This window comes from Tenrec ecaudatus, chromosome 8, assembly GCF_050624435.1.
Source record: "Tenrec ecaudatus isolate mTenEca1 chromosome 8, mTenEca1.hap1, whole genome shotgun sequence".
Lineage (NCBI taxonomy): Eukaryota > Metazoa > Chordata > Mammalia > Afrosoricida > Tenrecidae > Tenrec > Tenrec ecaudatus.
The window spans coordinates 97199094-97342676 of NC_134537.1; the positions used below are offsets into that span (position 1 = coordinate 97199094).

The following is a 143583-nucleotide window of genomic DNA, read 5'->3' on the forward strand; positions in this document are numbered from 1 at the left end:
TTCTCATCCGCAAAGCCCCTTCCCGGGTGCCCTCAAATCGCCTGTGACTTGGTGTGGGGGCCCTGGTGTGTCATCTTTGAGCTGTGCTCCACGGGGTTTTCAGTAGCCGAGCTTTTGGAAGTGGAACACCAGGTCTTTCTTCCAAGGCACTCCTGGGTTAGCAGCCGACTCCCATCTGTAAACATGGGAAAATGTTTCCCTTTTGCAGGTTTGCTATAAGAAGGAGAGGGACGATGTGGGTGGGTCTCCAGGACCCCTTCGCCTGGTCTGCAGTCACAGTGCAGGATGCAGCCCTCCCCCAGGTTTCAGGGGGTGAGTGTCTTAGCTCTGGAACCAGACTCTGCAGGTCTAAATGTCAGTTCCTCCGCTGATGAGGGGGTGTCGCCTTCAAAAAGTGATGTTTGAGGCACAGGGTCCTTATCAGTAGGGATAGTCGCAGGCTGTACATCATGGAGGTGTTTTGAGGATTAACTCAGAGATTTCAGGCACTTGACGGAGTTGGCATGGTGCCCAGGGTAGAGATGACTAAAGAGGATGGACATTTGAGGGCGGGGGAGGGGGGATGGAGGTGGGAGAACAACAGGATTTTCTGGAAGGTGTCTCCTCCTTCTCACAGGTCGAGTTTTCCAAAATCAATGCTCAGCTTCTGCTCTCCGCAAGAGCTTTGATGGTGCGCGCGCCCCAGGACGTTGCTCAGAGAGTTGTAACTTTTCCGGCTCCTCCTTAGCTCCAAGCGCCATGTCCCGGGGTTGTGGCTCCCCAGTGTTCATCTCTGGAGTCACAGCCACCACCCGCAGCCTGAGGGCCTTCTTTCTCACGAATCCTCGAGGAGAAATCTCCAGGAGTAATTGCTAGGCCCCCAGGGGTGTGCAGCGAGGGGTAAGGAACCGAAACTGGCGCGTGTGCACACAGCGTGTCCAGTCGATTGGACTCGCGGGGACCCAGTGCTGCCAGGGCGGGACTGCTCCCCACACGGTGTCAGCAGTTCCCGTTTCAGAGGTAGATCACCAGGCCGGTGTTCTAAGGCTCCTCAGAGAGGACTCACACTGCCATCCTTGTTTGTTTGTTTGTTTGCGCCCCCACCACCCTCAGCCTCCGTTCCAGAGAAGGCGCGCGACGCTTTCCTGTACGTTATCTGCAGCGATCCTCGCAGCAACCTGCTGAGAGTGTGTGATCGCCATTCCCACTTTACAGCGGTTGAACCCAAGTCGGAGAAAAGCGGTGCGGCGCCTGCCAAGTGGGGCTGCAAGTAAGTGCTGGGGAAGAGGCTTGAGCAACCACCCCCTGGGCTTCAGGTTTTGAGAAGCTTGCTTTGGCAGCCACCCAATGGCAGGTGGGGAGGCTCTCATAGGACCCTGTCCTCCTGTTTCTCAACCACCAGGAAGAGGCTCATAACGACCATAGAGGACAGAGGGCTGCCCCGGTGGCTTTCTGAGGAGAGGAGTAGAAAGTCTCCTCTTTTTTCCCCAGAGCCGCTGCTGGAGTGTTAACCTCGAGGCTAGCCGCCCCGTGGACCTGGTGGCAGTGTTGTTGCTGCTGTTGTTGTTGTTAGGTGCCAGTGAGCTGGCTCCCACCCAGAGCTACTTCATGCACAACAGACGGAAACACTGCGCACTGCTGCCCCATCATCACTGTCGCCCCTACAAAGCGTGGCCCATGGCTGCGGCCCCGGGTCAGTCCATCTCCTTGCTGCCCCTCTACTTTACCGAACACGATGTCCTTCTCCAGGGACTGGTCTCTCCCGACAACATGTCCAAAGTGTGTAAGATGAAGTCTCGCCATCCTTGCCTCTAAGGAGCTTTCTGGCAGTAATTCTTCCAAGACAGATCTGTCTGTCCTTTTTGCACGGCAGTGGTTGATTTTATTTTATTTGAGTTTGAAGAAGAGGATAGAAAGCAACAGAAAATGTTGATGACCTAGAACACATTGGTGTGGGCTTTTGTGGGCACAGGCAAACAACCTGACTTGCAAACTAACCTGGGCAGGTAGATGCCCGTGTTTGCTGATCTGGGGTGGAGTTACCAGCTCTCTCTGTTAAAATTGCCACTGGAACTTCCATGTACTAAAATACCCCCTTCCTGTTTGCTCTTCGACTGTTCTTGACCATCTTTCTTTTTTTTAAAAATCATCTTATTGGGGCTCATACAACTCTTATCACAATCCATACATACATCAATTGTGTAAAGCATCCTTATACATTAATTGCCCTCATCATTCTCAAAATTCACCTTCCACTTGGGTATCTGGAATCAGCTCATTTTCCTTTTTCCCCTCCCCCTCCCTTCCCACTCCCCCTCCCTCATGAACCCTTAATTATTTGTAAATTATTATTTTATCTTATCTTACACTGCTCGGCGTCTCCCTTCACCCACTTTCCTGTTGCCCATCCCCCAGAGAGGAGGCTATATGTAGATCCCCGAGATCGGTTCCCTCTTTCTACACCCCCTTCCATCCCGGTATCGCGACTCTCACCGTTGGTCCTGAGGGGTTCATCTGCCCTAGATTCCCTGTGTTTTCAGATCCCAAATGTACTGCTGTGCATCCTCCGGTCTAACCAGGTTTGCAAGGTAGAATTGGGATCATGATAGTTGGGGGCAGGAAGTGTTTAAGAATGAGAGGAAGGTTGTGAGTTTCATTATTGCTACACTGAACCCTGAGTGACTCATCTCCTCCCCACTACCCCTCTGCAAGGGATGTCCAGTTGTCTACAAATGGGCATTGGGTCCCCATCACGTGCTCCCCTCATTCACGATGATATGATTTCCACCCCCCCCGCCTTTGTTGCTTGAAACCTGGTCCCCTTGGCCCTTCATGATCACACATGTTGGTGTGCTGCTTCCATGTGGGCTTTGTTGCTTCTGGGCTAGATGGCCACTTGTTGACCTTCAAGCCTTTAAGTCCACAGAGGCTATATCTCTCAATAGCCAGGCACCATCAGCCTTTTTCACCACACTTACTTATGCACCCATTCATCTTCAGTGTTTATGTGGGGAAGGTATTCACACAATGATGGTTTTAGTTCTTTGGTGTCTGCTACTTGATCCCTTCAACATCTCGTGTCACTTAGGCTTGTGTGCTTCTTCTCTGTGGGCTTTGTTGTTTCCGAGCTACATGGCCGCTTGTTTGCCTTCCAGCTGTTAAGACCTCAGACGCTGTATCTTTTTGATAGCCGGGCACCATTAGCTTTCTTCACCACATTTGCTTATACACACGTCTGTCTTCAGTGATCATGTTGGGAAGGTGGGTATCATGGAATGACCGTTTAGCTGGGCAAGGTGCTATTGTATTGAGGGAGTGTGCATGAGGAGGCCCAATGTCCACCTGCTATCCTACTACTGAACCTATAAATATATGCACATAGGTCTATTTCCTCCATAATCATGAATATATTTACATATGTACATGTCTGTATTTAGGCTTCTATGTATGCCCTTTGCCTCCTACTCCTTTCCTCAATTTCCTTACGCTTTCCTCCTGTCCCACTACCATGTTCGGCCTTCATTCTGGTTTCAGTAATTCCTCTCAGTTACCTTGCCCTTGGTCACTTCCTACCAGTCCTCCCATTCCCTCCCTCCACTTTGACCATGTTTCTAATGTTGGTTTGTTTTCTTGAATGATGGGTTTAAAAAAAAATTCCAGAGAGGGTACTGAGGTCTAGGGTTAAAAAAAAAATCACAGGGAAAAAAAAGAGACTTCTTGAAATGAGGGTTACAGTGAGTGGAGTTCGGGTTAACCGAAGCTTCATTGTTGAATGTGGCTTTTCTTGTTGCTTGGCCTTGGCTTGAGGCTGAGGCTTTTGTGTATCTGTGCGGCATGGAGAATTTGTCACTGCCAGGGACTCCAGTGACTTAGTGGCTGAGGGGATTGTGTGCGTGTCCAGCTGTGTGTGGTCACAGTTAGCTTCTGGGGTGTCAGAGCTGCAGGATAAAAGGAGCCCAGCAGGTTAGTCTGTCCTTGGCTGGCTTCCTGTGAGGGCAGTGGCCCTTGAAGAAGAGGATTTCACGGAGCAGGGCCACCCTGGCTCGGCCTTTGCATATTTCCCCCCAATGAGCCAGTGTGACAAATGTTGCTGAAGGGAGGTCTGCGGAGGGAGGAGGAGCGGGAGGGAATCATTCAAAAATGGGTCTGCACTTTCCCTGGCTCATCTTTAGGGGGCCAGGCTTCTGGTTGCTTCCTGAGAACCCAGGGATGGGCCTTTTGTTGTTGTTCGCTCTCTTCCTCATTCCTACGGTCTGTCTTTTGCTTCCTCCCTCCCTCCTTCCAGTCATTCACCCATCCAACCATCTATGGCGTTGTGAAAAGGTGGTGGGAGAAACATACAAGAATAGGTCCAAACCCTTTGAGAACCTCTGATCTAGGAGAGATCACACACGCGCGCGCGCGCGCGCACACACACACACACACACACACACACACAGAGGGTAGTAAAACAGCAAGGCCGCACACCAGTTGTCATCAAGTTGACTCATGGTGACCCTTGTGTGTGTGAGGAGATCTGTGGTTCTCAGTGGCCTTGATAACCCAGGCTTTCTTCTGAAGTGCTCCTGGGTACACTCCAATGGCGCCCCCATCTTCTCCCCCCCCCCCTCTCTAACTTTCTTTTTGTTTTTAAATTAATTCTTTTATTTGGAGGGCTCTTAGACATCTTATAACAATCCATCATTCAATTGCATTAAGCACACTTGTACATATGTTACCATCATCATTTTCCAATCATTGTCTTTCTACTTGAGCCCTTGGTATCAGCTCCTCTTTTTCCCTCTCTCCCCCACCCTCCCACACTCAAGAATCCTTGATCAATTATGTATTATTGTTGTTATTTTGCATGTTGCACCGTCTTTTGTCTCCCTTCACCCACATTTCTGTTATTCGTCCCTGGGAGTAGTGGCAGAGGGGGGTGGGGTCAGGTGGATTGGTCTATATCTAATCCTGTGATCAGTTTCCCCTTTCTTCCCCTCCTCTTAGGGTATCACTACTCCCACTACTGTTCCTGAGGGGTTTATATGTCCTGGATTCCATGGGTCGAGAGCTCTTATTTGTAACAATGTGCGTACTTCTGTCTAGCTGGATTTGTAAGGTAGAACTGGGTCATGACAGTGGGTGGATAGGGGGAGATAGGAAGCACTCAGGAACTAGACAAATGTGTGTTTCATCAGTGCTATATCTAGTTGAATCGCCCCTTCCTTGTGACCCTTCTGCGTGCGATGTCCAATTGTCTACAGCTGGGCTTTGGGTCTCCACTCCAACTCCTTGTTTGCATGGATATAATTGTTTATTTGGATCTTTTGATACCTGGTCCCATCAACACCTCATGATCACACAGGCTGGTGTGCTTCCATGTGGTCTTTGTTACTTTCCTGCTAGATGGCTGATTGTTTAACTTCAAGCCTTTAAGACCCCAGACACTATGTCTTTTGATAGCCAGGCACCATCAGCTTTCTTCACCACATTTGCTTATGCACCCCTTTGTCTTCAGCGATCGATTATGTCAGGAAGGTGAATATCAAAGAGTAACAGTCCTCCTTTCTGATAGTGGATGGGCATGCAAATCATTTATTTATACCACCCAGGGACCCCACAGGATGGCGTGGCAAAGTACAAATTATCTTCAACATTTGGAGAAGGCACCTTGCCAATGTAGCCAAGAAAGACTTCATGGAAATAAAGGGGCCACTGAGTTGAACTGGCAGGGACAGGTGGGAGATTTCCAGTGAGGGAGGTGGCAAGATTAGCACCTCAAGAGACAGAAACAGCAAGGATAAAGGCTGGAAGTGGGAAGGCTTTGTTCTGGGAAAGGCTAGGGCTTGGGGTTGGCCGTGGAGTAGGAGTGAGTGGGAGGGAAGCTGGAGGGATAGGCTGGAGCCAGATTGCTGAGGGCTATAAAGTTAGGATTTATGCAGCAGATAGTCAGGGCCCTCTCAAGGCTTCTAGATCGTTGTGTGTGGCATACTCAGGGCTGAGCTTTGGGAAGACGGAGCTAGAAGAAGCCCTTGGTGTCGCGAGGGAAACTTCCTTCTCTCTCTCTCTCTCTCTCCTTCAACTTCTGACTGTGATTTGGGTGAAGGTGTACAGGGCAAATCATCAGCTTCCTTCCCATTCATTTACTTCGCTTTGTTCATTGCGTCCTTCTCAGCGGCCCACTGCTCATCCCACCCCCTCTCTGGCTCCCCATCTTCCCTCTTGCTTCTCGCCCAACCCTCTTTTCGCTGTTAGTTTCATTTTTCTTATTGGTACAAAATGGGCTGCATCCACATCATGAGGTGACCGGAGAAAAATTTTGTCTGGAAAGGCTTAAGTACTGAAAAAAATCATAATGAATTACGAAATAATATATGGGGTAAAAATCATGCTTAAGCCCTAATATGCTCATGTGAGAAGCATAAAATAGCAATTCTAAGTGGTCAGAAACTATGATTTAGTGAGCAGTGTTTTTTAAACTTTTTTTAAAAATTGGGAATTAGGCAATGGTTGTTTTTTTCCCTTAAGTTTTATTTATTTAATTTTTAACAGATCTTATTAGGTTTTCTTTTAAAATCATTTTATTAGAGGCTCATGCAACTCTTATCACAATCCATACATACATCAATTGTGTAAAGCACATTTGTACATTCATTGTCCTCATCATTCTTAAAACATTTGCTCTCCACTTAATCAAGTCCTGGAATCAAGTCCTCATCTTTTCCCCTCCCTCCCTGCTTCCCCCTCCCTTATGAACCCTTGATAATTTATAAATTATTATTTTGTCATATTTTGCCCTGCCTGACATCTTCCTTCACCCACTTCTCTGTTGTCCACCCCCACAGGGAGGAGGTTACATGTAGATCCTTGTAATCAGTTCCCCCTTTCCAACCCACCCTCCCTCTAACCTCCTAGTATCGCCACTCACACCACTGGTCTTGAAGGGATTATCTGCCCTGGATTCCCTGTGTTTCCAGTTCCTATCTGTACCAGTGTACATCCTCTGGTCTAGCCAGACTTGCAAGGTAGAATTGGGATCATGATAGGGGGGTGGAGGGAGCATTTAGGAATTAGAGGAACATTGTATTTTTCATCATTGCTACATCACACCCTGACTGGTCATCTCCTCCCTGAGACCCTTCTGTAAGCGGGTGTCCAGTGGCCGACAAATGGGCTTTGGGTCTCCATTCCACAGTCCCCCCCCTCATTCACTATGGTGAGATTGTTTTGTTCTGATGATGTCTGATACCTGATCCCTCTGACACCTCGTGATCGCACTGGCTGGTGTGCTTCTTCCATGTGGGCTTTGTTGCTTCTGAGCTAGATGGCCGCTTGTTTACCTTCAAGCCTTTAAGACCTCAGACGCTATATCTTTTGATAGCTGGGTACCACCAGCTTTCTTCGCCACATTTGCTTATGCACCCATTTGTCTTCAGCGGTCATATCATGGAGGTGAGCACACAATGATATGATTATTTTGTTCCTTGGTGGTTTAAAAAGAAGATCATCAGTTTTACTTTCAACAATTCATATAACCCACCCATTGCAATCCCCTCAAAGTACCATTACCATCCCACTTCTTTCCTGGGTTTCCTGTTTCCATCCTTCCTTCTTTCCTGACCTTTGGGACTGGGTACATGCTGCCCTTTTGATCTTATATGGTTGGGTATTCTAACCCAGAAGTGACTTGAAGGGTGACAAAGTACCATAGTCTCGGGGGTTCTGTCGATCTCTATCTGACAATAAGCCTGGCCTGGGTTTCCCCCACATTTCCCCTGGAGAGATTCTGTCTAGCTGCTTTCAGATGTCCTATGTGTGAATCCATGATTCACTCCTTGTTCCTGAGAAGCTGGAATCTCCATTGGTCAGGCTAGGTCAGCCAGCCAGCCAATGTCCTTCCTGTTGGCACCCCCAATTTCTGTCTAAGATTACATGGCACTCTTGGCTGTAACACCCAGTGGCTCACCCTGGAAGGTGAGAGTCTAGGACATTGGACATAGACCCTGGCATTGTGGAAACACCACAGGCCGGGTGACTTGGTGATGGGTAGTCCTTATGGGGGAAAAAAAAAAACAAAAACATAGGCCAGGAGAGATTTCCAAAGCCTCCAGGAAGCAGTTTGAGGCCATTAAACTTTGTCAGTGACACAGAGAGCCAGCCATTTGGTCACAACTGTCCTTTTGAACTGAAGGTGAGATCGCTTCTTCTGGTACCTTCACCAACTTTGAGAAGTATTTTTTTCCACAATAATTATTCTCCACCCCAATGTCTGAAGTAGCCATCAATAAACATGCATTTGGGGTAAGGATGAGTAGACTCCAGCAGCTAAGTGCAGTATCGGGGAGACAGCTAACGCAGCCACAGTAAGGGGTGCTGAGTATCAGTGGGGGGTCCCCTGCATGAGCAAATCCTGATGCTGCCAGAGTTTGAGAGATCAGCCCCCAGAACGGAGTGGATAGGGATCATTGTAAACACACACCTAGTGTGGATCTGCTTTACGTAAGATTTGAGCTGAGGTTGGGGCTGAGGCGCTGACGATGTATACAGCTCTGTCACCAGACAGGAGATGCACAAGGGTTCTCTGTGCCAGCACAAAGGAACACTCACCCCTAAGGTTTTGCAGGGGATGCCTCTTGCTTGAGAGATACTGCTAAGCTTTGAAATGTATGATCTTATTTAAGTACTTAGTACAACTAGCCGGTGTTTTCAGTCTCCTCGTATGCGTGTGGAAGTTTGGACATTGACTACGGAAGGCCGCAGAAGAGGGGATATCTTTGAACTGCGGTGTGGAGAAGCACATTGAAATGACCTTGGGCTGCCCAAAGGACACACCAGTCTGCCGTGGTAGAAGCACGGCGTGAATGCTCCTTGGAGGCAAAGGTGGCGAGACTTGGTCCCATGTATTTTGGACATGTTGTCAGGAAACACCAGTCTCTGTAAAAGGACACAGCATAGTTCGGAGCATCAGCAAAGAACAGGATGGTCCTAGGCAAGAAGTACTGACCCAGTGGCTGCAACCGACGAACAGCTGTGCGGTGGTGCGGGACCAGTAGTGTTTCATCCGGGGCTCACAGGGTGTTATGAGTCAGAACCAACCTGAGGCCACCTAACAACAACAGCAATACCCGGAGGCCCTGGGCAGGGAGCACCTCAGCTACTAACTGAAAGGGAGCTATTTCCCCCCAAGGAGCCGCTGATAACCCTGTGGGGCAGATGGAGTGTCATTATGAATCAAAATCAACTCAACAGAGACTGGTTGTAGGAAAGCCGCTATGAGGGACAATCTCAGAAACACATGCGTTGATGAAATGAAGAGGGGCTGGGGGCTGGGTCAGAGTTGGTGGGGGGCAGCTTCCACATGGTGACTCTGGAGCTATGAGGGAAAAACCATTGTGGCAGCCGTGAGATGGACAGGAAAAAGCCCATCAGACTCTGAGGCTGGAGCGCATGGCAGAGGGAACTAGGTTCCACTCGGCGTAGGAAAGCCGGTCTTCTTCCCTTGAGTATCTCTCTTCCTGGCAGCTTGGGGAGACTCGCAGCAAGTGCATGGCCCATCTGCTGCTTGTGTGGCCCCCTTCTTTCCTCATCAGGAAATTCAAGACCAACAGCACCAACAAAGGCCAACAGTGGAGGTCTGCTCAATTTGCAGGCCAATGCAATCGGATAGAGAGATGAATCTTCCAGACCCGAATAGATATGGACTAGTAGCCATTTCTCCTGGACAGGCCCTCTCCCAGATGGAACCTGTCACTTCCCGATATCCTGGAGGATCAACCCAAAGCCTTCACTTGGGAGCTATGATAAAGTTTTGATGCAGCTCCAAAGCTGAGTAGAATGTGCGCGCATGTGTGTGTGTGTGTGTGTGTGTGTGTGTGTGTGTGTGTGAGAGAGAGAGAGAGAGAGAAAGAGAGAGAGAGGAGAAGAAGAGAGAGTGTTTGTCCGCTCTCATGAGCTCCATGAAGCTCTCCCACACCCATGGAAACATGGACAGCTTTCCATGGAAGGTCAGTGACAGCCCAGCCTCCCATTCACAGGTTGGAGAAAGGGCATTAATCTTCTTGACACGACAGTGTGGGGGGAGGGAGGTTGGGAGCCGGGATCTTCAGATGGAGCATTCCTGTGAGCAGAGAGTGAGCGAGCCTGGTCTCCACTGGCTGCCTGAATAAGCTGTATGTTCTGAAGCTCAGCCATACAAAGTCGGGGGTGGGGTGGGGCTTAAAGAAAATCAAGAAGCATTATAAAAAGCCAAGACCTTCTCTACCCTTTTTTCTCATTCCTTTTTTTGGGGGGGCAGGGGCACAGGGGTGGAGGACTCCGTATCCAGGGAAAAACCGAGAAGTCTTTCTGAGCGTGGACACGGGTGTTCTCCGCCAGAGCATTTGGGGCAGCGCATGCTGCGGTGGGAGGCCAGGCCTGGTGAAGTCTCAACTTGTGAGCGGAATGCAATTTCTCCATCCAAAGGCTTTTGGAAACCTCTGGCTACCGGGCTGACTTCTTACAAAGTTCTGCTTTACCTGGATAACCCTCCCTCGGTGTTTCTGTCTGTGGCCACAGGGTGGGACTGACCCCGAAGGGCCATGGTGTCGAGGCCAGGCTCAGGGGGGTCCTTCCGTAGAGAAGCATTCCTTGACTCCACAGGCACCCCAGATTAGGGTCAGTTCTGGAAAAAGGAAGCAGGTTTGGGGGGCGAGGAGAGGTGCAGGCATTAAAGCAGCAAGATACGTGGGGAAGCATGGCCCAGGACCAAGAGACGGCTGGCATATCTGCCACACGGCCGGCCTGACTCCCTTGCTGCCTGGAGAACATGCTCTTTTTGCTTGGTGCCCTAGCTCCCGAGGTCCTGCCTGCCTGCAACCCAGCCACCTCTTCTTTGGCTCTCCCTGAACTTCCTCCTTCTCCCCCAAACCTCCAGCCAAGCCCAGCTAAGGGTTAGTGCCTGCTTGCACACCACGCTGTGCCTGCTGTCTCCCTCATTGTCGCAGGAATCGTGGTACCAGCCCCCACAGCCACTCGGGTCTCAAGCACCCCTATCCTGTGCCCTCAGATAGCATCCTCCTGGTCAAGTGCTGTCATAGTAAGTTGTGCTTTCTGAGGACATCTTGCTGCCTGGTCCCACTAGAAAGTAAACCCCACGAGTAAAGGCAACTTGCCTACTTTATTCTACGGTTGCCCCAGTGCCTAGAGCAGTGCTTGGCACAAGGTTAAAAAATACAACAAACACACAAACAATTGCCATTGAATTGATTCTGACTCCTGGCGACCCCATGTGGGTGTCAAGGTCGAGCTGTGCTGCACAGGGTTTTCAGTGGCAGATGGTGTAGAAGGGGTTATCCGGCCCTGCTGCTTGGAACACCTCCCAAACTCAACCTCACTGCCATCCGGCGGATTCAGACTCCCCGGGCTCTCCAGGATGGAGTAGAACTGTCCTTATGGTTTTTGAAGCTGTAAGTCTTTACAGGAATAGAAGCCCCACCTTTCTCCCTCCTAGTGGCTGGTGGTTTCAAACTGCTGACCTTAGGCTAGCAGCCCAATTCGTAGCCAGGCCTCTTTCGCAATCCTCTGGGGCAGCCTCAAATTCCCAGCCTTCCAGAGAGCGTATGTATGTGTTGAATGAACTGAGGAATGAAGGAATCCTTTCCAAGCCCAACATGAGGACCCATCCGCGTAGGTAATGCGTTGTTTACATAGTCCACAGAGAAAAGCTGGAGAGCCTCCAGGGAGGGACAGGGCTGGAAAAGGCCACCGGTGGGTTCAGGACCAGGATCTAGGCTTCTTGCCTCTGACCCCTGACTTACATTGTTTTTCTTGTGGCTGGACTGGGGGTGGGGTCGGGATGGGGGGTGGGGGGCCCTCCCTGCTGTGATTCTGGAGCCCTGGAGGTGAGAGTGTTTGGAAGCTTCCACTCCTGGCACCTGACATTCTGGTTTGGCGAGTGGGCCTGTCGGCAGCCAGCGCCCTGAGCACCGAGAAGGTGCTCTGGTTTCCCTGAGGGATTGGGAGGCTCGCCACGGAGCCACTGGAGCAGGGCATCGTTAGTGAGAAGAGGAAAGGGGAACAAAGAGGAACCTTCCCAATTATTAACAAGGCAGCAGCCCCATCCATCTTAATGAGACAGGAGGAAAAAACCCAGCAGCCATGACACAATAGGGCACAATAGGGACCTTGCTTGCTGGTTTTTTTTTTTTTTAAGGGGAGAAAGAAAGAGAAACAGACAGAAAAGGAAAAAGCTGTGCTGATTAGAAAGTAGTTCTCAAAGGCCCACCTCTGTCCCTCCTCATATAAAGGTGTCACCTGCTTTGCAGCCTGCAGCAGTTTGCAGAATGCAGAGCCCCCCCCCCCCCCCAGCGGTCCTCTCTAGGGCCCGGAGGTGGGAAAGGGCTACTTTCCTGGCAAGGTGGAGGTGGGGGTAGCAGTGGGGGTGGGGGTGGGGCAGCTTCCATCTATCTCTATAAGAGCCTATGCTCTCTGGGGGCAGGGTGGCCCAGTGTGAATATGAACAGCTCTGGCCTAGGACCAAAGACCTGCCACATTTCAATGGGTGCTCAGAATGATTCATTAACCTTCTGAATTGACAGCTGCCCCCTCCCCGCTCCACCCTCCCTCCCCCACCCACTGTCTCCCCTATGGATAACAGGTTACAGCAAAGATTTTCTGAGCTGTAACTTTGGTTTTTTTCTATTTGTTAGCTGTGTGGCTTGGGGCAAATTGCTTACTGTCTCATCTTTGGTTATTTTGGGGACAAACTTACCTCTTAGCCCACTGAGAAGACCATCTGTGGATTGTGTGTGTGTGTGTGTGTGCATAATCATGTCCTCGTGTAGCTATTACAAAATACCACCAAAAGGCAGCTTTAAAGAACAGAAATTCCTCATCTCACAGTCCTGAAGGTGGGGAGGCTACACCCAGGGTCTCAGCAGAGACCAGCTCTCTCTGCCCATCCAAGGGAAGAGCCTTTCTTCTTTCGACCAGCTTCTGGGTCTCATGGTGTGGTCTTTAGACGCACCTTCATGTAGCAGTGCCTCCTCCGTGGACTTGTATCCATGTCTATTCTCCCTTTTTATAAAATGCTCCCCCACCCCACACACACTCCTGTATGACTTGTTGAGTGGCTAGCCACCAGGCCAGTGGTACAAACTCACCGCGGGAGAAAAAGGAGGCTGTCTGCCCCTGTCAGGATCGGTGGCTATCCGTCTGAATCCGTGTGATGGTAGTGAGGTTGGGCTTTCATTCCTGCTTAGCTTCATTAATTAACTTATCACTTTGCCAGAGAACCTATTTTCAAACACAATCACATTCATTGATGAGGACTTCAACTTATCTTCTGTGAGGGACGTCATTCAACCCATCATAACTATTGCTTCCTGAAAAACCCAAACCCAGTGCTATTGGACTGATTCCAACTCATTGCTAAGTAACCTGTAGCACAGAGAAGCTCCATTAGGTTTCCCAGATGAAAAATCTTGACGGAAGCCTACTGGTCCCTCTTTCTCCCACGAAGTGGCTGGTGACTTTGAACTACCAATCTTATGGTTCACAGTCCAGTACTTAGAGCACCATGCCACCAGGGCTCCTAGCCCAAGGTCTAAAACTATGTATAAAGTGCCTGACAACAAGTCACCGATCAGCAAGCCTGAATTGAATCAGAATCTGAATCTGGCTTCAGATGGGGCCCAGTGAATGAACGCTTCTCCAGGAGGCTGGGAGGATCCTAAGCGTGGAGCTGTCTTGGGTTTGAGTTTCCAGGACTCATTCTGGGGTCCAGCACACCAGCAGCCGACTGAATGACTTAAAGGCTACGACTGTGATAGCTTTATCAAGATCCGACACCGACTAAGCGTTGTCTACTCCCTGAAAGGTGGAGAATTTTCCTTCCGTCAGGAGGGTGTCTTGCCAAGCCTGGAGGCCTTGCCAGCCCCCGTCAGTTCTGGCATTTTGCCCTTCCCATGGTCAGTGGTCTCCCCAACTGCAAGTCCAGCTGTGAGCACGCGCCATTGCCAGTCTGCTGCTGGGTGAGGAGAGGCAGATGCGAAGCTCCCTATGGGTCCAATCAGGAGCCTGGGAGGTGGGCTGCACAGAGGTGGAATTGCAGACCCGATGCACACAGGCACTCCTCAAAGAAGGAAAGCAGCACGTTTTGGGGCATCTGCTCTGCTCAGGTGGAGGGTTCTTGGTAACGGTGCTAGTGGGCATGTCGAAAATCTGTTGGCGTGAGCAGACAGTGGAGGGAGGGAAGAGGAGCTGTCGCTGAGATTACTGCTGAGTCAGCCCCGACTCAGGGCGACCCCATGTGTCACCCCGGGGTAGAACGGCTCCACAGACTGGACTTAGCTGTGATCCTTAAGGAAATAAGTTGTCAGTATTTTCTTGTGGGGAGCTGCTGGGTGTGTTCAAACTGCCAAGGTCTTGGCTAGCAGCCGATTGCAAGCTACACCCTCAGCCAGGCCTCCTTGTGTCAGGCCCTCCCTACCCTGCAGCCTGAGGAAGGGGAAGAAAAGTTTGTGCAGAGGACCAGGCTCGGGTGTCCCAGGACCATCCTCCCAGAGATGCTGGGCTGGGCTGCAGCAAGCAAGGAGCCCTTTTCTGAAAGGTGTGTGGCGCTTCTGCCAGGTCCTTGCAATGCTTCAACAGTCTTGTGGTCAGGCCACCCATCCAGACACATGCTCTGATGAGCAGCCCCCCGTTCTCTGCCTCCCATATTGGTGTGTTTAGCCTGTCCCCTCGATCTCTGCTGCAGACACAGGTGCTCTCACACTCTGGGAGCTTTTCACCATCCCCCCTGTCTTGGGACAGAGTCCAGTCCAAACGGGAAAGGTGTGTTCTGTGTGGCAAGTTATTACAGGATGAATTCCTGCAGCCGGAAAGCGCATCTGCCAAGAGCTCTCCTGCTATGACAGGTATATGACCTTCCAAGTCTCCCTGTTTGGCGGGGCTGCCTCACAAGGTGGGTTCCCTCGGGGGGCACCTGTTCTAGTCAGAGTGTGGCCTGCAGGGAGCAGGGACTGAAGCAACCCCCAGTCCTGTGCCTGCCCACAGCCGGCTGGGCAACTTTGAGCAGGTGGTTCAGCGTTTCTGCAGCTGTCATGCGTGTTCGTCTTCTAGTCCCAGAGCCCTGGGCTTCTGCATTGGGCTGCTCTACCACCAGCCACTGCACCCGAGAAGGAGCAGGCTTCCTGCTCCCATAGAGACACAGTCTCAGAAAGCTGCAGGGCCACACTACTCTGCCCTACGGGGCTATTTTTGAGTCAGAAGTGACTCGATGGCCCAGAGTATGGGTTGTCCCACAGCTATGACTCAGAATTGGCTCCCTGGGAGTGACGTGTCCTTTCCTTCTTTCATCTATCTTTTGGGGTTTAGTCCCAGAGTTAGGGGAAGTCACTCAGAATCTCTTCTCTTAGGGGGATGCATGGTTCAAGGAGGCACCCCCATACCCCCACCCCAACCTAGGCTGGTGATGCGCAGGAAGGTGGGCAGAGGCTCAAGCGAATTGCCTTGAGGTAGTGGGCGGTATGGGAGGAGTGAGGGAGCGTGGGCGTGAGAGGGCACACATCAGGTACGAAGCCTTACGCATAGTAGGAGCGCATTAAAAGTGCTCACACAAGCACCATGCCCTGGACAATCGGGGCGAGTCTCCAGCCAATGAGAGCCTCGCTCGCTGCTCCCCTGCCCACCATGTCTTTTGCAATAACTACCTGATTTTTCAAGTGATGTAGGGTTTAAACCAAACCAAACCAAACCCCTATGCAGTTGATTCTGGTATCAGAGTCTCCCACTGCCCTTTCTGCCCCAGAGAACAAGACGTAGGCTGTGTACTATTTTCCGCCTTCTTTTCATTAAAATCGATATTTGAACTTTTGTTTCAAATATTAAAAGCAAGATCTGGCCATGGTAGGAACAGAGAAAAACCAAAAAGATGATGCTTTAAACTGCCCGCAGTCTCGCTAGCCAGAAATAAGGTAGCAGCATCTCAGTATCCAGATTTCCAGGGTATTTTTCTAAAGCGGTTACCCCTTCCTTCTCTTCTTTCTCCTTCCTCTGCTCTCTTTCCCTGTTCTTCCTTCCTCCCCCGCCCCCACAACATGAGAGTCAGACTGTCTATGTCTTCACCCTGTATGCTTGGTCTGACATTCACCTCCGCAGTCATTCATTCAGCTAGTGTTTATCTGCAGAGCCCTTGCCGGTGCCGGGCCCTGTTTGCCGGGGCTACGGCGATGAATCAGAGTGATAAAATGTCCTGTCTTCATCCGAAGTACACAGTCCAGTCGGAGGAGGCGTACAATGGAGCAGACGAACAAGACCTGGGATGTGGTGGAAGATCGGCTTAACCGTACAGGAAAATGAGTCCGGCGGGGGGTCTGGGGAGGGTGGGAGTCATCTCCAATAGGAAAGACCTCGCGGTGGGACTGTGTGAGTCCGGCCTGGCAGGGCACGAGTCTCTCTTCAGATGCTTTATTTCAAGAACAGATCTTTGGGGCTTGGAATCACTCTTCCAAATTCACAGCAACCACAAATGTAGACAAAACCCATCTATCAGTAATAGCAAAAATGCAATAGCCAAGAGGAAAAAAAATCATAGAAAAGCACTGCAAGCTTCTGACAGGGGCCCGGGTTTTCTGCAAGCTTCTGACGGGGTACCAGGTTGACTGCAAGCTTCTGACGGGGTCCCGGGTTGACTGCAAGCTTCTGACGGGGTCCCGGGTTTTCTGCTCAGGGTGACCCGGATATGTCCACAGCAGTGAAGAGAATGGTGCTCGGGGAATGAAACTCACTGGGGGTCACCTTGCGGACGCCCTGCGCCTCACAGCTCCCTCTCATCTCCCTCTGTGGACATCTGCGTCACCCAAATGCAATGTAAAAATCACAATCGGGAAAGCTCTACTTTGGGTGTTCAGTTAGTTTAATTTGACCTTGGCCAAAGGCCACAACGATCACGAAAATTTGCACGGGGAGGCTTGTCCGCGTTTCCCATGCAGCAGGGGGTGTCGGGAGGGAGTGGGTTGAGGGGTAAAACTAAGGGGGCATGGGCAGTCTTCCTTTCTCCAGCAAAGTTCAAAGTTGGAAAGAGCCTAGAGCCTCCCTAAAGCCCCTGTGTGGTGGAAACGGCTCACAGGCTTGGCTGCTGGCCGAAAGGCTGGAGTCTGCTTCTTCTCAGAGGCACCTTGGAAGAAAGATCTGGCCATTCACTTCTGAAACACCAAAAACAAAACCAAGAAGAGGAAGAACAGACATCCAGCAACTGAAAACCCTATGAGCACAGTTCACTGCTCCCACCGAGTCGCCAGGAGTCAGAATCTGGCACCTCAAGGGCACCTTGGTTCCTCTTGAAGGAGCCAATCTAGTCGAAGTCCCTCAGGTGACACAGGTGTGAGGCTCAGAGGTAAAGAGATTGTGAAGTGCCCCTGTGCCACCTCAGCCTGGCACAGCTGGGCTCTGAGCCCAGCGCTCCTGCTGTGACCTGACCCACGGGTGCCCCCACCAGCGCACAAACAGAACCCATGGCCATCTAGTCCGTTCTGACTCAGAGAGTTCCTGCAGGGCTGAGGAGGACTGCGGGTGCTACCAAGACGGTCACTCATTTCAGGAGCAGAAGCGCGGTGGCTGGGGTTTTGAATGGCTGACCTTGATAGCCCGATGCGCTACCCACTACAGTATCCCGCCTCTGTTCTTTCCGGCAGCCAGGTTGGCTTATTGGAAATAAAACTTCAAGTCATAAAGACGGCTCTTGCCTCACACTCTGGTCCCAGGTAAGGAGAAAGCAAACAACATGTTGTGCGGTGGCGTGGTCGATTCTGACTCACAGAGACCTTCTTGAACCGAGGAGAATTGTCCCACAGTATTTCCCAGGCTGTCAACTCCTGATAGAAGCCGACCGGCCACATCCTTCCCCTGCTGAAGAGCAGGTGGACCCAAGTAACTGAGTATGTTCAGCCCCTCTCCTTCACCCTCAAATTGACAACTAAACCTTTTCTGCCCACTTCCGGCAGAGTGGTGTCTTCACCTCGCTCAGAACTGGAGTGCTTGGGAGAAGAGCCGCCTAGGGATGGGCTGGGGTGGGGGCTGGTGGTGGTTGGAGCAGCCTCCAGGCTCACCCCTGGGCACTGGAAGGCTTTGAGCACAGCCCTGGGGCCCCAGGACAGAGCCTGCTTGGTGCTGGTGCCCCAGAGGCCATTAGCCAACCTTTCTGAAGTCCTGAATATGGACTTTGTCTGGCAAGTTCTACTCAGTTCCCAATGGAGGAAAGCCAGTCATTTGGCAAAAATCAGCTCAGTTGCCACCATTGTTCTTAAAGAGGCAGAGCTGAATGGGCTGTGGGGACTAATGTATTCTATTATGTCCCCAGGCTGGCCTCTGAGTGTTGGGGGAGAGGGATGCATTCCTCAGACCCTCCCTCCCTGAGCCAGCACACTCGGCTCTTCAGCGGGCAAGCCCCAGGTCCCACCTAAGAGGTGCACAGCCCACTGGCATGCTGCCACCTCACCTCACCTCACCTGGCTGGATGCGCCCCTGAAAATCACCTGGAGTGGGTTGACAGGCTGTTCCAGGACTGGGCACGGAGCATCGGGAAGTGGGGATGGGTCTGGGAGCAGCAGCGGCCAGGCCCTGTTGCATCCGATGCTTTGCCCGGGCACATCTCCCCTTAATTGCTCCAGAGGCCTTGGCTCTGCAGGCCACATTCATCAAACACACCACGTGTGCCTCGGCCCCTTTCTGCTCGGCAGCCCACTCCCCATCAGGAACATTCCTACTCCGGAGGACAAGGTGGGGTCATGGGGTGTGTTTTGTGCAGCCTGCACATCTCTTGTTCCAGGGTCAGTTATGCACAAACCAAGAGAAATATGATGTGTGAAAGATAAGGGAGAGAAGGGCTTGGAGACCCTGAGCCTGAACCCACACATTTATCATGCAAGCTCTTTAAAGTGCCAAGCAGGGCTCGCCTGGAGTCTCAGGTCACTACCTATGGTTCCTGTGTGTTGCAAAGTTTGGCCTCCCTCCTGGACCTCCCTTCCCCTTAGCGAGGAGGCTGGAGTGTGACTTTGCTGGCTCCCAGGGCTGCCTGAGCTCATTCCTCATGCCTCTCCTTTTTTGGTCATTAGCATTGGTTGGCTCCATTCTTCCTGCCTTGCCCTGTGTGCTCCCTGCCACCTTTAGTCTGCTTCACATGTGCTTGCTTTTATTGACAACAAGTCTCTAACTTTTAAGGAGCCCCGCCTGTGGCACCATGGGCTGAACCCTGGGCTGCTAACCCTTCCTACCCACCAGCGGTCCTGCAAGAGAGAGATGAGCCAGTCGGCTTCCTCGTCAAGATGGAGTCTTTATGATGAACGCTCTGTGGGGGAGTTCTCAGCCCTCCAAGGAAGCAGGAATCGACTCGGTGGCAGTGTGTTTTGCGTGTTTACTCTCTGGGAGAAGCATCAGCCTATCAGCCTAGGACCGCTTGGCTCAGGCTGAGAGCTGTTCCGTCAGCTGACTGTGGGGACGGCAAGGACTGGGCAGTATTTTGGTTCATGGTTTGTGGGGTGACCCAGAGGCAGGGCCACCTTGACATCAGCCAATGATGCTGCTGTATGCCACCAACCCTGTGCAGGGTCACGTGGGAAGAGGAGGACGGGTCGGATGGATGAGGATTCTTGCCTCTAAGAAACTAGAGGCAGGGAGGGCAGGAAAGACACACGTGGAAATATACCTGAGAGGGCCTGGTATACAGAGCGCAGGATGCAGGCCAGAGGGGCCAGGGAGAGCCTGCAACCCAGGAGGAGTCAATCAGGGCATTTTGTTTCAACTGAGAGAGGCCGTTATTGAGAGTGGGCGATACTGCCCCCTTGGAGCGATGTAGAGGGCTGATAAAGCAGATGCCTACACTTCGTCCTGGATTTGGAGCTATGACACAAACGCTTTTGGTTGCCAGAGGGCCGGGGTGCTGAGCCATTTTTTTTTTTAAACGGAGCCTGTAGGCCAAATAAGTTTGGGACCTATGTTTTAGAGCAGTGGTTCTCAACCTGTGGGCTGCCACTCCTTTGGGGGTTGAATGACCCTTTCACAGGGGTTTCCCAATTCATAACAGTAGCAAAATGACAGTGATGAAGTAGCCACGAAAATAATTTTATGGTTGGGGGGGGTCACCACCACATGAGGAACTGTATTAAAGGGTCACAGCATTAGGAAGGTCGAGAACCACTGTGATTAAACAACACACAACCTGGGAACATGTCCCCCAAACAGCCTGCTGGGAGCTCCCACTACAGCTGCGGCAGCTTGTGGGAGGGAAGTGGATTGGCAGGCCTTTCTTCCTCGTCTGTCTCAGTCTGAAGGCTCAGCCGTTTAGCGCCATAGCTGCTCATGAGTTAGCCTGAGTATCACACAGGAACGGTGAGAATATGTCACTACCCAGCTCATGCTGCCCCTGGGCACACAGTAAATGGTCAATAGAAGCTTGCACATTATTGGCTCGTAGGATCCGAGACTTAGAATAGAGCCCTGGTGGTGTAGTGGTTTTCTGAGGCCCATTTTTTCACGGGAGTCCAAAGCATCATCATTCTCCCATGGAACAGTGGTGGCTTCAAATTGCTGACCTTGCGGTTGTCTGCCCAGTGCTTAGCCCAATCAACCAGAGGGCAGTGAGGGCTAAGAGCAAGCGGACAGGAGCTCTGTTGTTGAAGTGGATGACAAGTTGGGGTGCAAACGACAAGGTCAGCAATTGGAGTCGATTAGGGAGAAAGACGAAGCCCTCTGCTCCAGTCACGATGGTCAGTCTGGGAAACCCACAGGGGCAGTTTTCCTCCATCCTAGTGGGTCGCTGTGAGTTGGAATTTCCTGACTGGCCAAGAGTGAGGGAGTGAGACTAAGGGGAACACAACTCAGAGAGTGCTGGCCTGGAGCACAGGTTATGTGAGTTAGAGAAAAGAGCAGGTGGGATTAAAATGCCAACTGCAATCCCTGTCTGCAGCGAGGAGGCAATTTCCTTGGAAGCTCGGGAAGCCAGAAGGCTGGGCATTGGGGTAGGTTCAGCTGCATCCAGGGCGACGTCGAACGTTTCACCCTCCCGGAAGGATATTTTATTCCTCCGTCAGGTGCCGATGACAATGGCAATGGGCGACAACCCAGGTGACGGCGGAAAGGGTTATGTGGCAGTTTAGGAAGCAGCCGCTTATGTATTTATGGATCGAAATGGCTGGAAACCCCTTTACACCCGAGGAGCTAATGCAGAACTTGGAAAGCACTTCCAGGGTGAGTGGCTCTTCTTGGGAAGCTGTTATTTATGGAGCTTTAGACTGCACATTAAGCAATTTGGTGGTCTAGACTACAGTCAAAAATAAAGAAAGAACAAAAGGGTTTGATGGACAAATTGTGCTCTTCGGGGGGTTGGGGGGGGCTGGGGAGGGATGGCTTTCTAGCTCGTGCTAGGAGCGTTTGATAAAAGGCACTGTTTATATAGTGGCAGATATTACACATGATAAAGTGTGAAGCTGCTGGAAGATGACGGAAGCCTCGAGATATACAACTGTTGGTGTTACCGTGAGTGGGAAGAGGCTCCTGGCTGTCTCAGCCAGCCTCGGAGGGGCCAAGGGGCACTAGCTCTTTGCTGCTGACCCTGCTGCCTGCGTCCCACCTGCTTCCTTAAGAAAACTTAGTTGTCTGTCCGGCTTCTCTGAGAACCTGATGTCACTTTGCAGTGACTGTCCTTGTGCCGTGTGCTTGGGCTGTGACTCAGTGTCCTCTGAGGAAAAGTGGAATGGAACTAAAGAGAGGAGGTGTGGGGCCCAAAGCAGTCGCATCTAGAAAGAAGTTATTTTACAGTTGTAAGAGCCATGGTGGCATAGTGGTTATGCATTTGGGCTGTGAGCCACAAGAGCCGCAGTTCAAGGCCGTTCCATGGGAGAGAGATGGGGCTTTCTACTCCCTTTAAGAGTTATGATCCCGGAAATCCACAGGCGTAGTTCTACCTTGTCTAATCGGGTTGGAACCGATGGCAGTGAGTTTGGATTTTTGGCAAAGGGTGTAGACAGGAGAAAGACAGACACACTGCCAGGCATGTAGAAGAATCCCTTAGAACGATGCTTCTGTGTCTTTGGTGTGCAGAGGACTCAGCTGGGGATCTTGATAAAGATAAAAATTCAGATCCAGTCGGCCCAGGGTGGGGCCTGAGATTCTTCATTTCCAGCAAGTCCTCTGGGAGATGGAGATGTTTTTGGTCTTGAGGGTCACATGGGAAAGGGCCCAGGAGGGAGTCAGGACTAGAACTCTCCACTTTGGGCTTTCCCATTTGCTGTGAGAGTTTCTAATCCACACATGTCCATCTCCTAGGCTTGCTTGCAGCTGCAAGGAAACCCCCCCCCCCCAACCAAACTCAGTGCCATGGAATCAATGCTGACTCATAGCACCCTTCTGCCCCCCATGGGTTTCTGAGACTGTAGCTGTTTACGGGAGCAGAAAGCCCAGTCTTTCTCCCTCTGAGCTTCTGGTGGTTTTGAACGGCCGGCCATGTACCCATGCCAAGGGAAAGGCTGTGATAACTTTGGGCTGAAACGAGAGGGAGCAAGGGGCTGTAGGTGTGGTCAAACAAGACGCCCTGTGGGAGGAGGGTGAGGGCTGACCTGTGATTCCACAGGACCCAGGCTGTTCCCATCTTTCTCCTCGGGCTGTGGCCTCATGGTGACGGGAGGAGGCTACTCCTTGCAAGAGTCTTAGATGTCCTCTACTGACGTCTGGCAGACACCTGATGTTCCATCCTCCCTTTCTCTATGCCAACCCCCCACTCAACTCACTGACCACCAGTTGATTCTGACTCATAGTGACCCTACAGGTAGAACTGCCCCCTTTGGGGTTCCAAGATGGTAACTCTTGACAAGAGTAGAAAACCTTATTTTTCTCTCTCAGAGTGGCTGCTGGTTTTGAACTGCTGACTTTCCAGTTACCAATCCAACATGTAACCACTACGCCACCAGGGCTTCATGCCAACCCTCACTCCCACCCCCATATGACATTTCAGGGCCTTGCTCAGATCTGTAGACCTCTCTCTTCACTTTTCTTTCCTGGTTTCGCTCCAGGGACTGGCACCGCCAGAGGCAGCAGGCCTCTCAGAAAACCCGCAGGATCTGCAATCCCCAATGCCTGGGTTTCTGACTTGACACCGTCTTCTACCAGAGCACTTTGGTGGCCGGTGAAGGCTCTGCTTCAAGCCTCAGTATCTTCCTCTGAAAACTGGGAATCCTGAACTGCTCTGTTTTTGAGTGAGGCCCAAGTGGGGCAAGGTGTGCAGGCTGCTAACTGGAAACGATCACCCTCAAGGCAGTGCAGAAGAGAGGAAGTTAAGCTCTTGGCTGCTCACCAAAAGGTTAGCTAGTTGAGCCCTCAGTTCTACAGCAGTGAGACCTGGTGGCCTTCACTCATAAAGGTGACTCAACAACTCACGCCACCGATGCACAGCGACTCTATGGGACAGCGTAGAACTGTCCCCCTGTGAGTTCCGGAGACTGTTAATAGTTCCCGGGAGTAGAAAGCCCTAACTTTCTGCCAAGGAACTACTGGTGGTTTCAAACTGCTGACCTTATGAATTCCAGCCTAGTTCACAACCAGTTGAAAACCCTATGGGGCAGTTCTACTCTGTCCCACGGGGTGGATGCTCCTTGGAATTGACTTGACACCATCCAACAATAACAACTGCCTTGTCCTGTATGAGTCAGTCAGGATGCCTAGTGGGGGCTGAGTTGTTTTAGGCGGAAGGAGAATGGTGGGGATGGAGCCAGGAGGGTGAGCTGAAGGGTGAGGTCACAGACCTGCCGGGGAGGAAGAAGGAGTGTGATGGAGGCTCCTCCCCGCGCCTCTCCTAGCACTTCATTTATATCCGAGGTGTTCTGGACTCAACTCCTGGAGCAAAGCCTTGGAGCCGTCTGGTGCGCCTGCCACAAAGGGTTAGGTAAATACTCTCACAGCTCCTTGGGGGCTGTGTCCTGTGATGGTCCCTGCCCCTCCCCACCGAGCTCAGCAGATTTCTGGGCCTCCAGTCACCTGAGCACGTGCCACTTCACTTTCACTTCCTTGGGATTACCAGGCAAAGGGTCCTTTCTCCTGCCTTGGGCTGCGGGGGCAGGGCCTGGGGCCTTGGGGCTGGGCCTGGGCACCTGGTGTCTTCCTGCAGAGCCTCCGTCTAGCCTCTCTGGCCCCTCCAGTCCAGGGGATGCCAAAGACTGCTAGAAAAACCCTGGCCTTCTAGGCATCCGACCAAAATCCAAACCAGTTGTCCTCGACTCCTTTCTGGATCATGGCGACCACCCCCTGTGTGTCAGGATAGACCTGGGCCTCACTGGGCTCTCAGGGGTTGATTTCTGCATGGAGATCACCAGGTCTTTCTTCTGAGGTGCTGCTGGGGAAACCTTCTGATTAGCAGCCATGTGTAGTCAACTGCTTGCAACACCCTGCTAGGCACTCTGTCTCGCTCATTGTTATCGAGTCGATGTCAGCTTAAGCCAGCCACCCCAGGGCACAGGCTGGAAGGGCCCCTGTGTGTCTCCGAGACTGTGACTCTTCCTGGGAGTAGAGGGCCTTGGCTCCCTCCCACGGAGCAGCTGACCTTGTGGACTGCAGCCAAACACAGAACCACGCGGTCACCGGGGATCCATGCTTCTAGGCACTAGCTCCAGTTTTGTTTTACTATTATTTTAAAATTTAGTATGAATTGGGACTTAATACATATATCATATCATTCCATATTTCAGTCACATCGGGCAGAATTGTACAGTTGCTACCACAGTCAGTTTTCAAACATTCTTCTTCTTCCTGGACTCCTTTTACGGATCCCCAATTCTGGGTTTCATACACCAAATCACAGGAAAACATAAAACACAGCTTCAAGAGGGTGACCTCCAATGACATCACACCTGAGATACACCCTAATATGAACAAACCCAAACCAAAACAAATACAGAAATACAGAGCATGTTCCAAACCAAATCAGGTCTAGCCTGCATTAGAGCGGGGATCAAGCGACACGGTTTTTAACTGTTCAAGTCAGAATTATGCCTTTGATTTTCTATACACATCTCTCCAATGCTCTCTGTTTAGTAACTTTATTATTTTTAACACCGGCCTGTATCTGAGGCACAGTGTCTAAGGAGGACTTATAAGAAGATCTGCTCTCTTCCCAGAAGTGGCCACGACACTCACCAGCCCTCCCCCACTTCTGTCTTCTACTGAGTCCAGAGTGCTGGAATCTGGGGAGAAAGAAGTGAGTTAGATATAGCCTCTCCTCTAAAAGGAGAGAGGCAAAATACAAGTGACCTTGACTCTGTCTACAGTCTGGATAGGGGGCGCGATGACATGTTCCTTGTAGAATTCAGACCTAGAATAGCTGTTCCTTTCTTGAAGACAAAGAGTGCAAGGTGAGCTATTCATATGTACTTATTGCCTTGGTTCCCAGGAAGTTCACTGCAAATGAATATTCTTTCAGCCAGGGCTCTTCACGCACCTAACTCCTTCGACTATGTATTTAGGCATTGATTGGAGCTGGGCTTATGGAGAACTCCGAGTCTGGCACTGTATTAAATTCTGGGGATGCAGGGATAGGTAATAAGCCAATAGACTAGCGGCTCTCAACCTGTGGGTCGTGACCCCTTTGGGGGTGTTCACCCGATTCATAACAGTAGCAAAATTATAGTGATGAAGTAGCAACGAAAATAATGTTATGGTTGGGGGACTGTATGAGGAACTGTATGAAAGGGCTGAGGCATTAGGAAGGTCGAGAACCACTGCATGGTTTACTGTCCTGTGAACGATGGAAAAGTAATAACACTGGGACACAAGTGCTGTTATGTGGTGCGTGCAAGGAGCTCTAAGCAAAGGCATGAGCAGCCCAGGACTGTACTGAGAGGCCACAGGGTGGGCTGAGAGGGGTCAGACAAGGCTGCAGGGCAGAGAAGATGAGAGAATGTGGGCAGATAGGGTGGTGATACAATGCAGGCTGCTCAGGGAAATTTGAATTTCAGATAAAATAATACCGCCCTGACAAATAATTTCTAGTAGAAGTATGTGCCATGCAGCTTTGAGAACATATTTATACTAACACTAAAACAAAAGAAAACAATCAAATAAAAAAACTATGGTTTGCTAACATTCATATTTAACTGCGTGTCCTGGGTTTTTATCTGGTAATCTGGGAGGCCATGCGTAGGCATTTTCCAGGTGTGCAAAATATGGCTGAGGGTATGACAGAAAATTGCATGTGCAAAAGATGAGAAATAGGAAGCGGTCGACTTGGGCTGAGTGCAAGTATTTCTGGGAGGCTGGAGACTGGGCCAGGAGAGGGAGAGGTGGGTAGGGAGGGGCAGGGAGGAGAGGCTTTTAAGGACAAGATCTTAATGTCCTTCTGAAGAGTCCTGGCTTTTTCCTGTAAGTAATCAAAAATGAGAGAGCTTTAGTCTGAGAAATAGCAAATGGAGGGGAGAGGGAGGAAGTTTTTTTATAAGTCTTGTTAAAAATACGCATTTTAAGTGTTGGTTCCCCTGGGTCCTTTCTGAAAGCCGCTGGCAAGTACTGCTGTTAGGAGTGGAGACTCACAACCATCCAACGAATGGGAGACGGAAACCCCTGCACCACTCACCGTTGCTCATGTGGGAGTCCATTGCTGCTTCCACTGTCAACCCATCTCGTCGAAGGCCTTCTTTCTGTTTTGCTGCTCCTTTCCTTTACCAAGCACCATGCTCTTCTCTGGGGACTGGTCTCTCCTGACAATGTGTCCAATGGACTTGAAATGCAGTCCCCCATCCTTGCCTCTAAGGAGCATTCTGGCTGTACTTTTGGCAAGACAGATCTGTTTGTACTTTTGGCAGTCCGTGGTATTTTCCAATAGTTTACACTAGCTCCATAATTCAAATGCACCGACTTTTCTTTGGTCTTCCTTATTCAAAGTCCGCCTTCCTTTCGCATGCACATGAGGCAATTAAAAATATGACTCGGGGCAGGTGCGCCACACTCCTCTGGCTCTTTGACGAGCTAAAGACGTCTTGTAAGGCAGGTTTACCTAAGGCAACTTGTCTTTTGATCTCGACTCCTGCACTCTGGATCCACGCAAGATGAATCCTTGACCACTTCAATCTTTCCCCCTTATGTCATGATGGAACCTTTGGTCTTTTTAACTCTAAGTCATAATCACACTGCAGGCTGTATTCCTTGATCTTCATCAGCAAGTGCCTCAAGTCCTCCTCACTTTCAGCAAGCGAGTTTGTGTCGTTTGCATGTTGCAGGTTAATAAGCCTTCTTCCAATCAGGAAGTCAAATTCTTCTTCATAAAACCCAGTGTCTATGAATAATTCTGGTAGAAGCACAGAAGCCCACAAGCACACCTTTCCCTATTCTAAACCATGCGGTACCCCCTGTTCTGGTCACACAAATGCCCCTAGGGCAGTGGTTCTCCACCTTCCTCAGGCCGCGACCCTTTCATACAGTTCCTCATGCTGTGGTGACCCCAACCATAACATTATTTTCGTTGCTACTTTATAACTGTAATTTTGCTACTGTTATGAATCGTAATATAAATATGATATGCAGGATGTATTTTCATTGTTACAAATAGAAACAAAAACAATATGTAACTATGTATTGTGAAATACTTATTTCTAATTACAAATAAATGAAACTTTGTCTTGAAACATGGTGTAGCATGGGTAACAGTCTTCACGTCAGGTACTCATATGTGGGCATATCTGCATTTGGGTGGACCCGCCTGGAGATGGACAGAGGAGCCGTGTCTCGGTTCCTAAGACTATTGGAAATACGTGTTTTCCGATGGTCTTAGGCGACCCCTGTGAAAAGGTCGTTCGACCCCCCAAAGGGGTCACCACCCACAGGTGCAGTATCGCTGCTCTAGATCTATGCATGGGTTCCTCAAGAGCACAATGAAGTGTTTTGGAATTCCCATTCTTCTCAGGGCCAGTTGTAGTTTATGAACCGCGCAACTGATTGCCTTTGCATAATCAACAAAACACAAACAAACATCTTTCTCCTGTCCTGTGCTTCTAACCATGATCCATCTGACATCAGTAATGCTATCCCTTGTTTCATGTCCCCTTCGAAATCCCGAGTGAACCTCTGGACGCTCTCTGTCAATGTACTGCTGCGAGCTCTGCTGGAGAGCGTCACCAGGATCTTACTTGCATGTGATGGTATCAGTGATTGCATCCAATCATTTAAGCATCTGTTGGGTCCTCTTTCTTTGGAATGGGTACAAATGTGGATCTCTTCCAGTCACTTGGCCAACTAGTTGTCTCTAAATTTCCTGGCATAGCCAAGCGAGTGCTTCCAGTGCTTCATTGATGTTGAAACCCTTCACTGGACAGTCCATCGGTTCCTGGAGCCTTTGGTTAATGCTTTCAGCGAAGCACGGACTTCTCAGTACCATTGAGTCTTACTCATATGCTACCTCTCGAAATGATTCTTTTGCATAGACAGTCTACAATTCATAGACTATAAAGAAAACAGTGTCTGCATAAATGATTAAAAAGTGTCCAAGACAGTTTGGGACAAAAGTCTCCTTCGGAGACTGCACAGGCCGGCGTGTCCAGGTGGGTCCTCTCCAGAGCTGGGTGGATTATTGTGGACACTAAGGCTAGAGGGGTCCGGAGGGCGAAACCAGTCTGCTTTCAGGAAGAGGAGTGGAGCGTTGTAGAAACTGATGGGGTTGGGACCTCTGGACAGCAGATGGGGACAGTTCTTCAGAGTCAGGGGGATTCTGAACCACGAAAAGCAACACCAGGGGTGGGTGGATTATTTGCACTTCAACAGAGGATAAGGAGGAGCCTTAGTGATGTTGTGCATGCAATACCACCTTATACGTTCAGAGTTTACTTAAAGCTTGATTACGTACTTCACACCTTACTCCTCATTCTAGGTCATGCAGAGAGGTGGATATCACCTTTCAGATCACCTTTCAGATCACCAGGACTTTCTTCCGAGGGTCCTCTGAGTAGGTTTGAACTTCTAACCCTGTGGTTAGTAGGTGAGTGCCTAACCATTTATGGCATGCAGGACCTCCCACAGTATGCTAGCTACTGAGAATGGACATCCTGTATTTTGTGATCTAGCTGGCAGGCTTTAAAAGCTCCACTCTAAGGCTAGAAACCCTGAAGGTCAGAGAGTATTTCCCGTAAGTCACTCAGCCTCTGAGAAGCAGGACCGAGACTCTACTGGCCGTTTGCTGACTCTGGGTTAGAACCCTTTCTCCACATTTCACCAGAGCCCACCCCATCCAGCGCAGACAGGGGTCCTCTCTTGCCCTTCCCTGGCTGATGATAGTAAGGATCCGGAGCATTTCTTTGCAAAGGGCCCTAACAATTCTTGACAACAAGAAAATCACAACAGAGTAGGGACCACAGGCTAGGAATGCTCCACCGACCCCCACCCCACCCCTGGTTCCCTAGGTGAGGGCAGGGGTGGGCTCCGTGTGTGGGAAGAGGCCACCAGGTAGGCAGGCACCTGGGAGGCCTCTCAGTGACTATCTGCTTGGCCTGACAGTCAGCTTCGGGCAATGGAGAGACTGAAGAATGCTGGTGTAATGAAGCAACAGGGAATGCACTTCCAATGTTCATGTATGGGCATCTGGCAGTGTGGGAAAACCTGGACTCGTCTGAAGCGAGAAGCCCAAGTCTAACCTTGTACTTAGACCTTGTGCATTTAAACCACTCAAGAAGGAGAGAGATGTGTCTCTGGCCGACAGCTTTCCTACTCAGAAGTCCTGGTTTCTGGGGTTTCTAACATGTCAGTATCATGGCTAAAGAACACTGATCTAGAACTTTCTCTCTAGTGTGTGCGCCTGCACACACACACACACACACACACAATGTACCCCAAATTCAAACCAAATCCACCACCCTGGAGTTGATTCCAGCTCATAGCAACCCTATTGGCCAGAACAGGATTTCCCTTGAGTTTCTGAGATTTTAAATCTCTCTAGGAGCAGAGGCCTTTCCCCCAGGAAGGACTGGTGCCTTCAAACCACTGACTGGTTAGCAGTTCAGTACATAACCTGTGATGCCACCAGGGCTCCTCCACGCTAGACTTAGAAGTACACAATCCTGACAATGTGAGTAAAGGACACACCCACACTGTCTGCAACTGAAATCTGAAGGTTTCAGGCTGGTTTGCCCGTTCCTGCGAGAGGCAGGGGCTTGTCCTGCGCTAAGATCCCAGGTGTGAGCTAAATTCTTCTGGTGGAATCTGGGATTCAGCCGAGCAGCAGCCTCTGGAGAGACAGGGTGGCAGAGTCCTTTCCTTTCCGTCTGGACCTTGAGAAGATCCAGTAAAGTCCTGGGATTAGGATTCTGGAGTCTTAGGGACCCGGACATCCCCTCTCAGTTTTTGAGTCAATAGTGACCCTGCCATGGCCCAGGGGCCTCTCTCAAAAACAGTAGGACCACCTGGGGGTGGGCTGGGGGAATTGGAGTGGTCTGTGTCAATGAGACAAAACCGGGTATCAGCTGAAACCCTCCCCCCACCCCCCATGGACAGACTTGTGAGTGTGAGAGGCTAGTCCACCGGGGCTGGTGGAGGTGCTGAGGCTCTGGTGGTTTCCAGAAGTTTAACCAAGTCCTCCCACCATTTGGGGAAACTGTACAAACATGAGTGAGGGGCCAGTCCAGCCTGGACTCAGAGGTGAAAAGATGTTATCAGTGCGTGAGTAAACACGCACATTTGGCTTGGGAGTGCGGGCCTGGCCTTAAGCGAGAAAAGGGCCCCCTAGGAGCAAGCGAGCAGGGCAGCATTTTTCTCTAAATGCCCCTTGAATTGAGACACAGTTGCTGGGTCTCCTGTGGTCTATTCTCTGTGAGGAATGTCTTCCCCAGCTTCTCCGACTGAGCATTACCAATTGCTCCAGGATTAACCCTTTGCTAGCCGGAGTTTTACCCGAAGACACTCTATGGCTTCCTCCCCATTCCACCCCCTCTCGGTTTGGGACACCTTCCAGAGACCCAGCCAGGGCTAAAAAGCCCATGCCGTGCACACGCCTCCTGTGTGCGCAGCGAAACCAGTCTCCCTACAGGCGGGATGACTTTAAGAAAATAGCCTCGCTTCTTTACAAACTGGCGTCGTTTTACTTGGAACCTGTCCATCAAGAAATCAGGTCTGCAGAGTCCAATGCAAGCTTCCCCGGAACTTTGCAAACAGGCCGGCCCGGCAAGGCAGAGCCTCCTAGGGTGTCTGCCAGGAGCGCCCAGCTCGCTGGTCCGTTTGCCACATGGGCTGGAACAACACAACACAGCTCAGAGATGGCGTTTTTCAGCATCCCGGGCCTCCCTCCGCCCACTGCGGAACTCCAGCAATGTGGCCACCCTGCACATTGCCCTCCGCGCCTGCTGCCTCTGGGATGGTGTCATGGTCACACTCCCAGCCTCTCTGGAGCTTGACCCTCTCTCTCGCTCTCTGGCGAGAAATGTTTGAAACACACAAAGAATTTTCAGAATTCCCGCGGTGTAGGGTGGAAGGGCAGCCTCTCCTCCCGGGGTGGGGTGGGGTGGTGTAAGAGGGATAGCCAAAGCTAGGTCTCTGCTAATTTCTCCCTCTTGGCTTAATGGGGACCCTCGGTTTGGGGCTGAGCTTCCCGGACCTGGTCTGAATGCAGCATGTGTGCTCCAGTGATGGACTTGATATTTACACAAGCCACGCTGATAAGTGCACATGTGTTTTTAATATTTGGGCTTTCCACACCACAAACATGTCAATGTGTATATGCGTGCACACACAGTCGGGCTGGGACTTTGAATAATGAGGTGGAGTTTTATTTATTTATTTGAACCGCTCTCTCCCAGCTGACACCTTTGTGAGCAATATTTCCGGCCACACTGAGCAAGGTTCATCCGGTGGGCCGCCTTCCGGTTGTCCCACCTGGAAAGGTGCATGCTTCCAAAAGAGCCAACCCTTCCCCCCCCCCCGCCCCCCCGCAATCTCTCCTTTCTTCTGCGAGGCTTGGAGGCCAGTAGCAGGCCTGGCTGGTGATTGAAAAGCAGATCTCCCTCGCGCCAGCTTCCTGGAGTGCCCGTGCTCAGGAACCCGCCTATCTTTGTACCGCAGCCACAGAGGTGAGCTGCGCGTCGCTGGGCGGCTGCTGCCGCTGCAAATTTAGGAGGGAAAAGTGTTAAGGGAAAAAAAAAGGTCTTAATTATCTTGTGGTTTTGCAAGTGCTGCTAATAAGGTTCTTTGCTTTTCTGCAAGCTGACTCAAGTTAAGTACAGCGTTAAACATCTTTTTTTACCTACTCCTCACTCTGACCACCCCTCCTTTCCCCCCTTCCTTTCGTTTCTCTCTCCCTCCCTTCTTTTTTTCTTGTTCTTTTTGGTTTTGTTCTAAAGGGGTGTTGACCGGTGTTTAGTTCTAGTAGACGGAACCCTCTCGCCAGTGAAGCGATTGGCTAATTGAGCCGGTGACTGACTGGTAAATGAGTGCGGCCCGCAGCAGCCGGGAGCTGATTGGCTGCGCGGGGAGACTCCGAGGGCTTCGCTACGGGAGCACGGGGCACTCGCGTCCTGCAGCTTCAGGAGTAGGTGCTGCGCGCCGCCACCCGCCCGCCGCGCACCGGGAGCGGGGACGCGACTCAGCCCGCGCGCCGCGCGCCGCTGCCCTGCTCTGCCCGTGCCCGCGCCAGCTCCCGCGGCAGGCCCGGGTCTGCGACCGGCGTGCGGCCGCCCAGCCCGGCGGGGTGGGGGATCGGCGCCTTTTGTCCCTGGAGATTCCTAGAAGGAGCCCCAGAAGTTTGTGGCGGGACGCTCGCGCGGACGCAGCCCCGACGTCGCTGGTGCGAGTGCGCCGGGCCAGCATGGGCAGCGGGCGCGGCGTGGGGGGCCGCCGCTGGGCCGCCTCGGGCGTGCTGTTGGCGTTGGCCGCCGGCCTCCTGGCCGCAGGCTCGGCCAGCGAGTACGACTACGTGAGCTTCCAGTCGGACATCGGCTCGTACCAGAGCGGCCGCTTCTACACCAAGCCGCCGCAGTGCGTGGACATCCCGGTGGACCTGCGCCTGTGCCACAACGTGGGCTACAAGAAGATGGTGCTGCCCAACCTGCTGGAGCACGAGACCATGGCCGAGGTGAAGCAGCAGGCCAGCAGCTGGGTGCCCCTGCTCAACAAGAACTGCCACATGGGCACCCAGGTCTTCCTCTGCTCGCTCTTCGCGCCCGTCTGCCTCGACCGGCCCATCTACCCGTGCCGCTGGCTCTGCGAGGCCGTGCGCGACTCGTGCGAGCCGGTCATGCAGTTCTTCGGCTTCTACTGGCCCGAGATGCTCAAGTGTGACAAGTTCCCCGAAGGGGACGTGTGCATCGCCATGACCCCGCCCAATGCCACCGAAGCCTCCAAGCCTCAAGGTAAGGCTGCCCCCCACCCGCGAACCCCGGGACCCACCAGTGCCTGGGGTGGGGGTGGGGGTGCAGAGACGGCTGCGGGACGGCACTGTCCCGCCACCGCGGAGTCCCGAGGTGCTACCGGAGCTTGCTCGCCAGCTGTGCAGATGCTATTTAAAAGCTTCTCGTCCGGCCGAGGTGTCACTGACCGCCTGTCGGGACCCAGGTGCACCGGTGGGGCTGGCCCTTCCGAGCTCGGCCGCCGACTCGTCTCTGGGATCTAGTCTCCCTCATTCCAGGTCTGAAACAAAGCCTGGCTCCTAAAGCGAGAGGAGGAGAGCTCGCCTTTCCTGCAGGCGGAGGCCCCTGCGAAGTTCCCAGCGCTGGCGAGGAGTTGTCCCGGTGGGAACGAAGTCAAAACCCAACGCTGGGCACGGCGTTATTCTCGTGGATGCGATAGGGCTTTTTATTTTTAAACTCTTTCTCTTAGCTAGCCATCCAGCGGCGTAGCCCCAGGACTTGGCGATAAAGAAGTTTAGACACCCGCACGGATTTGGGGTTCTCCACCCCTTTCAGGCTCCTACTTTGGCACCCCTGGAGGGTTGGAAGATGGAAAGCCTCCCTCCCTGGGGCGTACCCCCTGCTACCCTCATTTACACAAAATCCTCAGGGAATTAGAAAGATTAAAAAAAAAGTAATTAGCTCATGCTCTTTCCCCCGCCCCCCCTCCCGCTCTTGGCGAGTGGGGAAGAGTCTGAAAACCCCGGACTTCTCCTACCAGTACCCCCCTCCTCAGGTGATCCCCTGCGCCTTCCCCAGCCCCTCTTCCCAGTTAGCGGGCAGCGGGCAGAAATAAAATCCCGGAGAGGCAAACTCTCAACCCCGCGACCTGACCTTCGCAGGAATGAATCCCACCCGCAGTTCCTCCAAAGCCAGTTTAGACTCGAGATGGCAACGCTGGGATGGGAGCGCCACAAGGTCCAGGTGCTGTTAGCACGGAGCACCACGATGGCCCGGGGCTTTTTTTGGAGAGAGAGAGAGAGAGAGAGAGGCATCGGCAGGGTGTGTGTGTGTAAAGGATTGCTTCTTTGCTTAGCAACTCCTCCCCAAGTGTTCATGGACTTTAACTTTTCTGTTGTTGATGCCCAAAGCAGAAATACCCTCTACGGGGCTATACAGCCACCTGGCTCCCGGAGAGTAGAGACAGGTGTGGGAAGGTGGGCACCGTGGATTTTGAATGCTTTTGCTTATTCTGGGGTGGGAAGAGATGGGTCCGAAGTACCCGCATTGGTTGGCATGTGCCTCCTCCCACCGTAGTGGGGAGGCCACAATTTGCGCATAGTGGCAGGGTTTGGGCATCTCTGCTGGCTACATCCCGGTCTTTGCAGAGGGTTAATCTCCTTCCTGGAAATCCAGCCTTTGGAGAGCAAGAGAACAAACAAAGCACGTTGTGTTCCGTGTGTGTGTGGAACCGTCCCGTCCCCTGCAGTCCACAGGATTTTCCTTCTCCCGTTCCTTGAGCACCTGGGAGGATTAGTGGGGCCCCAGAGGCTGTGCCTTGGGCTGTACTCAAGTACCCCCCACCCCCCTACACCACACACACACACACACACACACACACACTCCATTACTTTTTACATTCAATAGTCTAACAATTTCAGATAAGATGGCTGGAAGTCCAAGTGGGAAATTGGGGAACTCAATGAGGCATCTACTTTTGAGACAACCCAACTCCCTCAAATGCTGGGGTAAAATGAGGGGGGGTAGGGTGTATCATTGATGTTTTCTCTGCCTTTTGTCTCTTAGCTGCTGGTCAGCTGGCCTCCCAGCTCACCAGTAGCCTGCATCTGGACCTTGGCACTAGCCTTCTCTCCGGGTCCCTTCCCCTCAGAGGGACCTGGGGTGTCAGGCCTCCCAAGAGCAGCTGCTGAACAGAGCGCAGCTGTGAGACAGACAAGAGTGGGACTTGGGGCCTGGTTCTCTTCTCAGTCTTTTTGGGTGGAGATGTTGTCGCTGAAAGGGAAGGTGTATGTTTCTTCCTGTGTCTGCAGGACCTTGTTGTGAGGGTCTCCACATGGACTTTCTTGGTGCCTCTGATGATGGTGTGTGCGTGTGTGTGTGTGTGTGTGTGTTTGTTTGTAGGAATAGGTTAAGACAAAACAAACTCTTGGGTCTCAACAGGAGGTAAACCTGCTGGAAAAACAACTGGGTGCTCTGGATATGCACTGCTCTTTAACATTTCAAACTGAGTTGTCGGTCACTCTGTGTCTCCACACTTTTGTCCGTTGGTTTCTGCTCACATATATGGGCACGCATCGTTCTGATAGCCGGGCCAGGCCTCTGTGGCCAAGCATTGTTTAAGGCCCACCTGATAGTGATGGATGAACCACCAGATAGTGTCTTCTCCCCAAAGGCATCAACTCTGCAAGACAGAGATGTTCTTTTGTAGGCTGTTGCTTCCCATCCCCTCAGGGTTTCCTGATCGAGGTTGCATAAATGACCATGTGCTTTTAAAATTGTATCTGATCACTTAGGCCTGTTGCTCACTGAATCAAACAGGCTGGTTTATTCATAAATTGTGGAAGCCAGGGACTCATAATTTCCATACACACAGGCCCCTGGGTGCTTCTAGAAGCTGACCAGGAAAGACCCTCAGGGTGTGCGCCCTCTCCTGTAGGCATGATTGAATATAGGTGTGTTTATAGCTTGTGTGTTTATGTGCTGATGTTTATTTTTAAAATTCACTTGCTGTGCCCACTCTGCACTTACTGACTGATTAGGTTTCAATGGTTAGATACGTTATTATGCAAAAATCGATACTGTAAAGATAGAAGAGGACTGAATCATCTCACCCCCCTCACTTGTGATGTGCACATCCTGCTGGGTCCCTGCTGGGGTCACCTGCCCCTGCCCCCTCCTCTTCCTCACATCCGCTTAGGAAACCAGTCCCACTGCAGGAGGCCCCTAGTGGGAAGGAGGTGAGACACACTGCCCACCAGCTCCTGTGTTGGGCCCTTGCCCCATGTCCCTATGAAAATCGACAATCTAGAGCTTCTTTGGAGGTTGTGTGGCCAGGGCCGACCTTGATTGAAACTACAGCTAATGCTGGCTCCTCCTCCACTGATCCTACTCTTACACAGGTAGCTTGCCATGCTTACCTGGGCTACCCAGGAGCAGGCATCCAGGAAGCATGAGGGGGCCACACTGGTGCTAGTCAGCCACAGTGGTGTCCTCCAGGCTCCAGACACCCAACTTCCCATCCTGGGGGTCCGATTGCCCCTGTGCTCCTCAGGCTACGAGCGAAGAGCAGAACTCAGTGGCCTGCTTCCTCCCTGAATTCTGAGGGAAGCCCACCTTCAGAACACTGGGCGCTGCTGTTCCAATTTCCACCCCCTGAAGGCTCCTTGGGGCCCACTGGGGGGCATCGCATCAACACGGACTCCTCTGACCCCCTCTACTCCAAGCGTCACACTGGCAGCTTGGGGAGATGACATCCCCGCTCCTCTCCTGAGTGGTAGACTGTTAGGCAATGAGACAAGAAAGCCCAACAGGGACCTCACATGTGTCACTTTCAGGAGCCCACCATTAATGCACAAAAGAGTCAGATAAAATTTTCATTATTGGACGAAGAGCTGGTCCGCATGTCAGAAGGAGCTGGTGGGCTCCCTCCTCCAGTCCTCCACTAATATTCATAAGACACAGACCCTTTGAGTCACTCCTTCCTTTGCTCCAGACACTTTAAGGGCACCTGACATCAGCGACTTAGGTCTACTTGTCAGGTGGATGTCCAGGCGGAGTTTCCCCACCGAAGCCGCCTGCTGGGGCCCAGATTAATATTACATTACACATTCCTCAAGCTGCCCCTGAGTCACCTGTGAGACAAGTTGAGATGGTTGAGCCCAACCGGGTTGTTGGATGTTGTGCCGGGCTCAAGCCCAGCCCCTCACCGCTGCTGCTTCGAGAGGCACTGCCATCCAGCATGATTGAAGGGACCTGGGGCAAGTGCCCCCGTGGGACTCAGAGCCCGAGGCTATCAGGTCAGGGAACCAGGGAGGGGGGGGACCTTAAAGATAGTGCACGAAGGGGGAGGGTACAGGGACTTGATCTTTTCAGAGCCCTGGCCCCGCTGCTGGTGTGATCCAGATAATACCTGCAGGACCTTGCCTTGTGAGCACATCTACTTACTGATTGATAACAGTTTCAAATAACCATTGTAAGGAAATGGCTTAGGGAACATGGCCGGTTGATCATTTCTGTATGACAAGGCGTCATTTCTCTGATTTTCCTCCCCTGGAAGCAGGACTCATGATATACAATCCTGGGTCAGTTTTGCCTTGGTCAGAAACACCACCTCCGGAAGCCAGCCTCAAAGTCTGTGTGAGAAGCCAAAGACAGTCACACCGTCTTCTGCTTGGAGCGGGGTTCCTGCTCCCCCAAGACTCTGGAAGGCCCTTGACTCAGTGAATGGAGGGGGAGGTCCATTGCAGAAGACCAAGGAAGGTGTGCTCTGCTGGACCAAGCTTGCAGGGACCCTGCCTGGATGTGGGGAGAAGTCGTGTGTGTCCCCAGCATCCTGCTTGGCCTCCCCACTGCTGGGAGGGTGGCTGTGGATCCCCTTGGCTTTGGGGTGGCCTTCATCTGGGAGCGCTGTGTGGCACCCTGTGCCCCTCCTTGGCAGGCTTTGCCCATTTCTCTGTGCAAGCCATTGGGGTGCACAGTGGAGACTGCCACAAAAACCACGCTGCAGAGAGGAATGGGAGGAAGAAGGAGAGGGACAAAGGGGTCCCCATTGGCCTGAATGCTTGTGTACACACACACACACACACACACACACACACACACACACACACACACACACTTACTTCCTCTTCAAAGCACTTCACAACCATTCACTAAGGCCCCTCCAGAGGGTCTCTCTCCCTGTCAAGCCCAGTCCTTCCATTTGGCAGTGCTTGCCAGGGTCTCCCCACCCCCACGCCAGCTGCTCTTGCTGCCGGCTCCCAAAGGAACGCTCACTAAATAGCACTCTTGGAGAGGTTGGGGTGTGTGAATGTGGTCTCTGAGAGAGCTGGTCGGATTGGCTGTCCAGTTGGGAATGTGGCAGGATCGGAGAGGGTTACTTACAGGCGAAAGGATAGGGAACACACAGACGGAAATCTTTTTGGCTTCTAAGCCAGCTTTTTCTAGGACGCACAACACCCCACCGAGTCCCAGCTCACAGAACTGACGGCAGGCGATGTTGGTTTAACTAGCGGGGCCCTCTTTAAAAGCTCAAACCCCAAGTTTTCAAGATTGGCCCTGGGCCTGTTTGTGAATCAGAGGCTGGGTGCGGGGAGATGCTTTCTATCCCCTTCCAAGGTTGCTGTTCAGAAGTCTCAGGAGACCTTTAATGACTGTCAGCGTGTCCCACTGATGAGCTTTCCCCCAGGGTGGTTCCTCTCCCTCCCCTCTTCTTTCGGATCATCCCCTTACTTCTCTCCCTTTCCCTCCCTAGGCACACCTGTGTGTCCCCCATGTGACAACGAGTTGAAATCTGAAGCCATCATTGAGCATCTCTGCGCCAGCGAGTTTGGTAAGGAAGTGCTCCTGCCCCCCTCTGCAGCTGGGCAGTCCCTGTCCCTCTTGACTAGACCCAGCTAGTCCCCGCTAGACCCAGAAGACCTATTGTTGGAGCCCTATCGTCCTTTTACTCATCTTTCCATACAGCTGCCTTTCTCAGGCCGAGGGAAAACCTGGATCGAGTGGGGAGCTGGCCAGTTTTTAGAATAGTCCAACTTTCCTTCTTGGTAGATGTTGGGGGCCTTCCTGTAGGAGTGGAGGCAGTCAGGCCTGGGGACAGGTCCGGAGGGGCCAAGGGAAAACAGCAGTCTCTGTTGGAGGTGATGGGAGGTGGCACAGCCCGTCTTACCTGCTTCAGAGGCAGCTCTGACGCTTTCTCTCATCCACCCCTAGGTGTCAGCACTACTCCACACAGCATCTGAGATGGCCTCAGGAAAGACTGCCCACGGGCACCTTTCAGGGAAGGGGTGGGGAAAAGCAACACTCAGCTAAAGCCCCCCTCATGTTCTTCCAGGCCAAGAGAACTGGCGTCCCTGCTACAGTAGCATGATTTCTCTCCCTCTTTCTCAGTTTGCTCTGGGTTAAAAGTGAATCCAGAACTGGCAGCTGCTGCCCAAGGGGAAGCGCTGTGTGTGGCCTGGGTAGCAGATCCCCAGGGTCTTTTTCTGGGAAGACCTAAATCCCAAATGTCTGGGAAGCTCTCCTCTCGGAAAGGTACACGTCAAAGTCGAAGGGTCAGCCCCACCCCCTCTGCCTCAGCCGGGGCACCTGGTGCTGAGAAGGGAGGTACCAGACTGGTCAGGCCCACCTGCGGAATGGCAGGATCCGGCCCCAGGCAGAACAATGTGCTTCTCGGAATTCCTGCCTTGTGTTTTGGGGGTTGGATTTCTTACAGCGTCCTTACCAGGAAAAGCATAAAGGTAGGTAATCCGAGTCTTCGAGTCCTTCAGAGGCGCCCACTGCATGCCCTTGCATGACCCCAATGTGTGTCGACACATGGCAGGCCCCTGGAGACTCGAATGAACTGCACAGACATGCCCATGCACACTCAAGTCGAAGGAAACCTGACCGTGTGATAGATGCATTCTCAGGGCCTTGGTAAATTCAGAGCATCTGCCGCCAGTGAGCTCCCTGAGGGCAGGCCACGCTTACTGGCTCTATCCTGAGTGCTCTCCGACACTCTGCTGTTCTTGTTGGAGGACGTCAGCGCCTTCAGGAAAAGCTCAGCCTACTGTCCATTTGGAGGCTTGTGTTTGAGTCGCCCTCCTTTGACTTGATTCCATCTAACAAGAACTCAAACTTGTAGAGTGTCGCACCTGCCGTGGCATTTGCAAACGAACTGTCCTCCCATCTACCTGGGGCTCACGCCTGCTCCTTGATGCCGACGCTCTTGCTTCACCAGGTGCCAAGAGCTGGCTGATCCCATGAGCCTCCTGTGGTGGTCTGTGGACACACAGACTTGCCGTTGTTGTTGGCGACCCTGAGGCCGGTTCTGACTCCGGGTGGCCTCCGGTGTAACAGAACAGAGTGTTGCCCGCCCCTGCCCTCTGCGGGATGGTTGTGTAGGAGAGTCAGTCCATTGTTGTAAGCATCATGTCCATCTATCTCACCGGGGATTTTCCTCGTGGTTGCTGACCCTCTACTTTACAAAGCACGTGTCCTTTCCAAGCAGCATGCTGCCTTACCAACAAGCTTATCATCTACAAGTAGGGCTGAGATTCCTTTCCAAGGAAACCTCAAACCACACTCCTTGCCATCAAGTCGATTCCAACTCATCGCGACCTGTAAGATAGAGTGGAACTGCTCCTGGGGGTTTCAAACTGCTGACCTTGCGGTTTACAGCCTAACACATAGCTCCTATGCCACCAGGGTGCCTAAAGGTGCATTTCGACAGAGAAAACAAGGACCTAAATGCAACCTCTAAGACAGAGTTTCCCCAAATGGGTGATAACACCCCCTAGGGACACTGGAACAACCCAACTCTACTCACTGCCACCGAGTCCATTCTGACTCACAGTGACCCTGTAGGAGAGGCTAGCACTAGCCTGTGGGTTTCCCAGACTGTAACCCTTACAGGCGTAGAAGGTGCTGTCTGTCTCTCTCGGGAACAGTCCAAAAGCAGATACCTACACTTTACCCTGGATTATGGGCTACACTACAGACCTTCTCATTGCCAAAGGGACACAGTCATTTATTATTTTTTTTCTGGAAAAGGCAGAGGCCAGATAAGTTTGGGAACTTGTGCTATGAATCATCCCACCAGGAAGCCATCTGCTGTGTTGGGGGGCAGGAATAGTCTTCTCAGCTAGTGCTCCGATGCCCATGAACGCCCCAAGGGAAAGGGGATTGGGCCTGCAGATTCTCTGTCTGGATTTGCAAGGCTTTCTGATACTGTAAATTAGAAGACTCACGTTGAGAAGTTGATCCTAGACATTTCAGCAAGTCCAGGAGTCATTTGAAGAAAGCCTGAACGGGTAAATGTACCAGCTGGTGTTGTGTGCTCATATGACTTCTGTTATTGGGCTTCACTCTTGAAGGAAGAGTGTTGAAAACCCCTGAACGGAGGACGTGGAGGTGCCTGGCAGGAGATGCTCGGCTGTGGGAGGACTCAACATTCAAAGAATCTGATCATTTATTCATGCCTACTCACTCGACAGATATTATAGAGGAGGATGCCCTGTGACCAGCCCATGGTCCAAAAGCACTTGTACAGAGTAAATTTCAGTTCTTTTTGAGTCCTGACCCAATGCTTTTTAGTGGCTCCCTAGAGAACTGTGCATTCATTTTGTAACTCACAGGATGTTGGCGGTGCTGGAGGAACTTGGGCCCAAGTTCATATTAAGGAACTGGGAGAAAGAGCAGACTTTCTACTTCCATAAAGACTTGCAGTCTCAGAAACTCCTGCTGTAGTTCCACGCTGTCCTATGGAGGTAGGACGAGTCAGAATGGATTCAATGGCAATGAGCTTGGCGGGATGTGGATCCGTTTATGTTCACGATCTTTGGGGCTCACCAGCCAGCAGTTGTTGTCCAAGTTCTTCCCTACGCCCTCATAGCCCAACATTGCAGGGTGTTGTGGTAAGTGGTGAAACGGGAGACATTCCCCAGTGATGGTCTGAAAGCCCAGCCTTGGGAAGGATTTGGCAAGGTTGACATTGGGGGGGCAGGGTGAAGGTCTCAAGGGCACTCAGGACACTCACCCGGGGTTGGCCATCTGCCATCCAGTTGAATCTGACTCATGGTGACCCCCAGAGGTGAGTAGAACTGCCCCCTTGGACTACTGAGAGTAATCTTTATGGGAACAGCCTCCTCTTTCTCCTGAAGTGCGGCTGATGTGTTCAAACTGCTGACCTTGCCATATGTTCAAACTGCTGACCTCTCAGCTCATAACTCTCCTTTCCCTAACTGGAGCAGTACCTCAAACCAAACCAAACCCACTGCCACCAAATCGGTTAGACTCGGGCAGCCCTATGGGACAGAGTAGAACTGCTCCATAGGGCTTTAGAGACTGTACATTTTTGTGGGAGCAGTCAGTGGGCTTAAACTGGCAGCTCTGCAGTTAGCAGCCTAACCCCGAACTCACTGCACCACCAGAATTCTTTAAGGGCTGCCCACTCAGTCAAAAAGTTACCTCCTGACTGCTAACAGGAAGGTGGAGAAAACAAACCACCCCAAACTCAGGGCTGTCAAGTTGCCCCTGACTCTTGACAGTCCCATGTGTATCAGAGGAGAACTGCGCTCCTTAGGATTGTTTTGCTGGTCATGATCTCACGGAAGTGGCTTGCCAGGCCTTTCTTCCATGGTCCTACTGGGTGGCCTTGAACAGCCAACCTTTTGTTTCATAGCTGAGCACATTTACCATTTGTGCACCTCCTCTGCCCCCCCTCCCCTTCCCCCCTCCCCGCTCCCCGAGACCTATAGCAAGGAGAGGTAAGATTTAATAGCCACTCAGGTCTTGGTGAAGCTGAGTAATTCATTACCGGGGACTGTGTTCCTTTTACTTTGAGATTGTATTCATCTGGGGCTCTTTGGGTTTTTGAGTTCTTCCTGGATCTTAGAGACCATCTTCACAAGTCCAACGATTTGGTCAATAAGGAAATTGACTTTTCCAGCTGGAGGGCTTTTGCTCTGCTCCAGCCTCTGCCTTCCTGACTTCCAGCCCCAAATTGAACCCCACTTATTGCATAGAGTCAGTGGTGACTCCTCAACCCTGTGGGGCAGGGCAGAACTGCCCATGAATTTCTGACATGCTCACTCTTAATGGGAGTAGAAAGCCCCGTCTGTCTCCCGAGAAGCAGCTGGTGGCTTTGAACTGTTGACCTTCTGGATTGAAGCCCCATACATATGCACGACACCACCAGGGCCCCTTACTTCTTTAAAGAGACAAATGCCTGCTAGGAGCTGGTGTAAAAAAAATGTTTCCATAGCACCTCTAGTTGGGAGCAGGAAGCATGGAGACTGGATGCAGTCGAGAGAGAGAGAGAGAGAGAGAGAGAGAGAGAGAGAGAGAGAGAGAGAGAGAGAGAGAGAGAGGTGTTAGGAGAGGAGAGAGTGTGTGTTGTTCTTATAAAACAATAAATAGGATTTTGTGTTTCTCCACAGGGGCTGAGCTAAGCTCTGCCCTCTTGGCGCCCTGGAGAATGCAGCCCTGTTGAGAAACTTGTTTCTTAACTCAGTTCAGCCCATGTAAGGGAGCCTGGCAGCCCTGTTGATGGGATTCCATTAGGAAACAAAGACGTTGAACTTTCCAAGCTGGCACACAGAGAGAAAGCAAAGCATGTTTTACACCCGGCTCCAGGGCGCAAACTCAGCAGTAAGTGGCCCTGACACACCCATGGGAAGACCTCAGGTTTCTGGAAAGCTCCAGGAACAAGGTGCATCCCTGCTGGGCAGCACAGGCGCTCGGCCTCCCATTTCCCTAGCTAGCCTGTCCGGCACCGGGCAGGCCAGCCCGTCCTCCACGCCCCTGGCAGGGCATTTTAACACTGATCAGTCTGCTTGGCTACTTGCTCCCCACCCCCTCGCTGTGCCCCCTCAGTTCAGAGTACATCTCCACAACACTCCCCCTCCGCCCCCAAATGGGAAACCTCAGTAGAAACACCTGTGCGCTGATGCTCAGGAATGCAGCTGGATCAGCCTGGATCAAGCACCAGATGTGGGAAGCCAACAGTTACATGGTGCAAAGTCTGTGTGTTCCACATGGCAGCCAGCCTGCCTGCTGGGCTTCAGTCAGGATGCTCTCTCTGTCTTTCAAGTGAGAAATCCTGGGGCCACCACGTGACAGCCGAGCACGCTGCTCTTGCCTCTCAGAGGCCAGTTTCGTATTTGCTAGCGGCCTCATTGCACCTCGCTATTAACCACCCAGCTCCACAAGCCATCTTTGCCTCAGGTGCCTTTATTGCAGGGTTATGAAGAGACGATTTATAATTGCTGCGATGATCGGATCCGTGCCTTCAGCCCTGCCCCCCAGGCTACTTTTCGAGTATCTCTCTGTACACACCCTCAGAGCCTTTCCGGCAACGGAGTGTCCCCACATACTTTTGAAAAGACACCAGTAACAGTTGCTGTTGATTTGCTCCGACTCATAGTGACCCCATGGGTGCCTGAGCAGAACTGTGCTCCCTAACGTCCTCAAGGTGGATTTTCCAGAGAGCAGATCGCCAGGCCTTTCTTCTGAGGTACCTCCGACTACTGAGCAGCTGAGTGCATTCAGCAATGACACCAAGTCAGTTGAGTTCAGAGTGTCATGCTATTCTAGTTTCCTCAGTTTTCTGAGCTTGAGAGTTCAGGTGGCACCTTCTCCATCTGCTTTTTTCTCACCGTGGAATAAGCTTTATTTGCCTACCTGTCCCCCTACATTTTCCTTGCTTTTGGGGAAGGATTCTTTTTTTCCTCGTTTAGAGGTTTTCTCATGAAGGGCAAAAGCTGAACCCAGTAACCAGCTTCAACTCCACTGCCATCAGGTTGGTGGTGCCGACTCCCAGCAACTGCACAGGGCAGAGTAGAAGTGCTCTTGTCAGTTTCTGAGACTGTAACTCTTCTCGGGAATAGAAAGCCCTGTCTTTCTCTCTGACAGTGGCTGGTGGTTTCAAACTGCTGACCTTGAGCATGGCAGCCCAACCTGTAACCACTATACTACCTGGGCTCCTCTTCTGAAGCCCAATAGTTAGGCAAATGGAAAAGGAAAACCAACCCCCATTGCTAGGAATACATCTTAAAAAAAAAAGCCCCACTCTTTTATTAATGTTTGTACTCTCCTGGTCAGGTATCTTCCCTGTGCTGCTGGGGGCTGATGCATTGCCTGGCCTCTGCAGCAGAATTCCACTGTTTGCAAAAAGCAGGCTAAACCTTGCTAACCCTTGGCGTCACCCCGCCCCCACCCCACCTCCCAGGAGGAAACTCTGGCTGCCAGGACAGCACACTCACTGTAAGCAACATCTGCAAGCAGACTGAGGGCAGGGTCAGAGTGAGGATTCCGAAATGTCGTGAAAACTTTCCACTATCTTTGAATTCCATTCTTCCCTACACTTTTAAGACTCCTCTTAACTCTGATACTGTAGTTAATTTAATGGAACTCACTCCATTGAGTCAGTGCTGACCGACTCACAGTGACCCTGTAGGGCAGGGTAGAATGCCCCTGTGGGTTTCTGGGACTGAAACTCTTCCCAGGAAAGCCGGTCTTTCTTCTGTGGAGTGACTGGTGATTTAGAACTGCTGACCTTGTGGTTACCAGTCTCACGCGTCACCACTATGTCACTGGCCTCCTCTAATTAGATGGCAGGCTCCCACTAATTGTGAGCTGCACGGTTATTTTTATGTCACTGGAAAAGAGAATGGAATTGATGCTAAAATGTGAAGAAAACATTTGCCTTAAAATTTAAAGCTACTGCGTAAAAACATTGTGTTTTCACTGATGCAATGTCTTATACACAGCAGGCCTGGAGAATGTTTGTCAAATGAACCTCTGGCGATCAAACCAAATCAAACTCCCTGCCATTGAGCAGATGCTGACTCACCGTGACCCTCTGGACAGGGTTGAATTGTCCCTGTGAGTTTCCTGGACTGTCACTCTTTTTAGGAGTAGAAAGCCCTGGTCTTTGTCCACTGTGAATGACAGTTAGGGGTGGCCAAATCCAGCCCCACTGCCCTCGAGTCCAACTTAAAGCTTTACGGGAGTAGATGGTCTCATCCTTCTTTCTTGGAGTAGCTGGTGGGTTTGAACTGCTGACCTTGTGGTTACCAGCCCAGGGAGGAACCCACTGCACCACCAGGACTCGAACAGGGGATGACAGGGACAGAGAAGCTGGACCTCCTTTTTTCCAAAAGGGAGAAAACGATTTCTGATATGTGTAACTTGTTTATTAAGTTCACGGAAAACTACACACCCTTGTTTTGGGTGACTGAGTGTTGTATATGTGTGTATACATTCTTCTCCCCCTCACCCCCCCCGAAAAGTTCTATCTTCCAGAAATCTAATTCCGCCAAAGTAAAATTAAATAGACATGGGAGAAGGAACTCTTACCCCGCGGTGGAGTTGGCCGGCCAAGAACAACTGTTTTTTATTGTCATTGAAGATCTCTAAAATATATATCCCATCCACAGATATGTAAATACTTGGAACAAGTTGATACAGCATTTCATATGCTGGAAAACACAGGGTCAGGGCCTTTGTTCAGTTCACGGAGAGTGGGGCCCACAGCTCCAGCCTAAATGGACTCCAGCCTAAAAGGCCTTCTTCCACAGAGGGGTGAGCTGCACGGTACAGAGGGCGTGGAGGACGGGAAGCCCGTGAAGCCTTTGAGCTGCCGGGGTGAGTTTGTGTGTCAGTTCCCTGCTCGCTCAGGCCTGAGCGTGGAGAGCTCTGGAGAAGGGACTGGCCGGTGGAATCGGGTCCCGGGAATATTTGGGTTGAGGACCCTGAGGGCCACTTTGCAAACTGATCTCACATTGAAGTACCATGAGGAAAGGCTGGGTGCAGAGCCAACACCCTCCCCCCCACCCCGCCTTCCTCCCATGGTGAGCCCGATGCACCCTGTCTCCAGCTCTGATTCTCTCTTGGTGTAACGTTGGCAGGGAGATGTGGTTTTTCGCTGCTAAGGAGCATTCTGGCTAAACTTCTTCCAGGACAGGGACTGGGACGTGGTACATGGGTGACGTTAGTGAAGGCGCATTTCCATCAGAAACACTTCTCAATCTGAGCCGGTCACGGGATCCTGACTGGCTAAGAAAGGCTGTAGAAACCCAGAGTCTCCGTCTTCCTGACCCAAAGCCCCGGGTCCTCCTGCTGAGCCACACGGCCTGCCTGCCTCCTCAGGCCAAAGGAGGCTGCCCACGCCCTCAGTGTGTCAGGCACATGCATCCGTCCCTTCTACAGACTCTGCAAGTAGCAAAGAAACGCCCTAGACCCTCTTCCCAGGTAGCCTGCTCGGCCACTCCCAGCAGGAGGAGAGTGGCAGGCTGAGAGGACACGGAGAAGCAAGGGCCTGGCATCTGAACTTCCTATTTAAGGGTGGGCCGAGAAAATGAAAGCTGGAGGCGACTTGAGGTGGGCTGGCTTTGGGTTTTATCTGGGCCTTGTTCTCCTCAATCCATTCCCTCATCCTCGGATTCCTATTTTGCCGTCTGGTGGTGAGAATCGAGTCCCTCAGTGGGTTAAGTCCTGACATACGGTGACTGCCCGTTCCATGATCCTCATCCTCTCCTCATTGGAAAGAAGTGCTTCAAGGGGGGAAATTGATCTCTGTTAGGCTATGTGGTCCAGAGAATCATTCATACATGTGTACAAGAGAGCTTTGTATCAAGAAGTAATCTTGTATGGAGAAGGCAGCCCGGCCCAGTCCAGCTAAGTCCAGGCGTCCAGTACTTGGCTGAATCCCCTTCACACTCACGTGGCTGCAGGCCAGTGATACAGAGAGTGAAGCAGGATGCAAGGAGGTCACAGGCCTCAGGGAGCAGAGTCCCGTGGACCCAAGGTTGGTGGGAAGTTGGCGGGGGACAGCCCCCAGGTTCAGATGGCCCACAAGAGGCCACCCCTGGAGACAGACACGGCGTCCCAGTGAAAAGGATGGTGAGAGAGTGGTGAGGAGAGCAGTTCCAAGGTCTCTCTCTTTCAAGACCATGGCCCAGAGAGGCATCATCAGACTGCGACCTGGTAATAGGCCGGGCGGGCTGCGCCTCTTCTTCACACAGGCGCAGGTTGGCGTCAAAGTCCACCCCAGCCATCTGGAAAGGGGGAACCCACTTGGCGACCAGGTGCACTCTGCCTGCTAATTCTCTGGTTAGTAGAGGATTCAACTGAAGAAGCCTTTTATTACCCCCACGTGGAGGAAACTTCACAAGGTGTGTTCAGGTTCATGTTGACAGAGTGTAAAAGCAAGAATGCCGTGTACTGTGGTGGTTGTTGTCTTCTGCTGTCGGGTTGATTCTGACTCAGAGCGACCCCGCAAGAGAGAGCGGAATTGCTCCCGGAGACTTCCATCTGCTCAGGAGCGTTCATCTTTACCGGCTCTTTCCTCCTTGTCAGCATTGCATCTCTAGCAGGCGAGTGCTTAACGGGTGTCCCATGAGAGCTGCTCCGAGACCCTGTCCTCGAGGGTGGGAGTGTGGACTTGATGTGACTGATCCTGGATGGCATCAGTCATTGGCGCTGCAGAACACCTGGGCTGGATTTTGCACCGGTTCCAGAATACAGGCGATTTTGGCTTTTTTGGTCTTAGTTCTAATATAAACTTTTTATTGATAAAGCTTGGGGTTTGTTTAAGAGAGAGGTTTAAGAGTCCTTTTGTTTTACCTTTCTCTTCTCTGCCTTTATCTCAAGTAGTGTCTTTAAGGCAATTTTCTTTCCTTTCCAATAGTTGACCTGTGATAACTATTCTCATTAACAAACAAACCTCCCCTTCAAAAAAACCAAACAAACTATATTCAGAAGCAAATGAGTATTTCGATATTGATAGAATTCTTCCAGTTTTGCAGAAATCAGCCAGAATCTCCAATCTATATATTTTACTTTTTTTTTAAGGAGAACAAATGGCCAAAGAAATACTAGGCCCTTGCCCTGCCCCAACATGCTGTGAGCAGCCAATTAAACATGCATTAGTTTTGGAAAGCTTCTCAAAGGCCTATAGATTGTGCTTGAAATCTTTGTTTAGTCTTTCAGGAACACTGTCACATGGATGATTTATCAAAGAAAGTTGTTTATCTGGCAGTAAAATAAACTCTGGGTCTGTTCAGACTAAGATTTCCCGTGAATTTCTACCAAGGTAAACACTGGTAACTAGCAGGTTGCAAGTTCCGCGTGAAAGCCAGACACATACAATAAATATTTGAACTAAAGCTCTGCTGTGTAAGAGGCCTGGCCTGTCACTGTGCTGTCACTCCAAGGTGGCCGGGAGGACCTGGCACTGTAGCCCTGCCAGCTCAGGGACCGGGAGGCCTGGCAGCTCCCGTGTCTGGGGGAGCCGCCCAGCTGCTTGGGCCTGTCAGGTTCTGAGGGCCACTTAGTGCTGGCACTGGGGACTTCCTGGTTCAGAGCGGGCAGCCTCCGGGCAGCCTCCCTCAGCCTCACACAAACAGCCTTGTGAGGAGCTCCGGGGGAGTTAGCCAGGAGCAGTCAGCCAGCTTAGGTTTCCTTCAATGCAGACGTTGGTTGAACGGAATTGGCAGGGTGCTAGGGCACATTGAATGAATCGGGGCTGTGGGGACTGGGAGCAGGGACCAGGGGATGGTGGGCGGGGGTGATGTCACCTGCCTTCATTCAGCTGTGCTTGAATTACACAGTAGGTTCTCATTATTTCTGGGTTCCATGTTTATCAACTCACCTACTCACCTAAGTGCATTTAGAATCCCCAAATCCACACTGGGGACACTTTTGCAGTCATCTGTGGACATGCGCAGAGCAGTAGAAAACTTGAGTCACCTGAGGACGGGTGCTTCTCAGCTGAGCGTGGACAAGGCCACACTCTGAGCAGCGCCCAGACTTGCGTGCAAGCAAGCAAGCATTGCTTCTGCGGCATCTTGAGGACCATGCACCATACAGTTTGAGTATAATTCTCCTCTTTAAAATAAACATGTAGTGCCAGAGATGTGCTGTGATGTCCCTTGCTGAGAGTCATCTGGCACGTTTGCCAGATAAGCTTCCTTCAGTCACGTGTTACTGTTACTGAGAGTCCCGTGGCCCAGTGGTACCATGTGGCTTGTTCACTGGTGGTTCTCAGATGATGGCAGCCACCGATGCTGGAGCTCCAGGCTCCTGCTGGCTCTGGGGCCTGCCTGCAGGTTTGGGCTTAAAGGACGTCATGAGTTTCTCCTGTAACTTAGCCCCCACCCTTCGACTTGCTGGGTGGGACAGGCCAGTTGCGGGGAGAGTAATAAGCAAGGGTCCTGGAGAGGAGGTGACAGCTGTTTTCAGCCCGGGCTGATTGACAGGAGAATCCATGTTCCTAGTGAAGTCTTGAGAGTGAAAGGCTACTGGAAGAACTGCGGGGGACCGGTGATTGTAATAGATGGTTATTGGCTTGCAGATATTTAGGAGGAATAAAGGAATGCTTTCTTTAGGGTATGAATGAAGGGGAATCATTTACAAATTCTGAACGGGTGTCTGGGAGCTGTAAACAGATGCCAAAAGAGTGCTTTGGCTGTGGGGAAAAATTCGGAAACGGCTTCCCCAGACTGTGCTTGCTCTCATTCAGGGAGGATTATCCGAGGGATTTGATGTCTGTTGTTTCCTCTAGCCCCGCCATAAGCCTCCTCTCCAGGACATTTCCTTTCCAGACTACCTCAAATGTGTTCTCTTCTCTTTGTGAGCCCTTTGAAAACACCTTCACCCTGGCGTGTATTCCACAACAGATCCATTCAGCCTTTGGACATGGCTTTATGGCTGAAGGAAATCCCCTGCTCTCTATCTGTGGCACCAGAGCTAGACCGGGGCGCAGAAGAAGGACTTTAAACCCTTAAACACAGCTGGTAGCTGAGGAGCAAGTTCCTGCCTGCAGCCCCGCACGTGTGTGTGTGTGTGTGTGTGTGTGTGTGATGTCGCCAGCGGCCGAGTGGCCCTCCCGGACATAGTCACTTGCTGCAAGGGCTTCGGCAGCGATGGCCCTTGTTTCTCTTACACACCCTGTAGCCTCGGCACCATGCTGAGTACCTGGCTCCTGCCCTCCAGAGCCTGGTGGCCCAGGCTAAGACTTAGACAAGCTGTGCGCTTCTGTTTGCCGGGAACTTCGGATGCCTGACCACACATCTCCAGTTCCTGGGTCTGGAGGAGGGAGGATCTCAGTTAAACTCACTGCCATTGGATCGGTGGCGACTCATAGTGTCCCTACAGGACAGGGTAGAACTGCCGCCGTGAGTTTCCGAGACTGTAACTCATTATTGGAATAGAAATCCCCAGGGTTCTCCCTCAGAGAGGCTGGTAGTTTCGAACTGCTGATCTTGCAGTAGCAGCCCAACATGTAACCACCGTGCCACCAGTATTCCTCTCCGTGGGGGCTGGAGAAAGCCAGGGGGGCTTCCTGGAGACGCATCCCCTAATGGCAGAGGAGTGGAGGCAGCAAAGAAGGGCAGCGCTGGGCCGAGAGATTAGAGAAAGGCGAGGCAAGGAAGACTTGAAACAACGGAGAATTTTTCAGAGGCATGCTACCTCATTCAGGTAAATAAATCCAGGTGAAGGACGATCATTTGTCAGTTCTAGGAACTCCCGCAGCCTCCTGTGTCAGGGCTGATCCTGACCAAGAACCTGGGGACTCCAAAGCTGAATCGGGATGTGACCAAGGAGTTGGCATCTCTGATTCACTTCTGCTGGCTACCCAGCTGCAACGATGTGCGGGCCCCGGGGAGCAGCAGTGGGGTGGCCAGGTTCTCACCAGTGGCCACTCACTCACCTGTGGCCAGGGGCTTGAGTTAGAGGTACCGCCTGGGCAGGTTCATCCGGTCCGTGCTAGCTGTCTGCCCTGAGCAAGGGGCTGAGAGGTGGGAGGGCAAGACTGAGCTGAGGAGGGCGGCTTCCACCCCACACAGAACCTCCAGCCGCTCCCACCCAGAGGGAGCAGGGCAGGCTGGAAAATTTTGGCTTTTGTTCTACAACACGGAAGCGCACAGCGGCAGCGAGTGCAGCTCAGATGGCTGCCAGGGGACAAAGGCCAGCTACCTCCCCGCCTCTCAGGTTACAGCTACTTCACTGTTCACACGTATTCACCTTGAACAGGTGTGTGGATTCATATATTTTTCACCCCTTTGTGGCTCAACCTCCGCAGGTGGCAGGCACTTTTGCACGGATTGAACTCGGCAGGCAAGAGGGACTGGTGGACTTCGGCTGAGCCCATGGCTCTGCCTAGACCTTGCACCACACCCACGGACCATGTGGCATCCTATCGAGAAAGATTAGAGTTGCTGGTATCCTTTCTGCCCAGGGTCTGGCCGGAGAAGGCGGGGTCTTTATAGTCAAAGTCAAAGTGGGCAGTCGTGCATAGAGTCCCGACAAGTGCCTGAACCTTGACAGAGACCTTTGGTGAGGAGAATGGGACCTCTGTTTGTCAGAAGATATCCTGGGGGTTGGGTGGTGGTGGTGTGTGTGTGTGTGTGTACACAGACAAGGGAGGTTTCTAGTAGGTCCAGTGTTAACTGATTGCACGTTGTAGTTGAATTCAGCTGTGTTCTGGGTGAGAAGCCCAGTACCGAACCAGTTGGATGAGTCGAAAGCACGTTGTGGTGGCTCGACTTACTGAGAGCTGGTGTGATTTGATGGGAGGAGAGGCGAGATCTATGGGTGAGCCTAAGCTCAGACCAGGGCACGTCCACCATGCTCATCCTTGGATCCAGCTTTAGGCAAAAGTGTCTTTGTTCTGCTTCTCAGGGCCAGCACCCAGCACGTTGGTGCTACTCCGTTTGGTACTTCCTCCCTGTGGGAGGAAAGTGATCTCATTAACTTCATCCCTTGTTACTCAAACCCAAACCAAACCAAACTCGCTGCCATCAGTCAGTGCTGACTCACACTCTCCCCCTGAGGTTTTCCGAGCCTGTACCTGTTTAAGAGAGTAGAAAGTCTTTCTCCCACGAAGCTGCCGGTGGTTTCGAACTGCCGACCCTGCAGATCACAGCCCAACTCATAACCACAAGGCGAGAGACTTAACAAGTGGCAGCTGGGTGGAACTGAGGAGCTACAAGAAAACAGACACGTGTAATAGTGTACATGAAGTGCTGATATTTCTGTAAGCATGAAAGGTGTCTTGGTAGCACTGTGGGTTGGGCTTTGAGCCCAATAACCGCAAGATCGGTGGTTCAAACCCCATAGCTGCTCTTGTAAAGATTTGCATTCTTGGAAACCCAGTCTAGAGTCACTAAGGGTCCAAATCGCCCAGACGGCAGTGGGTTTGGTTTTGTATTGGGGTGTCTCGAGTGAGACAAGGGAACCCTTCTCCTGGGAAGGTGTTAATGAATTCCTCCAAGCACGTGTTAGGAGTTTGCAGGGAGAAGAAGTCGGTGTAGGAGAACTAGTCCAAGCAGAGGGCCCAGCAGAGAGAACAGCATGGTGGTAGGGCCTTGCCTGCTGGGCTCAGAGCACATTGAGTGTTTGCCGTTAGCACCAGCGTTAGAACCGGATGCGTTCTGGTTCCCCTCCTGCCTTTGCACCCCAGATCCATTGAGTCCGAATCCACATTCTCAACACAGCCTCTAGGTGATTATTATTGTAATACTCAGTGATAATCTATAAGAATCAGCTGGGGGTGGGGTGTTGGGAAACTGTAGATTGGGATGCAGCCTATCTGGCATGGAAAGACAACTTCCTGGCAGGGGGGTTAACCAGTTCTGAATCCTGGGTAGCACCAGGGTGTTTGCTGGTGAGGGCCTAGCAATCATGTCCACAAATCAGGCAAAGGCCAGCTCAGGCAGGACCGTGAATGCCATGCTAAAGAATGGAGTTTATCTCGGACAATGGTGCCTCATCAAGAGCCTGCTGTAACGTCACTGTCCCTCTCATCATGAAAGAAGACCTGAGGCACGGGGTGGGGGGGAGGGTGGTGGGGGTGGGGGGAGGGGGCAACTTCAGAGAGCCGGTGCTTGTTCCTGCAAAGCAGTGTCGTTCTAATGGCAGGACTCCAGGCATAACTCGGTGAGCTGTTTGGAGACGGGAGAGGAGACTCTAAGTCACGTCCCTGAAGAGAGGGCTCGGCAATGGCGGTGGCTGGCTCTGGGCCAGCTCTGGGCCACCCTGGATCCCTGAGAGGCTGGTGTGAGGTGGTCAGCCAGGGAGGGGGCTGCCTGCTGCAGTCAGCACCCCGGGGACTTTGTTCTGGGTGTGTGGGGTAGAAGCCAGAGCCTGTAATCAACTCATACTTGGGTCACCACAGAGCTGGGTCTCACCACGAGCAGTCGAGCAGTCGAGCAGTCGTCTTTAGGCCTTGCCATAAATTACCCTGACTTCTCTCGACAGACCTTGTTAGTGGCCCAAGTCGGCAGCAGTGGAGGGATGGAGCCAGCCTCACCACTGTTGCCATAGTAATGGCTTTCATCAGGGCCTGAGGGGCTGGGGACTTTCAGGTGTGTTGGCCTTCTCTGGAGGAGGGGGAGCTGAAAAGGGCGTGGCACTGCGAAAGGATGAGGGGCAGAAATGGAGATGGTGGATGTATGTGTGTATGTACAGGTGTGTCTGAGAGGTGCATGGCTGTGGGGCACCATGGGCCAAGTGAGTGTGCACACATGCATGGCTGCGTTTGTGGCAGGGCTTACCAGCCATACGGAATCTTAACCTACATTTTAATGAGGTCCTCAGGAGAATCTTCTGTATGCCAATGAATCCCTGGTGGTGGGGTCAGAATCTGTAGGAATCCCCTGAGCATCTTGTTGAAATATGGCTTTGATTCGGTCCATCTGGGATGCAAGGTGAAGACTCAGCACGGGGAGCAAACCAGAGTAAACCAGTCCGTTGGAAGCGCTGACGTGTGGGGTACACCACACAGCTGCTTGCATAGCTACTGGGGGGCTGTCTCTTATGGCCACCTAACCTCTCCAGGTGCGGTGCTGCACCGTGAGGCCTTCTTGGAAACAGTGGCATCAGAAGGGTGCCCTTATACAAACTATAGGCCATCTTTGTGGACTGAAGAATGCCGCCAGTCCTAGTGTTTTGCTTCTTACGATACCAAGTCAGCATGGTTTGTTTAGATTTTTGTGCCTGCAGCAGGCCTGTGTAGAACTGCTACCTCTGGGCAGGTTTTAGGAGCTGGCAGGGATTGTCGTAAAGGGTGTGATAGAATCCCTGGGATTTTAAAAGCATGTTGGACAAAACATACATAGCCTTAAGAATGTCAGGCCCAGGTTTAAGATCTGGTTTTATCATATACTGTGTAGCTCTGGGAAATCTGTGGAGTTCTGTGTTGGGCTGCTAACAGCAAGGTCAGCAGTTTGAAACTGCCAGCCTCTCCATGGGAGAAAGATGAGACTTTTTGACTTGGAAACCCACAGTTGTCCTCTGCCAAGGGTTGTTAGGAATTAGAATCCACCTGATAGCAGTGAGTTTGACTTTGGGTTTGGTTCACATGGGGAAAGACAGTAACGGAAGACTGGTGTCCAGAGCAGGGTGCCGAAGAACCGGAATCAACTCATTGGCAGTGAGTTGGGTATCAGTGTGGGCAAATGTCTTAACCTCTCTGTGGCTCAGTTTACCCACATGCTACCAAACAAGCAAGCAAACAAACCTGGGCTAGGAGATACAAGATGAGGTGATAGAAAACAGTGCTAACTCTAGAGCCCGGGGAGAAATTCTGTGTCTGACCCTGATGAGTGTCGTGACTTGAGGCCCTTCAGTTAACGTCTCTGAGCCCCAGTTTCCATAAGCAAAGGGCAGGGCTCTCCACAGGTCACCTCCAAGGCAGGACTCCTTCCTGCTCTGAAACTGCGGAGTGTGGCGGGGCACAAACACTGTGATTTGGTTTCATGAGACATTATCTTCACAGCTTAGACTCCCTCCCCGGCCTTTCACTAGAATAGTTGAGCTTCACCTCGGGTCCACGGGGAAGAGAAGCTTGTGGGGACCAGGGTAAAGCAGGTGAAAAGTGACTTGGTTATATTAATTGAAGTGCTGAGTTGAGCTTGGTGCAGATGGGGCTGGGAGACCTCTGCCATAGGCAGTGAACGGTAGGCATTTGGGCCAGCATCGCCCACCAGGGCTGCACTGACTGCTGGATGTTCTGTCCAGAGCCTTTTCTCCTTAGACTGACCTTTGGGGGGGGGGGTCACTTTTCTGAACACACCTTTGAAGCTCTTGTGCCCCCTATACTCAGAACCCCAGGCACAGGATGCACGGGAACCCTCTGGCCTTCCTGGGATAGAATCTGACAGGGCAGCTGTTTGGAAGTTGGGAGCAAGTAGCTTTCTAACAATTCAGAACTGTGTTTTAATTCCAGATCCACAGTTTACCAGCCAAGTGACCTTGGTCAAGTTCATTTCTCTGAGCCTCAGTGTTCTCTCTTGCCAGACAGGCACAGAGCGTGCATGGTTCACGGAACTCCTGTGCTGACCCCATGGGATTGTAGCCGGGTAGCAGCTGCCCCACACTGCTGTGTGGGCCGGTCAGAAAAGGCTGCCTGCCCAACCAGGGATTGAGCACGGCTACAGGGCCCAAATATACTCAATAGACCACACACCTCACTTTGAAAAATTCTGAAATGCAAAGGGTGCCTGCGTTTTCACAGTTAGACCAACTTTGAGCCCGGATTGGAACACTCCTGCTGTAAAGTCCCAGAGGGTTTACCTTTCCCTCTTGTTTGTTAGGAGCTGTTGAATGCAGCAGTTTAGATTCACGGCGACACTCGGTACGGCGAATAAGTCATTCCCAGGTCCTGTGCCATCTCACCCCGAGTGCTATTTGAAGCCATTGTAACCTCCACTGGGTCCATCCATATCCTGGAGTACCTTCCCCTTTGCCACTGACCCTCTGCTCTACTGAGCAGGATGTCCTTCTCCAGAGTCTGGTCTCCTCTGACCTGGGTCCAGAGTCCAGAAGACAGGGCCTCACCATCCTTGCTTTTGAGGAGCGGCCTGACTGGACACCCCACAAGGTGTATTTGTTTGTGGTCCTGGCAGCCCTTGTGTTCAATATCCTCCCCAGCACCACCCTTCACGTGTGTCGTTTCCCCAACAGGCGTCCTCATTCACTGTCCAGCGTTCACACGTGTACACACACACTGTCCAGCGTTCACACGCACTTGGGCTGGTGTGCCGTCAGCCTCAAAGTGACATCTTTGCCATTTAACATGCAAGAATTTGGGGGTTAGCAAAATCCAGGCCAATTCCAGCCAGTTCAGGTCTTCAACCATCTCTGTGGTTCACCTGGGGGAAGATGTTCATGGAAAACTGATGTGTCCAAAGCAGTGGGGCTGGGCTGGGGGTGTCACATTGGAAAACAGGCTTGAGATGTTTTGGGAGCCTCACCTCAAGAAAGGAGAGTTGGCCCTGTGGGAGGGTCTTGGTGCAGGCCCAGCACAGACCTACCTTCTGGGGCCTCCATCCTTGATCGTCCCTTATGGATGGCACCTGGCCAGCAAACCAGTATATCTTGTTTCTGGAACAGGAAGGAGCTCTTGGCTTTGATTCTCACTCTACTATTCCTTTGCCCTGCTGCCTGTGTTGGGATGAGAACTCAGAACTCCTTGGGTCCCTGGTGGCTGATGCAGATCCTTTGTGTGGACAGGAACTGTGAGGTGGGAGAGCATGAGCTGTCTTGAAGCGTCATTTCTGCTTTCCAAGGGACCTGCCAATTCTCTTTGCCATATCCTCTCTTCCAAATGGGAACAGTGGTGTGTTTTTGGGTGTCCCTCCTAGGGACACAGGTGCCATGACAAAAATAATTGAGAGAATTGAGACTACATATAGTCCACAAAGGGAGGGCTTGCTTTGGGCAGCTGCACAGAACCTGGCTTGCTGAGGAGATGAAACCTTGACTCACAGAGGGCTGGCCTTCCTTGCCAGGTAGTGGGGTCTCAGCCCAGGGACACTTCACAGGCTGCCCATGAAGCCTGGAGTCTGGCAGGAGACAGGAAGTCAGGGGACACGAACTTATGACCTTTCCAACTGCAGATTCATGACTCAGTGATTCCTGGAGCAGACAGTTAGCCTTCTTGCCGGTGGCCCCACCCTGGTGGTGGCTTTGTAGTTGGGAGACCCTCCATTCTCTTGGTGATGTTCCAGAGACTGAATCTGTGGTCTCCTCTGCTTGTTGGGTCCCCCAGCAAGGTAAGAGTCACACGCTTGAAATGGGGAGCCCCTCCCTCCAGCAAAGAGGCAGGTGTGTGCGTCCCCGTGTGCGCAAAGGCAGAATCGCACAGGCATTATGAGTTGCATGTCTCTGAGATGGAGACCAGACGGCCTGGATCATCCTGGTGGTCATGATCGCTATGAAATGGTCCTCCAGCTGCCAGTGGACATGTAACGGAGCACAGACCCTAGCCCGAGAATGCCCTTTGCCTTCCTCCTGCCCTTTCCTCCGTCCCACCCCCGACTCTGCCCCCTGGGCGTCCCTCGGCATTACTTTTCCTGGTAGAGTTTTGGTTTTAAATCATTTCTTGCCTTCCCAGTTGTCTAGCTGTGTGTGTGTGTGTGTGCGCGCGCGCGCGCGTGCACACGTGTGCTGGCTGCTTTGTGCATTGGGGCAGGGCAGGAGACTGGTGAGAAGGGTGAGCACGAAGCCGTCGCTCCTCTGGAAAAGGGGTAAAATCAATATATTCTGTTTATTTTCCTCGGTGACTGACAGCTCTTTGCCTGGAGCCTTCTTCCCTTACAGACTTAATGTGTCTTCTGGCAGACTTCCTTGTTCGGCATGGTTACTCAACGCGTGAACAGGCCGGCCTACAAAAGAGCTGCCCTCTTTCCCTCGCTTTTCTTCTGAGTCCCCATTGTGGCTCCCCCTTTCTGCTGCTCTTCTGAGGGGAGGGAGGGGTCTGGTCTGGGTCAGGCTGGGTTCTCTGGTTCTGGTGAAAGAGAACCCTGGGTTGGAGTTGAGAAGCTGCCCGTGTCTTTCATGCGGTCCTCCGATTGGTGGTTCCTGGGCCCCTCAACTCCTAAGAAATGCTGCCAGACAGAGCCCACACTGAGGGCTCCTTTTGAGGCAGCTTGGGTTGGGGGCATTGGCAATTAGTCAGACCTGATCATCCTGTGTGAGGCTATGTCCCCGGTCACCTGTGGCAGCCCAAATGCATGCTTTGAGGAGGAAGACAGGCCGGGGACACACCTGCACAGATCCCAGGAGAGCCCAAGCGAGCGTTTCCTGACCTGGATGGGATTGAGTATGGAGCTGCAGCCCTGGCATTTTATCTGATAGGGGGTCCTGGGAACGAGGGAGGGAGTGGGGTCTGGTCCTGCAGGGGGGTGGAGAGGGCTGGCAGGAGGCCTGTGGGTCCCTGCTTTCCTCTTTTACTGAAGCCATATTTCTTGCAGGAAATGACTTATCTGATAGCGAGCTGGAGTCGTACTTCTCCAGTCTCAGGTAGGGCTGAGTGTTCTCGTTTTTGGCGTTTAGTCCTGGCATACAGACAGGGAGAAGATTGCTTGCATTTGGGGAAGGAATGAGGGAGGGGAGAGTCCTGAGGGCCCTGATCACATGAAGCAATGAGGGGGCAGGGCACCCTTCTGAGACAGTGTGTGTGTGTGTGTGTGTGTGTGTGTGTGTAGAGCATAAACTGAGAGACCAATTGCTGGGGAAACAAAGGCAGGGGGGTCCTGACTCCAGCATCTGGTTAGCTGCTAATGACTGTTTGCTCATATTCTGAGTTTTCTGATCTGTGAAATGAGATGGGAATTGGGCTAGATGGCTTCCAAAGGTCCTCTCAGTTCTAAAAATCTGTGCATTTATGTTCTAGGTTAGTGTTCTTTAAATGCAGAGAGAGAGAGAGAGAGAGAGAGAGAGAGAGAGAGAGAGAGAGAGAGAGAGAGAAAGTCCTCTCTTAAGGACTCTTGAGCTCCATAAGGAAACCTGTCACGAGGTTGGGACAGGAGGTGACACAGAGCCTTCTTGGGCCTGCTCACTCCTGAGGCACATCTGTGGATCACACTCACATGCTCAGGAGGGCAGGGGGCCCTGTGGAAGCGAGTGTGGAATCAGTGGAGAAGGGCTGCCACTCACCCTGTTCTCTCTTCTGAGTCTGGACCAGTGGGCTTTCTTGAATGTCTCCTGGCTGCCAGGCCTGTGGGTTCAAATGCAAATTACATTTCCATTCCTACTGAGCTCACGCGCCTGCTAGCCTGTGTTGCCAGAATTCTCCAGCCCCTCACCCAAGGCTCCTTGGCAGGCTCTCAGGGAGACTTCTATTCCCTGTGCTGTCCTTGATGGGTTTATGAATGAGCAGCTACTACAGTCCCTGCAGGGTAATACAGCGACCTGCTGAGGCCGCCACACTCGCTGGCTGAGCCTCTGCCCCAGCTGCTGCCAGCGGAGCTGGAGACCCTATGGTAATTCAGAGGCAGCTTGGCAGGGTGGAAGCTGCACTGCCAGGCTGCCTGCGGATGCTCTTAATGCACAGTCCTCTGCTTGGGTTTTAGGGAGATTTTCCATTGAAGGGACCTTACAGCGAGGTTTCTTAGGCCCTGCTGTGTTCAAGTCTCTAGGGAAATAGCTCCTTCCAACGACTGATGCACCCATAGCTTGGACAAGCCATCTTGCTGTACCGAAAGCCACACTTCCCTCCTCCACTCAGGTCCTGCCTCTGGGTCTGGACTCTTTCTATTACTCTTTGGTTCTCCCTTCGCATCCTCACTCGGTGACTTGGCTCCTGGCAGCCCCTCCAGATGTACCTGCAGATTTTTCAATCCCACTCGCTGGCCGCCTGAGATTAGTCAAATGAACGCATGGTCAGTGGTCTGCTGATGGCTCCTGGGACCGGCAGGCAATATAGCAAGGGGCGCACAATCTAGAGCCTGGAAAGGTGAGCTAGTTTCCCCACGCCGTCAGTTTATCAGCATAGGGCACACCCTGAAGGCAACCTCCCTCGGTTGTGTCCAGACTGTGACCATCAATTGGTTGGCTGCTTCACAGAGGACCCTCTGCTGGAGTTGACCACACTCTGCTCGATCGCATCCTGTGAGAGTCCCGGCCCACCCAAGTTGACGTACAACCCATCACAGATGAGTACCCAAGGGACTGGATCTTGGCAGTGACTGGGAGACACAAAGGCCAAGGCTCTGCTGTTTCTCTGCTTGGGTTGGGGGAGTGTTACAAGACCGGACTTAGAGTGTAATGGGCGTGCTTTGTGAACAGAACCAAGGAAGATGTCCGCGACACTTATGCCTAGTCCCTGGAGGTGAGGGGATGAGAAGATGTCATCTGCCTTGCTGCCAAACCAGGGAAAGTCAGATGTCTCTTTAGAGGAGGGACACCAGTCAGCTGCTCAATAGGCACTTTGGAAACCACTCGAAAGGACGAGGAGAGGGGCTGGGCGGGGGGACCTTCTGTGCTTCTGGAATCCAGCATCTTGCAAAGGTCTCGAGCACTCAATGAACTGTCCCAGGAGCTCACATTCGACTTTTGAGGAGACCACCAGGGTCAGCAGCCACTGAGTTGGTTGCCTCTGACTCATGGCGAGCGCCTGTGCTACAGCATAGAGTCGCTCCATTGGGCTGATGGTTAGGAAGTAGATTGCCCAGGTCCATTTGGAAAGGTACCTCTGGAGGACTTGAGCCTGCAATCTTTCCGTTAGAAGCCGAGTGTTTAACCACCTGTCCCATCCAGGGATTCCTGCAGAGAAGTGTGTGTTGTTAGCTGCCCTTGTGCCTGGCCTTGGACCATCCTCACAGTACTGCTGTCTTTGAGATCATTGTTGAAGCCATTCTTGTCAACCCATCTCAAGGAGGCCTGCCTGCTTTTTATGACCTTCATCTGTACCATGCATGGTGTCCTTCTCCAGAGACTGGTTCCTCCTGAGAGTATACCACCCCCTTCCCAAAACTAGAATTTTTTTTTGCAAATCTATGTATTTAAATGTTTTTTTTACAAAATGGCCTATCACCTTCAAAATACTCCCCATGACACTTCATACATTTGCCAGATCTTTCATCCCATTCTTGGAAACATTTTTCACACTCATCTGTTTGGATGGCTGCTAGCACCTCTCTCATTTTTTCTTCTACATCATCAAATTGTTGCCCTTTCTGTGGCTCTTCATTCGCAGAAGCAAAAAGAAGTCTCACAGAGCGAGGGTAGGTGAGTAAGGTGCGTGGGACAAGCGAGGCATGCTGTTTTGGTTTTTTTTGTCAAAAACTGTTGCACTGAGATGGCTGCGTGGGCAGGTGCGTTGTCATGGTGGCAAAACCAGTCCCTTGTCTACCACAAATCAGGTCTTTTTTGTCATACACTGTGATGCTATCTTTTCGGAACCTCTAAATAGAAAGCTTGATTGACAGTCTGACAGAAAGAACTCCAAATGCATACGAGTTGACATTTTTGTCCATTGGGGACGTTGATGAACCTTCAAAATGAGGTTTGTCATCAATCAAAGTTTCAGCTCTTTTTGAAACAAGAAAACCACTCATACACTTGAGTTTTTCCTATAGCGCCGTCCTTACAAGCTGTGTTCAACATCCCGACAGCTTATGAGGCATTTTTCCTGAGCAGGAAACAAGATTGCACAGCTGCACGATGTTCTTTTAAATCGACCATCACAAAAAAAAAACAAAAAAAACCAAAAAAAACAAGGTTTGAGTAAAACTGTAAGAAAAATACACTGTGACCAGAGAGAACCATCCCAGGTCACGCCACCGGGTGCACTCCCTCAGATGAGTTGCTGGGTGCTTGCCTAGTGGAAAATGCACTATGAAAGCTCCGCTCAGGGGAGCATTTCCCTTTTAATTTTTTTTCTGGGTGGCTGTGGTGGTGGTGGTGGGGGTAACCCCCTCAGATAGCCAGAGTATTCTTGCTTCAATTTGTCGTATTGTGGTAGCTTGCATGCGGCTGGGGTGCTGGAAGCTTTGCCACTGGCTTTTCCAATACCAGCAGGATTACTCCTGGTGGACAGGCTTTAGCAGAACTTGAAGACTGAATTAAAAATTCCTTTAAGATGCTGTTTGTTTGTTGATTGCTAGTCACCTAGGCATTCACCCGAAATCCTGTGGAGTCATCACGCCCGGGGAGACAGGAGCACCCGAGAGAACTGGAGTATGCTTTCAAAGGCATCCTAAGTCCCAATACTCTGGCTTCCCTGAGTGGCCGTGAAAATTCCATTCTTCACACCATAAGGTGTGTGGTTTACTCTGCACAGTGCACACAGCCCCTCAGGCTGGTGTGCACATTTAGCCTTGGCATGCACGCCAAATTAAGAATCATTTCCCGGCAAACCCTCACACTGGCACGGTGATCTGTTATATAATGTCTCCATACACACATCTGGCTACACCAAGATACAACCTGATGCTTGTGTTTGTCTACATCAGACAGACCGGAGATCTTTCTGGAATATTAGGGGCTTTAAAAGGTTAATGGGAAAGTGGAGTTAAGGGATGATGGACTTTTCCCACAAATGTTTTGAAGCCCCGTGGTAAATACTTCGGTTCTGAAGGGACCTGGTGTTCCAGCTGTGCTGGTGTGTGTGCACAAAGTGACAGTCACGTCCCATCTTCCCAGGATGGGCCTGTCCTGGCCACCCTCCTGTACCGCGAGGGTGACGGATGCTGTGATCTCATTTCTCAACCAGACTGGTGAAGGGCCTCCCCACCCTCCTGGACTCCTCAGCTTGGTGATGGGGCTCAGGCCTGGTGGCGAGGCTTGTGAGGACGAGGTGTGGTGCGTGTCATTTGGTAGAACTCCAGTGGCTTCGGAGAAGAGTTCTACTCGCCACGCAGGGTCGCGGCCCAAGAGCATGTGGGGGCACTCGGCCCCCAGCGTGACAACCTGTGACAGGAACTCGCAGAGAAAGTGCGTGTGTCCACTCTGAGTGGTTGTACTGAGCACACCCACTGGGGTGAGCTGGGAGCTTACAGCTTGTCCCATCGGGCTCTTAGCCAGCACCGTCGTCCCTTGCCCCTGGGGTTTTCGCTGCCTTCAGCAGGAAGAGAAGCACTAGGCTGCTTAAAAGAATATCTGTGCACAAAGAGGCAGGACTTGGTAAGCAGAAAGCTTCGGCCTTGAGAGTTAAGCCAGTGAACCAGTTGCGACCAAGTTGACTGCCTCATGGGGACTCCCCTGAGTTCTCTCTCGTTTGTTGCTGTGAAATCGGTGAAGGTTTGTAGAGCAGATCACCAGTTTATACCTTCCACGATTCACCTCACACACAGTGTAGCATTCCCTCATCCGACCCCTCCCTGTGTTTCCTGTCTGCCTTCCTGTTCCTCCTGTAACCAATCTCAACTTTGGCCAAATGCCAACCCCTTGGTCCTACAGGTTGATTATTCTGAGTGTGTGCACCTCAAGAATGTCAACGCTCCCCGTGCAGGCCGGTGGACTGTTCGACTCGAAATTGAGCCATCGGTGAGCTCAGTTCCATGCCCAAAAGGTGACCGAGGGCTGTCATCTGGAGTCCTACAGTCTCTAGCCAACCAGCAAGCCTGGTCTCTTGGATTTTATTCTATACATTTCTACCACTCTATCTTGGACCTCCTCCTGGGACCCCTTTCGGAGCAGTTGGTGGTGGTAGCTGGGCACCCCTTGGTTCGTCTGGTCTCCGTGTTATGGAGACTGCGGTTCAAGTGGCTCTTTAGTCCATGGGACAAATCATTGCCCCGTGCCTTTGCTTTCCATCATTCGTCATTCCTCCGGACAGGGAAAGACCAGTAGTGAGGCCTACATGGCTCCCCCGGAGCTGTCAAGGTTCCCACAGGTACTCCCTAGTCAACCCTGGGTGGAGAGCATTGCCTTTGTGAACTCTGCTATGCGAATTGACCTTGACATCCCTGTAACTGTGCTTCTGAGCCTCTAGGCCCAGGGATCCATTCTTGCAAGGTGTTTGCTTATGCTTAAGAAGTTTCCATACATTTGCCCCTGGCTCCTTTTTCAGTGGCTAATTTGGGGGGAATTAGTTCCCCAGCCTCGATTCTGAGGTGCCCCTGGGTGGATTCTCAGTGAGCATGTTAATTCTTTGCAGTACCCAATGATTGTGCGTTATGAGTGGTAGGCATGGGTCCGAGAGTTGGGAGGCCCCATCCTCATGGCCCCAGCTTGGGGGGGGGTGGGGGGTGGGAGGGAGACTCTTCATGCTCCCTCCGGACCAGCTCAGCCCCGTGGTCCAGCAGCCTCCATAGCTATCAGGCAGTTGTTTCCCGTTTTGCAGGGCTTTATTGTTTCTGTTTTTCTTTTGATTATTTTTTAAATGCCTGCCTTTCATGGGGCAAAAAAGAAGCCCCATGTTTGGGGCATGTGAGTTTTCATGGCCTTTTGTTTTCTTTGTGCAGCGTGCTCTGTCAGGCTCCCTCAGAAACCTGCGCCCGCTCCCATCGGCAAGTCTCCCCATGATTTGAAAGAAAGACCGAAAGGCCTGAGACTCAGTGAAGGTTGGAGGAACCCACAGAGCAGTCAGGCCACCTGGCTCTAGGCTGAGCCCCTTCGCCCCCCACCTCCCTGCAGACCCGAGCAGGGAACAGAAGGGACCAGCTTCAAGATAGGGCTGAGCCTCAACTCCAATTAACTTTTTAGATTCTTGGCTTCGGCCAAACCTATCTCAGGCCAAGACAAATTTCACCTTGGGGAGATCAGCCTTCCTCTCCATCCTGTTTTATGTCAATTGGAATCCAACCGGATATTCGTCTGCCTCCAGGGGTGCTTTGCTGTCTGGGTGATAGGCGAGCCATTTGGGCTTTGCCTCCCCCCTCCCAGTTCCCTGGTCTGGGGCGGAGCCGGGTGGGTGTGTGGTGGGCTCAGAACCGCGTCACCCGCCGAGGGGCTGAAGTTAAAAGGGCGACCAGGGAGACATGTGCCTTCCCCGCCTGCCTGCTGCTTGAACAAAGTCTAGAGAGGCTGGAGGAGAAAGAGAGGGTAGCACAGATATTTCGGGTTAGAAATGTGATTGAGGAAGAACCGTCTATGGGGCTGTGTGGGGTGTGGTGGGCTCTGTGCACCAGAGAGGAGGCTTCTGTTTGTGCTCGGGGGACCTAGTGCCCTGTTGGAGTGAAAGAGTTTGAAGGCAAGTGACTTTTTAGATGGAGAATTTTTTAGGTGACTTCTTTCTTCAAGCTTATTCTTGGTTGTTACCTCTTCCCTGACCAGAGACCTCAGAGACAGCTTGCCCCGGTGGGAGGAGGACACCCCAAAGCACAGGTCACAGGGCTTCCGATGGTTATGCCCCCAAAGTCCCATGACCGTTGGTATGTTGTGGACACCTGTGGGCCTCAGTTTTCTCACCTGTCAATTGAGTACTCGGCTTAGAGCATTGGATTACCTTCTCTCAAAGGTTCCTTCCAACTCTGGGTCGATGCCCACCAGACTCTGCTTCTCTACAAGCTGGGCTCTGACTCTGTTTAACAGCTGCAATCAGAGGCTTGGGCAGTCCTGCTCCAGAGAACTGCATTTTTCCTGTCTGTGAACATCTGTGGAACTCCGAGAGCCCAAGAGAAGGAGAGCAGGCATGCCCTGTCCTCTCCTACATATGCCAGGCTGGTCCCCTACCACCCTCTACTCCAGCTATCTGTCTTCCAGACATGCCAGCCCTGTCACCGGTGCCAGGCTCATGTGAGACTGGCCCAGTAACCTGGTTTGCCCGCATCAGTCCCAGTGCATGCCTGTGGCTCCGGTGTGTAATCTTTAAAGCCTTCATCCACTCGTAACAGTGTTCTGCTTTTGAGGATAAATTACTGGCCCTCTTGTACTTGCTTTTATTCCTTCCCCTCCTATGACTGATGCTGCTGTGTGGTGATCGCCCTCGAAACTTCATTGGGTACAAGGAATTCAAGTTGTTTGGCTGGGGGGGGGGGGAGAGAGAGAGAGAGAGAGAGAGAGAGAGAGAGAGAGAGAGAGAGAGAGAGTTGGTATGCGCACCTGTACACACACACATGCACACACTCAGGATTTATGGATGCTTCATTTGGTATCTTTTCTGATTTCTGTGAAGATCTGCTTTCTCTCTTGGGGCTGCAGACCCTCTGAAAAGGAAACAGAACTCTCATTCCAAACTCTCAAACTTCCAGCCATCGAGTTGATGCTGATGCATACTGCTCCTGCAGGACAGGGAAGAGCTGCCCCTGTGGGTTTCTGAGACCGTGACTCTACAGGAGGAGAAAGCCTCTCCTCCCATGGAGCGGCTGGTGGTTTTGAACTGCTGACCTCGCAGTTGGCAACCCAACACGGGACAAGTAGTGTACGTTAGTTCTTCCAAAACCTGTTCATAAATGGGAATATTAAACATAATATTTAATAGTGTTTTTCAGGTGAAAATTTACACAGCATACTAGATTCCCACGTAGTAAATGCTCTCTAAACTTCTCAGTAATGTTGGTTACGTTTTTTACAATGTGCCAGCAGTCTCCCTCGTTTCATTCTGGATTTAATTCCTTCCCTTGCCTTCCCACTTTGCTTTAGGGTAATTGTTGACCCTTTGTCCTCATAAATGATGTTTTAGAGACTCATAGCACTCAAAGGTAATATTCTTTATTTTGTGAGTCAATCGATTACTTAGCCAAAAGGTGACCTCAGGGGGTGGTTTCAGTTCAAGATTTCAAGTATACTGGTCTCAACCACTTTAGGAGTCTGGACTTTTCAAGACTGCTATGGGACACTGTTCGCCCATTCTTTCTGGATCCACGTATCGTGGCACTGATCAGGATGGGCGTAGTGGTAGCCAGGCACCATCCAGCAGGGTAGATGAGATCATGGTGTGTGTAGGCTTTTCATTCCATAGAGTAGTTTCTTCTCCGAGTCCTTGCTTTCCTTTCTCATTTGCTGAAGATAGGTAGAGATTGATAGTTTTTGAACTATATATAGATTTTAATCTGTGATTTGCACATATCTTTTCACAGGAACTGGAAACTCAGAAACAAGGGCAGTTCTACCCTGTCCTATAGAGTCGCTATGAGTTGGCATCAGCTCAATGGCAGTGAGTTTGTTTTGGTTCTTTCTTCAAATAGCTGATGTGTGTGTGTGTGTGTGTGTGAATGTCCCTCACTTTTTAAATTATAACATATATTTTTAGTTGTTACTAGTTCCCACCGAGTCAGCATGAGCAAAACACAGCTGTTTCCTGGCCCTGCCTGTGCCGTCTGCATCACTGTTGGTATGTTGAGTCCATTGTTACAGCTGCCGTGTTGTGTCTTTCCATGTACAAGGGACCCACCTTCCAGCACCGATTTGGACAGCACGTTGTTGCGACCCCAAAAAGGTTGCCACTGGCTTATTTTGGGAAGTAAAATAACAGACCAACCTTCCTCGTTTGTCTTGGTCTGAAAGCTCTGCTGAAATCTGTTTCTCACAAGTGGCCCTGTGGGTATTTGAAATTCCATTGACATAGCTTTGAGCACCACCACGACAAGCAGTCCGCCGCAGTGGGATAAATTGAACCGAAGGTGGTGGATAAACTACATACCGAATGTATAAAACTTGGGAAAGAGTGAAAAGCGTACTTGAGAGATTGGAAGCAAGTCATCTGCTCATCACATGGAGAGAGCTCCTGTTCACACCTGATATATTTCTCTCCTTCTCTGTATTGTTCATACCCCTGGCTTTTCTTATTAATTTCCCTTCCATCTAATACGTATCATAAGCATGCTCTTTCTTTAAAGTTGCTTTTAAGTTTCCAATCCGGTAATTATACTCACTACTGCCAGTCTATCCATTGATATCAACCTGTAAGTGAGTAGGACTAGTGGTGATGCAGTGTGTTAAGCATTAGGCTGCTCACTGAAAGGTTAATGGCTTTAATCCAGTTTTTTAAAAATCCCCTGGGCAGTCTGCTACTGTAAAGATTTACAGCCTTGGAAAGCCAAAGGGGCCGCTATACTATGCCCTGGAGGGTTGATAGGAGTTGAAGGAACTGGTTTCTTGTTCATTTTTGGTTTACTTGAAACTAATGATACCATGCAAGGATTTAAATGGTATGTCTCTGTTAGCACTTCTTAGAGAGGGAATTTGATATCAATTTGTTGGAGAGACTCCTCTGCATGTTAGAGATAAGACACACTGGCACTCAGCAGGGTGATAACCTATTCTGCCCCTAGGAGAGGCACCCACATTCCCTTGGACCTCTGAGCCCCGGCTGTGTGTGCTTTGAGAGGTTGATGGAAGACAGCCTGGCTTAGACCTCACTCCACAGAGTTCATTTCCTTCCGGTGTGATTTGCATTATATGAGCTTGACTCCTAGACAACAAGTCCAGCTCTGCCGTGGCCCGATGGCCCGATAGTTTACTTGAACTTCACCCTGTGTAAGTCTGGGTTGACTAGAGAAACAAATTCAGGACACTCATATGTGTATAAGAAAGAACTTCATGTCAAAGAGTAATTGTACATTAAGAAAACATCCCAGCCTAGTCCAGATCACGTCCATAAATCCTATATTAGCCTATATGTCTGAAATCAATCTATAAATTCCTCTTTAGGCTCACACAAGACATGCAATGATGCCAAATTCAGGAAGATCACAGGCCAGTGGGTGGAAAGTCTTGTGGATCCAGTGGCAATGGAAGTATTTCAATGCTGGTAGGGGTCTCCACGTGGCTCCTCTAGCTCCAGGGCTCTAGTGTAGCTCCATGTGTCTTGTCAGCAGGAATGTCTCACAGGGAGTGAGTCTGTGTCCCACCTTCAGCAAGTTATTTATCTCCTTAGCACCTCCAAATGGGATGGCAAGAAGACCTGCTGGCCCCCGCTCAGCAGAGCTGCCCTGCTCTGTGCAATGTGATGGCTGCTTTCTGAGCCTGTCTTTGAGGTTAGCCGAATCTGGCCATGACCAAGAAAAGACTCCTCTGCCATTGTCCACACCATAGTGATCCACACCAAACTTAGTTGGCTGACCGCTTCCCCTTTTCAAATAAAAGATTAGCTGGAAATTAAAAACTCTTGTACTATAGCCCACCATCCAGGAGGAAGCATAGGTACCTGCTTTTGAAGCCCCCCTGAATCATCCCAGTGGCCGCCGGGGGAAACACTGGTCTACACAGTTGTTAGCTCTTGTTCAGTGGGCTCCCCGTCTGTTTAACAAAATGAAAGGCTTCCCGGTCCTGTGTCATCCCGTGAGTGGTTGGCATTGGATCATTATGATCTAAAGCATTTTCATTGACTGATTTTCACAAGGAGCCTGCCAAACGTCACTTCCGTACCTGTCTTAGCTGAGAAGTTTTGCTGAAACCGGTTGAGTATCATAGCAACACACAAGCCTCCACTGACAGACAAGGCCGTGCATTGGCTGGAATAAGGGCCCCTGAGTTCTACCCTGAAGCCACCCCCGCCCTCATCGTCACTGTCAGGTGGGGAATGTGATCTGGGATCTCAGGAGTGGCAGCAGTGTGGTCAGCAGGCAGCCTTTTCCTGGAATGGTCAGGGCCCGTGGATTGGAGTGCGAAGGCAGAGACGGGTAATAGGAAGATACAGAAGGATTGCCAGTACTGGAATGGGAACCCACATGAACTGCTCCGACGCTTCCCTTTTGCAGATGGCAGCATGGTAGCCCAGAGGAGTAAAGCGGTTTGCCCCAAACTGTGAGTGGTGGAATCTGAACCAGAAGTTGGGGGTCAGCTGGCTCTGGGTTAAGGTTTTTTCCCCCTGAGATGTGTTCACCTGCTGTTGCCATTATCCATAGCCATGGAGAAGGGACCCCATCACCTCAGTGGGGGACGCCAGTGTAGTCCCAACTTGTGCCAGGTCAGCTGCGTCTCGGACATGGCTCTGCCTTTAGCCTGAGCCTCAGTGTGTTTGGAGCACTGTCCTGCACCTCCAGAATGTTTTAAGCCATCACCCAAGAAAGAGTCCTCAATATACTCCACTTTTAAGACCAAGGCAACCAATCCAACCACTTAAACCCATCCCCACCTTTCGGTCCACTGTTCTCAGATGGAGCAGAGCAGGAGCAGCACTCTGGATCTGTGAGAATGTGAGAGATGCACATTCCTGGGCCCTGTCTGACGGCCACTGCTTAGAAGCGGGAGGTGGGGCTCAGCATCCTGTGCTTTGCAGGCACCTGACACTGAAGTTTGAGAGTCACTGTCGTAAACATCTCCCCAAGTTGGGGATTGCTCGTGGCTTTCCCATTTCATTGCTTCCAAAAACCATACCTCTGCCCAGGTCTTTTTCCTTCTAGGACACCACCCTGCATGCCACTTTGACGGCTGGGCGAGCACTGGGGGGTGGGATGGAGAGGAATGGAAACCAGTGACCCCTCCGCGGGAAAGGCTGTTTGCTTTGGCCGGTTTGCCTGGCCTTCCAGCCAAGATCCCGTCAATCCTGATGATTGACACTATTGAAGTGATTCTCCTCCTCTCCTGGGCCTCCTGCTTGGGGGGTGGGGAGTGACTAAAGAGTTTACTGGAAAGGGGGAGGGCCAAATATTTTGCCCTACTCTGAGGGCCAAACCCCTGCTGCCAGGCTGCCTATGCACACTTCAAATCAAATCAAACCAAACCAGGCAGTGTTGTTGAGTGGGGTTTGCATGTTGCACCATTAGCTTAAGTCAGTGGAGGTTTCTTATAATGCAAGAAGTCAAGCAACGCTGCCACGGGATTCCCAGGTGTGCATACGTGTCTGCGGGAGGGAGAGACAGACAGACAGGGGCAGCAACGTTGCAAACTCTGTCTGCCCGACCTCCACCTTCCCAAGGTGTCTTGAGAGCCAGAACACAGGACAGCTCCAGTGAAATAATTGGTCCCAAATGAGTCACCCGGGAGCATATTCTACAGCTGCTGGGTGTCTGCAGATGGGAGAAACAGAAAGCTGCTTCCAATCTTCGGTTTGGTCTGTTTTCTTGTAGGCTAATGTATGTCCTTGTAGTCAGTGAGTGTATGTAAGTATGCAGTGTGTGGTTTGTGGTCGGGGAGAGAGTCTGCGCTATTGTGACAGAGAGCAAGCCCCTTTCTTTGCTAAGCGAATGCATGACTCCAAACACTGACTCCTGCCGGAAGCCCAGGCGTCTGTTCAGCTGCCAGTGCAGGCCTTTGGTCTTCAGACCCCTGCAGCCCTGCCTCGGAAGCGGCTCTCCAGGGTCCCCAGGTTCTTGGGGGACTGTTGGGAGGAGGCTGCTGTGCTCACAGACAGACAGGGATCTTTACCCAGCCCTGTTCCCAAAGCTCATCGCACAGTTGGATTTGGGGACTGGCGACTTCCCCCCAGAGTTGGCCACCAAACCTATCTGTGAAACTGGGACTGGGGAAATAAAATCCAGGCGAGCTGCTCATCGTGGCTCCATTAGGCTTTTGTACTGGAGTCCATTCAGCTGTCCTGTGCAAGAAAGGCCTGGCGACCTTCCGTACAGATGGCAGCTGAGAAAACCCTAAGGAGCAGTTCTGTCCTGTGCTATCCCATAGGGTTGCCATGAGTCGGCCTCGACTCCGCATCAACTGAGCATCCCCCTATGGGGAGTAGGGCGTGTGTGCCAAGCCCCAAGGACTGAGGCACTTTGCCCTGGCATCCGGGCTGTGGGCCTTCCTGATGGATGAGCTGGCCACGGCTGGTAATGGGCCATTTGGGAAAGAGGGTTGCTAGTCTCATCTCGGTGACTAACTGGTCCTCAAATTGTCTCTTGGGGGAGTTTCAGCCCTCTCTGAAAGCTAGGTGCTCTGAACCTACTCGGCAGCTTCTCTGGAGGAAAAGACAGGTAACCTGCTCCCTGGGCCCAGGCTAAAGCCTAAGAAACCCTCTGAGGCGGTTCCAGTCTGTCTCCTGGTGCTGCCATGCCTGGAATCCATCGGCAGGTCCCGAACAGCCACCCTCTCGGAAAGAGAGTATGAAGGCAACTTGGGAACCGAGGCAGCTATCTGGCCCATGACGGTTTTCCATCAGCTCTTTATAGAGAAAATCTACCCAAAATATTGGTCCAATTGTCCCTGGAACCTGCTGGGACCTCATTTGTCCACTTTGATTCTCCTGCTCAGAAGAACTCTGGGATAAAGCAAAAAGTTCTAGATGGAGAGGCAAGGGAGCAGATTCTGTTTGTAGCTGTGACCAGGTCTCCAGTGGTGTAAACTTGGGCAAGTCTCCTAACTGTTCAGAACATCCGTAGAACTAGATATCGTGTCCCTTCCAGTTTAACAGAAATAATCCAAATTCTAAACTAATTAATTTTTATCTGAGAAAAAGAAAGGGGTTTGACTAGATCTGTATAGTAGCCCTCACCCTGCTTCCTTGAAGAAAGAGAGAGAGAGAGAGAGAGAGAGAGAGAGAGAGAGAGAGAGAGAGAGAGAGAGAGAATGAGAAGAAAGCAGTGGAACTCTTCTTCAAACACACCTTAAGAAGTCATAACTTCCACTATCAACAAGATAGTGGAAGGCTTGCTATATATATATATATAATTTAAAAACTCAAGTAACTTTCAATAAAAAGCTGCAGTTTGTTTCTCATCTCTTGTTCTCCTACCTCAATTAACCACTCACAATGATTTTGCTGTTTCTTGTGATATTTAACCACATGGAGTAAATCCATAACATGCTTAGGTTTGGGTTCTAAAATGTTCATTTTTAGGCATAATCTATTGATTTTTCTCGGTTATGGAAGATAAAAACTTAGCTCTCTTATACTTCCTTTCATTATCCTCTCTTCTTTCCAATCTTGTCTTGGCGCATGTTTAGTTAAATTAATATTGCGTGCTTAATTATTACAAAACCATGGAAATATTATTTGCAGCTGAGCCATGTTTCACTTGTACTTCTTTTTGTTTTTCCTTAAGGCAGTAATTGCCGTAGTTTATTTGGCTAGCGTCTCATGTTTCTGTTGGGAATTCAGTGCCAATCCTTCTGGCAGATCACCTGAATGAACCTAGGCATCAGGTAGCCTGCCCGCGCCCATTGCCCTCCACTCCCTGCTAGACGAGCTGATCCCCAGACCTGCTAGCTAGATGATCCGTAACCACTGTTCCAGGACCTTCTTTGTCCTTATTTATGTTGGACGTTGGGTTTCCTGAAGCTTATATCTTCTCCTTTGTTTACATCTACATTTTTGTGGAGCAAGTCACTGAGTATGTAGTTTCCTAAGAGAAGATATATGGACACACACAGGCAAGTGAGAATGTATTGCTATAGACCCATAGAAGCCTTTATGAAGCAACAATATTAAAGCGTGGAGCTGTTGTTTCCCAGCAAAGCTTCTGCTTTAGTCCGTATACGTCTGAAGGCAGTGTCCCCCTCTTTGTCCCCCTTCCCCCAGAGTTCTACACTCCCCGATTCACACCAGCTGGTGTGGCATCCTCAAGGAGTTCTTTGAGTTTGGGAGCAAAAGGAAATCTGAAAGGGCAAGATTAGAGCTGCAGGGTGGAGGGTCAAGTTTTCCGATGGAATTTTTGTAGTGCCGCAATCGCTGCCCTTCGAGAATGAACAGAGGCTCTGTCAGGATGGAAGCACGTCATTGCTGCAATTTTCCTGACCTTTTCTCACCCATGAAGTTTGCATGAAACTTCTGCACCGGCTCCTGTGATCACCCTGGAGCCAACCTCGAGAGCCTACAACCTTCTGAGCTGATCTTTCTGCCTTGAATTTAGCTGGACCAGCAGATCCTCTTGGAAGCCAGATTTGAGTGACCTTTTTCTTTGGAAGGCCCCCTAGTGAGGCCGACAAGCGTGTTACTGGGAGAGTGATTCAGCGAGCTGTGCACAATTTAATCTGAGACTTATGTTCTTTGGTTCTGAACATTTTTCTGTATTGTTTCCTTCGTTTTATCCCTCCAACCTCCACCCAATTCATTTGCTTTCTGTTCTCACTCTATATTGCCTTTCAGTCACATGTTGAATCTCCTGGGTGGGTCGATCCCTTATCCTCCCCCGCCCCACCTTCCTATTTTCCATCTCTGCCATTTTATTCAGCTTTCCAGGAAATTCCTTCCACTTGATCTTAAAGTACTTGTCTTGAGTTCTTTATTTCTGGACTTATATTTTTAACATTTTGAGTACTTGCATGTCTTCTAAACATTCCTTTTAATAGCATCCTATTCTTAGTTTAGGAATACATTATCTGCTTGAGATGATTATCATTTTAAAAAGTTTTCTTGTTTTCCCTGCATTCTGCTGTTATCTCCAGGTTCGTTTACATTTTTTCTGCTTGTGTTGGTTTCTCCTCGTCTGTCCACATGGGTTTAGTGGTCCCAGAGCTCACCCGAGGCCATCAAGCTGATTCCAACTCCCGGCAGCCCGATGGAACAGACTAGAACTGCCCCGTGGGATTTTTGAGGTGGTAAATCTTAACAGAAACAGACGGCCTCATCTTCCCCCCAGGGAGCGGCTGGTGGCTTCCAACCAGCAGCCTTTGGGTGAACAGCAGGGTACTTAGACACAGGGCTCTAAAAAAAAAACAACAAAAAATCCAACAATCTGAAGCTCTTCGTGCATCTGTAGGGCCTGTGACTTGTACTTCATGTTAGAGTTTCATTGGAAAGGTCTGTAGGCATTTTCTAGTTTATTTAAAGAGAAAAACCTGAGGCCTTTTGCTGGGAGTTATACCACATATACTCGAGTGTACGCTGACCCGAATCTCTGCCGAGGCACCTAATTTTACCACAAAAAAGATGCTGAGAACTCGGCTTGTACTCAAGTCTATACAGTAAACTCATCCTCCAGTGTTCTCAGAGTGGAAGGCCTTCTCTGGTCCCTGCAGGTGTTCTTTGAACCTCTGGTGCCAGTGACGTGGCTCACACCCTCCACTTTAGTGCCTGGTGCATGGGGACCACTGTTTGTCTCCATCAAAAAGCATGGGATTGGAAGGGCCCGACATGGCTCCCTGGGTGTCCTTAGTACCAAGTCCGGTATTTAATACAGTAGAACTCTGGACCGTGACGCTACTCTGGACGCTAGAAGGAGTGTCGAGATGCAATGCAGTTGAGTTCTGAATCATTTTTTCCCACAAATAACTGAAAACGGTCTTGTTTGTTCTCAACTACCAAGTTTTTACCCTAACCTTGCCTTTTCATACAAAACATTACACAGAAATTTCAAAGTAAATAAGTTCAGAGTTAAATAATATAATTTAAAGAAGAAACACAACATTTAAAAATATTTGACAACTACAGTATGGCCCTTACCTTGAGATTAATGAGTATCTGGATCTATGGACACCGATGTGGAGAAGGAGGGATGGAGAGAGAGCCATTGTTTGGAAGGGGAATTCCCGTCTATAAAATCAACTAGTAGCTGTTTTCAGGAGCTTTTCCCCTTCTTTGCCTTTTTTCGCTAGGACCTGGCTGACTTTCTCGAAAAAGAAAGGAAAAAAAAAATCTGTCCACTGTGGTCAGCTGTTGGCGTTTCCTTAACTGCTTTCTAGAAGGATTTACTAAATTATCATCAACAATATTGATAACAAGGTCCCTTATCATGATGATTATTTTCAAAAAACTCTTTCTTAGGACCCGTGGTTTTTATCTAAAAACAGTACAAAAAGTCACAAAAACTAAGAAAATACTAAGACGCTTGGAATGCAGCCGCAAAAGGTTTAAGCCACACGTACTAACAACGCCAATAACGCTGAGTGACCGAAACACGAACTGCTTTTGTTTATAAAAATCACGTGTTTGGGTAGGATTTCGATGTTTTATTTGAGCTCCGATGCAAAAATTTCTCGACATTTCGTGTTGAAATCCTGTGGTGAGAAGCCAAGCACTTAATCACTGTGTTGCCAGTGTTCCTTAAGGAACTGCTAACCCCCCAAACCCAGTACTCCTGGTGACCTTGAAGGCCAACCAGAGTTTCCAAGGCCCTAAGTCTCTATGAAGCACACTGCTGTGTGGGTTTGAGGGGGTGCCTCTTCACTTAGTAGCTGGGGTTGTTACATAATCTGGTGTGAATTTGGGACTTGAGAGGATTAAAAGTGAAGGGGCGGAGTCTAGTCTGTCACTCTGGTCATAGCCAATTCAGCCTCTGTGGGGGGCAGGGCCTTCTTCTGAGGATTCTGGGAATTCCTGGATTTCCTCCTTGGAGGTGGGAGAGACTCACTACTCACTCCCTTCAAGATAGCCCCGTGGAGGAGACACATAAAGCGAGGCTGGTGGAACTAGACCTCTGGAGCTGGAGAAGCCACATGGAAAGCCCTGCCAGCGCTCAGATGCTTTCAATGCCACTGGATCTGTAAGACTTCCAACCCACTGGCCTGTAATCTTCCTGCATTCGGTGTCATTGCATGTGTTTTGTGAGTCTGAAGAGGACAATGTACATTGGTGTTGGACCTATGGGCTAATATCAGACTTACAGACTTGGGCTGGACTGGGTTAGGATGCTTTCTTAATGTACAATTACCCTTTATATAAAACTCTCTTATACACATGAGTCTCCCTAGATTTGTTTCTCCCTCCCTAGACTAACACAGGAGCTGAGTGCTTAACCACTGTGCCATGAAGGGTCCTTTGGGGGTCTGTTGATTAGCCTGTTTCACGTAAACGGGATCCTACGATATTTGTCCCATCTGATGAGTTTTAAACTAATCTTTCATCTTCCTTTCACCCCAGTGAAGATGTGCCAGGAGTCTCCCCTCCCTTCACTCTCCTGTGTCTCTCCAGGCCTTTCATTTGAACTACGGCTCACACACCTGATTGTCCGCTGCTCACCCTCTCCCCAGATCCTCTTGGGTCCAAGGCACTCATTCCATGTCGCTGATTGGCACTTGGAGGGGCACCGTCCATCCGGGCAGCATGGCCGGGGCACTGGAAGAATGGACGTGCCATTTGTGCCAGCGGGGGAGTTGGGAGAGAGACGGTTTTGAGGAAAGTGAGCCTGGCATGGGTATCATGCGATTCCTGTTCTCATGGCAACCTCCCGAGGCTGCTAGGGAGACTACCACAGAAAAGATACTCTGTGAGCCCCAACACTCCTAACAAAACCCCCAACAGGGCTGTGGTGACTGAAAGTGAACCTTAAACATGTTTACAGATCTAAGAAACTCTCATTTTAAAGGTTGTCAGGCATCACAGTCTGAAAAACGATATTTTAAAGCTTACCCAGGTGGCCTTGCCTTGCACCTTCAAATTTGGAGTGTTCATGATTTCTGGCTTTCTGAATCCTTATGAGTTCCCAGGGTGATGTACAATGACGAACCAAATGATTACCGGAGGGCCCAGGAAGAAAGGCCTGGTGACGTCTTTTCAAAAAACGACAGTCATTGAAAGCCCAGTTCTCCTCTGAGTTGGAATCTGCTTTGAAGGCAACTGGACAGAGAGTCCTTGAGGACTCTTAGGGGATGTTAAGCTGTTGCTAAGGAAATGAAGGCTTTTTTCTTTTTCAATGTGTGGGTCACAGTCCAGCCATTACAGGCAGCTGTGACCAAGAGCCTTAGACAGCAGGGGTCATGCCATCATTTCTCGGGGTGAGATATTTTGGGTGAAAGCATGAGTCTACCCGGGGTAAGAGACACGCTAAGGCAGACGAGATGTGTTGGACAGGAACAGTGCTGGTGGCCCTGCACCAACCCGGCAGTGAGGCTGCCCTCTGCACTTGATAGAGACAAAAAGCCGAGACTGGGTGGGGTCGGGGCATTCCAACCAGGCTTTGTGGTCACCCAGTCAGAACCCAGGACCGGGTGCTCTGTCCAACACACCAGCTGTCTCCCCACCTGCTGCTTCTGGGGGGGGGGGGGGCTCCTGTTGCTTGCCCAGGACTTCCATTTGCATTGCAAACTGAGAACATGGCCTGTAGGGGAGATCCCTTGGGCCCAGGCACTGCCAGCACAGTGGGGAGGGTGGCAGAGGGGGCAGGGGGAACAGTGCGCTACCCCAGGCTGGTCCTGCGCCATCACTGCCCCTGCCCCAGCAGCCCCTGGACGTGGCGTGGTGGGGGGCTGCACACACATCCAGGAGGAAACCCACCTCGGACAGCTAATTGCCTATCCAAACATTGCTGGTAATCTGCATCCCTAAAATAAACCCTTGAAAGATAGAAAGATGTTAGTAATTTCTAGCCATATGTGCCTCCCCCTGCCCCGCTCTCCCCACCGCAAAAAAGAAAGTGAGCCAAATGGCCAGAAGTGAAGAGACTAATGCATAACACATTGCCATCACTTGATTTTTCTCTCTTGCCCCTTCCTGCTCCCCCCACCCCATGTAAACGAAATTCCTTTACATGGTCACGGCAAAGGAACATTAATTTTTTATTTGAGTTATGATTAAAAGCAACACAATCAAAAGAGCAGAATAGTTTCCACTAGAGTAATATCATTTGAAACTGAGTCACGGTGTGGTGGGAGAGGGTTTGCACGTCGGGGCTAGATGTGTGTTCTCGTGCGGCTGCTGGCTTTTAGGCATGGCGGCCTGGTTCTGGGAGGACTGAACCTGGGCTCCTCCTCCTTGACCACCGCAAACGAGTATGGCCGCCTTCTTGGGGCGGTTGCTGCAAGCATTGAATTAGGAGTCATATGCAGTTGCTTCTGCTGCGCACCCTCAAGCCGATCCCAACCCATAGCGACTGACGAGACAATAGGACCACCTGGCAGGGCTTCCTGAGCCGTCATCTTTACAGGTGCAGACCATCCGGCCTTGAGTTTCCCTGTGGAACTGTGGGTGGTCTCAACTCGCTGAGTTCTGGTTAGCAGCTGAGCATTCAGCCCCTGTGCCACCTGGACCCCTGTAGGGGCCGATGGGAAGTCCTTGTCCCAGAACCGGCTAGGAGATGAGTGCACCCACAGAGACGGTGGCTCACTTCCCTGCACAAAGGGCACTTCCCTGCACAAAGGGCATGTACTTTCGTCTTCTCTGGAGCTGGATGTGATTTGTCACTCCTGGAAGCATGCTCAAGGAGTCCATGATGCTGTGGGCTGAGGCATGGGGCTGCTGCTAAGTACAAGTTGGGTGGTTCAAACCAACCAGCTACTTCATGGTAGACAGATGAGGTTATCTGCTCCCATGAAGACTTACAGTCTCAGAAACCCCAGATAGATAGGATCACTATGAGTCGCAACCGACTGGTAGCTTGCAGCTTGTCTACCGCGCTGGGACCACCTTTTGGAGGACCCGAGAAAGGAGCAGAGTTGCTCTTTGCCTCCTTTCCTCAGGGCTCTCTGCAGCCATTCTTTGCAAATTGCTTTCTCCCAGCCCCTTTGGCTCTGTGTGTCCAAAGATGGGACTTTACCTGTGCAGCTTGCTCCTCGGGTTGATCCCTCATTGCACCCCATGGGGAACCCTCCCCTTCAGTGAACCACCAGCTAGAACAGGTGACATCCTCTCCTAACTACATGAACCACGAAGTACAGGGTCTGTAAGTCCCCGGGAGCAGCTGGACCAGGTGTGGGCCTGTTTCAGGGATGTCTGCAGTGAGCTCTTACTACAGGCATGGTCGCTGCACTTTCTGCTCACCGCACTCCAGCCTGCTGGTCTTAGCTGCGCTCAGTCCATCCTGGGGGTGGGAGTCTCGTGTAGTCAGAATCACTGGGAGCAGCTGGTTTGGGTTGGGGGTGAAAGCCTCTCCCAGAAGGACAGAGCATGGGCTCATCACTGCCTGTTTGGGGGGTACTGGTGAGTCTCACCCCCAATGTAAAGAGACCATTAGACCGTTACCCTGGAGGAAATGGACTGTGAAAACACCTGGGATCAAGGCCATTGTTAGGGAGCTAAACTTGGTGTACTTCTACCGGGTTCCAGGAGGCCCGGCGCATCCTGAGAGATGGGGTTGCTCATCAGTTATGTCAGTCTGCCCATTTGTGCCTCATTCTTGAAACTTGTGCCATCCGCAGGGGGAGGGGGGCGTTTCTTAAGGAGCCCTGGTGGATATTGCTGGGCTGGGATCTGTAAGGTCAGCATTTCAAAACCACCAGCCACTCCATGGGAGAAAGATGGAGCTTTCTACTCCCACAGGGAGTTAGTCTGCGAAACTTACCAGGGGCAGCTCTCGCCTGTCCTGAAGGGCCCCTATGAGCTGGCATCGTCTTGGTAACAGTGAGTTTGGTTTTGGGGGGGCCAAGCTTCTGGGGTCTTCTATTTTGTGTTAAGTAGGAATCCTGGGGTGGCCTCAATGGTGAACACACTCACAGGATAACTAAAAAGCTAGAGAGTCCAGCCCGTTTAGAGAAGGCTTGGGAAAAAGGGCCCAGCTCTCTGTCTTTGAAAAGGCAGCCCTTGAAAGCCCCAGGGAACGCATTTCAAGTCCACGATGTGTGGAGACTCCGAAGCTGGCGCGGGAGCAGCAGCCACCGGTGAGCTGGGTCGGCGATGCGAGCCGGAACACTTCTCAGCAGAAAAAAGCGAGCAGTGGGAGGGTGTTCAATTTGCGGGCTTTGACACATTCATTAAAAATTTGTTCCAAGGAATTTTCCCTCCTCTTTATTCTTGGATTAGCCAAAGGTATGTTTTTCTCATCAGCTGAATATTAAGTAATAAAGCCTCCACAATTGCAGGGTTCCTTTGCCAGAGTAGTCTCTTTCAACCTGTCTTTCACCATTTCGGGTAAAGTCATGTGGAAAGGTAGTTGAAACTGAGGAGCGAGTCTAAATTCCTCCCCTAATACCCCTCCCCCCCTTAGTCATTACTCTAAGTTTGGGGTTCATTATAGAGACTTTCGGAACCAGAGTCAGTAGGAACCCAAGGGTGGTTAAACGTGGACTTTCAGACAAGATCTAACCAAGTTCAGGATTGGTGACTTTGGACAAATAAACTTAACCTTTTAAGACCTGGTTTTCACACCTGATCACTTACTACCAGCAAGTTAGTTCGGATGCATAGCAGCCCGATAGGACAGGGTAGAACTGCCCTGGGGGCTCCTGAGATGGTCGCTCTTCATGGGAATATAAAGTCTCCTTTTTGTCTCATGGAGCAGCTGGTGGTTTTGATCTGCTGACCTTGTGCCTAATAGCCCGATGCGTCACCACTGCCACTCCACCCCACCAGGGCTACTTTCTCACTCGCTACATGGAGAGAATAATTGTCTCCTCCTCGGGGAATTAGGAGTAGAGGAGAAAATGTTTGCAAAGTACTTGGTACATGTTCTGAGGGCCAAAAGCTTTACACTTTAAAAAAAAAATAGTTGCCAACTTTCATATGCATATGAGGCAATTGAAAACACCATGGCTTGTTTCAGGCGCACCTTAGTCCTTGTATTAGTTTGGGTAGACTAGAGAAACAAATCCATGGACACACATATGTGTATAAGAAAGCTTTATATACAAGAGCAATTGGATATTGAGAAAATATCCCAGCCCAGTCCAGATCAAGTCCTAAGTCCGATATTAGCCCATATGTCTGATACCTATATATAAAGTCCTCTTTATACTCATGAAACACATGCAATGACACTGAATGCAGAAGGATCACAGGTCAGTGGGCGGAAACTCTTGTGGATCCAGTGGTGTTGTAAGCATCTCAGTGCTGGCAGGGGTCTCCGTGTGGCTTCACCAGCTCCGAGGCTCTGTGTCTCCATGTGGCTTATCAACAAGAATTGCTCGCAGGGAGTGAGCTGAGAGATAGAGAGAGAGAGAGAGAGAGAGAGAGAGAGAGAGAGAGAGAGAGAGAGAGAGAGAGAGAGAGAGAGAGAAGGGAGTCTCCCACTTCTCAGGAGGAATACAGAAGTTCCCAGAATCTTCAGGAGAAGGTCATGCCCACACAAAGGCCTCCTAGGCTATGATCTGATTGACAGGCTAGACTCTACCTCTTCACTCTTAATCCTCTCGAATTGACAATTATATACCTACCACAGTCCTCAAAATAACCTCCCTGCTTTTCAGCAACCTATAGATTAAATGAATTATGTTGGATTCTATGATTTCCTTCTTGCAACATATGATAGTCTATGTCAGCAACGTTTTAAAAAGAAGAAATATGACTTGAATTTGAGAATCTTATGGCACCCTCTGGAATTACTGAACACCGTTAGACACACCACCCAAGAGGGGACAATCAGTAGCATAAAGAGTAACAAAATCCTAGGGTCATTATTTGAAAACTGCCTCCTTTTTACAAATTTTTCTTTCATTTCTCCCATCACCTTCACCCATAATGTGAGCTCATTGTTTTTGATGAAGAAGTGTGCTCTAAAATGCCTTTTTTTCCTCCCCTCCTTCCTGTCCTCCCTACCCTCCATTTCTAGCACTGAGGATGAAGATCAAAGAAGTGAAAAAAGAAAACGGTGACAAAAAGATTATCCCCAAAAAGAAGAAGCCGCTGAAGCTGGGCCCGATCAAGAAGAAGGACCTGAAGAAGCTGGTCCTGTACCTGAAGAACGGGGCCGACTGCCCCTGCCACCAGCTGGACAACCTGAGCCACCATTTCCTCATCATGGGACGGAAAGTGAAGAGCCAGTACTTGCTGACAGCCATCCACAAGTGGGACAAGAAAAACAAGGAATTTAAAAACTTCATGAAGAAGATGAAAAACCACGAGTGCCCGACTTTCCAGTCGGTCTTTAAGTGATCCTCCTGGGGGTGTGGGTTGGGGCGGGAGCCGGTGGGTTGGGGCGAGGGGTGGGGGACGAGCGGGGACAACCCTGGGCCCGTGGCGGTCCACACACATTGCTCCTTCCCCTTGGTAGCGGACGTTGTAATCCAGTTGGCTTTGTTCTTGCAGCATACCCATTCCTCCTCCATAGCATGCTCCAGAACCCCATGTAGCTGATATTTAAAGCTGCACGTTAAGGTGAGGAAAGGACCATTTAGATTAGGAAGCCATTCTTAAGAGCTACGGTGTGAAACAGCACGGTGCTGTGCAAAGCCATTTCACCGGGAGACACAGCCACTACAGTAGAAGTGGGTTGCCAAGAGGAAAAAGGGGTTGGCCCGAGATATCTACAAACACCAGGTTTTGCCACCGCCCTGGGGGTATCGCAGATTGCTTGTGGATCCTAGCTAGCAAATCCGGACTCGTGGTGAACCTTGCTGCCTTCAGTCAGAGTGCTGTCTCTTCCTGCCTATAAAGACAGAAACACCATCGCACTTAGAATTTCAGACCAGTTCCAGCAAGTACTGGGGGCAAGGAAGAAAAGCTCAAGCCGAGCCTGCAATCGTGAGCACAAAGAAAGAAGGAGGCAGGCTATTGTCTGTTCTTCCGTCAGTCTTTCCAAGAGCTGTGAATCAGCCCTTCTGAGACGCCATGTAAGTGGCAGTTAGCGTCAGCCTTAGTGCGTGTGTGTACCTCCAGACACTGGGGTGGGGGCGGGGTGGCACGTGCCTGCCTTAGAAGGCACGGTGGGTACCAAGCCCATGGAGGCGGGGAGAGGCGGTGGTTTTCTGACTGAGAAGGCAGTGGTTAGTGGTTTCCAAAGCAACAGCTTTCCAGAAGACAAAGAGAAGGAGAAACGGTTTAGAACAGCCCAACAAACTGCTGAACATGGTGATGATGGAGTACAGAGCTTTGTGTCCCCGGGCCCTCTGTTTGTTCACCTCCTCCCTTGGAACGGCAACAACTGCAGAGTTCACTGTTCACCCCCACCCTCACACCGTCTCTACGAGGAATGTGGAAAAGATTGGAAGACGCAGGCCTCTTGATCCACTTGAGACCACTTTCTGTCTCCTGAGGCGTCTTCACTGGGAAACTGCCCCGCCCCCACCCGACAACTCCACAGCCACAGCCACAGCCACCTGGTCCTGTCTCGTGTGTAAGGAAGACGGACGTGTTCACCCTCTCCTCTTCACTGCTGGCCAGACCTCACAGTGCCTCCGTGTCTTCTCTTCCCCCTTAAGAAGCCATGATGTTAAACATGATTGCCCAGAGATGAAAGAAAGTAAAAAGGACTTGCCCGTCCCTGTACTGTCTTAGCTCCTCTCTTCCTCTTCCTGCAGAGGGGAAGCACTAGTGTCCCCATCCAAGGACATAGTTTCAAAGGCAAAACATCCCTGCAGGATTTCCTGAGTGCCCTGAGTTATTCCCAAAGCCTCTGTGTTTTCCTTAGAAAAACACCCTCTCCCCTCAAATGAACAAACAAAAACCCAGTTGCCGACAAGTTGGTCCTGACACCTGGGGACCTCCGGGGTGTCAGCATAAAGCAGGGCCCCATTGGGTTGTCAAGTGCTGGTGTTTGGAAGGAGATCATCAGGACTTCCTTTTGAGAGATCGCTGAGGGGACTCAAACCATCCGGCGGTCTTTCAGGTACCACCTTCCCTGCTTGACCCACCTAGGGACGCCTGTACTTAAAAAAGCCATGCACGAAAACGTTCCCCCTCAAAACAGTGTCATTTTTCTTGGTCAATGTACAGGAAGCCATTCCAAACACAAACCAATACATAATACAAGTTTCTTCCCCGAAGATTGAGTGTTGACTCAGTGACATGGCAAAGACTTTAGTAATCATTCTTCTAAACCAAATCAAACCTAGCCCACTGCCATCGACTTGATTCTGACTCACGGCCTTCCTAACGTAGGGTTTCTGAGGCTGGAAATCTTTTCAGGAGCAGACAGCCAGCCTCAGCTTTTTCCTGAGGAGCGGCTTTGTGGGTTTGAACCACTGACAGCGCAGTTAGCAGGCCAACATGTAACCCACAGCGGTACCAGGACTCCTGCAGGGTGAGCATTTGTAACGGTGTCGCTCTAGTGACCCTGGTCCAACACACACACACATACACACACCCCACCCCACCCCTTATTAACTTCTGGAGCCTCCAGTCTGAGAAACAGCCTGCCAATCTAGGTTTACACCGGAGTTTTGGGAGAGAACTAACCTTGCACAATTAGACCATCATTTTGACATCTTTTTAATATCTCCCCCTCCCCGACCTTTAGCCACAGAGTGTTGGGGAAATGTAAGTGATTTACTTGCGACTCGGGATGGCTTTGTTGTACATAGCACACATTTTACTGCCCCCAACACCCCCCGCCCATCAAAGGCAGTCATTTCACAAGAGCATGGCTGGGTTTTCCTTTGGGTTAATTAACGCAAGAGTTTGCACACTTTGCCATTTGGGATACATGCATCATGCAGCCCCAAACGGAACCCGACCCGCTGCCATCGAATCAAGGCGGACTCACAGCCACCCTACAGGACAGAGACTGCGCCCGAAGGTGGTAAACCTTTATGAGCCCAGAGAGAGCGTCTTTCTCCTGAGGAGCAGCTGGTGGGCTCGAACTGCCGATCGTGCCGCTGACAGCCTAACACCTGACAGCACCACTGGGGCTCCCTTGCCATGCAGCGACACCCTCTTTTCCAAGGCATGGGCAGCATTAGATGGTCTTTTCTGGGCTTATTAGCCGTCAGAGCAGAAGTTTCTGGTAGATTCGGTGGCCCAGCTCGGCAACTTGCAAATTGGGAGTTCTCAAGAAGTGACGGCATGTTCAGAAAGTTCAGAATAAGTTGGAAGTGCAGATCACAGCTGTGGGCCTGTCCCCCATCCTCAGAGGCCCTGGGTTTGGGAATGGCCCCTGTACTCCATGACGTTAGACGCACACCAGCCTGGCCTCTCACCCATTGATCGGCAATGTTAGGGTGCAAAAAGAGGCTCTGGGTGAAGCTGTGTTTTTCTCAGTGAAAGCTAGAACGAGACCAACATGCCGTCTCATTGACTAGATGATTCGGTGCTTTCTCAGAAAAGGGAGGTCCATCTCTGATCGGGTAATTTTGTCTCTGGGGAGTCATTCTGGGCTGAGTCTCGTCAGGTGGTTGGAAGACCTCAGGCTGAAGAGGAGGGGTCATCTTACAAGACAGACTGTGAGGTGGAACCAAAGAGTGTTTTCTGTAAAGCATTCCGTGCATCACCTGGCCCTTGGTGTCCATGGATCAGCACCGAGTCCTACCCTAGGCAGGATCCAGCCAATGCTCCTGCTTTGGTGAGGGTCTGTAAATGACAGCAATCCCCTTGTCCAAAACTCGACCCGGTTTTTCTCACCACGCTCCAAGACACGTCGCTCTGTTGTTAAGTCCCGAGATGTGGTGATCTCAGATGACCTGCTTTAGAAGCGTCCTGTCAGCAGCTTCCATGTCACAGTGTACTGCCTGTCCTAGCCCATCACCAGCCGTCACGTAGAGCACACACAGAACCCCTCTCCTCAAGTTTCTTCACGTAGCACCCCTCTCTCAGAGCCCTACTCTTTCCCTAAAGCTTTGAATACTGTGAAAATGTTTTACATTCCATTTCATTTGTGGTGTTTTTTTTAAGACGGCATTTTACCAGATGTTTTGATGTTATCACTTATGTTAATAGTAATTCCCGTATGTGTTCATTTTATTTTCATGCTTTTCCTGTTATGTATCAATATTCACTTGACTAAAATCACTCAATCAATACTTTGAGTTGTGACTACCTTTTTTTCCTCCCTCCAGTCATCCCCCCTCACTCTCAACACTATACATGTAACCCTCTCGTGTGCATTTTTTGTTTAATGTTGTATTTTGGTCCCGGTTCAATAGCTTTCCAATGGGAGCTGGGTGTGGGTGGGCTGAAGGAACACCTGGGAGGCCCCCTGGCTATACCGCCCCCCCACCCCCCTTCCCCAGGGCCCACTCTCACCATCTGCTCCTATGAATAACTTCCAGAAGTGTTTCTCCTGGCTGTGTGCGTGTGTTTCAGATCAGAGAGAAGGTTAAATACTTGCTCGACAAGAATGCATTTTCCAGCCCTGCCGGAGTTACTTCTCTGCATTTCTGGGTTCAGATGCTCCTTTGGACCTGATTCCAACAAAACATTGAAAACACTTTTCTATCTGGTGTCTTAGACCTGAGAGGATACCTTGCCCAACCTTTAATTTACAGATGAGGAAGCTGTAGTTTGGGGCCCTGGGGCCAAGAGCATTTCTGGAACTAGAACCTGGAGCTCCTAATCCCAGTGGTAGAGAGACAATGTCTGAATTATCTGCTGAACTTCTTGTTGGACCTAGAGACCCAGCTGTCCCATGTTCATGTCCATTGCTTCTCGCTGAAGGGATTCTTCAGTGTGACATTTAATTCTCTTAGCACTTGTAGTGATAACTTTAGTTGGTAGCTTTCCTTGATTTATAAGGTATCTCCAAACCTGGTGGCATAATGGTTACACATGGGGCTGCAATCCCAAAGGTCAGCAGCTCAAAACCTCCAGTTATTCCAGTGGAGAAAGACAGGGCTTTCCACTCCCACAAACATTTCGTCTTGGAAACTCAAGGGGAAGTTCTACCCTGTCCTATCAAGTCATTATGTGTCAGCATCAACTCAGTGGTGAGAAAAACCACAGAAGGCTGGTATTTTTACCAGGGATTGAGCAAACCCTCCAAAATCACCCCAGACCAGACCCAAGCAGAGAGCTGTGACGAGAACTTGGAAAACTGCATGCAAGCCATGCTCCAATCCAGAAAGACTTTCACACACCTGGGCACCTGGCTGGTAAACTAGTGATGCTTTAGCTCAGCCAATGAAGATATTGGCCTTTTCTGTCTGGGTGTAGATGTCACTGTCACCCCCTGGGAGCTCTCCCCACTCCCAAACAACCCTCATTGCCATTAAATCTATTCTGACTCAGAGTGACTCTTTAGGACAGGATAGAACTGCCCCTGTGGGGTCACGAGACTAACTTTTTACAGGAACGGAAAGATTCTCATCTCCTATGGAGTGGCTGGTAGTTTCGAACTGCTGACCTTGTGGCTATCCGCCAATGCATAACTACTACCCCACCAGGGCTCCTGGCCCTCTCCATTCACTTTGCTGCCTTGAGTCCTTTTTTGTTGTTAAAGCAGAAAAAAGATGATGTACCAAAGCATCTTGTCTGCAGCTGCTGCCGTCACTGGCGTTTTGGGCACCCAGGGACTAAGATGTCACGGACTTTGTGCTTGAGAAATGCTGGCGGCACCACAGAAGGACCGGCTTTCCTCTAATCAGCACAGCACCCACTCGCTTCCCTGCACCCTACCGGCTCCCTTCTGGCTGCCTGCTGTCAGGTCCATGGAAAACTACCCTGTAGCACTCAGGAACTGTCCCAATGGTTTCCTAGGCTGTCATCGTGACAGGAGACGGCCACCCGGTCTTTTTATCTTCCATGGTTGCCACTGGGTTTAAACTGCCCACCCTTGGGTTAGCAGCTGGACCTTTGACCTTTGGGCTCCTTAGCACTCCTATCCAGATGCACTCCCAGAGGCTAGGTCTCAGCATTGGCCAAGTTAAGTGGATGGATCTTCTACAGCTACCTGGGCCCAGTAGGACCAGCCAAAAGAAACCTCTCCCACCATCCAATGGTAATCAAATTCAAAAATCCCAAACCCACTGCCACCGAGTTGGAGCTCAGAGCAACCCTATAGGATGGGGTAGAACTGCCCTTGGAAGTTTCCCAGACTACTCTATGGAAGTGGAAAGTACTAGCTTTCTTCCGATCACATGTAATCGAATCATTCTCCCTGGTTTAGCACCTGGGGGTGGGGGGAGCTTGCAAACACAGGCGGCTGGCTTCCGGCTGGCTTCCGGCTGGCTTCCGGCTGGCTTCCGGCTGGCTTCCGGCTGGCTTCCGGCTGGCTTCCGGCTGGCTTCCGGCTGGCTTCCGGCTGGCTTCCGGCTGGCTTCCGGCTGGCTTCCGGCTGGCTTCCGGCTGGCTTCCGGCTGGCTTCCGGCTGGCTTCCGGCTGGCTTCCGGCTGGCTTGAAAGTTCTGACGAGGAATGCTTTCCCTCTGACCTTTGACCTTGGAGCCAGGGGCCCAGGTTCTCCCATGTCAGCAGTCCACTTGGTCTTGGTTTGTGAAGCGCTCTGAAGGGACACGTGCTGCCCAGGGACAGGAGGCGGGCATTTCCTTTTATCCTCTAGCCCCATGCTTCAGGCTACCACCATCTTTCCAGAGATTCCATCAGTTGTTTTCAGGTGGTTTTAGTTACTAAGAGGTAAGTTAGATGCACTAGTGAATGGGCCCTAAGGCTTTCCTTTATAACTGGGCAGGTCTGGCTCTCCGGCATGGACTTCTGCACATGAATGCCTGCGAGTCTGAGGGGCAGGGTGGACATGCAAGTGCTAGGTCTGCATCCTGCATCCATAACGGGCTCTGGGGTGGGGCTGAGCTGCTGGCCCCAAGAGCAGGCTGGATGGAAAGGCTCCATGACTACACAGTGCCCACATGCCCCATTTCCATGACACCATCTCTGTGTCCACCGTACAGAGCCCATTCCAGCAACTGTGACTTGTCAGGAAAATCAACCCACAGGCAAGCCTCTCCAACCATCCTAGAGCAGGGGGCTCATCCTGGCCACTGTGATGGCCCCAGATCCTGAGGACAGCGTCTTCTTTCTCAGTCTCCACTTGTCTGGGGAACTCAAACACGTTTTCCTTTGAAATCTATGAGCCATCAAGGCTGACTCCCCAAGCCCCAGACCTACGCGGGGCCATGGTAGTTAGTTAACCAGCCGGTGCCAGAGCCTGATGCGGTTTCTGCCACGATATCCAACCGCCAACGTGATCCGACAACAGAATGGAGCCTTTTTGTGCTTCATTTGCCCACATGGGGCAGTTTCACACTCAGGTGGTGGGAGGAGCCACGCAAGAGGTGTGGGAAGGGGCGGGAGGCAGACTGAAACATTTGGAGGTGAAATCCCACCTCTCTGATGAATTGCGGCTAGCCTGCCCAGCCGCCTGAGTTCCTGGGGGAGGAGGCCTTAGGAATTCCGGGCAGGCAGCTTTGGGGGAGTGGGGGTGGGTTGGAGATGAGTACCAGAGCAAGCTCCAAATAGGAGCCGAGCGCTCCCGTGTCACTGTACATCTGCGGACTATTTAGATAAGGCAGGGCTGTAGTTAATCCCGGAGCGCGTGGTTTGCTTAAATGGAGGGAGGGTTGCATGTGCGCGCCGAAGGAGAGAAAGAGGAGGTGGCAGGAAGGAGAAAGGAGCCAGCGATTTTCCACAGCTGAAATCCTACCAAGTGGTTTTAATTAGGATGACCTTCCCATCACCTGAGTAGTGCCAGGAGTGGCAGAATCGGAGGGGGCGGGGGTGGGGAGGATGATGGATTCAGGATTCTCGTGGGCTGGTGCGTGGGCGGGCAGCGAAGCTCGGCTGTGGACTGCAGTCACGTCCAGGGAGAAGTTCATCTCCCCCAGGAGTGCCTACGTCCGTCCAGAGCCCTCAGGCTGTGCGCCCTGCTCAAGCCCTGCCCATATTGGATTAGCGTTCCAAAAAGGGAATTAGGGAGAAAGGGGGGAGACCCTGCCAAAAACGCTTCATCCACGACCCCACCCCTGGTGTAGTTTCTAATGATTCATACCCGCGCCCGCAGTCGCTAGTGGGGTGGACTTTGAGGGACGCCGTTCCCAGTTTGGCGGCCGAGCTGTTGTCCAGATTGCTCAGGCAGATCTGGGTAAGTTGGCCTCTTTGCCCAGAAGATGAAGCCCATCATCTGAAAGAAGAACGCGTTCCGATGCCAACACCGCACGGCCGATTTCACCATGTGGCCCTGGGGCAGCCACAGTGGGTTCCACAGAATTAACTAGATTCCTTCAGGGTCAGAGCTCCCTCCCAAGGCTGGCAGTGAAGACCATGGGGAATCTAAAGTTGGCTGCCAGTCTTGGCAGGTTTCTCAGTGGCTCCTAGCGGCGGTACATCCCTCCAGGGGCTGGCAAAGGCAGCCCCGACCTGGGCCAGGCTCTGGGGCAGCCCCAAGGCCTCCCGCAGGGGCACACGAAGAGGCAGCCAGTAGTCACCAGAGGGGAGACAAAAGCGCCAGCCCGTGAACTGCGACAAATGTCAGCACTGCAGGGCCTTCCTCCCTTGACGCTGCCTTGCCAAGCAGTGCCACACAGCCCTTCTCTGTGCCCTTTGCTGCTGCTCCTCCTGGCAGTGCCGGTGCTGGCAGCTCCTTAGGTAAGGCTGGAGATGATGGTGGAGGCATCCTACGACAGTGAGGGGTTACACCAGCGCAAAGAACAAAAACTCACCTAGAAACCCCTAGGAGATAGTGTGACCAAGAAAAAGACTCATGTAGTCATGGGACTTCATGAAGCCGGTGTGGACTCTTCAAGCAGGCGCCTAGCAGCATTATGAGCATTTCCATCTGAAAATGCTGCCATCGAGCCGACGCTGACTCCTGGTGACCCCATAGGACAGGGTAGAATTGCCCCTCTCATTTTTGCAGACTGTAACTCTTTACGGGGTAGTCGAAAGCCCCATCTTTCTCCCTCAGCTTCGAACTGCTGATGTTGTGGTTAGAAACCCGACTGGAAACCACTCTGCCACCAGAGCTCCTATTTCCGTCCTTGACCTTCTGCTCTGTGGCCTGAGCCGGGCAGCGTAGCTCGACTTTACAAACACAAAACACTCTTTACCGTGTGAAGATTCACAGAGCCGACCATCACTTTTACATTCAGCAATTCACACCCATTCTGATTCAAGTCATCCTTTACAACCCTTTCATGTCCCATCGCTTATCTCACATGCTCTGTGGTTTTCCTGGTTCGGTTCCTCCTTTTCTCCTAACCCTCTGAATGTATCAGAGGGCAAAGGCTGTCATTTTGATCTTCAATGGTTGATCACTCAAACGAAGAGGTGAGTTCACTTCAAGGCCTGAAGCATAAGGGCCCTAGTCTTGGGGGTCTGGCCAGTCTCCGTCCTATCAGTAAGCCTGGTCTCATATGATTTTGAGTGTTGTTCCACATTTTTCTCCCACTCTCTCCAGGACCTTCTAATGGGATCCGCTTCAGGGCAGTAGGCAGTGGTAGCTGGGTACCAGCTAGTTCTGCTCTCAGGGCTGTGGAGAACGAAGTTTCTGAATCCATTAGTCCGTTGGACTAATCGTTTCCATATGGTTTTTGTTTTTAATTTCATCACTCTTCTCTCTTCTGGACAAACAAATAAAGAAGATTACCCACCAAACCAAAACTAAAACACCCAAACCTGTTGTCACTGACTCGCCTTCAACCCATGGACTCTGGTGTTACTGAGCAGACCTGCTCCGCAGGGCTTGCTTGGCCGTCATCATTACAGAAACTGATCTCTAGGCTTTCCCCCCATGGCATCATTTGCTGCATGGGTTCAAAGCACAGATCTGTAGGTGAGTACCCACCCACTGCTAATGAGTCAATTCTGACTCATAGCACCCATATATAGATATGGTTTCAGGATATATATATATATATATATATATATATATATATATATATATATACATACATATAAACAGTTTTACTGGCACATAGTCCATATATCATACAATTCAATAAATTTAATCATATCAAGAAGAGTTGTACAATCATTACCACAACTGAGGATGTACATCTTTTTTTACATATATGTATCATTTTATTGGGGGCTCTTACAGCTCTTGTAACCATCCAAACATCAATTGTAACAAGCCCATTTGTACATATGTGAAGTTTACATTTTGATGGAAGGAGAGAGCCTCGTATCTTTCCTGTGGAGCAGCTGGTAAGTTAGTCTGATGACCTTGAGGCTAGCCATCTAGGCCTTCCCCACACCAGCACCAGATGAGCAGCCAGGGCTCTGAACCAGGCCTGCAAGGTGGTTTTCTTTCTTTCTCCCCCCTTCTGGTTTGACTCCTTGCTGGAAATTTGCATACAGCATTTTAAGAGGAGCCCCTGGGGAACTTGTTCAGATGTAGATTCTGATCCAATATCACTGGGAGCTCATTCTATAGATTGCCTTGGAGTTGATCTGACTCAGAGTGACTCTGTAGGTCAGAGAAGAACTCACTGCCCCCTAGAGTCTGCTAAGGTGGACCATCTTTATGCAGGCAGACTGCCACCTCTTTTTTCTGCAGAGCAGCAGCTGGTGGGCTTGAACTGTCAGTCTTCTGATCAGTAACGCCCCAACCCTCAACACCCTGAAACGCCTAAACTCATTGCTATTAAATCAGGCCTCACTGGTTGCAGGCCTAAAGGCCAGGGGAGAACCACCCCAGAAGGCACACAAGCAGATCACCACGTCTTTCTCCTGCCGAGCGAGGGGCTGGCAGGTTCCCACTGCCTGCCTTTTGGTTACTAGCCCAACAAACACTCAACCTATTCCACCCCCAGGGCTCCTGATAGCTGAGGGGGGAATGAACATTCTCAACAGGGGGGGTGGGTAGAACCAGAATGAACCAGTTCAAAGCCCACCCTTGAACCTGAACCATGTCCAGAGAAAAATCTCTCTCCTGACTCACTCTTTCCTCCCACCTGGTGGATAGAAATGTCTTTGTTCAGAAGAAGTGGTTTTTAACTGCAGGGAGAAAAGAGATCCAGCTTCTAAATCAAGGCAAATAAAATGCATGTGTTTCTAAAGGGGCACACACGTGCTGACACGCACACGCGCACACACATCTGTGCGTTCGCGTTCCCACATGGCCCCACGCTGGGAGCACAGGGGAAGGGTCACAGCTTTGCCCCCGGCGAAGTGGTTTTTTTTTTTTTTTTTCCAGAACACAAACAGCTCCATGTCTTCATTTGTTGCTATCGTTGTTGTAATCACTGTTATGTGTTTCAATGATTGTGAGAGGCATGCAGAATGTTTGTGCTCTTGTAATTGCTTGTTTCCTACTGAAATTTCCATGTTAAACCCTTTCATTGTTTTCATTATCGCTTACCCAATATTCTGCCTCACCAGGAAGGCCGATCACAGCCTGTTGGTATTGATTATGGGACTCCTGGTGCCCTGCTCGCTGGCGGGCAGGCAGGCAGCTGTCGTGCCTGCCGCAGGAATTCATGGCTGTGCGTTCTGCTGGGTTGCAGGGCCGGCGGGGCAGCTGGTCCGGTCTGGGCTGCTGAGCCGAGCATCAGAGGAAGACTTGACAAGGGCCTGGCCTGCCTCCTGACTCTGGACGAGGCCAAATGCAGAGTGCATTTTGCACCTCCACCCCAACTATTTGAGAGGAAATGCGACCCTTGTGTTTCTGATTTCTGTGCACTTAACTCATTAAAATGTTGATTTACAAAGGGTTTGTGATGTCCAAACAAACCTCTGGGACCTCTCTTTCCAGCCAGCCTCCCCCTCCCCCACCCCTTGGTGTCTTTCATGGGGAGGGTAGGTGGGAAGAAGGAATCAAAAATTTTGTCTTTGAACCGGGAAGCCACATTCCATCAGGAATAAAACTTGGCCTCTCGGGCAGGAAAGTAGACCTTTGGAATTGATTGGGTTCTCTCTTGGATGAATCATGCGCTTCTAAACCTAATCAGAACCACCTGGACTTTCTCAAAGCCCAGTCACTGTCCAGGCATTGCATTTGAACTTGACCCATGCTGAAAATGAGCCAGGGCACATTAAAAGGCGGACCAGTGTCCATTTACAGGAATAAATGTATGTCCACAGAGAGCACTCAGAATCCTGGGACAAAGAGTCATGCTTGGCTCCCCTCTTTCATTTGAAATCCCTGGTGACTGCCCAGGATGAGCATTCATTTACTCCTTTAAAAAAAACAAAAAAAAAATACAACCATTCCAAGAATTTAGGTGAATTATCTTACAGGATTCATATAAAATTTGTTCAAAATGGGGCTTAAAAGACTCACTCACACTCTATTACAAATTCCACCATGGTGTCTTCTTGGGCCACCAAAGATTTTAAGGCAATCTTGAGCTTTTTTTTCCACTTCTTCTAGGAAACACACTTTCTTTCTTTCTTTATTCCTTCTTCCCTCCCTTCTTCATCTTTCCTCCCCTCCCCTCAGTGTTCCTTCTTTTCCTCCCTCCCCCTCTCCCAGCTCGTATTTCCCAGCTGGTGTGAAATGAGCACATCTCTTCTCAAGGTTCATGTGGATGGATGGAGAGGAGTCCTAGTGGCACAGTGGTTGTGCATTGAGCTGCTAACTGAAAGGTCAGCAGTTCGAAACCATCAGCTGCTCCATGAGAGAACTCTCTAGTCCTATAAAGTGTTATAGTCAGAAACACACCCGGGCAATTATATCTCTTTCCTATAGGCTCACCATGAGTCAGAATCTACTCGATGGCCATGAGTTTCTTTTGTCGTCGTTGTTGTTAGATGGATGTGGATGGATATCTGTGTGTGTCTGAGTGTGAGATAGTAGTGGATATCAGTGTTAGACAAGGTAGGTTCTGGTGCTTGGATATACAAGAAGGCTTCAAAAAAGTTAGTGGAAAAGTTGCATGATCCTTGGATTCCATTTCCCCATAACCTTTTTGCAACCCTCTTATACATCCTTGTGTCTATGTTGATGCATGCGTGTAGCGTGGCTCCAGTCCCTGGTCTCTGAGACCTTCTGTCCCTCCTATCTAGGTTTCTGTCCAGCCAGCACCAACCTCACTTGGTGCACAGTGGGATGTTACTGTGTGTAGTGCCAAGCTTTTGTTTTGTGTTGATCACTTTTGTTTCTTTTAAGACTTGGAGTCACTTCAAAAGTCATGGGCACGATGAGGAACATAACAATGTACCCACTCCTCTGTACCGACCCCTCCATTACCACTGCGCCAAGAATGGCGCTTTGCACATGGTTTCTCCTCACCGGGCTTGGACTGGAGGGTTAAGAAAACAAGAGGAAGGACCAGAAACCAACGGACTGCAGTGTGTGGTGAATCGTGCCCATGCAGGTCTCTCCCCATCTAGAGGACGAGGCTGGGTAGCCTTCCAATTGCTTTGCTTTTCCTGCCTTGGAGCCCCTTCCCCAAGTACTATTGAGCGGGTGGCACTGTCAATGGACCCAGTTCTGTTTTGCGCTTACAAATTCCTTTAAGTACATTAAAGGCTGGCCTGGCCTCACAGACGGTGTCCATCGGCTGCTGACATACCAAGGCAATTACAGAGAAGCTGCTTTTCCAGTATTCCTTTGGCAGGGGCCCCAGCAGCTGACTCCGGCTCCGAAAGCACCGAGCCGGAGCCCTGGATGTTGAGTACTGACTGTAAGATGATTTCAGCTCCTTGTCTCCCACAATGATTTCATGGCCACCGTGGAACCACTTACTGATGATGAGGGGCTTCAAAAATTTCATGGAAAAAAATCCCAAATCCTTTCATTTTTCCATGGTTTTTTTCCAAGCCTTTTTGTACTTAGGATAACTCCTTCTCGTGCCAGTACAGGCTGTCACTGGGTTTGGAATGTCCAACTTCTGCTTGCCCTTTCATGTGATATAAGTTTACCCTCATTTTGAAGAAACACCACTTGCAATCACTTCTTCATCCCAATCACCATTATTTGCTGCCCAGACAGCTTCAGAATCATCGAAGAGGCTTTGAGATTGTTCTGGTACTAACCAAGCCCATTGCTGTAAAGCCGATTCTGATTCATTGCTACACTATAGGGTAGGGTAGAGCGGCCCCGGTGGGCTTCCCAGACTGTAGCCATTGATGAAAGCAGACGGCCGCGTCTCTTGCTCATGGGGCAGGGGAAGCTCCAGCCCAATGCCTAACCCACTGTGTAACCAGGTTTCCTTTCTTGGACCAAAACAAAATGGAACCGACTCAAAGCTGTCGAGCTGGTTATGATTCATAGTGACCCTAGAGGATAGAGTAAAACTACACTGTGGGTTTCCTAGGCTGTATATTTTTATGAGGGCAGACAGTCACCTTGTTCTCTTGAGGGGTGGATGGTTGGTTTGAACCACTGACCTTGTGGTTAGAAGCCCAACACGCAATCTACAACTCCACCAGAGCGCTTTTCTTGCACTAAAAACCTAAAACACCAAAAACCAACCTCACAGCCATCAAATCAAACTCACAGCAGCCCTGCAGGACGTGGTGGAACTGCCCCTGCGAGTCTCTGACACTGCGACTGTTCACAGGAGTAGAAAGTGTCATCCTTCTCCTGTGGAGCAGCTGGAGGTTTCACACTGCTGACCTTATGGCTGCGGTTCTCAACCTGTGGGTTGCGACCCCTGTGGGGGTACAATGGCCCTTTCACAGATGTCACCCGATTCGTAACGGTAGCAAAATGACAGTGATGAAGTAGCAAAGAAAACAATTTTATGGTTGGTGGGAGGGGGGTAGTCACCACAAACTGAGGAACTATATGAAAAGGTCGAGGCATGAGGAAGGTAGAGAACCACTGACTTCTGGATCTTACCCCAATGACTAACTGCTACACCACCAGGGTCCCCATCTGGGACTACGGTAAAGCAGTGTATAACCGAGAGACTGCCTCCGGTCAAGGGCTGAGCTGGTCAACACACTTGGGTTCAGTTGGGATCTTCTAGGTGAAGCCAATTCTTTACAATTCCTTATGGAAAGACCTAGAAAGCCTGTTCAAAAGGTATGAAAGAAACATCACCACAATATTCATTCAGACAACAGCACCCCCCATCCCACCAAAATAAATAAATTAAAAATGGTTGCATATATTTAGCTTAAGTCTGCCCAGGAAGGGATTCTGATAACCTCGTACGCTGTCTTTGACACAGGAGAGAGCAGAAAGGAGGGCTGGCTTCTAACCCAGTGACCCTCGGCTTTATGGGAATTAACGGAAACATCCTGGGCATAACTTGCATTCTTCAGGATGAGGTTTCATGTTTGCTCTTGCTCTCCCTTCACGACATCTCAGAGATGATGGGAATCACCGTGCCTTCTCTCCTGGGCATTTCTGGTCAGAAAAGTGTTTGAAAGTCCAGGAATATGTGAGCTGGAACTGAGTGTAGCCAACCCTTATTTCTGAATGATTTACGCAGTTTAACTCCTCTCTAATGGGAAAAAGAAGACACACACACACACACACACACACACACACACACACACACACCCAGAAACCCATGAAATGCTTTTTCCACCTCCTCCCTGCCACATTAGGAGCTACAAAAGAAAAACAGCTACACCAAAATCACAAGTCATCAGGTCTCACACAGTGGCAAGATTTTCCAGCTGCAGCAGACAAGTTCCTCATCACACACACACACACACACACACACACTCATACACTTCTAGACAGCTCAGCCAACTTCCTCTAGAGTGACCCACTGTCTCATGGCCTCCCAGCCTGCCTACCGCAGAGCACTGGACACCTTCCCTGACCTTGCAGGCCTTGGGCTGTCTCGGGGGAAAGTGCTTAGACTTGACCAAGAGGCTCACAGCTTTACCTGTACGGCCCTGCTCCTCACTGCTGGCGTGAGAGGAGGGAGCTTGGACTAAGGGTTCCTGCCTTAGAAATGTACCTGAGAAGCCTTGTCTATCAGTGAACAAAGCTCTCAAAGCTGCTACCTTCTCTTCTGCATACTATATTTACCTTTTTTTTAACCTATTCGTTTTGCATCTTTCTTTCTTTCCTATTCATTTTCTTACAGTCATCATCACTATCATCATTAATCATGTTCCCTCATTTTTCTCACCCCCCACCCCCCAGCTTCCCCTTTCCTTCCATTGCCTTTGCTCGCGAGGTGCTCCACTTTCTTTCCTCAGACTCCAGGCTACTGACAGACACTGACAACATGGGGAGGGGCTGGGCTCTCCCGAGCCACGAAGCAGGAAGGTTTGGCTCAGAGACCCCCTTTCAGTCTGGGCTTCTGGCAGGGCATCTTTTCACATTTTAGGAAGGCAAGCAGCCTCCAAGAGGAGGCAAACCCATTCCTAATGCTCTCCATCCTCCTTAGAATGCCTTTGACTTAGGGCAGCCAAGTTGACGTACAGTAGGGGCATCATGACTGAACTGCAGGAAGAGTTGCCCTTCTGAGAAGAGGGATAGAGGTGGGTCTGCTTGCTGCAGGGATGAAATGTGGTCCATTGTGCTTGTCCACGGCTGGCCGGTGTGGGCCTCCCCCAGATGCTGGAGCAAAAGCAAACCACGGCTGTTTTCCAGCTGGGCGGTGCATTCCTTCCACAGCTCATCACCCCGTCACCAAGCCTCATGTCTACCATGCGCACTGGGGGCCTTGGCAAAAGTGGTTTCCCTTCACACGACACAGACCTGTCTTGCATCTGTCAAGTCAACGCCCCCATCTTGGGACAATTGGCGTTTGGGGTCTGACACCCTGATAGGCAGCAAGAGGGCTGAGTGAGATGAAGGGACACTTCCAGCTGGATTCAACCAGGGGACAGCCAGGGTCCTGATCTTCTGAAGGGCTTGAGAGGCACAGAACCCCTCAAAAGTGTCCATTTAAGCAACAAAGCATTTTCCCCGAGTGCTCTTGGAATTTCTTGGGCTGCTGTCCATGAGAGCACAGCCCATTTTGGCCCTGGAGGGTAGGGAGAACAGACAAGCCCTACTGCTCTCTGCCCTGCCTGCTCCATCTGGAGGGAGGGGTGTCTGTGGTCTTCAATCAGGGGTACTCATCAGCTTTGTTGGGCAACCACTCTGCACACTATCATGAAGGAAGCCAAGAGGAAGCACAAAGATTTCTACCCCCAAATATCTTATCATCGCATATGGAACATGAGACATGAGTAAAGATATGCACAGTGTTGGGTAGGAAGTGAGAGAGGAGAGTGAGCAACGCTTGGTGATGAGGCAGGTCTGTTGCTGGACCTGGACACAGAGCTGCAGCCAAGTGCATCGACATCAGTACTTCCAGAAGTCTGGAAAACTGCCATGGTCTTCATCCCAACCTTCCACCAATGTTGGAAGCCCCCTCCAAGCAGATTCAGATCGGGTAGGTGAACAGAAAGTCTTACTTTCTCTGGGGTCCTCAGTAGCCAATCTCTTCCCTAAAACGACTTTTTGCTATTTCTAACCATGTGCGCTGGACTAGAGGGGAAATCATGCTCTTTTTTTCACCTTGCATTTTTCTCAGCCTCTGGACGAAGGAATAACCTCCTTTACGTGTAGCAGAAAGTGGAGACTATGCTAAATGAAAATGTCAAGTCCTTACTCAAGTTCAATCTTCCCCTCTCCCCCACAGCCTCAGAAACCCAGAGAGGAGAAAATCAAAGGTCAAAATCTCTGTCACTGAGTTGATTTTGACTAACAGGACAGGGGAGGACTGCTCCTGTGGAGAAGAAAGGCAGGGTGGATGCTGTGATCATGTTCTTACCACTCCTTCCTCCTCCTCCTCTTCCACTATGTCTTCTGACTGGGGGCGGGGTGGGGCAGGAGGTCAGCAGAGGAGGCAGACATGGATGAGAATCACCTCTTAGGCCAGTGTCATGGCAGCCTGGGGTAGGTGATTTCTAGTTGGTAGATACACAAAACTAGGCTCTTTTGCTTGTGGGGAACTTTTGCTTTGGATCCCCAAACCCATGAAGATCACCTATCTTTTAGCTGGCACAAGCAGCAACCCCTCAGTTCCTGCTCCCCTGTCGGCTGCGGTCACCTGGCCCTGGAGAGAGCTCTTGTGAGAGGGGTCCTTATGTAATGTGGGCCTAGCCCTCATTTTGGGCCCTGCCAGACTCTGGAAGGTCCCTTCCAATGTAGCTTTTTCAGCACTCTGCCTTTTCAAGTAACCTACCCTTTGCCTCCAGGAAGGGCCCCGGTGGTACCACAGGATACCCAGTGGATTGCTAACTGCAAGGTCAGCAGTTTGAAACCATCAGCCACTCTGAGGGAGAAGATGAAGTTTTCAACTCCCATAAAGAGTTACAGTCTCAGAAATGCACAGGGGCAGCTCTACCCTCTCCTGAAGGGTCTCTGTGAGTCAGCATCGATTCCCTGGCTGTGAGTTTGCCTTCAGGAGTCTCCTTTTGAGAGTCAGACATCAGTTCCTGGGGACCTCACACTCCAAGGGATATTCTTTATAGTCCCCAGGAACTCTCCTCTTGGCTATTTTCTGTTCTAGCCCCAAGGCCTCCCTTTTGGAGTTGAGGAGTGGACTAACTAAGGGGACATGCAAATGTTCCACTTTTACCAGGCTGTCAGAACGACACCCCCTTCCCAGAAATACATTCCGCTCTATCTTTCTCTCCCACCCTCATTAAGTGGTGGAAAGTGATTGGTGTTTCAGGCAGGGGCCTGACAGGAGCCAGAGTACACACATTACCTTAACAGAGATAAGGCAATAAAATTGATTGTTAACCATAAGCCTCAGATCATTGGGAAGACAAAGCCAACCACTTAGATGTATGGAATCAGCGCTCCACTGCTGACAGAAAGTTTGGCCACATGGACCCACCCAGTGGCTCTTCAGGAAACAGGCCCAGTGATCTGCTCTGGTAGAGATGACAGCCAGGAAATCTCGAGGAGGAAGTTCGACTCTGTGACATGGGTTGCTATGAGCTGCAATTGACTTGATGGTACTCAACAGCAACGACCCGATAGCGAGGCGATTGTAGCTATAGCAACCCTTCAGGAAACAGACGGACGTGGCCAGAATTATAGAAATGTAAAGTCATCGCCTACCTTGAGTGGTAACAGGGCCTCCAATTGTTCTCCTGTCATCACTAACTAGAATCTGGACAGACTATGTAAACTGGACACCATCAGATGCTGGATCCTGGATCACAGGCAGTGCAGGACCTGATCTTTAAAAGAAAAAAAAAAGGGGGTACATCCTACCATTTCCCTGGCTCTCTGCAGAGAGCCAATGTTTGAACCAGGACACAGGGTGAAGGAGTGGCGATGAGGCCCCGCAGACCTGCGGAGTTTAGGAGAATCCAGGGAGATGGGGGTCACAGCTGGAAATTGTGTGGTAGAACAGTGGGAATGAAAGAGCTGTCTAGGGAAAGAGCTACAGAAACAAGCACAGGATCCCCGGGAGTCTCTGACTCAATACCAGTGAGCACATGATAGGATGACAGTCTGTGATCGGGCAAAGAACAAGTGTTCATGGAAAAACACTGAGAAGTTGATGGCCGTTTCTAGCGCTCACACAGAACTGGGACTCACTATTTCCCGCAGGCAGAACGAAGACACCTGCTCCGTGTTAACTTTCTGCATCGTCAGCTTTCCACGAGATGAATCTGCAGAGCACCCTGACTAGCATGGTAGCCATGGACTTGACTTGTACTGGGCTAGATGTTTTCTCGAAATAAAATTACTTCTTGATGGAAACATCTGTCTTATACATATATGTGTGTCACCGTGTCTGCTTCTCTGGACAACCCAGCCTAACATCCCAGCCATATCAACAATTACATTAAATGTGAGTTGTTTAACACTAAAACATAGAGTTTGCCAGTCTGAATAAAGTAACAAAGCCTTACAAGAGATGCACTTTAAATAAGTTGCAAAAGGTAATTTTAAAATATTTTGATACTCTTCTCAACTTCTTACAGGGAGTTCCAACACTCCTCAATGTTCCAAGCTGCTGCAGGAACCTCTGCCCAACCTCCGCAATACCAAAGCAGGCAATCCACCAGCCTTCTGGGCCACTCCCCTGAGAGGGAGGTCACAGGAGGATAAAGTGGTAGATTAATTCCATAGTGAAATAAGCTGTAGGCAGTTCGAAGAAGCACTCCTACAAGTCTCCCAGAGAGAGCCAGTGCTCTTCGACTCCCTGGAAAATGGCACCTGGATTATCTGAAACAACACAACGCAAACAACCATCAGCCCTAACAACCTCAACGAAAAAACGGGAGAAACAAAAGGCAATGGAAGCAGATGTCCTGGACATAATGACATGCGTAGAAGAAGCAGACATTGAGCAGCCACAGAAAAAAATTTTCAGAATGGTACTTGGAGTCATACAGGATATAAAGGAAACAATACAGAAAAGGGATGAAATGATAGAGGAGATAAAAGCCATAAATCAAAGGGAAATACAGGAGCTTAGGGAAGACAAAACAAAAACCAGTAGTAGAAACATAGACCTCGAGAATCAACTGGAGGAAGCAGAGAACTGCATGAATGACTTGGAGGACAGCCAAGCAGACTTTAACAAATGTGAACAAAAATCTAATAAGATCATCAGAGAAGCTGAAGAAAATTTAAGAGCTATGTCTGATGCTATGAAGCAGAACAACATTAGAATTATTGGTTTACTGGAGGAAGACACAACAAAGAAGTCACCTGCAACAATAGTCAGAGAATTCTTGGAGGAAAACTTCCCCAGCTTAATGAATGAAAACTGGGAAACCATTCAAGAGGCTGAAAGTTAGACTAGATCCAAAGAAGACATCACCAAGGCACATAATAGTTAAATTATCCAACTTTGAGGAAAAGGAGAAAATCACTAGAGGAGCTAGGGAAAAACAATCAATCACATATAAAGGTTCCCAAACAAAAATATGCTCAGACTTATCAGCAGAAACTATGAAGAAGAGGAGAGAGTGGAGTAACATATCTCAAAAATTGAAGGAAAACAATGCAAATCCAAGAATACTCTACTCAGCCAAATTATCGATCAAGATCGATGGAGAAGTAAGAGTATTCCCAGACAAGGTAAAACTCAAAGAATATGTTAGAAGAAACCCATCCCTACAAAAGATCCTAGCTGACCCATTATGGGCAGAAGAACAACACTCACCAAGCATAAATACGAGACTGTCACATAAAACAACCTCACCCAGAGGGCAAAAAAGAGAAAACAGACCTCAAGATAGCATTGGCTTAAGGTTGGAAAGAATTAAAAGTCTGCTGAGGTAAGCTTAAAAAATTCAAAAGGAACATAGAGAAAAAGCTACGTTATACAAACATTCCTGGGGTGAAGACCAGGTAATATGGCAGGGACCAGACCAAATACAGGGGTACACATGGTATACAACTAAAAAGGAGGTGGGGAAAGGAAAAAAATAATAAAAAAGAAATGGGTAGTGGGGGCACAGGGCACTAACCCACCCAGGGAAGGGCATTGTTTATATCTCCACAGGGAAAAAGGGGCCAGGCTTCAACCCAGTGCTCCAAGACGTGAATGCAACATGTCGGCGTGGAGTGGGGAACCAGTGGAGAGGTCTGGGGGGCTGGCCCCATTCCCAGTTACTGAGTGGACACCTTCCCCTCCCCTCAGAAGAATTTATATCAAAGGACGACACTGAATCTGCAGCTCCAGGAGAGGAACATATCTGATCTGAGCACACAGGAGCAGATGAAGGGGGAGGAGGAGAGAGTGGAGCATATCCTGGCCCACCAGGCCTTGAGGATGATGTTCCCAATAAGAGCAGCCAGCCACAGAGAGGACCACATGGCCGAACCCACTATGAGACATGACGCCCCTGACTGACCCATAGCCCTATAGGGGACAACACCAGAGACACAGTGTGGGAATTGCACCCGATCTGATTGCGCCACACTGAGACAAAACATTAACGGTTTGCAACAGAACAGCAAGGGAATGGAGTGGCGAGGTCACCAGGGAATGCTGAAAGTGGACTTTGGGGCTAGGGCATGGTGCCTCAATACACTTGACTGGAAAACACTCCTAAAGGCCAACAAACATTCCTTGAACTAACTACAAGCTTCTCTTTCTTGTGTGCTTCTTTTTGTCATTTGTTTGTTGTTATTGTTTTGTTGTATATTGTTGCTTGGTTTTGCTTGTCTTGTTTATATGCATGTTATTATCTCTGAAGGTCTGTCTAAATAAGATAGGCTGGATGAAAAATGGGAGAAGAAAACGCGACTAACAGTTGCGTGGGGACATGGGTGAGGGGGAGGTGGGGGGAAAGGTAGTGGTGTTTATAAACCCAGGGACAAGGGAACAACAAGTGATCCAAATCGGTGGTGAGGAGGGTGTGGGAGGCCTGGTTGGGCATGATCAAGGGTAATGTAACTAAGAGGAATTGCTGAAACCCTGGTGGGGACTGAGCATGATGGTGGGACCGGAGGAAAGTCAAAGGAAAAAGAGGAAAGAGCTGGGAGGCAAAGGTCATTTATACAGGTCTAGATAAAGGCATGTACATATGCAAATATATTTATATATGAGGATGGGGAAATAGATTTATGTGCATATATTTATAGGTTTAGTATTAAGGTAGCAGAAGGACACTGGGACTCCACTCAAGTACTCCCTCAATGCAAGAATATACTTTCTTCTATTAAATTGGCATTCTATGATGCTCACCTTCCCAACACAACCGCTGAAGACAAGGAGGGTCAACAATCAAATGTGGGGAAGAAAACTGATGGTGCCTGGCTCTCAAAAGATATAGCATCTGGGGTCTTAAAGACTTAAAGGTAAACAAGTTGCCATCTGGCTCAGAAGCAACAAAGCCCACATGGAAGAAGCACACCAGCTTATGTGATCACAAAGTGTCAAAGGGATCAGGTATCAGACATCAAAGAACAAAAAATCTTACCATAGTGAATGAGGCGGGGAGTGCGGAGTGGAGACCCAAAGCCCAAAGCCCATTTGTGGGCCACTGTACATCCCCTTACAGAAGGGTCTTGGGGAGGAGACAAACCAGTCAGGGTGCAATGTAGCAACGATGAAAAATGCAACTTTCCTCTAGTTCCTAAATGCTCCCTCCCCCCCCACCACTATCATGATCTGAATTCTACCTTGCAAGTCTGGCTAGACCAGAGGATATACACTGGTATAGATGGGAACTGGAAGCACAGGGAATCCAGTGCGTATGATCCCCTCAGGATCAGTGGTGTGAGTAGCGATACTGGGAGGGCATAGGGAGGGTGGGCTGGAAAGGGGGAACCGATTTCAAGGATCTACATGTGACCTCCTTCCTTGGGGATGGACAACAGAAAAGTGGGTGTAGGGAGACATTGGACAGGAAAGATATGACAAAATAATAATTTATAAATGATGAAGAGTTCATGAGGGAGAGGGGAGTGGGGAGGGAGGGGAAAAATGAGGACCTTATGCCAGGGGCTTAAGGAGAGCAAATGTTTTGAGAATGATGAGGGCAATGAATGTATAAATGGGTTTTACACAATCGATGCATGTATGGATTGTGATAAGAGTTGTATGAACCCCTAATAAAATTATTTTTAAAAAGTCTATGGTAGATAAATAAATACATAAGTAATAAAATAAAATAAAATACTTTGGGCTAAATGAGATTAAAAATATTAAAATCAGTACTTGAGGTGGAATTTATAGTTGTAAGTGCTTAGATGAGGAAAGAAAAGTAAAAACCCAACAAAAACAAAACAAGGCAGTCATTTAACTGTTCCCTTAAAGCATTTAGGAAAAGCAAATTCTGCCCCAAACAGAAGGATGGAATGAAGCAATAAAGAAAAGAGTAAAGATAATAGTAGCTAGGGAAAAAATAGTAAAGATTTATGGAATAGAAAGGATAAAATTAGGGAAATATAAAGGAACTCCAGTGCTAGGTCTTCGAATAGGTCAATATAATTAATATATCACTAGCTAGACTGACAAAGAAAAAGGAAGGAAGGAAGGAAGGAAAGAAGGAAGGCAGGAAGGAAGTTAGAAGTAATCAGGATCAAGAATAAAAGAGAAGACATTGAAGGTCTTACACTCATGGGGCAAAAAGAATATTGTAAAAAACAACAACCCCCAACCCAAAAAAACATTGTCCCAATAAATGCCACAACCTAAATGAAAAGTACAATTCACTTTAAGACGCCAGTTGCCTCAGTAAGCAGTAAAAAATTCTGAATGGCTCCAAATTAGTCAAGGAAATTAAACCTCATAATGAAACAAACATTTAAGGAATGGATTACCCCAGTCCTGCACAAACTCTCCTAAGCCAGAGAAGGAAATACGTTGCTGCTCATTCCGTGGGGCCCTTGTTACCCAGACAGAGTGGTCACTTTCCCTGACACTCTTGACCTTCACCCACTCCAGCTCTTCCACTGGTCTCAGGAGACCTTTGAAGTTGCCCTTGGTAGCTGCCATCGGATCTGCCCTGACCCATGGCAAATCCATTCATAGTGGGACTAAATCCTGCACAACCCACTGGGATTCCTAGCTGTTTTTGTTGTTGTTCAGTTGATTTTTACAAAACTGAGTGCCAGGTCTTTCTTCCTGTTTCAGCCTGGAAGCACTTTGACAACACACAAACGTCCAGTGAAGCACAAGGGGTGGCTGCATCTGAGAAGCATTGGCCAAGAATCAACCAGGGGTCTCCAGACAAGAGACTTCTACCATGGAAATGCAGCAGCTGCCTTTACCTTCCCCAGATCCAAGGTGTCTTTATGCTCCTCTAAATCTTCTCTCCAGCAAAACTTGGCTCAAGATTACTTCTCTAGGAAGCATTCTCCCAATTATTTTATTATTATTATTAATCATTTTATTGGGGACTCATGGAGCTCTTATCACAATCCATCCATCCATCCATCCATCCATCCATCCATCCATCCATCCATCCATCTATCCATTGTGTCACGCACATTTGTATATTTGTTGCCATCATCATTCTCAAAACATTTTTTTCCTACTTGAGCCCTTGGTATCAGCTTCTCATTTTTTTCCACTTTCTCTACTCCCCCACAAACCCTTGATACTTTATAAATTATTTTTTTTCATGTCTTACGATGTCCGATGTCTCCCTTCATCCACTTTTCTGTTGTCTGTCCCTCGGGGAGGGAGTTATATGTAGATCATTGTGATCAGTTCCCCCTTTCTCTCCAACCTCCCCCTTCCCCTCCTAGTATTGCTGCTCTCATTATTGGTCCCGAGGGGTTTATCTGTGCTGGATTCCCTGTGTTTTCAGCTCTTATCTGTACCCATGTACATGCTCTGGTCCAGCCAGATTTGTAAGGTAGAATTGGGATCATGATAGTGGTGGGGAGGAAGCATTAAAAAACTAGAGGAAAGTTACATGTTTCATTGGTGCTATACTGCACCCTGACTGGCTCATTTCTTCCTTATGACCTTTCTGTAAGACATTATACAGTTGCCTACAGTTGGGCTTTGGGTCTCCACTCTGCACTCTCCCTCATTCACATTGATATGATTTTTTGTTCTGGGTCTTTGAAGCCTGATACCTGATTCTATCAACACCTCATTATCACACCTCATGGTGTGCTTCTTCTATATGGTCTTTGTTACTTCTCAGCTAGATGGCTGCTTGTTTGTCTTCAAGCCTTTAAGACCCCGGATGCTATATCTTTTGATAGCTGGGAACCATCAGCTTTCTTTCCCCACATTTGTTTATGTACCCATTTGTCTTCAGTGATCCTTTTGGGAAGGTGAACATCACAGAATGCTGGGTTATTAGAACAAAGTGTTCTTGCATTGAAGGAGTACTTGAGTAAAGGCCCAATGTCCACCTGCTACTTTGATACTGAACATATAAATAAATGTACATAGATCTATTTTCCTACCATTATATAAAAATATATTTACATATGTACATACCTGTATTTAAACCTCTAAAATGCCCTTTGCCTCCTACTTCTTTCCTCTATTTTCATTAATTTCCTCTTGTCCCACTATCTTGTTCAGCCTTCATTCGGTTTCAGTAATTCCTCTTGGTTATATTGCCCTTGATCAAGCCCTACCAGGCATCCTACGTCCTCCTCGCCATTGATTTTAGATCACTGCTATTCCCTTGTCCCTTCTCCACCTCCTCTCTCCCACACCTTCCCCCGTCACCCAACCATCAATCCCATTGTTTTCTCTTCTGGATTGTTTATCCCGCCCATCTTATCTAGATAGACATGCAGAGATAATAATAAGCACAAAAACAAGGCAGAGGAAAAACAAAGCAACAACAACAAGAAAAAAAAGCCTATAAATAGTTCTAGGTCTGTTTGTTGACCTTTAGGAGTGTTTCTGGTCAAGTCTGATGGGGTGCCATGCTATGGCCCACAGTCTATTTTTGGTGTTCACTGGGGACTTCGTTGCTTTGCTTCCCTTGCTGCTCTGTTGTACGCCCTCAGAGTTTCGCCCCAGTGTGGGGGGGGGGTCAGATTGGGCACAATTCTCGAATTACACCTCCAGTTTTGTCCCTTGTAGTGATATGGGTTACAGAGGGACGTCTTGTCTCATGGTGCGGGCCGCCTTGTAGTGATATGGCTTAGTGAAGGACGTCTTGTCTCATGGTGCAGGCCGGCCCTATAATCCTCTCTGTGCATTGGTGCTCTGAGCAGGAATATTGTCCTCTGGACTTGGTGGGCCAGGCTGTGCTCCACTCTATCCATCCCTCTGCGTTTGCTCCTGTGTGCTCTGATCAGATGTGCTCCTCTCCCTTAGCTGTAGCTTCCATGCTGTGCTCTGATGTGCATTCCTCTGGGAGGGAAAGGAGGGTGTCCACGTAGTTGGGATTGGGGTCGGCCCTGCAGATCTCTCTATTGGTTCCTGTTTCATGCCTGTATGTTGCATTCATGTCTTCTCCCAATTATTTTACAAGACCCAATCTCCTCCCTTTCTGAGTTCAGATTGCACTAAGGAGCCAGTACCTTATCACTGGGGAATGACAGGTCCTGCACTACCCACTGATCAGTCTTTCACCACCCTCAGGTTTCTGAGATTACATCTTGACGGAGTAGACAGTCTCATTTTTCTTCTGTACAGCACCTGGTGAGCTTGAACTGCTGTCATAGTGGTTAATAGCCCAACGTTTCACATGCCCACAGTACGACCAGGATCCTTACAGTGCTTTTGTTGTTGTTAGGTGCCGGTTCCAACCTAGAGCCACCCTGTGCAGAACAGAATGAAACACTGTCCAGTCCAGCCCCATGCTCACAATGGTTCCTAAGCTTGAGTCCATGGCTGCAGCCACCGTGTCCATCCATCTCCTTGAGGGCCTTCTTGTTCTTCACTGCCCCTCCACTTCACCAACCATGCTGTCCTTCTCCAGAGACTGGTCTCTTCTGACAGCATGCCCAAAGTATGTAAGATGATGTCTTGCCAGGAGCCCTCTGGCCAGACTTCTTCCAAGACAGATCGGTTTGTTCTTTTAGCAGTCCATGGTACTTTCACTATCTTCTCTAGCACCACAATTCAAATGCACCAATTCTTCTATGGGCTTCCTTATTCAATGTCCCACTTTCACATGCACATGAGGCAATGGAGAACACCATGGCTTGGATCAGGCGCACCTTAACCCTCAAAGTGACAACCTTGCTTTTCGGCACTCTAATGAGGTCTTGTGCAGCAGATCAGCCTAATGCAACATGTCTTCTGATTTCCTGATTGCTGATCTCATGAGCATCGATTGTGGATCCAAGCAAGACAAAGTCCTCAAACACTTGAATCTTTTCTCCCCGGATTGAAGGACTACATGAACCAATCAGGGTGCTAATTTATGGCAATCCTATTTGCCAGAGTAGACCTATGCTCCCTAAGATTTTCCATGATTGCTTTTTCAGGATTCGACCAGCAGACCTTTCTTCTGAGGTGCTCTGGATAGAATGATAGATTGTGCCCTAAAAGTCAACCACCAGCATCTTAACTGCTTGGGCCATGCAATTATCTCTATCTACGTATTTTTACCTGGACAGTACTGCTGACCCCTGCTCCCTCTTTGTATGGTTAAATCTTTCCCCCCTTCACTCTCTGGTTCTCTGTTGGGATGATAAAAGTGTGGTCACATAAAAGTGTGAAGAGGGATTAGCAGTACTAAAGCCTTGGTGGCCCTGTAGTTAAAGTATTCGATTCAGCTGCTAAGAGTTCTGTGGTTTGAGCCCGCCAGTGTGGGGGCAGAGGGTTGTCAGTTGGCTGTTGTAAAGATTTGTCGCCTTGGCAACCCTAAGGGGGCTGTTGTCTGGGGTAGCTTGAGTCAGAATGGACTCATTGGGCTATAGAGCTAGAGACATCTTAATGAAGAAACTGAAGTCCAGAGAGATCAAGTAGCTGCACAAGGTCACCCAGTTATTGACGGGCAGAGCTGAGTTCTAAACCCAGGTCTCTGACGATGGCTGACCATCACTTCGCCCTCTGCCACCACTCAGCCTCTTCCTGGAGGCAGTTAGCTGACCAGTCGCTGAAGTGCCCTCCTTCCCAGCGCTGCCTCTCCCAGTCCTTCAGGAGCTCAGAGATTTATCTTCCCTGAGTGGATGTTTTGAGTTTGAGAAGTTATGGCCGTTGGCTGCTGGTCCGGGGCCTGAGCCTTAAACAATGTTTAAGGGGGAGAGGGGCGGATGCTTGCGCTGTGCTCGATGGAAGTGCACAGCATACCTTTCCCACACTCACTCCTGACGAGGGCCTTCTGTACCTGCCTTAAGCACCCCAGTCTGCAGCCCGCAGGGCTGCCTGGATGAAAAGCTACGTAGAGTGGATGTGGGGCACATATTTTCCCCCAGAAAGCATTTGCTCTTTGAACTGCTGAATGACCGGCTGTCACAAATAACTTGCAAGCTCCTTAAATCAGGGAAGCTGGGCCCTGCCACAGAGCTAAGCACCCCACAGGAGCAAATTCTTTCTTGGCCTGTATTCTCTGATTCTGTGAGTGACACTCTCCTTTCGACCACCCAGATCCAAACCCTCACTCTCAGAGAACCACTCTCTGAACTTTTAGTACGGATTACAACTCACTGTGTATAAATAAATAAATAAATAAAAAATCCCTCACAACGAGACCAGTAGGCAACATCATAATAAACAGAGAAGGGACTGAAATTGTCAAGGATCTTGTCCTCCTTGGATTCACAGTCCATGTTCACGAAAGCAGCAGTCAAGAGATCAGACGAGGAGCTGCCTTGGGTCAATCTGCTCACAAGATTCTTTAAAGTGTTGATGAGCAAGGATCTCACTTTGAGGACTAAGGTTTACCTGGCCCAAGCCATGGTACGTTCTATTGCTTCATATGCATACGCATGATGGACATTGGATAAAGAAGATCGAAGAAGAATGTATGCATTTGAATTATGGTGGTATCCAAGTACCAAGGACTGCTAAAGGGACACACTAATCTGTCTTGAAAGAAGTGAGGCCAGAGTGCTCCTTCGAAGGGAGGACGGGGTGACTTTGGCTCGCGTATTTTAGACATGGTATCAGAAGACACTAGTTCCCAGAGGAGGATCTTTCGAGCTTGGTAAAAGAGTGGGCAGCGAAACAGAGGAAAGCCTTTGATGATGAAATGGATGGACACCGTGCCTGCAACAATGGGCTCAAACATAGGAACACTTGTGAGGATCAAGTTGGAACCAATGGGGCGGCACCTAACAAGGTTGCTATTGGATCTATTCTAACTCAGTGACCCTCTCGGATGGAGCAGCCCAGCCCAGGGTGTCTCCAGGCAGTCATTTTTACAGGCACAGAGCAGCAGGTCTATCTCCCCGGGAGGTACTGGTGGTTCTGAAGCTTTTGGTTAGGGCCAAGAGCATTTTAATTGCACTGCCATCAGAGCTCCTCAGTGGTGCAAATGGTTAAATACTTGACTTTTAACCAAAATGTTGGCGGTTTGATCCCACCCAGACCTGCCTGGTAAGGCAGTTCTACCCAACAAAACCGAACTAAAAGGTTTAGTTTTTGTTTTTCATCGCACCTTCATGACAAGGAGCATCTTGTCTTTGCCATCTGTTCACCAGGTGATCTGGCTGGTGAATAACCTACTCTCCTAAGCTCGAGGTGTCTCATTTTATATCATTCGAGCTTTGGCAGCTCTTTCAAGCCTGCTATGTTGTGATTCTCTATCTCTTTTTAATCATCTAGAAGAAAAGGGAGGCCTTTTACCTGATCTTGGGCTGAGGTCAGTTTAAAAGCCATGATGCATAAAGCACAGAGGTGCTACTGGTAGATTTAACCACATAAAACCAGTCAGACGAAACCTTATTGTTGCATTAAAAATAAAGTTCTCTTTAATGAAAATTAAAAGTGAAATGGATAAACAGAGAACATAAATGCAACGAATGGGATAGAAGATAAACAATCTTAATGATCTCAAGCCAATAAGAAGCTACTAGGACCCTAATTGAAAAGTGACCACAGAAAATGAATAGGTGATTCATAAATGCAGAAATCTAACTGGTGAAGAAAACTAAGAAATGCCAATAGACCCATAAATCAGAGAGACATAAACCAACATACTGAGCTATCATTTCCTCCTATTGATCTGTGAGACTTCTAAAAAGATTGACTTGTTTGTGCAGCGCTTTACATTAACACATTGCGTAAAGGAGTATAAACTAGTAAAACATTTCTGGAAGCAATTTGGCTGTAGGAAATTTCTTTACAATCTTCATATCATTTGTCACACAAACCCACTTTTCCCAGTGTCCTAACAGACCAGATAAATGATCAGATATTTATGTGCACTGGGTGTGCGATCCTGATTTATAGGAAAAATAAATCACAGAACTATTCATAATAGGCAAAGATTAGAAATAACCTTAATGTCCCCAAATTACTATTCAACCATGAATAGGGAGTTGGGGAATGATATGTAATGGTAATAAAATATCTTTATTAAAATGTTAAGAGAACAAAGCATGTACACACATCCACACACTCACACCATTCAAACCATTCAATTAAAAACCACTGTCTCTATCTCAATACCCACAGGAAAAAGCCTAGGAAGGCGCTCACCGAGGCGTCAGCAGTAGTTATTGTGGGCAGGGAAAGAGCACTGGAGGAGAAGGGTTTTATGTCTTCAAATATTTCCAGAATCTCTGCAATAAATATGCTACTTCTACTTATTTTTTTAATGAAAGCGGATTATTACCTTATCAGCCAAGAGCAAAATGAAGTCATATCTAGACAGATTTGAAGGTACCACTGTGGCTGAGAACTCCAAGTAGGGGCTGCTAAGAGGGTGGGCAGCAGCTTCTCCCTTTCTAGTGGACTAGGGCGCCTACTCCCAAGGACTCCCTGAGGGCAGCCCTCTGTGGGCTGGGCCCTGTTTTCGTGTCCAGCTATCCATCCATCTACATGCGGTTCCTCAGGGCAGCATACACTGACCCTGGATGTCCAGGGTCCAGATGCAGCCATTCTGAGCAAAAAGTGGGGAAGGAAGGGGTTTGGGTGAGGTCAAAGATAGTTCCCTTTGGACCAGTCATTCTTCATGCACAGGCATTGGTGTGGTGACTGTGAAGGGGCAGGAACTTATTTAATGTGGCTCCGCTAGCCAATGCTTCTAATGCCCACAAGATGACCTTCTCACCTTCTCCTGCATGGGTCTGGTAAGGAGGTGGGGGAATACTCTATACAACAAGCCCTCTGAGAAATGGCACGAGGGGTTTCATCAGTAACAAGAGCCAGGAGTGGAGAGGGTCCTCTGACCCGAGATCCCTGGACAGTGAACCTCCTGGATCTAGAAGACAGTGATGACATCGCAGCTGCGGTAGAACCAGGAGCCAGCACAGGGAGCAGAATCATGAACTTCCCAGCCCACAAAGCAGGTGAAGCTGCATACTTTGGGGCAGGAGACTGGCTTGGGGAGTAGGATGCCTCTGGGCACTTCACTGGGGGAAGCTGGCACTGTAGACCCCTGAAGCTTGAGCTGAATGTCCGGTTGAGGCTCATAGCAGAATGGTATGCCCTTTGGGGGTATTTATTAGCATTTATTGACAGAACTTTATAACATGTGCCGATCAATCACTGCATACTGAGCATTTCTCACTGGCATTCCAACCTGGTAACTGCCTCAATAAACCCTCCAATCATGAATATTGTCTGTGAGTTCTGGGCAGCTATTGCAATGGATATGAGAGCCTAGATGTAAAATAGAGAATGCTAGCGAGAATAATACAGACTTCAAGAGAGTTGTGCAAGCCCATTCCCCATGGGAAAAGAACTCACGATGCATGCCCCCTGGCCCCACCTGTGGTGTCTTTACTTAAAGGGTGGACTTAGACTAGTTCAACGACTGCTGGTTCTTGTTGGGCGCCAGCGAGATGCTTCTGACTGCTGGCCACTCCAGTACGACAGAGCCAAACACTGCGTAGTCCTGCGCTATCCTCACAGTTGTCTGAGCCCAGTGTTGCAGCCACTGACTGTCCATCCAGCTCGTGGAGATCTCTTCTACTCTGTCAAGCACGAGCTCCTTCTCCTGAGACTGGCCTCTCCTGACCGCATGTCCAAAGGATGTCAGATGAAGTCTTGCCATCCTTGCCTCTAAAGAGCACTCTCCCAGACGGATTTGTCTGTCCTTTTGGCAGTCCATGGTACTTTCAATGCTACCACCGCTGCTGAGATTTAGGACACAGCTGCACCTGGAATGCACTCCTTCAGGCTTTCCCCAGCTCACCTCTCTCCTTCTGGGGCAGCCAGCTCTGCAGGGCTCGACGTGCTTGCCCAGGTTCACTTTGGGCATCTCCGGTTTCTGCCCTACGTCACCCGCGGGGTGCTCCTCTGTGCTCAAACATGCACTCAGCTGGATTTCCAAGACTGTAACTCTTTGTGGGAGTAGAAAGCCTTGTCTTTCTCCCATGGAACAGCTGGGTGTTTTGAACTACTGACCTTTCAGTTAGCAATTCGACAGGTAATCTCAACCTGAAGGCACTCGGTGCTAACTCAGTCTGTCAGCAAACTCAGCTCCTCGGATTTAGTGTCCAGAAACACCCCACTCCACAAGCCAGCCTCCTTCCCCAAAGCACACTGCTTCATTTGTCTGTGGCCTGGGAAGTCCACCACTCAGTCTCCAACACTAGGTCCTAGCTCCACTGCTGCCGCCGCTCTGCCACACGTCTGGTGTCAGAGCTTCCTTGTGGATCAGGGAGATTCACTCTGCAGGAATCAGGAACTCAGGGTCCAGAGGATGCACCCCATCTTTGCCTCTTACTTGTAGTGAAACCCTCCCTCCTGCTTCCCAGATGGCTCATTCATCCGCAAACTAAAATATCAAACTCAGGGTCATTGAGTCAACGTTGACTCATAACTAACGCCTGTGGTTTTCCCAGACTGTAACTGTTTACAGGAGCAGAAAACCCAGCCTTTCTCCCGTAGGACATCTGGTGGTTTCAAACTGCCAACCATATGGATCATAGCCCAATGTGCAAACACTACCCCACCACGGCTTTGATTTTATATCCAGCAGGATGGAAACCACGATGAATTCTGTTAACAAGCACTCACAGTTGGATGCTACCTTCTTACCAAAGGTCTTACCCAGACATAAGCTGGTAAGGACTTTTGGTGGCAGTTGCATAGACTCTGGTTAGAGAAGCCACATTCAATAATTTGCTGTCCTGCACATACTGACTCTAACTCTCCAGGCATTTGACAGACGTAATGTCTTATAGGGTTGACACAGTTATCAGCTTCTGGCAGGACCAATGGTTAAGACGACCCGTCATGTGCCTGTTAAAGTTGGCAGGTCAAGGGCCTAGGATAATACTATAAGCCAGGTTTGATCAGAGAAGCAGAACTATTAGGATATGTAATAAGGAGTTATTGTAGAAACTTGACCTCACAAGTTGGGAGAGTTGGTGGGCATGGCCTCCTTGGAGGCAGGAGACACTCTCTTTCTACTCACTGTGAGACATTCCTGTTGAGAAGACACATGGAGATAGGTTGATGGCTGCAGAAGCCACGTGGAGACCACTGTCAGCACTGAGATGCTTACACCGCCACTGGATCCACAACACTAACCACTCACTGGCCTGTGATCATCCTGCATTCAGCATCATTGCATGTGCTTTGTGTCTGAAGAGGACTTTATAGATTGGTATTAGACATATGGGCTAATATGGGACTTATGGACTTGATCTGGACTGGGCTGGGATGTTTTCTAACTATTCAACTGCTCTTGTATATAAAGATCTTTCCTATACACCAATGATTGTCTATGAATTTGTTTTTCTAGGCTACCCAGACTAACACACACACACACACACACACACACACACACACACACACACACACACACACACACTTTAGAATTTCTTCATTCTTTTTTTAAACTCATTTTATTAGGGGCTCATACAACTCTTAACACAATCCGTACATATATCAATTGTGTAAAGCACATTTGTACATTAATTGCCTCATCATTCTAAAAACATTTGCTCTCCACCTAAGCCCCTGTCATCAGCTACTTATTTTCCCCTCCCTGTCCGCTCCCCCCTCCCTCATGAACCCTTAATAATTTATAAATTATTATTTTGTCATATCTTGCCCTGTCTGACATCTCCCTTCACCCACTTTTCTGTTGTCTGTCCCCCAGGGAGGAGGTCACATGTAGATCCTTGTAATTGGGTCCCCCTTTCCAACCCACCCCCCCTCAACCCTCCCAGCATCACCACTCACACCACTGGTCCTAAAGGGATCATCTGCTCTGGATTCCCTGTGTTTCCAGTTCCTATCTGTACCAGTGTACATCCTCTGGTCTAGCCAGACTTGCAAGGGAGAATTGGGATCATGATAGTGGGGGTGGTGTGGGGGTGGGGAGGAAGCATTTAGGAACTAGAGGAAAGTTGTATGTGTTTCATCATTGCTACATCACACCCTGACTGGCTCTTCTCCTCCTCAACACCCTTCTGTAAGAGGATGTCCATTGGCCTACAAATGGGCTTTGGGTCTCCAATCCTCACTCCCCCCCACTCATTCACTATGATATGAATTTTTTTTGTTCTGATGATGCCTGTGATGCCTGATCCCTTCTACACCTCGTGATCACTCAGGCTGATGTGCTTCTTTCATCTGGGGTTTGTTGCTTCTGAGCTAGATGGCCACTTGTTTACCTTTAAGCCTTTAAGACCCCAGATGCTATAGCTTTTGATAGCCGGGCACCATCAGCATTCTTCACCACATTTGCTTATGCACTCATTTGTCATCAGCAATCATATCTGGGAGGTGAGCAAACAATGATATAATTTTTTGGTCTTTGGTGCCTGATACCTGATCCCTTCGGCACCTTGTGATCTCACCAGCTGGTGTGCTTCTTCCATGTGGGCTTGATTGCTTCTGAGCTAGATGGCCGCTTGTTGACTTTCAAGCCTTTAAGACCCCAGAGGCTATATCTTTTGATAGCCGGGCACCATCAGCTTTCTTCACCACATTTGCTTATTCACCCGCTTTGTCTTCAGCGGCTGTGTCAGGAAGGTGAGCATCATAGAATGCCAATTTAATAGGAGAAAGTATATTCTTGCATTGAGGGAGTACTTGAGTGGAGTCCCAGTGTCCTTCTGCTACCTTAATACTAAACCTATAAATATATGCACATAGATATATTTCCCCATCCACATATATAAATATATTTGCATATGTACATGCCTTTATTTAGACCTCTGTAAATGACCTTTGCCTCCTAGCTCTTTCCTCAATATCCTTTGACTTTCCTCCTGTCCCACTATCATACTCGGTCCCCACCAGGTTTTCAGCAATTCCTCTTGGTCACATTACCCTTGATCACGCCCTACCAGTCCTTCTACACCCTCCTCACCACCGATTTGGATCACTTGTTGTTCCCTTGTCCCTAGGTTTGTTAACACCACTACCTTTCCCCCCACCTCCCCCTCTCCCATGTCCCCCCGGAACTGTTAGCCCCATTGTTTTCTCCTCCAGATTGTTCATCCAGCCTATCTTATTTAGACAGATCTTCAGAGATAATAACATGCACAAAAACAGGACAGAGCAAAACCAAGCAGCAATATACAACAAAACAGCAACAACAGATCAATGACAAAAATAAAAACAAAACACAATAAGAAAAAAAAAAGCTTGTAGTTAGTTCAAGGACTGTTTTTTGACCTTTAGGAGTGTTTTCCAGTCCAGTCTGTTGGGGCACCATGCCCTGACCCCAAAGTCCACTTTCAGCATTTCCTGGGGACCTTGCTGCTCCATTCCCTTGCTGTTCTGTTGCACCCCCTTAGTGTTTTGCCTCGGCGGTGGGATCAGCTCAGGCGCAATTCCCACACTGGGTCTCTGGGCTATGGGTCAGGGAGGGATGTCATGTCTCATAGTGTGGCCGGCCATGTGGTCCTCTCTGTGGACTGGCTGCTCTTATTGGGAACATCATCCTCAAGGCCTGGTGGGCCAGGATGTGCTTCACTCTCTCCTCCTCCCCCTTCATCTGCTCCTGTGTGCTCAGATCAGATATGTCCCTCTCCTGGAGCTGCAGATTCAGTGCCGTCCTTTGAAATAAATTCTTCTTGGGGGAGGGGCAGACGTCCACTTAGTATTTGGGATTGGGGCCAGCCCTCCAGACCTCTCCACTGGTTTCCTACTCCACGCCGACATGTTGTATTCACGTCTTGGAGCACTGGGTTGAAGTCTGGTCCCTCTCTCCATGTTGAGATATAAACAATACCCGCCCCTTGTGTGGGTTAGTCCCCTGCACACACATATATTTTTAACCTTAATTCCCAATAGAAACAACAGAAGAAAATAATGCTTTCATGTAACACAATGCAATTAATGACTTGCTGTCACTTTCCTTAAAAGATGTTGCAAAGTTCTTGCATCTATCTGTGAGTGATGGGGAGATATATGTTTTATGTGGCTTTGAGCTGAATGATTTGTCCCTTATTAATATCCTCTAGCCTAACTACTCAGGCACACCTTAGACTAAGGAGTTCCTGGCCCAAGCCAAAATATTTTCTATCACCTCATATGGATGGAATTTTGGACAATGAGTGAGGAAAACCTAAGGGAAATTGATGCACTTGCATTGTGGCGTCGGTGAAAAATCACTCAGTACTGTCAAGTTATTTTTGTCATATAGCGATCCTATAGGACAGAGTAGGTTTCTGTGGGTTGCCAAGACTATACATCTTTACAGGAGCAGAAAACCTCTCTTTGTATTTCATCAGAGTTATTTTTACCCCAATTTCACAATGTTTTAGGCTAGAGGAGCAAAACCAGTGACACTTATACATGTGTATGTACAGAGAGATTTATCACAAGGAAATAGCTCACACAGCTGTACAGACATGTCAGTCACAGGTTCTTGGTTCAGATGCCAGGCTGGAGACTTTTCCTGACATGTGTAGCTCCTGGAAGTAAGGTACCCAAGGTTGGCAGGTTTCTGGTTTCAGAGATAAATGAATCCAAGGTCAGAAGGTAAGATAACAGGCTGCTGCCGATTCCCAGGATTGGCAGGCAATGTGGCAGTCCAATGGCTCCAAGAGAAAGTCCAATGGATCCAGATCCAGCAAAAAGCAAGCAAGTTTTTCCCACATTTCCCAAATATATTGGAAGTAGCCACCTCCCCCACAAGAACACTTAAAAACTTGATTCGTTGCTTATAGATCTCACCATGGAAGTGGTCACAGTATATTAGACCTCATCATAGGAGGTTCCCTCTCTGCCCACTGCAATTGAGTTGATTATGATTCATAGAAATCCTATATAAGCTTTCTGAGGCTGTAAATCTGATGTATGGGGACTGCAACCCGATCTGTCTTCTGTAGAGGAGCTGGTGAACTTGAGCCACTAGAGTTGCATTAACAGTCCAGTGCTTCCCTGAAAGTGCCCCATGGCTCATGGGGATTAGTACTTCTACTGGTCAAACCACTGAGAACTTTGGTCCAGTCAAGTTGACACAGACCCTTAACCATCACACATAGTGCCAAACTCCATTTCTCCTTGGTAATCAGGAGCAATGACCCCAGACAGAATAGTTACTCAGCCTGTTAATTTACTGGTGTGAGGAGCTAGGTGGCAATACCAACTTTCAGTTTAATGGATCCATTCAGGAGCATTCTTCTTGGGAGGCTTAATATTCCTAGAACAACGAGCTATAGGGGCAGAACACAACATTTTTACTAATTGCTCATTAGAGGTAACAGAGGATCTACCGTATACAGTTGGGTATAAGCTGACCCTAATATCAACTGAGGCACCTAATTAAAAAAATCATTTTACTAGGGGCTCATACAACTCTTATCACAATCCATGCATACATCAATTGTGTAAAGCACATTTGTACATTCATTGCCCTCATCATTCTCAAAACATTTGCTCTCCACTTAAGGTCCTGGCATGAGCTCCTCATTTTTCCCCTCCCTCCCCACTCCCCTATCACTCATCAACCCTTGATAATTTATAAATTATTATTTTGTCATGTCCTGCACCATCCAACATCTCCCTTCACCCACTTTTCTGTTGTCCGTCCCCCAGGGAGGAGGTCACATGTAGATCCTTGTAATCAGTTCCCCGTTTCTACCCCACCTTCCCTTAACCCTCCCCGTATCACCACTCTCAATACTGATCCTGAAGGGATAATCCACCCTGGATTCCCTGTGTTTCCAGTTCCTATCTGTACATCTTCTGGTCTAGCCAGATTTTTAGGGTAGAATTGGGATCATGATAGTGGGTTGGGCGGAAGCATTTAGGAGCTAGAGGAAAGTTGTATGTTTCATCATTGCTACCCTGCACCCTGACTGGCTCATCTCCTCCCTGCGACCCTTCTGTAAGGGGATGTCCAATATGAGGCACCTAATTTTACCACAAAACTGAATAAAAATGTGCTGAAAAACTTGACTTATAAACGAGTGCATATGGTACTTTTATTTTCATTCAGTGACTCCTGATTATAGGAGAAGCAGCACCCTGTATGTAGAGGAGATCTCGAATACTGAAGACATGACTTTGTCTCTTCAGGTGTCATGCTTCAATGGCGCTGTACCCGAGCACTAAAAAGGACATTCAACCATCCTCTCAGGAGAGCTGCCTTAGGGCTCTGAGAACTTGGTAAGACGGGGGACTTTTCATTGGCTGTAAAATGAGTTTCATGATTAAAAAAAACCAAAAGCAATACTGTGTGGCAAAGTGATTAAGGCAAACTCCACTGGTGGTAGTGTTGATTAAAGAGCCATGGGCAGGGGGGCGAATCCGTGACCAGAGTAAGTGCTTATTCTAATGAAAACAGTGGTGTTCTTTTCATGATGAAAGCAGAGGCTGGACCCACACTGGGGCTCACTGGTGGTGTTTTTGTTGGCAAATCGGATACTCAGTCACGACTCTGCAGACTAGTCTTGGTGAGGGGAAGCTCGTGCTGAGCCCGTGTACAATTTCCATTCATGTTGCAATGGCCATCTTGTCCAGGAACCCATTAAGGAAGGATGGGGTGGCTGGGAAGTGAAGATAAGCGATATTCGTAGGACAGATGATGTTATCCAGAGCCCTCTCTGTGAGTATTCACAAATGAGTACCTATGGCTCATCCAACAAGTTCTCTCAAAATCAGTTTGTTACCCGTTCTCTGATCATGTGACTGGCCTGCCAAATCCTCATTGCCGGCGAGCCCATCCTTCGGCACCACCAGCACTTCTCAAAATCCTCTCCTCTGTGTGTATTTCCCATCACCACGGTCCTTCACAGGCATCGTTCTCAAGGAGTGTCAGTATATTGTACAGGAACACGTGGACTACCAGTCCTGAGGCTTTTCTTTTTCAGACAAGAGGTCATTGGTGTTTGTCCCAGAGGTCACAGGTGCAGGTTGAGAGAGAGGAGGCGGCATAGCAGGATAGCGAGGGCCTGCTTCACGGCTCCTGCGACTCTCTTGTGCCTGCAGGAATCTCCAGACTGATGTCATGTACACACTTCCCTGTGAGGCTGCAGGAGTCTCCAGACTGATGTCATGTACACACTTCACTGTGAGGATGCAGGGCTGCTGGGCATACTCAACGTTACTGGGCTTGGAGGATCAAACTGCACCCCACTCACGGTGGCTCGCTCAGATTGAGAGTGCTTTGGTAGCCAGCGGTCAAGCATTGAGTTTTTCCTATGGCCAATCAGCAAGCCAGCACTGATCTTCAAAAAAGATTTAACTGTAAAGGATGACATTGGTTTATTTTAAAATCCAAGGATCTGTTCCATGATTCATGCCAAAGTTCCCATAGAGCATTCATATCTACTGCCAAGTCAAAACCGAAACCCTCTGCCATCAACCAGATTCCAACTCACAGTGAGCCTGCATAGGATTTCCAGGGCTATAAATCTTCATGGGAACAGAAAACCTCATCTTTCTTCTTTAGAGTGGCTGGTAGGTTTGAACCACCAGCCTCATAGATATCAGCCCAAGGCTGAAACCTGCTGCACTACCAGGACGCCTTAGACCCTTTGAGCAGCTCCAGATTCACTCAGTTATACATGTGATCCACGTGTCAGAGCATCTTTCATCCAGACCTGCTGCTGAGCCTTCTCTTGTGGTGGACCCCACCTAAAATGGCAGCCTTTTTGTTCCCTTGACAAATGTTTGAGAATGCTCACATGAGGGTTATGCAGCCTTCAGAAGAAGACTACTAAACAGAGTCCTCTTTCTTTTGGCAGGAGAGATCCGCTGGAGCAACTTGCTCTTCAATTTGGAAGGATATTCAACATACCCCTGGACCTTGGGAAGTCTGACCAAGGTAGAAGACCCTAGCACTTTTGCGGGAAGTTTATTTTGTTCTCTGACATGTGCGCATCTTCTTAATATGACTAGTGTAATCGGGACTTTCTACTTACCAAGTCCAATTAATGTGGCATTATCCACATAATGAATCCGTGGGCTAGCAAGGCTGATCCAGGTCTTTACTGAGTAGAGGCTGTCATAGGGCCAGCGAGCTGATAGAGTCGTGAGATAGAATAAGCCACAGCCACGTAGTAGATTCAAAATTCAAACCCCTGCCATTGAGTCGATTCAGAACCACAGTACATCGTTTCTGGGATTGTAAATCTTTACAGGAGCAGGCAGCAGCATCTTTGTCCCGCGGGTTTGAACTGCTAACCTTACCCACAGCAGCACCAGAGCTCCTGAGATAGAATCGTGAAGATGTATTACTGGTCTTGCCAGGGTGAAGCAAATGGCCCTCGGGGACAGACGTAGAGGAAAAGACCTCCGTAGGTCAGTAGCTGCACATGGATGCCAGGGAGGGCTTGATTCCCTCCAGCAAGGACAAACATCGAGAACAGCGGCTGCAGTCGGCGTCACCATCTAACTATGCTGCTGTCATTTCTGCAAGGCCAAATGGGTGAGTTGAAAGACGAAGGGGTGGGAGTAGCCGTCTCCACACCTGCCAAGGCTTTCATTGAGGGACTTGTTTGGGTTTAATATTTCAGTAGATCGAGACAGCGATGGTAGCTTCCACTTGGCTTTCCCTACCGTAGTAGCCCTCGTTCCATGGCTCCGGGAGGAATGTGGAGAGGTTGACAGCTCCTGAGTAAATGTATTCCAATGATGTATTCACATATGGGGAGAATAACTATGATATGGGTTTGGGCTTGGAGGGCCTGCTGGGTCCCCTAGGAAGTGGAGTTGAGCCCAGATGTCATTGTTTATTTTCAGTCACCAAAAACTTCTACTCTGACTAGTGTACCATTGTGGTTTTGTGAGGTGTCCAAGAATTAGTGTCAATTCAGAGTCACTGTCTAGAAATCTTGCTAAATCTGCTTACTTTCTTGTCTCAATTCACATTGACCATGGAAATGACTTCACCACTTAATGTTTTAGTTATGTAGTAGGACTTGGCTTGTCCCCTTCAAGGGATATATATATATATATATATATATATATATATATATATATATATATATATATATATATATGAAGTCATGCCTTTTGATTACAAGCATCTACAGGTAATAATTAGAAGACACTGTTGTTACTGCACTGCTCCAGTAAAGGTTTACAGGCTCACAACACCTAGGGAGCAGTTCTCCTCCAGCATATAGGGTCGCAATGGTTGGAGTCATCTCAACGACAGTGTGTTCAGCTTGTGTTTTGGGCTTTGCTGTTCAGTACCATGGACTACCAGTGGCCCTTTAGCACCAGGACACAATAATGAACGCCTTTAAATGTACTCAGATTAAGGGCCAATTCTAGAAAAGATAAAAAAGCAAAAACACAACCTCTGAGGCAATTCTGACTCATGTATATAGTTTTTGAGGCTGTAAATCTTTGGGGGAGCAGGCAGCCTCAAATTTCTCTCACAGAGGCTGGGGATTTGAACTACTGACCTTGCAGGTAGCAGCCCAATGCTTACCTGACACACTACCTAGGCTGCAGTTTCAGAAAAGCCAGTCCCAATTCAGAGAGACGTCATGGTTTAGGTCTGTTCCTCTGGAACTACTTCCAGTGCCAAGCTCTGTTTCAAGGAAGCAGAACCTCTGGAACAGCGGTTCTCCACCTTCCTAATGCCATGACTCTAGTCCATTTCCTCATGTGGTCGTGACCCCCAACCATAAAATTATTTTTGTTGGTACTTCATAACTGTCATTTTGCTACTGTTATGAATTGGGCGACCCCTGTGCAAGGTTCGTTTGACCTCCCCCCACCAAAAGGGTCGTGACCCACAGGTTGAGAACCACTGCTCTAGAAGCCATACCCAATAAAAATGTTATTAAGGGAATTTGCCCTTATGCAGTCGTGCAGATCTCTGGGAGGCTCTTACTTCAGGGTTGGTGCTGGACCCGAAAACCAGGAGGGAAGGCAGTCCAGGAAGGTAAAAAAAAGTGGGAGAAACAAGGAACAAACGGGGACCTTTGAAAATGAACCGGCTTCCCTGAGAATGGCCTCTCACCACTTCAAAACCCGAATGAAACTTTGGTGGTGATCTGCAGGGAAAGTTAGCACCCTTAGTCACAGATACCTGGTCTAGGAATCAAAGATGCTGACGGGGGAGGTCTGGCGGGGTGTGGCACGGCCGCTTCCCCAGGCCAACAAGGCAAGGTAGCAGGGAAACCGACCTGTGCTTGGGCTGCGGCGGCACCTGGTATGCAGTCCTGGCTGTCTGAGGGTCAAAGGAATCTGGATTTTGTCTTACTCTTGCCTTCTGAAACTGCACAACAGGACTCTTATGACCCAGGCTGACCTACATGCGAATTGGGGGCCCAAGTTCTAGTTTCGTGACGTTGACGCCAAACAAATCCACTACAGTCTCGAAGCCGGAGAAAATGTTCCTTCCAAGATTCTTTCACAAACTGTCAGCCCTGAGAGACAGACATTTGGAAGGGAATTTGCAGCTGCGTCTCTGAGAAGAAAACCAGGTTCCTTCGGCCTGTGCTGATGCTGACATCTGGGGTATAGAGCAGGCGATGGAGCGCTGGGCGCCATCCAACCAGTCATCTGGTCTAACGAGTCTGGAATGGCCACAGGCCTGGTCTGCCTTGCATCACTCTGTCCCAACAAGGTCCTCGCAAGACTCTGTCCTCTGATTTCAGGTGGCCAGACCAAAACTCTCTGACATGTCCTTAGACTTTTAAAGCCAAAGCTTTTGGCCCTATTTTCGGATTCGTGTCTCACAGAACCTGAAGCCAAGACAAGTTCGGGTCATCTAGGCACTCCAAAAGACCAAGGCAGCCTGAGAATTCTTACTCTGGGGATCAGGTCACTTCACCCTCAGAGAACCTGCTTGTTGGGGCTATGAGCCCTTGGGCTGTTATCAATTATCTCCTTGGCAAGCTGAACAGGCACAGAGCCACGAGACAACCATGTTAATGACTTATCACTTTAGCAGCTTGGGAACCAATCAGACTTTGACAGAAATCCAGGAGACCCTCTTTAAGTAGCTGGGTCTCATGAGGAGCAAATTGAAAATACACAGACTAGGGGCTATCACCTTTTCATAGATGTCTTGGGGGTGGGAGGAGCAGGGTGGTGGTGGCATTCTGACATACTCCACCATAACTACTCTGCTTGTCACTCAGCACGATGTCAGGAGATGACATTCCTAAGAACACATTTTACCTGGCCTATGATATGCAAATACCAGTTGAAGTTCTTTCTTTAGAAATTGACAAATCAAATGAAGACATTAATTCTGGAGGTGGTATTCCCAGGTACTTAACTTGTAGTTGGTTAGGTCCTTTTGAACTCTGTGTAACAAAACTAGGTCTCCATTCACTCAGATGACGCAGAGGAAGACTGCACTGTTGATCTTATTCTAGTACGTTCTCCTCAAGAAAGGACACAGTTCTGCTCCTGGACATGACACCTTATATCAGGAGAATGCTGACTAGGTGGGCAGGAGGAGGCTAGAGGAAGCTATCAGATCTTCTGGACCTCTCTTTTGCCTTGACCTTCTTCTGCTAGGGCATTCTTTTTTTGCATCACGAATGTGTCAGACAAGTAAACTAATCTCTCAAGCTAAACATTTGAAATCCAATGGTTTTCAAATTCTAGGTTTAGGAGGAGGAAGGTAGTAGGACATCATTGTGACATCTTTTCAAGGCAGAAGATGTTTTTTTTTATTGGTTAATTAATTCCAAGCAGATAGACTCTGCTCTTTCTCGTGGTCAGCTTCTGCCACACAGATGAGCAGAATGTAGAATATCATTGTCTTGTCCACATTAGGTTATAACAAGACAAATAGATGTATCTAGTTTCTGAAGGCAGGACTTTGTTTACCCTGAAAGCGCCTCTGATTAATATAGTGTCTTTCATTGTTGCTAGTTGCCATCAATTAGGCTCGAACTCATGGGTTCCCTATATGTCCCAGAATAAAACATTGACCTGTCCTGTGTGTTCTCTTCTCAACCGTTGATACAAGTGAGTTTGTTGTGCTTATTGTGTCAACCCATCTCATGGAGAGTTTCCCTGGTTTTCATTGATCCTCTATTTTACCAACCATTTTCTAAGGATTGGTTTTCCCCAATGACGTAGCTAAGTAAACAAACTCAAGCCTTTCCATCCTTGTTTCTAAGGTACATCCTAGTTATATCTCCTTCAAAACTGATTTGTGTCAGTCCATAGTGGCTAGTATAGAGTCAATGCTCAATAAGTCTTTGTAGTTAGAAGTGATGCAAGACTGTGACCCAATCAGCTATGAGACTGCTTGCTCAGAAATGGATTAGTACAATAGCTATTGAAATCTGCTGTAGTATGCCCACCCATCCACTGCCAACAAGTTGATTCTGACTCAAATAGACCCTGTCAATCTTTATGGGAGCAGACAGTCTCATTTTTCTTCTGTGGAGTGGCTGGTGGATATGAACTTCTTTGAGGTTAGTAGCCCATCACCTAACCTACAGTGCCACCAGACGTCTTCAGTACCACTAATGCTCCTTATTAAAAGGCTCATTTTCTGAAAATCAGCAAATCTCCCAAGGGTTAGTGGATGTCTTAGCCGCTGCCATCCAGTCAGAACCGACTCATAGCAACCTGTTATGGCAAAATATGTTCCTAGGCTCTCTGAGCAGTAAAATTTTATAGGAGTATAAAACCTTGATGAAGAAGAGGGAGACAGACAGACACATACCCACAGGCAATGAGTGACAGGGACAGAGTCAGAGTTCCCCGAGCTGGTGGCCATCAACAGAAGCTCACCACTTCAAAGAGAGAAGAGGCACACGCCTGTGATGACAGAGGCTGTAGTGTCCCCTCTCGTTGCTGGTTCATTCCAGGCATCTGGTTCATTCCAGGCCCACTTTATACCAGGGCCAGCCCCAACCAGGGCAGACTTAGCTGGTGACCCATCTCTTACAGTAGGTTGCCCTTCTATCCTTAGGCGGATGTGTATTTTCTCTGTCAGCCTGCTGTACTTGGCAGTCTATGTGACTGCATTGTTGCTTTAGTCCTCCAATTTGTGGCCTAACTCACTCTCTGAGGCCTCAACACTGCCTCTATGCCCTTGAGTGCTAGGCCCTGTTGCCTATAAGATCAGTGACTGCAATATTGCATACCCCTTTCTGGGACTCCAGCTATGGGGCCAATCCCTGTCCTTGTGCAGGCTGACTCGACTCTGCCTCAATGGGTCCTTGATTATTGCTCATGCGTGGGCTAACTAATGGACACTTAATACTTTTTCAATACCTTGCTGCATCTCCACCCTACCCCAGCCCCAAACACACACACACACACACACACACACACACACACACAAAAGCATACTAAAAATCAATCTGGAAGGCATAAATTATTATCCTCTTTACATAGGTCATAGTCTGTGGTTGGTGAAAATGTTTCACATGCTTGACTGTTGTGCTCATTCGATGATTTTATGTCAACTTGAAGATGTATGAAAGTGTAGGGTTGGAACTCAACCTGTCAATCAGGTCACAGCCTCATGATGCCTCCTGGGTGGCCTTCTTATATACAGGGAACTCAGAACCTTCCTTACTCTCTCTGCCACTTTGCCTTCTGCTCACTGGGACTCTGATTACAAGGGTGGCCCCATGTGGGCTGCCTGCCCCTGAGAGCTATAGACACCATGTCATGTTTCCACTGACCTTAGATCCACAAGACTCTGAACCCACCAGCCTGTGATCTTCCTGCTTCCTGTTCATCATTCTGTATCACCAGCATGCCACTCCATGAGTCTGAAGAGGGACTTAAGGTCTAGTATCAGACTCACTGAACTGGACTGGACTGCCTTCTTGCTATATAATTTATTCTTGATATAAAGCTCGTCTTATACATATACGAGTATCACTGGTTTGTTTCTCTAGACAGCTAGAGACAGCCTAACATGACTGTTAAAGCAAACCTCGGAGGTTTGACTGCACCCAGAGGCTCTTAGGAACAGCAGCCTGGCGATATACTTTTGAAAAATCAGTGCTCAGAAGTCCAAAGGAGTACAGTGCTACTCAGACATATAGTCTACCACGAGTCTCAATTGACTCAAGGGTAACGATTTTGTTTAAAGGAAAAAGATGATAGGAAAATAGCGATTCTGAAAGAGTTTAGGAACTTGTCCCGGCACATCCAGATCTAAATGGCAGAGCTGGAGTTTAAGTGCACATCTTATTGGAAAGTTTGTGCTCAGCACCGCAGACCGCAGCTGGTTGACCCAGTAACCTCGCTTTTGCACGTGGCAGACTGCACTGTGATCGCTGTCTGCTGTTCTCCCACCCTGCTCTCTTTCTGAAGCTTTGGGTAAGCCGGTTCCCAACATGGGCACTTAGACAATGTTTTGAAGACTATCCATATGTCAAAAGCCTCACATGCACAATGTATAATTATATTAAAACAAAAAGAGTGAAAAACCCCAGCCCATGTAAGCAAACACACATGTTGCAGGCTCCAGAGAGGTCTTGCCAACAGTTGCAGTCACACAAATGTTAAATGTTCTTTTGAGTCACTGCACTATAGGATAAAAATAACTTGAGTATGGAGAAGCTTGGACCTGTTGGATGCTCCTAACTGATTCAATATGTAGTAGTGATGGTTGTTTTGTAAAAAGCCTTTCTTTCCTCTTTCTTTGTGTTACTGGGATTTAGTTCAACACCACAGAAACTTCGTCAAAGTTTAATCTCTGAGGTACAAGTTGAAGTTGTTACAGATCTGAGTGGGGGCCAAGGTTTTGTGAAATGTCTTCGGGTCCCTGGAGTATGTTCACTCGGTCTTGGAAGGGCCCTTCCTATAAGTGCCAACAAGTGCCAGCCAAGCGCAGTGATTGCTGCTGGCCTGACTTTATCACAGAAAGACAGATGTTCCTTTCCTGGCCAGCCGACAAGCCTTCATTATGTGACAGGTGGTAAAGAAACAGCAGCTGTGGTTTCTGATCCAAAAGGATTTTAGGGTCTAAGTGAGGAGTCAAGACTAATTTACTCGGAAGTAAAGAAGGCAACCAAGCTCTAGGGGTGAAAATGCTAGAAGGGCTCAGGGGAAGGAGTTCTTGAGTGGAGTAGGCAAGGCCTCGTGCATACAGGAGAAAATTAGATCAGGGCCTTGAAAGACAGAAGCAGTTGGGAAAGCCAGAGGAGAGAGGTAGGTGCAAAGATTCCCTGAAGCGACACCATTGCTGGGAAAGCTGACGGTCGGGGGCAGATAAGATAGGGAGCAAGTGAAGGGCAAGATGCTGGCAGACACTGAAAGTCAGATGGAGAGGCAGTCTCATGAGGAAACTTGGGATGCCCCAGGGGATGGAGGCTGTCAAGGATCCAGGGAGAGAGTTCTGGGGTGGCACACACAGATGCATACTTGACTACCTGCCCAAAGATTGGTGGTTTGAACTCACTCAGAAATGCCATTGGAAGATTGATCTGGTGATTTGTTCCTACCTCACAAACCCTGTGGAATAACTCTACTTTGTACACACGGCATTGTCATGAGTGGGAATCTACTCAACAGTAACTAACAACAACAAAGAAGCCAGAAATACAGACTACATCTATAAGCATAGATAGACAATGGCATGCCCTGGCACTGAGGCTCTGGGAAGATACTTCTAGATGTAATGGGCTTGTGGACTGGCTCTGTTGTTTTTCTCACTTGTATGTAATTATTAATAATCTACTTGCCTTGATTTACATTGATTTGCCTTGCCAAGTGTGTTAGTCTGGGTAGACTAGAGAAACAAATTCATAGACACTCATATGTGTATAAGAAAGCGCTTTAAATATAAGAGCAGTTGAGTATTGAGAAAACATCCCAGCCCAGTACAGATCAAGTCCATAAGTCCCATATTAGTCCATATGTTTGATACCAATCTATAAAGTCCTCTTCAGACTCATGAAGTACATGGAATGGTGCCGAATGCAGGAAGATCACAGGCCAGTGGATTAGAAGTCTTGTGGATCCAGTGGCATTGTAAACATCTCAGCACTGGCAGGGGTCTCCTTGTGGTTCCTTCAGCTCCCAAACTCTGACTGCCTCAGGGTAGCTTCATGTGGCTTCTCCTCAGCAATGTCTCACAGGGAGTAAGGAGAGAGAGAGAGAAAGAGAGAGAGAGACTCCCGTCTCCAAGGAGGAAATATAGGAATTCCCAGAATATTCAAGAGAAGACCATGCCCACACCGAGGCCGCACTGGCTGTATCCTTATTGACAGGCTAGACTCTGCCCTTACACTCAATCCTCAGGTTGACACCAGACTATGTAACTACCTCACCAAGTTTCCAGCACCAGAGGATGCCGCTCAAGGACCCTGTGGGAGGTGGGCATGCGGCTTTCCCTGGTGTCCGGTCATCCTGTTATTTGGAGCCAAGGACCAATATAGTGTGTGTGTGTGTGTGTGTGTGTGTGTGTGTGTGTTAGGGGGCAGTTATCTTAAACAGATGTGCCCACCCACCTTAGTGCTCTGCGCTTAGAGGAAAGCAGCAGTCAATAAGCACTGGGATGATTATGAACGAATAGAAGCCCTTATGGCAGGAAAGGAAGAAAAGACCGCAACGTCTCTTAATGGTGACAGTGTAGGGCTGGCAGGGTGGTTGCCTGTCTCCTCAGGATGACTCTCCCCTGCTCTATCCCTCAACTGACGTGAGTTGGGAGAAATTGTTGTTACCACCAAGTCAATTCCTACTCATGCCGACCCAGGTGTGCAGAGAAGAAGTGCTTCCTTCATGGGCATTGCTAAGGAATTATCACCTTTTGGAAGCAGATCGCCAGGCTTGCCTTCTGCTGCACCTCTGGGTGGGTTCAACCGCCAACACTTCAGCTCATAGCTGCCTTCACCCTTTGTACTCCTCGGGGAAAGTAGCAGCTGAGAGCCTTTGGAGAGACAAAGAGGGTTGAGCCAATCCTGTGCTTTGTGACTGCTCTTGTTGCTTGGCGGTCATTTCCATCACAGTGGGTTTGACCCCTGCTGCTTCCTTACCACTCTTCCTTCTGCCTGAGGCAGCACTCAGAGAAGTGAGGCCTGAGCAGCTAAGAGCAGACATGCTCTGGAACTGCAGAGGCTTCAGTTTAAACGCTGGCTCCGCCACTCATCAGGTGATTCTCAGCTCTCCGAGCTTGTTTGGCCTTCTGGTCAGAGCACCTATCTCACCGGCCTGTTTTGAGGCTTACCTGAGGCGTTTGGACTCACAGGGAGCCTTTGCATATCATCCCAACGATGACTTGATGGTTGCTTCTTCCAGATGAGGTGTCTTAGAGGGTGGGACCCTGAGCCAGCGTGTTCCCGGGACGCTTTTAGATATGGGGCGCTGCCTAGCCCCTCAGGGCACAATATTGGAGTCAAACCTGGTCATATGACCAAAAAAGGGAATCATTTCCTTTCTTCTGAATGTTTGTGCTGGGTGGGAACCCCCTCTCTCAATGGGCAACGTCAAGTGTTAGACAGCTCCATTCAGGAGAGTCATAGCCTGGTAACCAGAGGAGGATGAAGGATAGCGAAAGCACGCTCACACCCACAGAAAGTGTTTATACTTTCCTTCCTCTTCATACTCTGCCCTCCCCATCATCCCAAATGTTTATTTAACGATGCTGAAAGACCTTTTAAGCTTCCTTGGTTTAATGTTTGCTAAACACCCTGTCACTTCCACTTCTACTGATAATTTCCTGCTTGCTGCACAATTGCCCATGCTTGCACACCATCTGCAAACTCTTAATAGAATGACTAAAGGCTCAGTCCCTCGGGGATGGGTTCCCCACAAGTGTGTGGGCAGCCCATGTGGTCAGAGTGCTGTCTGGGCAAAGGAAGTGAAGAGGAGCAGTGGAAATTGGGGACGCACTCGGAATTTAGGAGTTTCTAAGACTTTAGCCAAGAGTTTCAAATGGATAGTCAGGATACCACGATGCAGCAGCCTAGCTCATCCTTCGATGGCCCCTAGACCCTTAGCTTGGCTCCAAGCCTGGTCCCGAGTTTCTTCATCATAGGAAGGAATGAAAAGCATGACTAGAAGCCTGGTGGAAGTTCAGTATGACTCCTGTCACTTGATCTACAGAATGTCAAGGTGCAGGGGCTGGCTTTTTTCCCAGGTTACAGACTGAATGTTCAACCCAACTCCAAGTTCACTGTGTCCTCTTATTGATCGCTGTTTTTTTCTTGGTAGCCAGAGATGGACAACTACGAAAAACTGGACTTCTTGCCATCACTGCAATAGACAGTTAGACAAGACTGCCCTGGTGGCTCAGTGGATTAAGTGTTGGACTGCTAACCACGAGGTCAGAGGTTCAAACCCAACTGCTCCTTGAGGGCAAAATGATGCCATCTACTTCCATACAGATTTGCAATATCAGGGCAAACGGAGCAACTCCGTTCTGCTCCACAGGTTCACTGTGAATTTGAATTGACTTTATGGCGGTGGAGTTTTTTGACTCAGTGTGACTATGCAAATTACGCACTGGACAGCACTAGGGGTGACAGTCCCATTGTAGTTGAAGTAAATGGCACCCTCCAGAGCTGTAGAGTGACAAATATTAGATATAAGTCCAGAAACAAGCTGGCCACCTCTGTATCAAAGGACCAGAACAAGGCAGAAGGTAAGATCTGCAAAGGTCAGGGTGAGGGCTCTCCAGAAGGAACCTTCAGATGACACCATCCTCAACTCTATGCGACTGTAGTACAGCAATTCCAGATTAGAAAGGTGGTCAGATGTGTGCAGTACTCTTGGATTGTTGGAATTTAAGTCTAGAGCCCTTTCCTTTGTGAGAAAGGCTTCAACATAGATAGCCTAGTGGAGTCATAAAAATGCTCACCACGGGCTCTCTCAGGACCTCACGATTTTCCAGTTTCAGAGGCTGAAGAGGCCAACATCAGCTGGAGTGCTGAGGGAAATCAATTTAGGAAGTGGATTTTCATATGCTACTTGAAGAACCATCATAGGGACCCCGCAGGAGAGAATAGACTGCCTCTGTGGTTTCCAAGACTGTAAAACTTTAGCGTCTGCGGTCTTAGGCTTGAAGGGAAACAAGCGGCCATCTAGTTCAGAAGCAACAAAGCCCACATGGAAGAAGCATACCAGCCTGTGTGATCACGAAGTGTCGAAGGGATCAGGTATCAGGCATCATCACAACAAAAAATCATATCTTTGTGAATGAGGGGAAGTACAGAGTGGAGACCCAAAATCTATCAGTAGGCAATTGGACATCCCCATATGGAAGGGTTGCGGGGAGGAGACAAGCCAGTCAGGGTGCAGTGTAGCGATGATGAAACATACAACTTTCCTCTAGTTCCTAAATGCTTCCTCCCCACCACTATCATGATCCCAATTCTACCTTACAAATCTGGTTAGACCAGAAGATGTACACTGGTACAGATAGGAACTGGAAATGCAGGGAATCCAGGGCAGATGATCCTCTCAGGACCAGTGGTGTGAGTGGCGATACTGGGAGGGTGGGTTGGAAAGGGGAACCCAATTACAAGGACCTACATGTGACCTCCTTCCTGGGGGACAGACAACAGAAAAGTGGGTGAAGGGAGATGTTGGACAGGGCAAGATATGACAAAATAATAATTTATAAATTATTAAGGGTTCATGAGAGAGGGGGCAGCGGGGAGGGAGGGGACAGTGAGGAGCTGATGCCAGGGGCTTAGGTGGAGAGCAAATGTTTTGAGAATGATGAGGGCAATGAATGTACAAATGTGCTTGACACAATTGATGTATGTATGGATTGTGATAAGAGTTGTATGAGTCCCTAATAAAATGATTAAAAAAAAACTTGACGGATGCATGAGTCGGAAATGACTCTGTCAGTGAGAAGAAGACTTGGAGAATGGGTCAGATTGAATGGATGTAAGTGTAAGATCGCTCTCTTCGGGCTACAGTTACACCTCAGTCCTTGGCTCCAAACGAGAAAGAATTCACGCCGAAGCCTGGCTCGTGATCCAAGTGAGTTTAATGAGCGTTAAAAGAAGCTGCAGGTTTTACGCGGCACCCACAGGATTCCTTTTGACCATGCGGCCTGGCAGAGACTGCCCGGGGTCACGCAAAGATCTCTCTCCCAAGTTCTCCTCCGAAAAAAGGCCTGTCTCAAGTTCTTTCTCAAGTTCTCTCCCCAGTTCCTCTCATTTCTCTCCCTCTCTCCCCCTGGCTCCTGCCTTTTCAAGGATTCCTGGGGGAGGCGTGGTGAACGACTCCAGGTCGATCCCACTGGCTGAATTGCAATCACCTGGCCCAGGTGGGCTGATCCAGGTTTAACGCTCAGCGGGAAAACCTAGGCTTTTGTTCTATGCTTGGCTCTCCTGGGCATGCGTCAATGGACATCCCATCCCTGCCTATCTGCCTAACACAAGGACCAAGAGAGCAGGACTCATCTGTGTGAACTATGGAGCTGAGGGCCCAAGGTAGGGACTAGGTACACATTGGCCTGGTTTGGGGATGAGAAGGAATTTAGAAACCTGCTATTGAGACCACATTTAAAGGAAAACTTGTTGAGCTGGTCAAATGTGGCTAATTTGAGAAACTTTGGCCCAAGGGAGCTGTTTGGAATATATTCTTTTGGGGAACCATTGAGTGAACATGCTTGTGAAAGCAGAGGGGTGCTACAGAGTGGGTCCCACCTCTACCTTTTCAACCTAGGCAGTTCCCAGTGTAGGAGGGGCTTCAGAAACCCAAATAAGCAGAGTTAGCTTAAGTTTCTACCTCTGAAACCCTCCACCCCCTTGAAAAGTTCCTTTCCTTCAAATCATGGTAGCCCCATTCCCAGGGACAAGTTTGTTCCTTGAAGGTACAGTCCACCTCTAGCAATGGGCGAGAGTGGCCACATTCCACCCTACTGCCCTTCATTGTGGATAGCTGGCTGCTCCGGAGTGAAGGGGAAATCCTGGTCGTGCCTGTGTTCTGCAGAGATCCTTAAGCATCATGCTGGGACTGGAGAACCATGGCAGGAACAACCAGCGTGACCTCTAGGAGGAGAGCTCAGCAACCACGGCCCACCGCCACACTGCTATCCCTCTCCAACTTGCCAGCGTCCAAGGACAGTAGCAGAACACACATTTCTGACAACTGAGTTTTCGGAAGCCCCAAATCCATTTATGAATTTCCCCATACATTCAGCTGCCAATGAATTCCTTCTGACCATTAACTAGAATCAAGGAATAGCTTTGCCCTCAGAGAGTGGTTACTGTTATAGGCTGCCATACTATTGTAGAAGTGGTTAGAGCCTTTGGGTACTTGCCTGGGTGTGCCCTTAATCAAAATAGGGGTGCTAAGAGTTCATGGTCATGAGTCACATCCTGATTGCCTTAGTTTGAGGGCCTTGGACTAATCTTGTAAGTTCTTCTGTCTTGCATAATGTAAATGACCCTCTTCTGTCTAGCATAATGAATGGTCCCATTCCCACTTCTGTGACCCTGCCTGTCATTGTGATGTATTGATCTGCTGCCAGTTACGTCTTTGTGACAGTTTCCTTTGTCCTCCCATGACTTATTAACTGTCCAGTTCTCTGGAAACCCTTGGCCACTGTTACGACCTCATGCTAATGGTCTCCCTCTTCTGGATGAAGAATGTTTGTCTTGTCTTGAAGACTTGCTAAGTGTTCTGTTTGAGTTATATTTGATATTTGGGGCCTCTTTTGAACACTAAAACAAGGTATACTCATAAGTTGCCCTTGGGCCATATTCACCAGAGAAAACATGTGTTTGAGACAATGCTTTCTGATGTAACTGCCGGCAGCATAGTTAACTCAGTCTTAAAGACCTCCGCGAGTTTGGGGAGCAAGGCATCCTCACCAGTCAGCTTTGCTGTCAAGGCCCTTCTCCTCCCATTTGAGTGTATGGATGGTTGGCCTTCCCTCCCGGTCAAGCTGGGATTCTTCTGGGAAACGACTGGCCCTTGGACATCTTTGTGCTTTGGATCTGTCCTGTCACACTCTTATTCCCAATCCAAGAGTAAATGGATGATGGATGCAAGCAATGGGCATTGTGCTTCCATTCAGCCTGTCAGTGAATCAAGCCATCTGTTCGTCATTATGGCTCTGCAGGTGGAGCAACGGGCTGACTTTCTAAGCTGATAGGAAAACTCCATCGATTCATAACTTCCTCAGAAAGCTATCATTCATTTCCTTATCAGCCTGGGGGTGTTCTTCAGCTTCTGCTGGTGTTGGGTAGTGACTGTCAGCCCTACAAGACAAGAACAGAACAATCATTTTCATTCTACCTGTTCTCAATTTTGACTCAGGAGCCTGATTCTAAGACCATCGAGGATTTGATATTCAAAACAATAGGGATGCAGGCCAGCTGAGCCTATCTCATTTTTCTTGTGACTTTGGTATTCAATAAGGATTCTAGGAAACATTAGTGAAGCCAAGGAATCAGGGGTAAAGAAGGTGCTACAAGGGGTCAGATCCTTAAAAAAATGTCTCTCAGGGCCTGAGAGTGACTTGAATATCCTAGAAGGGTGTGCCTTTCTCTTTGGGTTAGCCTCTCACCTTTTATTTTAGTTGAAGAATTATATTTGAATGCCTCTCTAAAGAAATGGTCGGGGCCATGTTTGACTTCCTTTGGCTCACAAAGAATAAGAATAAGAATCCAAATCCACACCAGTCCAGAGTCAATTATTGCCACATAGTAGAGGTCAAGTGCACCTCTACCCTCTGTCCTTCTTGACTTGATTCTGACACCCATAATCTCCCCCAATGGCACACTGCTTCTCTGCTGAGTTCAATAATTTCTTGGAATGGCCACAGAGAATTCATGGAGAATACTCACAATTATGGGGCTTATAAGGGAAGCTAACAGGTTACACAATGCTAAAAACATGATCTTTTTCACTGAGGCATCTCTTCTTGGCCATGTCCTTGGTCTTTATCCACTTGGTCCCTTAGCTGCTGCTTTCTTCCATTGGCCAGGACTGGTGGCACACTGCCTCACTGTCTCAGCGCTGGTTCTCTGCTCTGTCTCTTGGTCTCAGTGCTGTAGCCTCTGGCGCCTCTGCCATTCTGCAGGGGGTCCATTTTTCTTGATAGTTGTGTGCTCTCTCTTCCTGCTTTTGAGATGACTCACTCATACTAAGCAGAATGGCAAAACTGACCAATTCCGGAGTTAGAATCCTCTACACCTTATTTTTGTGATCCTACCCATTCTTGGGATGGCAGTTAAAAAGAATATGCATAGAAGAGTAAGCAATTGAACTTCACCACACTCTTTTCATAGCCTTTAATCCCCTCGTGGGCTTGTGAGCAATTCCTTTTCCTTGCCATTGGTGGGCGATGAGTCACTTTCTGATATGTTAAAGAATCATAGGCTTTCAGAGTTGAAGGAGATCTAAGAACTCTTATCCACCCGCTGGCCCCAAAAGATGTAGTCACGGCCCCAAAAGATGCAGGGATATGTTCAAGGTCATGTAGCCAGTGAAGGAAGAGCTAGACGTTGAGAACTTGGTCTCCCATTTTCAGTCTAGTGTTCTTTCTGCCCTACCAATCCGGCTCCATCTGCTGAATGCTTACACTGTGAAAACCAGAACCTGCTGAAGACAGAAACCTGTCAGAGAAGGAAAATGCAAATGCTTCCACTAAAAGGAATGGTGCCAAAGTTATAAAACTGCACCCTGTCAAAGGTGAGGAACGGGGAAGACCTGGAAAACCAAGGCCATCCCATCCGGTGCTGGCTCTCAGAGGTTTCACTGTATTTCAGTCAGTGCTATGAAAGCGATGGAGATCCCACCTGCTGGGCCCAGTGAAGGTGTTTTACATCGACCGTCCCCCCCCATACATCAACACTCCGGGACATAACCATAAAGCAGATTCTGATGTGAGATTAGGAGCCGAAAACCGAACATTCTTGAGGTAATGCCTTGTCCCAGCCCTGACCCATGGAATCAAAATGCCTCAAACTGGGACATAGAGGTTTTTAAAGCTCTCCAGGTCACTGGGAAGGACAACGAGGCTTGACAACCATGGTCCAGTTAAGGAGGGACTGCCCAAACTAGAGTGCTGATCTCTGACAAGAACCTAAATTGTTTAAGGAAACACCAATAGTTAGTGCAATAGAATATATTTATTGGGAGTAGGTGGGATCCAATCCAGCAGCTTCCCCCAAACCTGTTAGGGAGGCTCCTAAAGAGAGCACAGTGGAAGAAGGTTATAGGTCCTCTTATGGGAATTTTGTAGGTGACAGCAAATCTGGAGCAAGAGTGAGCAGGGTCCACTGATAACAGAAACAGGGTCATTAAGGACATGGCACACATCTTAAAGCGGCACCTCATTAGGTCTTGTAATTCCTACTTCTCCACATGGACTGCACGGCCAAAGGAGCCCAGTTCTTCAGGGGAGTGTCTCTGCCATGCTGCTAACAGAGTGACTGTCCTACCTGAAGGTGACTCCGGAAAACGAGTGCCTACAAGGCTCCGAAAGAGACACCTGAGGGCAGAGGGACTGTGCGGGTTACCCGAACTCTGTGAACCGAGAAATCTGGATTCCAAGAGAATCCAAACAAGGATGTCCTCTAGAGGAACAAAGGGGAAACGGGCGGCTTTTGCAGGGTGCTCACAAGGATCAGTTCTATTCCTCAGTTCTTTGGAGGGCAGATGGGTGTTGACAGGGAAAGGGTGGGTGGGACCTGTTGCCACTAGAATCTAAGTTGTTTGAGGAGAGAAAATTCTCTTGTATGCTCAGTTTGAGCATAGTGTCAGGTAGATGATAAGGGTCACAGGCATCTGGTGTGAACTGTGATCCCTGATCTCAAGTCCCCCGACCCTAGAGAGGGAGAGGCCTCACATAATGAGCTTAAGCAAGGCATGCAATTGGTGAACTGGATTCTGCCGTATCGGGCTCTAAATTACAATAGCAAACCTAAGCCTGAGCTGTTCCTCAAATAGCTTTATTAGGAAAGAAATCATAATGCAGGCCTGTGTGTGTGTGTGTGTGTGTGTATGTGTTGTGTGTGTGTGTTTGGCAAAGCACTTTCTTAGGCAGGCCTGAAGCTCTCGGTCACTGTTCTTGGCCTATCCGCCGTGATGAATGTTTTGGGGGTGATGATCTCATCATTGGACTGGAAGGACTCTATAGAACAAGAAGTTGTTCTGGGGCCAGAAATCAATCAACTGATCAATCAATCCAAGGTTCGTCATTAATATTTGCCTGGGGAAGAAACATTGGGAAAGTTCTTTTGTGTTTTCGAGCAGGTGACTCACTGCAGTGGAAGGAATTCAGCAGGAAACAATGGAAGTCCCTAAACGAGAGATTGGAATAGGGCGAAGCCGAATGAGAGAGCTTTTACAAAAAGTTGAGATCAGATATGTTGAAGAGTTGGACGCAGGACAGTGGATGGGGTGTTGATTAGACTTTTAGAATGGAGAAATGTGAGCCATGTTCCAGGGAATCCTGTTTCCAAGTCAGGGATTCAAGAGCAGAGGCAAGGGGCCTGCGGGAAGGGGGATAAAGTGCTTTACATTGCACGAGTTTTAAAGAGTTCTGTTTTCTAAGGTTGTGTCTGTTGAGTCTTTGGGGGGTGCAAATGATTGAACCCTCCCAGAAGAGCCTTGGAAGTCAGCCCTGGTGACCTGCCCTGGACACCAGAACCTGGAGAATCCCTTGGAACCGTTCTCCTCTGTGCACATGGTCCAGTGGGGCTTAGAATCGACTTGACAGCACCCAAAACAAGAAAGTCCCAACTGTCCCCAGTGTTGTAGATTTTCTTTCTGAACAACCCAAGCCTCCACCCAGAGCCGGGGGATTTTGTTTGTAAGCAGGGATGTTATAACAAACCGTAGAAATCTTGCCACAGACAACCCCTCTGGATAGATGTCCCACGGCTCCCCTGCAAGTGTGTGTCTGTGATGGTTCTCTGCCGGCATCTGGGCTCAACCAACTGAGAGCCTTCTCCCACCTGACAGGTGGTGCCTTCCCCAAGGGGATGAAGGCTCACCACCCGGCCACGGTGGAGCTTTCTCACAGAGCACTAGGCTGGTCTTGACCACAAGCACACCATCCCCTACAGTTGTGTAATTCTTTTCTCATTCACAAAGTGCTTATGCTGCCCCGTCTCCTTAGTTCCAGGCTGCAGCCCTGAGCAAAAGACATGTGTTGATTATGTCAAAAGAACAAACATGTATGGAGACCGGGTTGGGTGATTGCCAGGCTCTTTGCCTGATGCACGTCAATGAGACAGTGCCTTTGAGAACCAGACAGTACCCTCCAGAAGAGAAAGAACCCCATGAGTAGGTCCCCTGTGCCTAGCAGAGTGCCTGGTTTGCCGTTGGTTCTCCATGCATGGATGGAGTATGAAGTAAGCATTTCCATGTCTTTGAAGAACTGGGGGTGGGGGGTCAGAGAAGTCAAGGAGCAGACAGGAGTAGGTGGCCAGAGACTAAGACATGGTGGGTCCTGAAGGAATTCTGATTCAGGCCTTCTTGCCTTCAAGCCCCATGTTTCTCCCACCTCTCTCCCATCCCCTCAGTCTTCCCTCAGTAGCACCCATGATGAGTAGGCCAATAAAAATAGGTGGAAGGTAGCTCCATCCTCTCCCATGAGAAGCTCCAGGGAAGTATGTGGCAGGATGGGGTATTGGGGCAACACTGAATGTACTGATGAAGCTTTGGGGCCCTTGGAGCCTTTTCCCAGAACTCCCCAGGCGTGGGGAATGCATTCCAGGCCAGAACAGTCTTCCAGGGAAAGCTGCAGGTTGGCAGGTCCACAGCCGCCTGGGCTTGCAATGCCCTTGGGAGATAGTCTCAAAAAGGTTGAGGGAAGTGGCTACCATTCATTCTGCTTCCCAGACCCCGAGGTCTCGTAAGGCCCTTGGCAGAGGAGTGAGGGTGCATGTTGGAAGGCAAGCCTGCTCGAGGCCTGATACATTGACGTGGGCAATGCTTCTACTTTAAACACGGGGAGGCTCCTGGTCCAGTCCTTGGCGGCTGAGGGGCCTGACCCAGCAGTCTGATGTTTGTGAGAAGCTCAGCAGAGCCCTCCCGAGGGAGGAGGATGTGATGACTAATGGAGGCATGTTCTGGCAGATAGGCGGGCCTGGCCCAGACTGGTTTTCTTGCTGACACATAGGCTCCCACTGTTCCAGCCTAGGAGCAGAGGGTGGGGGGACAGGCCCATTCCAGGTGGGCCTTCTTTGGCCTCATTCAGGAGGAGCTCTTCTGCCGAGGACTGCTCAGAGATGGAGTTGGTGGCCAAAGGAGCATCCAGGCACGGACCCCTTGCTGTCATGGCGGCCCTGCAGGACTTACGGCCACACGGCCCATCAAGGATGGGAGCACAGTGGAACGACCGTCAACCCTCAAGCCCAGCAACAAGACGCAAATTCTTGCCTTGTCACTCCAGAGCTGTTGGACCTCAGCAAGCTCCTTAGCCTCCTTGGGCTGCCGCTTCCACAAACAAACAAGCACACAAGCAATCAAAAGAAACAGAACCCTGGCACTGTGGAGGGGACGCTGGCTCACGACAAATCAGGATAAAAATGTGTATCAGGATAAAACTGCTCCCCAGTGCTTTCAATGAGGAGCGTTTCAGAAGGAGGTCACCAGGCCTTTCTGCTCGACCCTCCAACCTTTCGATTAGCAGCTGAGTGGGTTGATCATTGGCATCACTACCGTAGACATCATAAAATCACTGAGGAGGCCCTATGTCACAGTAGACATCATAGGACCACTGAGGAGTCCCTATGTCACAGTAGACATCATAGGAACACCGAGGAGGCCCTATGTCACAGTAGACATCATAAGACCACCGAGGAGGCCCTATGTCACAGTAGACATCATAGGACATCATAAGATCACTGAGGAGTCCCTATGTCACAGGCCACGGTGGAGGTCACATGAGAACTCTGCATAAAAGGAACTTGACAAACTGAAAACATGTGAACAGAGTGGGCTTTGTGCTCTACCACAGAGCTAGTGGCAGGCCGTCTGAAGGTCAGGAACTCTTACCGCATTCTCAAGTTCAGTGTCGCATCCAATGTGGG

At 49.6% G+C, this 143583-nt stretch overlaps 1 protein-coding gene across 1 annotated transcript; it reads left to right on the forward strand.

Annotated features, from left to right (window-relative positions):
• Positions 1–32450: 32450 nt before the first annotated feature.
• SFRP1 (secreted frizzled related protein 1) lies at positions 32451–87026 on the forward strand. Its single transcript, XM_075556632.1, has 3 exons — positions 32451–33296; positions 38767–38844; positions 82904–87026. The coding sequence occupies exons 1-3, from the start codon at positions 32753–32755 to the stop codon at positions 83224–83226; spliced, it is 945 nt and encodes a 314-aa protein (XP_075412747.1). The 5' UTR covers positions 32451–32752; the 3' UTR covers positions 83227–87026.
• Positions 87027–143583: the final 56557 nt, after the last annotated feature.

Coding starts and splice junctions, on each gene's coding strand:
- SFRP1 (XM_075556632.1), top strand. CDS start 32,753: ATGGGCAGCGGGCGCGGCGTGGGGGGCCGCCGCTGGGCCGCCTCGGGC. Junction 33,297..38,766: donor CGAAGCCTCCAAGCCTCAAG/GTAAGGCTGCCC, acceptor TTCCCTCCCTAG/GCACACCTGTGTGTCCCCCA. Junction 38,845..82,903: donor TCTCTGCGCCAGCGAGTTTG/GTAAGGAAGTGC, acceptor CTCCATTTCTAG/CACTGAGGATGAAGATCAAA.